Source organism: Sturnira hondurensis, unplaced genomic scaffold (genome assembly GCF_014824575.4).
Source record: "Sturnira hondurensis isolate 20B ecotype Veracruz unplaced genomic scaffold, ASM1482457v3 Scaffold0006849, whole genome shotgun sequence".
In the NCBI taxonomy this organism is placed as follows: Eukaryota; Metazoa; Chordata; class Mammalia; order Chiroptera; family Phyllostomidae; genus Sturnira; species Sturnira hondurensis.
Window position 1 is genome coordinate 1,762,831 of NW_028079480.1, and position 118,430 is coordinate 1,881,260.

General features: G+C 47.3%; 5 protein-coding genes, 1 long non-coding RNA gene and 1 pseudogene across 14 annotated transcripts; 3 read left to right on the plus strand and 4 right to left on the minus strand.

The window, feature by feature from the left end:
* Positions 1-1,193: 1,193 nt before the first annotated feature.
* Positions 1,194-56,491, minus strand: UBTD1 (ubiquitin domain containing 1). The gene is made up of 3 exons (XM_037050819.1): positions 56,002-56,491; positions 5,254-5,481; positions 1,194-2,293 (listed from the first exon to the last, which is right to left on the minus strand). The coding sequence occupies exons 1-3, from the start codon at positions 56,069-56,071 to the stop codon at positions 1,908-1,910; spliced, it is 684 nt and encodes a 227-aa protein (XP_036906714.1). The 5' UTR covers positions 56,072-56,491; the 3' UTR covers positions 1,194-1,907.
* Positions 7,905-14,213, plus strand: LOC118990283 (uncharacterized). Its single transcript, XR_005067192.1, has 3 exons — positions 7,905-8,861; positions 12,399-12,542; positions 13,871-14,213. It is a non-coding gene; the product is annotated as an uncharacterized LOC118990283 (long non-coding RNA).
* A 396-nt stretch (positions 56,492-56,887) lies between the features above and the next one.
* MMS19 (MMS19 cytosolic iron-sulfur assembly component) lies at positions 56,888-86,029 on the plus strand. Of its 4 annotated transcripts, none has more exons than XM_037050809.1 (31): positions 56,888-57,048; positions 65,998-66,046; positions 68,081-68,181; positions 68,992-69,077; positions 69,464-69,538; positions 69,962-70,031; positions 70,387-70,515; positions 70,606-70,667; positions 76,017-76,103; positions 76,529-76,603; positions 77,003-77,080; positions 77,613-77,751; positions 78,006-78,160; positions 78,758-78,836; positions 79,075-79,200; positions 79,393-79,474; positions 79,705-79,805; positions 79,886-80,059; positions 80,982-81,137; positions 81,962-82,058; positions 82,516-82,618; positions 82,760-82,828; positions 83,041-83,167; positions 83,607-83,707; positions 83,854-83,910; positions 84,051-84,237; positions 84,456-84,538; positions 84,664-84,828; positions 85,108-85,167; positions 85,465-85,565; positions 85,644-86,029. In XM_037050809.1, the coding sequence occupies exons 1-31, from the start codon at positions 56,937-56,939 to the stop codon at positions 85,669-85,671; spliced, it is 3,114 nt and encodes a 1,037-aa protein (XP_036906704.1). In that variant the 5' UTR covers positions 56,888-56,936; the 3' UTR covers positions 85,672-86,029. The 4 variants fall into 4 exon arrangements, with proteins under 4 accessions (XP_036906704.1, XP_036906705.1, XP_036906707.1 ...); XM_037050810.1 differs by having other exon boundaries at positions 79,708-79,805; XM_037050812.1 differs by having other exon boundaries at positions 79,708-79,805; positions 79,910-80,059.
* On the minus strand, positions 62,885-64,993 carry LOC118990309 (60S ribosomal protein L4-like; annotated as a pseudogene).
* Positions 86,030-86,272: 243 nt separating the features above from the next.
* Positions 86,273-95,480, minus strand: ZDHHC16 (zDHHC palmitoyltransferase 16). Of its 5 annotated transcripts, none has more exons than XM_037050814.1 (12): positions 95,302-95,480; positions 94,005-94,117; positions 91,592-91,839; positions 91,251-91,445; positions 91,012-91,100; positions 90,602-90,630; positions 89,833-89,966; positions 89,649-89,696; positions 88,712-88,797; positions 87,958-88,081; positions 87,676-87,746; positions 86,273-86,852 (listed from the first exon to the last, which is right to left on the minus strand). In XM_037050814.1, exons 3-12 carry the CDS (start codon positions 91,832-91,834, stop codon positions 86,738-86,740), a joined length of 1,134 nt encoding a protein of 377 aa, XP_036906709.1. In that variant the 5' UTR covers positions 91,835-91,839; positions 94,005-94,117; positions 95,302-95,480; the 3' UTR covers positions 86,273-86,737. The 5 variants fall into 5 exon arrangements, with proteins under 5 accessions (XP_036906709.1, XP_036906710.1, XP_036906708.1 ...); XM_037050815.1 differs by lacking the exon at positions 95,302-95,480 and adding an exon at positions 95,022-95,275; XM_037050813.1 differs by lacking the exon at positions 94,005-94,117.
* Positions 95,481-95,599: 119 nt separating this feature from the next.
* EXOSC1 (exosome component 1) lies at positions 95,600-103,703 on the plus strand. Of its 2 annotated transcripts, XM_037050820.1 has the most exons (8): positions 95,600-95,715; positions 95,823-95,938; positions 97,963-98,037; positions 98,975-99,063; positions 101,773-101,806; positions 102,651-102,701; positions 102,832-102,916; positions 103,267-103,703. In XM_037050820.1, the coding sequence occupies exons 1-8, from the start codon at positions 95,685-95,687 to the stop codon at positions 103,371-103,373; spliced, it is 588 nt and encodes a 195-aa protein (XP_036906715.1). In that variant the 5' UTR covers positions 95,600-95,684; the 3' UTR covers positions 103,374-103,703. The 2 variants fall into 2 exon arrangements, with proteins under 2 accessions (XP_036906715.1, XP_036906716.1); XM_037050821.1 differs by lacking the exon at positions 95,600-95,715 and having other exon boundaries at positions 101,773-101,813.
* Positions 103,704-108,239: 4,536 nt separating this feature from the next.
* PGAM1 (phosphoglycerate mutase 1) lies at positions 108,240-114,932 on the minus strand. The gene is made up of 4 exons (XM_037050822.1): positions 114,663-114,932; positions 111,071-111,345; positions 110,362-110,542; positions 108,240-109,370 (listed from the first exon to the last, which is right to left on the minus strand). The coding sequence occupies exons 1-4, from the start codon at positions 114,799-114,801 to the stop codon at positions 109,201-109,203; spliced, it is 765 nt and encodes a 254-aa protein (XP_036906717.1). The 5' UTR covers positions 114,802-114,932; the 3' UTR covers positions 108,240-109,200.
* Between the last annotated feature and the right edge of the window lie 3,498 nt (positions 114,933-118,430).

The window sequence follows — 118,430 nt, forward strand, 5'->3', positions numbered from 1 at the left end:
AACTCTACCCAGCCAGTGCTAGTAAGGGGGCCTGAGCGCCAAATGTGGGGACCCAAGGCAGTTCTATGTCCCCAGGCTGTCCTGTGAGTAGGCCCTGCTGACTCTGAGAAAGGGCAGAGTGCCAGGGTGGTTGTTGGGGGCAAGGGCAGCTGCCTCCCTGTGCCCCAGCTCACGCAGGCGTTTGCCTCTCTGGGACTCCACAATGCCCCTGAGCAAAGCATTCCTGCATTTGGCTCTATGTCCTTTAGTCCCTGACAAAAAGCCAGCCACCTGTCTGTCTCAGGGGCCTCTGCAGGAGGTACCTGGTCTTTCTTCAGGAGGGGCCCTGGGAGACCGGTGGGAGAGCCAGAGTGCAGCGTCTAGCCCAGAGGATGACACCAGCTCCGATGACTGTCCTTTTCTCCTGTTTCCCTGTCAAGCCACCCTGACTGGGGACCAGCCGTGCTCACTGAGAAAGAAAAATAATCCCAACTGGAGAAGCAGACCTGAACTTGCTCGGCCCCACACCCGGAACGGTGGGAGCCAGCCCTGGGCCGCCAGGACCCGTGTTTAACCTGCCTGTGAACCGCGGCCACCAGAGCCCTGTGGTTCTGCAGCACTCACGTGGCCTGCCCTTGGCTAAACCACCTTATCTAAGATTTCCCTCTATGCTGTGTACGTGCACACTTTTCTCTAAGGACACGCAGGAACCGCTCCTTTTTTTCTCTGAGCAAGCCAACACATGCTCTAAATTTGTCAGAGATGTAGCTTTAACATCACCAAGTGCGCAGTATCTCCGGGATGTGTGCACACATCTCAGTCCTGGGGGGCTGGCTCAGGGGCTGCAGCCGGAAGCCAGCGCCCTCCTGTTGCAGAAATGGATCAGCAGGTAATGTGACCTTTCTGAGATGATGCCTTCTTCACATCTGTCAGTCCACTTAATCCTCCCAGCAACTGAGAGGGAGGAGGAGGCGGAGCAGGGGTGTCACACCCACTTCACAAATAAGCAAAGTGGGATCAGAGGTTAAGTGGTTTTTCCTGAGGACCCACGAGAACACAGAGCCCAGGCACTCACAGTGCCAGGCTTGCTCCACTGCACTCCCTGCTGCACCCAGAGCAGCTGGCGGAGCGTGCCCCCACCTGCTCCCACACCAGAACCAGTTCCCAGGGCTCCAGAGAACTGCAGTGGAGCCTAAAGGCAAAGCCGGACAAGAGAAGGAGCAAAGGCTTTATTGATAAATATGCAGATATGTCTGTACACAGGGACCTGCTGTGGGGCCATGACTGGCTGCAGACCCCCCACCACTTGGACTACAGCCAGGGGATGGCCCTGTGCAGACCCCTGGCAGAGCAGCCCAGCTGTCCAGCCACCCGCCTCATCTCTGCCGATTGTGCTGGGGGCAAGAGAGACGGAAGCTGGCCTCTGGCACCCTGCCCTTGGGGCTCACAAGCAGTCCCCTCCCCTCTAGGGGGCTGGCACTGTGCCAAGGGCAGACTGAGGAGGTGAGGGCAGGGGAGGGAGACAGCAGCTGCTTCAGACCCTGAGCAGAAAACCGGAGTGAGCACAGCTGGCAGCACCAGATGACTGATCTGGGCCTCAGGGACCTCCAGGCTGGCCCTCATGGCTTGAACCTGCCGTGGGTGAGAGGCAGGGTGCAGGCCCCAGTTTTCCTTTCCTCTGACAAGGTTGGCAAGGCCTGTGTGGCAGCACTGCTTCCTGGGGGCTGGGCACAGTGGCGTGCGATGTCCCTGGGAGGCACGGTCCTTTTGTGGCTCGCCCAGCAGCCATATGGCGGGGAGGTGCCCCTGAAGAAAATATCAGCACTCGAAGGCAGCAGAAGGGTGGGGGTCCTGGTGCTCCAGCCTGGGGGCCTCTCAGCCTTGCAGAGGCCCTCCCTGGTCTCCCTTCCCAGGGGTCTGTGGGCTCCTCAGTCCTGGGGCGGTGGGGGCTGGTTGATGATGACCTGGATGACAAAATCTTTCTGGATCTTGGTTTCCTGGAGCCGTGTGCGGTCTGTGAGCAGCTTCCCAGAGAAGAACCATCGCTGCCAGGACGGCTCAATGCCCTCCTGGGCATGCAGCTGCCTCTTGAGCTGCCCCACCGTGTCGGGCAGGCTGGCGCTGAGCCTCACGTCCTTGCCCGTGGAGAGGCGCACCTTCAGCGGGAACTCGCGGCGCACGCTGGGCGTGGGCTCCGGGGGCTCCACGCTCTCCTCCTCGGTGTGCTCCAGCAGCAGGTTTACGGGTGGTGACAGGCAGTAGATGGGCAGCTGGTAGCGATTGCCCAGCTCATCGTAGCATTCACAGAGGGTGCCTGTGGGAAAGACAGGGCCATCCGAGTCTGCTTGGGGCTGACTTTCGTCCCCATAAAAATCCCTATGTCAAAGCCCTAACCCCTGATGGCACTGTATTTGGAGACAGGGGCCTATCTAAACGAGAGTAATTAAAGTGAAAGATCATTTTCGGTGGGACCCTGATCCAACAGAATTAGTGTCCTGATGAGGGACTCCAGATAGTTACAGAATAGCCATAAGGATGTAAAGTGCAGCGCAGGGACAGTGAATAACACTGTAGTAACTTTGTATGGTGTCAGAGGGGTACTGCATTTATTGGGGTGATAGCACCCTAAATATAAATGTCTAATCATGAGTTTGTACACCCGCAACTAATACAATATTGTATGCCAACTGTAAACCCACACTGTTACAGCCAATTAATATTTGGCAGAGGAGGCAGCACATACAATGGGCTTAAGACGATTTATTCAATAGATGGTGTTGGGAAATTGGACAGACACATGCAGAAAAATGGAACTAGACCATCTTCTTACACCACACACAAGAATGAATTCAAAATGGATCAAAGACTTAATAATTAGACCTGAGACCATAAAAATCCTAGAAGAAAACATAGGCAGCAAAATCCTGGATGTTTTTTTATCATATATATCTCCCTAGGCAAGGAAACACAAGAAAAAATAAACAAATGGGACTACATCAAACTAAAACATTTCTGCGCATCAAAGAAAAATCATTGAAAAAAAAAGACAACCACAGAATGAGAGAACATATTCGCCAATACACCTGATAAGGGGTTAATATCCAAAATTTATAAAGTATTTAAAAACCTCAACACCAAAAAAACAAACATCCCAATTAAAAAATGGGCAAAGGTCCTAAATAGACATTCTCCAAAGAGGACATATAGATGGCCAAAAGACATATGAAAAGATGCTCAATGTCAATAATTATCAGAGAAATGTGAATTAAAACCACAATATCACCTCACACCTGTCCGAATGGCTGTCATCAATAAAGTAAGAAACAACAAGTGCTGGTGAGGATGTGGAGAAAGGGGAACCCTTTTGCATTGTAGACTGGTGCATCCACTGTGGAAAGCAGTATGGAAATACCTCAAAGAAGGAAAAACGGCCCTGGCTGGTATGGCATAGAGGACTAAGTGCCAGCCTGTGAGCCAAAGGGTTGCCTGTTCAATGCCCAGTCAGGGCACATGCCTGGGTTGTGGGCCTGGTCCCCAGTGCGGGGGGTCATGTGAGAGGCAACCAATGTCTCTCCCTCTCTTTCTTACTCCCTTCCTTCTCTCTAAAAATAAATAATAAATAAAATCTTTTTAAAAAATGGACCTGTCTTTTGACCTAGCAATCCCACTTCTGGGAATATATCTGAAAGAACCCAAAACACTAATTTGAAAGAACATAAGACCCCTATGTTCACTGCAGCGTTATTTACAATCGCCAAGACACGGAAGCAGCCCAAGTTTCCATCGACAGATGAGAGGATAAAACAACTATGGGACATTTACACAATGGACTACTACTTGGCTGTAAAAAAAAGAAAGAAAATTTTACTCTTTGCAACAGTATAGATGGACCTGGAGAACATTATGCTAAATGAAATAAACCAGTCAGGGGAAGACAAATACCATATGATTTCACTCATTATGTAGAATCGAGTGAACTGAACATGAACGAGCAAGGAAAATGGGGAAAGACTCATAGATGGAGAGTAGATGACAGATAGTGAGGTGGGGGAGGTTAGGGGGCTGAGCAAAAGGCAAAAAGGACTCATGAGCATGGACCACAGTGTGTGATTGCTGGGGGAGGGGTGCATAATGGGGCTAAAAGGTAATGTAAAAGAGTTTAAAAATTAAAAAATAAATACATAAAAAATTTTAAAAAACAGTCACCACAGTGCTTGCTCTCTTTCTACATGGCAAGCAGGGGGCCACCTGCGAGCCAGGGAGAGCTCCTGCCAAACACCGATTTTGCTGGCACCGTGGTAGTGCGCTTTCCAGCCTCCACAACTGTGAGAAATAACTTCTGTTGTTTAATGAGCCACCCAGCCTGTGATCCTTTGTCACAGCAGCCCAAGCAGTCTAATACACCTGTTGTGGAGACCCCGCAGTCCCAAACCAACCCTTGCAGTCATGTATCCCTGGGTGAGCTGGGAGGAGCTCGAGGCAGAGTCAGGAAGACGTGGGCTGGCACAACCCTGGCAAATTATGTAACTTTCCATTTGCTCATTCAAAAGCTCTTTCCTCAGCATATGTGCTGGGTGCCAGGGTTACAGGGACGAATGAAATAGCACAGGCCCTGCTGTTCATGTCTTACCTGGGGGGTGCACCTAGGGGGCCTCAGTTTCCTTACCCTTACAATGCACTGCACATAGAAATATATTCACTGTGCCTTGAGCAGCTGCTAAGTGCCAGGACTAGACTAAATGATGTTATAGCTTCTCACTGAATCCCAATAACCAGCCTATGAGGTAGGGATCCCCACTTGAAGTAACGCACTGAGGCTTTAAATTCAAGAAGCTCCCAGCTCAGGATCACAAAGCAGGGAAACAGAGATACTCATGTTACACCTTAGACCTAGGTCTCAGACTCTATAGAATCCATTACCCCCTCTTTACACGGTCCCACAGGCTGTTACAGATGTAAATTAGGTAACACAGAAGCTTCTAGGTCAGAGCCCAGCACATAAGCACCCAACAGAAGGTTGGTACCTCAGATGTTTGGGGATCCCAAAGCACCTTGAGTAACCCTTTGCCTGCCCTCATCACACTGTTTTGAGGTCTGCTGGTACCTCTCCCCACCCTCACTGAGCAAATATGGGCTGTGTCTCATTTTCCTCTATGTGTTCACTTCTGGTCCATGCTCCTAAGGGCTGCCGAGTGAACCAGTGACTAGCCATACCTGCCATCACCTTCTTCCCACCCTAAAGGGCACTGATGGTCCCCCACCATGCCCGCTCACCATGTGGCAGGGTGATGCTGGCTCCATCCAGGATGGCCTGCGCCAGCTCATGGTCGTTGGCCTCAGCTGCATAGGCAGCGGCCTTGAGGGCATCCCAGATCTCCTTGCGGCCCTCGAAGGCAGGTGCTGTGTCCCAGAACTCATCCCGCTTGCTCCGCAGCTGCCCATCCGTCATGGGGTAGTCGCTCTTCCACTTCAGCCGCTCCTTCTTCAGGGGCTCATTGCGTCCTGGGCAGGGCGGAAGGGAGAAGCTCAGCTTAGCTAAAGCCAAGTCTGCTGCTCACCGTCTTCCCAGCCCCTCCCTTCCCTAGGCCTGGACCAAAACCACTGCCCGGCCCACCCTATCCCCAGTGCAGTGGCTCCCAAGTATTAAGATCTCTGGCCCCATCCTTAGAGTTAGGGAAGAGTCTGGAAACTCACCCAACCTGGGAATGTAAAATACTTTGTCAGCAAGCACAGACTGTCTTTGCTGTTGTTGTGGCTGTTAAGGTTTAACCGATTATAAGGTAGTACACGTTCAGTATTTTAAAAATCTAAAGAGAATACAGCTGTGTAAAAATAGTAATCATCACCACTCACGGAGCTAGCCTGTGCCAGATCGTAGGCCAGGCACTTTGGACCCATTGTTCCTTTGGTCCTCAGAACAGCCCAACAGTGGGGCGACCAAGGCCCAGAGGGCTTGTTGTCTGTCTAAGGCCACACAGGCACCAACTTAACACAAGACTTTCTGACCCCAACGGCCACCCTTTGACTCCTGTCTGTACCATTCTGCTTTCAGAGGAAAAATTACTCAAGATTCCACCACTAAGAAGAGACCACTGCTGACACTTTGACATATTTCCATCCAGCTTGCTTTTCCCCATTTTTCTCAATGTAGTTGACTCATATTATTAAATATTTTATATTCCTTATTGTACAAAGGATTTATAATGTTTACATGCCAACATACAACTTTCTGTTTATTTCATATTTCTATGGTTATCAATACATGTTCCCATGATTGAGATGATAAACAATTTTAATGCCTTGTTATTCATATTTCACCCTATAATTTCAAAGAGTATTTTTTTAGAAAACCACAAGCAATGAACCGAAAAATCCTGCAGCACCTGAAGCAGAAAGCTCGTCTGTTAAATGTCATTTTTCCTGTTACCCGGCCCCAAGCGGCCTCCTAGGCAACTCTGGACCTCGGTCAAGGCTGAAGCCCGAGTACCTCTCAAAGGCCTAGGAGACACAGCACCTCAACGCTTCGGGCAGAACGAGTCACGGGGGGCCAGGTCAAAGCACATGGTTCCCACCCTCACTTAAGACCCTCCGAGAGAAAGGCTGGACTGAAGCTGGTGGCTCCCACTAGGACACCCCACTGGCTGGGCCGGAAAGGGGGCTCCTCTGGGGAAGAGAATGACATTCGCCGCTTACCAACTGTGCAAAAGAACCCCACGCAAGCTCTTTATTTATATACATTGCCCCATTCCATCCTGGCAATAGCCTTAGGGGTCAGGAGTTATTATCACTATTTCACAGATCACAGGGCAGGCAGAGAGAATAAATGACTTGCCTGAGGTCACACAGTAATCGACCGCCTTGAGGGTTTCACCTCAGGTCAGACTGAATACACAAACGACCCTCCTGTGGGTTCGCTGACACCTGTACAGGCAGAAAACTCTTGGGCCAGACATTTGATTTAAAGTGTCCCTGGGTTAGCAGACGGAAATGCAGGTCCAAATCTCTGTAGGAAGAAAACATCTTCAAACCAGGCTTCAAAGAATTTCCGAGGTAAAGTTCCAAGGAAAACAAATAATAAGGCCATAGTTTTTTTTTTAATAACATGCAAGGAAACAAGACAACATGAGCCAGAGCCAGCAAAAACAGCAAAACGGAAGAATCAGACTCACAAAAATTTCAGATATGAGATTTATCAGACATGGATTATGAAATACCAAGTTTAAGAAATGAGAGCCTTAAAATATGAAAAAGAGATTATAAAGAAATCCGAGCAGAAATTAAGAGCCATATAGGCTTTTAGAAGTAACTGTAATTCAGATGGTCTGACTCTTTTAATCAGACTTTCCAGGAGGACACAACAGGAAGAATGGGGCGAAGCAACATTCAACAACTGGTCTTTAAATGTAGTGAAATTCCAATAAAGTGCCTAACTGGGAGGTTTTCTGCAGGGAACTCGGCAAGCTGATTCTAAAGTTTATGCAGAAGAATAATAATAATCTTAGAGAAGAATAAGGTGGGAAAACTTGCACTACAGTTATCAATGCTAATTATAAAGCTATGGAGAGTGTGGGACTGGAATGGGAACAGGCCAGAGGGCCAGTGGAATGACATAGCCCAGAAACAGACCCAAGCCCACACAGAAATGTGCTTCAAGTAAGAAGGAACATTGCAGACAGGGTGTGTGTGTGTGTGTGTGTGTGTGTGTGTGTGTGTGTTAAGATGGGTGTGAAATGCTATTAGAAATACACATACTGGTTCTACCCCCAGTTCTTCTATTTTATCTTTGACCCGGTTCCTAACACTGAGCTCCTAAAACCCTCATAACTTCCTGAGTGACAGCAATGTCTGATACACAGTCCCTAAACTGCTTAGAGTTTCCTGAGTGACACAAGTGCCTTTCGTTTTAATGAGGAGACTCTTGCTGGGATCCTGGATGAGGGCTGGGTACCAGAAAGATTAAGCCGTGATACTCCGGCAATTTTCAGCCGTGCCTCCCACTCTCTGGAGCAGGCAGAAGGGCTGGGCTGTAAGCTGAGTTTAATAACTGATCATGCCTATGTGATGAAGCCTCCATGGAAGGCCCCAAACTATGGGATCTGGAGAGCTTCCAGGCTGGTGAACATATCCCCATGCCGGGAGGGGTGCGCCATTCGAGTCCAGGGACAGAAGCTCATGTGCTCAAGGCCCTTCTAGACCTCACCCTCCGTATCTCTGCACCTGGCTATTCATTTGTATCCTTTAAAATATCCTTTGTAATAAATTGGCGATAGTAAGTAAACTGCTCTGGGTCCTGAGGGGCACTCCAACAAATTATGGAACCCAAGCAGGGGGTCGTAGGAATCTCCAATTTGCAGCCAAGTTGAACAGAAGCCGAGGGTAGCCTGAAGTGGGGGCCAGGCTAGTGAGACCGTGCCCGTCCACTGTGGGGTCTGTGCTAATTCTGGATAGCATGAGAATTGGAGAATTGCTTGGTGTGGGGAAAACCCATACAACTAGCTTCAGAAGTAGTATGTGGAGCAGCAGAGGAGAAACATGAAAGATTTTTCTTCAAATGGGCTACTGATGAATGGTGTCGGGACAGAGGGTCTCCATACAGGAACGAACACATCAAACAAGATCCCTGCCTCACACCAGCCACCAAAGTCAAAACCAGATCAAATGAAAGGCTGAAGTGTGGTGGACAGAAAGGAGGCACTGGACGAACAGAGGATTAGCTCTGTCCGTGCATTTCTGGTGGAGGCTGGGCCCAGAGGTATTCCTGCCTGGACCCTGCTGACTCCTCCCTCTGGCCCTTCAGCAGTGATGACTCTCTGACAAGAACTTTGGTCCAACAGGATTCACGGTTTTCGTGCAGTGACACCTTCAGGGACCTCTACGGTGTGGTGTGTCTGCCCCTCTACTCAATGACCCCACCCTTGGGGGCTTTTAACTTCTTGAGCTGATTTGCAGCTTTCCTTCCTCTGTGCCAGAGGTCACTTCTTACTGGTCTCCATCTGCGTCTACCTGCTGCTCCTGTGAGTGGAAGTTGGGTCCAGCTAACGAGCCACTCCTCACCCATGGAGGGTGCAGAAAGCCTGTCAGCACTGTGAAAGAAGAGCACCCAGGTGTAAGGCAGAGGCTTCCTAATGAAGAAAGAGTCCAGGGTTGGGAACCTCTGTTGTTCCTGCTCGGACCCCTCCCCCTCTAGTGGTCACGGGTTGGTTCTGTTCCTAACAATTTAGGGTGACAGACTGATGGGCTCAGGATGCCTGAAGTGTAACTGGGTCTGCATGCATCTCGCTCTCTCTTCAAAATGAACACATTGTGGTGGCGTCACCTTTCAAAGTCATCATCTCAGGAGGCCACGGGTACCTGAGGATGCTTTGCTTGAATACCTCACCGTCAGAGCCCCGCCCCCCTCCACACAGACAGCAGCACACGTTCCTGTTGGAGGCACACTTCTCACCCGTGGATGGACGCAATGCCAGTGAGCCTTTCCCCAGTATTAACAGCATCCGCCGCTACCCAGGATACAACAATTTAAAAATTCCTCTGGCCCTGCACTCTGGCCTTCTCAGGCTGAAAATACTAGAAAATATTGGAATGGGTTGGTGACAGCAGGAAGTGGGAGGGGCTGCTGCTATTAGAAAAGGGCAGCACGCCCTGGCTGCCTCACTGGGTTAGATCTTCATCCCAAAACACCAAGAGTGCAAGTTGGATCCCTGGTCAGGGTACATACAAGAATCAACCAATGAATGCATAAATAAGTGGAACAACAAACCAATGTTTCTCTCTCTCTCCCTGCCTCTCTCTCTAAAATCAGTAAATTCAAATAAAAATTTTAAACACTTTTTTTTTTTAAAGAAAGGGCAGCAGGACCCCAGCCATACCTTCTCAGACGGCACTACACATCACAGCCAGCAGGGGGCAGCTGCAGCATCTCTAGGCCAGGTTCTGGCTTCCTTCATCAGTGAGACAAAACAGCACCAAAATATCCAGAAAAGTTTTGCAGGCCCAAGGCAAACATGAATGAGACATGATAAAATGTCTGGATCCCTACACAATGGTGCCAACAACCTTAAGCACAGATACAAAGAAAAGGAAGCTTTTTTATCCAAACATAAAAGCAAACTGATTATGAATATTTCTAATTTCATAAACTTTAAAAAAACCCAAGTTTTATAACTAGATGAGTCAGAAATAAGGGCACTGGAAAGGGTGTGATTACTCTTAAATGCTGAACAAACTGGTGCAAAGGTTCTGAAGGGCATTTGGTATGTACCCCCCAAAAATGTACATCCCTTTGACTCAGCTATTTGGTTTCTAAGAATATATTCTAGAAAATAATATATTCTAAGAATGTTTTCTAAGAAAATAATCACAAGTAGGTGGCAAAGGTTCATCTACAGCGCTGTTCAACTCAGTGAAGTTTTACACAGGGGAAAGCTAGAAACAGGAACTGCACACATCCAGAGAAAGGCTACAGAAGACCTGTGCATCCACAGCAGACGTTCAGTGATGGGCGGGAGGATGCTGAGTAACGTGGGGAGATGTCCAGAACACATCGAAAAAAGGTTACAGAACAGCAAGTGCTTTGTGCTCCAGATTCTGTTTCTAAGAGAGAATGTAAATCATATATCAAAGACTGGAAGGACTTACACCAACATGTTAACTGGTTATACCTGATTGGCAGTCACAAGTTTTTGGTTTTTTTGGCTTATGTTTTACAAGTTTTCTACAACAAGAATTTGTTACTAATAAGAATAATACAATGAAAGCTGCTAACAAGGAAAAGAAGCACATACAGTCCTGGGGAGCAGCTTCAACAAAGTAGGAGGAGTTTCAGAGCCAAGCAAGGGGGTGTGAGGGTGCTGACGATCTGGAAAGCTCAAGGTCAACAACCTCTAAGATTTCAGTTGCTGGCAGCTTGCTCTGAGTGACTCTGTCCAGGGCCAGGACAGGCTCTGCTGGTTTCAGCAGCAGGAGCATCTAGAGGCTTCTACTTATGTCCCCACCTGTCCTAGATAAGTTCCAGGTCAAAGACAGAATAACAGAAATGGTCCTTATCCCTAATGAAGTTGACAGAAGAGAAATTAGGGGAAAAAACCCACAAAAGACCATTCTGTAGTCAAGGTACACACCTGTACTGGGAGGTACACAATCATTCTGTGATTGTGATGGCAGGGATCAGCAAAGATATTTGTGACTGAGAAGAGAATGTATGTCTCTGAGCACAGAGGCAAAAGCTCTGGTATTGAAGGGTTGTCCAAAATACCACCTGCATTCGGATCTCCTGGAATGCTGGTTAAAAAGGCAGGCTCCCTGGGCCCACCTCAGACTCACTAACTGGAGTAGTAGGGGCTAGGCTGGGGTATATAGAGATTCTGACAGAAAAAGCCCCTTTGTAAACACAGCAAAACCGAAGTGGAAATGGCAGGCTCATCTATGTGTTAACATAAGTTTGTTCAACAGATCATCTGCAAAGCTGCTGCTGAGAGCAGATTTGGACAGCAAGAGGGCATGCCGTCTGGGTCGGGGGAGGATAATGATGGTGGACGCTGTGGGTTGGCCTTGATAATGAATGGTGTCTGGCCATACCACCCCCAAGGGAGGGCACTGAAAGAAGAGTGTGAGACAGAACACTAACCATCCTTTCTAACTTGCCTGGAGCTGGTGTGTGTCTCTGAGAGTGTGTGCAGCACCCATATATGAGTGTGTACATGTGCTCCCAATACCTGATTCACCCCGCTGAATTCAAAATGGCTACACAAAAGGGGATCCTCAAGAACCCCCAGAGAACGACAGGCCCTGGCTACTTCCCTCTGATTACCTCAGGGCCTCACAGCATGCTGGCCCAGGGCAGGCTTTCAGCAAGCTGTTTGCTGAGTTGAAAATGGAACTGACAAAGGCGCCGTGAGCAGGGTGGAGCCCATGGTGGAGGAATGACAACTAAGAGCTCAAGTGGCAGGCAGGGGAAGCAGAAAAGTCTGCATGAGGGAGAACTCAGGCAGTCCCTTCACTTCTCGATCTTGGACCCAAGGGATCCTTATGGTGGCTTCAGGGGCTGGCAGATCCGAGCCACTGGGATGTGACGCTAATTCTGAGACCAGCCAAGGGAACAAGAGATTTCCCAGGACAATCAGTCCACCTGAGCCAGGAGACAGCCCTATTTATACCTGCAACAATCCCTAAACTCTATTTCCACACTGTTAACAAGCTTCACCCCCAGGCCCTTGCTCCAGGGACAGGGCCAACAGTGTCCTCCCCAGAAGTACTGGTTGTGTGACAAGTCTGGGCTTGTTCTGGCTGGTGTGAGAGATGAAGTTCCAGGAAAGAGAAAGCAGGGACAAGGGCCTGCCCATCCCAACAGCCTGGGCTGTGTGGGCCTGCTGGCCAAGATGCAGACTCGATTCATTCCTCTTGCCCTCTCACCTCGGTAGTCTCAGCTGGCACGCAGCAGGCTGGAGAGGTACCACTAAAAGAAGGCGCCTGGCGAAGGGGATAAGAAGAGGTCAGGAAGAACAGCAGGCCCTGAGGAGGATCAGCCCAGCTGAGGAGAATCAGCCAGGGGAAGTGAAGCCCAGGTAATCCCTTCAGGAAATGTGATATTTATAGTCAGACTTAGCCTAGGATGACCCTCAGAGCCTGGGTGACCTTCGAAGGGAAAAGTGCTGGCCCAGCTCTGCTCGGCTGGGGCCTCCCCACGTGGCCTCTTTATGGGGCCTGGGCCCTTCTTTCCCATTCATTCCCTTCGGGGCAGCTCCAGAGTTCCAGGAGGGAAAAAGGTGGAGTCGGTTGCTAAGTGACAAGCCAGGCTTCCTATACTGCATCCCCTCATGGGGCACACTGGGTCCCAAGTGGTCCAGGGCAGGTTGAAGGACTCGACTCCAGGCTCCTCTGGGAGCTCTGTACGTGGCTCTAGGATGACACCCAGCCCAGGGCAACTGCGGTTCTGCGCAATGACCTTGTTTTTCCCCAAGGCTGGGACCATTCCCAGTTCATCTCTGGGATCCTGGAGACAGGCTCAGGGTCTGGCACACAGGAGGACTCAAGAACTGTTTGCTGAATGAATGAGTGACTGAATGAATTGAGCAGGCAGTTTAGGAAAGTGGGAAGAGCTGCAGAGGGGAGAGGGGAGATCAGAGGTTGGGGGAGCCCAGCTGGAGTTGCCTGGAAGAAATCCCTGTAAGGAAGAGAGGGAGGAGGAAAGGAGGTGGCTGGGGTGAGTCTGGGAGAGACAGAAGCAGTCCCTGAGCTGCACAGTAAAGAAGCCTGTGGACGACCGGGGGCTGGATATCAGCAAGCACACCCAGTGAAAGCCTGGAACCTTCATAGCAACCGGAGAGGCGAAAGTGCAGCCAAGAATAATAAACCTAGCCAGAGGCCCCCTGCTCGGGCGGCTGTGGGTGTGGACAAGGGGCACACATACCTTGGAGACAGTGTGTGCTTTCTCTGCACTTGCACATAACGCATGCATTTACTGGGGGGAACAGGGACTTCCTCTGCCCTCTGCCTCCTGCCCAAGGCCCAAGCTGTGTGTGGCCAGGCAGAGTGAAAAGTGGCATGCATGCCAGGCTGGGCACTAACCAACTCTTCCCCTGACCTGAGCTGACTTCGCCAAGCTGCCCCCTGCTTGAAAACGGGCCTATCTGGTCTTGACCACCAATAGAACTCCCAAATCCTCAGGGTTGACTCGGGGATCTATCCTGTCATGCAACCAACAGCTCCTTTTTAAGGCTGGCTGGGAGAGAACACTGTACTTCATAAGCAGAGTTCAAACTTTAGCTGCTTGGGAAATTTCTGCATTTTTCCTTGTTTCAAGATCATATGAAATTAAAAAAAATACAGCCCATTCCTTTCTTATAATGAATATACTCCCACCTTCATCAGGTACTGGTGTGTTTGTTCCCAGGTGCAACAAAGGCCTGGCCTGCATGTGAACAGTTCCGGGACTACCGGCTCTAGAGGGAACCTTGACTGCATGCAGTTTCATAGACAATTCAGAGTTCAGAGACACATTAGCACAGCCTCTCTCTCCAATCTGGCTACTCGAGTACACATGGGATTCAGAGATGGCCTGGGGAGGGTAGGGTGGGGGACGCGGTTTACTTCGACCACCTCTGTGAATACGGGTGGATGCAGTCGGATGACCTAACCATTCTAGACCTCAGTGTTCCCATCAGTGCAGAGGACATTCGGTCCCACCCCATGGCCTGCTGTAAGGCTTACAGAGACCACTCTGCTCAGTGCTTAAAAAAAAACAGCAGCCACTGTAATTAGCAATCAAATAGTAACTGTGCAATTAAAAGAATTAGAGGTTATCATCTTTTTTTTTCTTTCCTTAAAACTGCTGTGATTTGGGGAAACTCTGAAAAACCCTGCTGGAGGGAACTCTTCATCTCTTCCTCACAGTGCAGGAGGATGCAGGGGTTAAATGAGGTTAAATCTGACAGGGACAAGAGCAAGTTTGATGGATGCCCACTTTCCTGTGCGGCTGCATGGCACAGGGTCAGCACTTTTCCTGGGGCAGGAGGGGGAGGATGGCAGCTCATAAATAAAACAGGAGCTCTCCAGAGGTTGCTAGAAAGGTCTATGGTATCTGGCCAGCTCCCCTTGCTACCTTGGGAGTTGAGGGAGGAGAGCCAGGCCATCGCTACCACTGTGCTTTCCACAGGCCTGTTGTCAAGGAGGCTCCCCATGGGCAAGATCCGGGGCAGTCCCAGCCGGGCAGCCAGGTGTCTGGCAGCCGAATGGCACAGCCTAACTTCTGACACCCACTGGGTGTCAACTGACACAGCAATTCACTCAGACATATGTGACCACATCAGGGCAGGTGCCCCAGAGTATGGCAGCATCCTAAAGCCAGGAGTGACATTAAAGTCACTTACCCTAGCCTCTTTGTTTTGCAGATAAGACAACAGAGGTCCTGAGAGAGGATGTGACCTGCCCTAAAGCCCCAGCTCGGGCCCGCTGTGTGTGTGCATGTGTGTGTAGTGAGGGTGGGAGGGAAATGCTACCAAATCACTCCACAGCCAGTGAAAGCTAAATTATAACTAGATTATTATTTTTAAAAGCACCTCCCTCATAAGGATGTGATGAGTTAGTGAGGTGAAGTCAGCCATTTACAGATTTACAGATTTACAGATTAAATGACTGATTGATTTAGAAGGGAAGGGAGGGAGAAAGAGAAGGTTTAAGAAACATCAGTCGGCTGCCTCTCAATGCACCCTGATCGGGGACCGAACACACAACGCAGGCACGTGTCCTCGCTGGGAATCAAACAGGTGGCCTTTTGCTTTGTGGGACGATGCCCAACCGAGCCACACTGGTTAGGACATTTAATTAAAATATTAAAATGTTAGGAGAGACTTCTGGCCAATATGGAGGCGTAGGTGGAAACACTGTGCCTCCTCATACAACCAAGTTTAAAGGGAACAACGTTTTAGTAACAAAAACGTAACCAAAACACATAAAATTGAACTGTATGGAAGTCCGACAACAACTAACCGTTCATCCAGACTGGTAAGAGGGGCAGAGTCAGAGGCTGGCGGAGCAGGGTCACACAGGAAAAAGCAGCTGGACTGACCCAGGAACGCAGGCGGCGGTTGGCAGATCCCAGGCGTGGGGTAGCAACGGGCAGATCCAGTGGGGGCCAAGGCGGCTGGCTGGCTGATCATGGTCACACATTCACACTCAGATAAACCAGGCGAAGGACCGAGCAGTGAGACAGACCGCACAAACCAGGGCCCCGGCGCCAGGGAAATAAAGCCTAAAAGCACCAATTGGAAAATCCTTTGGTGTCGAGGTGCTGGGAGAAGCTCCCAGGCTCACAGAGAGATTGTTGGAGAGACCCACAGGGTCCTGGAGGGTGCACAGGCCCACACACCCGGGAGCCGGCACCAGGGGGGCCCGGCTTGCTTGCGGAAAGACACAGAGGGGACCGAAATATGAGAGAGAGTGGAACAAATGCCATTGCTCCCTCTCTGACCTCCTCCCCCCACATACAGTGTCACAACCCAGTGACCTGGGTCACCCTGCCCTGGTGAACACCTAAGGTTCCGCCCCTCATACCTAACCGGTGTGAACAGACCAAAACATTATGGCTCAAGGAGAACAGCTCAAAGCCCCAGAGCCAATACTTCTAAACAACCAAGAAATAGCCAACCTATCAGATGCACAGTTCAAAACACTGGTGATCAGGATGCTCACAGAATTGGTTGATTTTAGTCACAAATTAGAGGAACAAATGAAGGCTAAACTAATTGAAATGAAGGGAAATGCACAGGAAACCAATAGTGATGGAAAGGAAACTGGGACTCAAATCAATAGAATGGACCAGAAGGAAGAAAGAAACAACCAACCAGAAAAGAATGAAGAAACGAGAATTCAAAAGAATGAGGAGAGGCTTAGGAATCTCCAAGACATCTTCAAACATTCTAACATCCAAATTATAGGGGTACCAGAAGGGGAAGAGGAACAGCCACAAGTAGAACACTTATTTGAACAAATAATAAAGGAGAACTTCCCCAGTCTGGCAAAGGAAATAGACTGCCAGGAAATCCAGGAAACTCAGAGAGTCCCAAAGAAGTTGGACCCAAGAAGGAACACACCAAGGCACATCATAATTACATTAGCCAAGATGAAAATGAAGTAGAGAATCCTAGAAGCAGCAAGAGATAAGGGGATAGTCACCTACAAAGGAGTTCCCATCAGACTGTCAGCTGATTTCTAGGCAAGAAGGGGCTGGAAAGAAGTATTCCAAGTCATGAAAGGTAAGGACCTACAGCCAAGATTGCTCTATCCAGCAAAGCTTTCATTTAGAATGGAAGGGCAGATAAAGTGCTTCTCAGATAAGGTCAAATTCAAGGAGTTCATCATCACCAAGCCCTTATTATATGAAATGTTAAAGGGACTTATCTAAGAAAAAGAAGATAAAAAATATAAACAGTGAAAGGACAGCAAACTCGCAGTTATTAACAACCACACCTCAAACAAAAGCAAACTAAGAGGACAGCTAGATCAGGAGTGGAACCATAGAAATGGAGATCACATGGAGGGTTAGCAACAGGGGAGTGGGAGGAAGAGAAGTGGGGAGAAGGTACAGAGAATAAGCAGCATAGACAGTAGGTAGAAAATAGACAGGGGAGAGGGCAAGAATAGTAGGGGAAATACAGAATCTAAAGAACTTGTGACACATGGACATAAACTAAAGGGGGGGATGATGAGGGAGGGGTGTGCAGGGTGGAGGGGAATGAAGGGGGGAATCGGACAACTGTAATGGTATAATCAATAAAATATATTAAAAAGAAAAAATGATAGGAATTTGACACAGAGATAACAAATATGCCAATGGGAAAAGCAGCAAGCAGAGTACACATAGCAAGCAAGAGTGGGGAATGCCAAGTTTGCCTGACCTTCCAGTTCCCCTCCCAGAACACTTGGCCCCGGTTGTGTGCCCAGGTCTCCTGTGGGCTGGACAGAAACACAGACATGGGCACTGGCCCGAAACTCTAACTCCACATGGCTGGTTTGGGGTTCAGTGATGGAGACCAACCTCCCACCCCAATTCAGCCTCTCTGGGCACTTCTGGGGACAAGGCACTTGCTATGCCATGAGGAAGCTTATTTTGTTGTTAGATGGACCAGATGGTTAGAAAGTTAACAGACTTACAGTCACCATTTACTAAGCACTTACTATGTAGCAGGGAGTAGAACAAAGAAACAGATCTGGAGGCAGACAAATCTGGGTTTGAACATCAGCTTCATCATAAATCAGTTAAGTGACCTTGGGTAAACACCTGAAGACTTCTAGTCTCCTCTCCTGGGAAGTAGTGAGTATTAACAGCCCACGTCTTGGGGAGGTTGGGAGGATTGAAGATATCTACATGCATACTAAATTGACTAATAGAATCAAGAAGACTATATATATTCAAGTAACCTAATACCCCAGGTGTGATCTTTGTAGCACTAATCCCAACGCTTGCTTCCTCAATCTAAACACACACACACACACACACACACACACACACACCAGAACCATACTTGCTACAGAGTAGGCACTTATTACTGTCATTGAAACTGTTTTTGCCATTGTTATTATTAACATTACTATTTTGACCTGGAATCCACTGGCTCTGCTGTCTGTAATAACACAGCTGCTACCACAGGGTTGACAACTTGCTCTTCTCCAGACTGAGATCCCCATCCCCTCCTATTGTTTTTATTTCACCCATCCTCCTCCCAACTAACCTAACTCACCTCACAAGCCCAGGTGGGGTCTGCCCAGCACCAAGACCCACGAGGACCTCACTTTCTGACTCTGAGTCAGCAGTGACCCCTCTGCCTCCACAGCAAATCGGACAGCAAGTTTGCCAGAGCCTTTGGGGCTGCAGTTAGAGAAGGCCTATGACTCTTCCACTGGCTGTGGCTCCCCATTCTCTCAGTCCTAGTGTTCATTTATAGTCCACACCCCAGCAGTTGGCCCTCAGTTACTGTCATTCAGGTCTGTGTCTCGAGTGGGGTGAACTTGGGAGTCCAAAGGCCTGGGTCTGGTGCCACTGTGACTCCTGCTGTGTGACCCAGGACATGGCACTCAACCTCTCCAAGCACATCTGCCAAATGCAAATGCCTGTCTTCTTTGCAGCTTACAGAGATGCTGAAATGCTCCAGGAGTGTCTTCGAGAAATGCCTTGGTCAAGTGCAAAGTGCACACAGATATCTGATACCCCTGAGATCTGGAACCCCATCTTTTCAAGGCTCACCCACTTCTTCATGTGGCACAGCCTAGGACCCACACATCTGGTCTGCACATCAACAGAAACCCCCGTTAGAACACGTTCATTATCCTCCAAAGCCGAGCTCTGGCCTCAGAGGCAGCTGTGCCTGACTCATTCCTTCCCCTTCCTTCTTACAGTCTGTGAATCACAGCCCTGTTAGGCCAGTGGCCTCGCTGGTTTCCTTCCCAAGCACTGCCTGGTCCCCACCTCCATCTGTCTAGATGCAGCATGCAGAGGCCCACACCTCTCTCCTGGGGGGCGTGGGCATCCCACACCAACCTGAGTTACAATGTGCATGTTCCCTTCCGATTGTGTTGCCCTTGCAACTTGGCTGTCAACTCCTGGAGGACAGGCTCTCAAGAGGCCATGCAGAGTGGTGTATCAAACAACACGGTTGCCTGGCACCTACCCCTGGGATTCTGACTTAATTGCTCTGGGGTATGGCCTGATCGTCAGAGGGGTGTAAAAGCTCTCTGGATGATTCCAACCTGTGGCCGGGGCTAAGATGTACTGACCTGAAACTAGGCTGCCCAGCCTAGCTGGCTGTTTCAACTGTGTTTAATTAGGCCTCTGAGGTCACACAGCAGGGAGCTGCTCAGGGAGAACCCCAGGCCTGCCTGAGGTTGGCCATCTGGACAGTTCTTTCAAGGCTGTCAGCCAGGCCAGTCATAAGGCAAGAAGCAGATAGCTCAGGGGAGCTATGCCTGGGGAAATCTGGCTGCACTATCCAGTGGATACAGGGCTAGGTCCCTCTTTGCAGAAAGAAGAAAAAGGAGCCAAGCCAAGAGGCCAAGAGCAGGAGTCAGGCAGCCCTGGACTGGCCATCTTACTCTCCTTAATAACAAGGGAGGCCCTTCCCCTCCTGACTCTGCTCAGCCTAAGGCCCAATGTCTTAGGCCTGTGTGGCCAGCACCCAGACACCCTTTTCTGTAAGGACACAGAGGACTTTTTCTCCAGGGCTGAGCCACAGACATGGATAGAAGATGAGCAGCTCCAAGGCAAGGAGGGTGGTGGGAGAGAGGAGCGAGGGAGGTCCTATTCCCTAAGAAAACCCTCCCACCCCCTCCCCAGCTGTTCTGGGCAAGACGAAGGGAAAAACCTGACTCATCACAGTGCTGTGTGACTCACAGGCAGACAAAATTTACTTGCCAGACAGGCAGGGAGGAAAGCCTGCTGCTGGGGGCAATGGGCAGGTAGAACCCACCCCACCAACCCTGCCTCCCATCAGCTGCCAGGCCTGGGTGGCTGGCCTGGCAGGACTGCCTCACTCAGCTTGGCCCCTTGACAGCTGGGGCTGGTCCAGTAACTTTGTAGTGAGGAGTGAAGCCGGGAGGGAGACATAACTTAGAAGGTTTGGAACACAGAGAGACGGCTTTAGAATCAGAGAGGATCTGGGTGTGACGTTCAACTCTACCCCTCACAGGTGTGACCCCAGGCTGCTGAGCCTCTGGACTTCAGCCTACACCTCCATAAAGTGGGAGCAATCACACCATCTGGAAGAACTATTGCGATGATTATACAAGATGCATTACTGTATATGATTGCCTAGTAACATGTGAGGCACAAAGTAGGAGCTCAAACATGGCGGCACTTATTACCGTTTCATATAAGAGAATTAGCATTATAAAGAGTTTTTCTTTTACATAATTTTACTTCATCCTTACAACAGCCCTGCATGGCAAGTACTATATTACTCTCACTTTACAGATGAGGACACTGGGGTTCAGGGATCTTGGGGCAGGGGCAGGGGTCCAGTGAGTGCTGTTAGGTCCTCTCCCTCCCAGCTCAGGGCTTGTCCCAGCTACTGTCCTGCATGCCACCTCCCAAGGCAGTGAGAAGAACCACATAGCTGGGGCCGGGGAGGTAGGGAAAGAAGGTGGTGACTGGCCCCGCCTTGACACACACACGCGGCTGACAGGCACAGAACCAGTTCTGCTTCCAGCCCAGGAGGGAAGGCCGGGCTGGCAAAGCTACTGACCAGCCCTCCGTGTGGCACAGCATTGCTGCCAGTCCTGCCCTGCCTCCTACCCAGCCCGGCTTGACTCTAATCCACGTGGTAGTTCTGGAGATTCACTCACTGATGCCCATATGTGTGGGCCTCCACACAGGCTGTTAGTTTCTTAAGGCAGCGCCTGGTCTTTTTCGTGTTGGCATCTGGATGCCTAACCCCTAGCCTGGAGCCAGATAAGCACTACAGGTAGGCTGCCCAGGCTGCAGATCCCAGACCTGAGACAGAAACCTGGCGCTGCCATTTGCATGACTTGGGCAGGCTATTTAACCTCCAAGAACCTCAGTTTCCTCACCTGGAAAATGGGGATAACCATGACATTAACAATCATGGCTAACATTTATTAAGTTTTTATCATATGCCAGACACTGTCCTATGTTCTTTACATGTATAAATCACCCAATACAAAGGCCACATGGGTCAATGGTGGCCTGGCTCTGAAACCCCCAGAGGATACCCCCTCTCCTGAGTGTCAAGTGCCTAGTAGGTTGTGAGTGCTCAGTACATGGGAGCTAGTCTAGGGGGTAATCAGAAAGTACTTCCAAGATGAACCAATGGACGAGTCTCTTTCAGTCTAATTTCATTTCCATCCACAAGCACTTATTACTAAGTCTTATTCTGTGTATAGCCTATTTGAGGTATTTGAAGTTCCTATGACATATAAAGTAAAAATAAAAAAATAAAAAAAGTGAGGCCTCCTCACCCTTCCACAAGAGGCTAACAGAATCCAGATTGCTGGAGCAAGAGGCTGTGGCCCCAACCCTGCAAGTTCCACACCCTTCCCCCTTCCACAGAGAAGGTTCCAGATGTAAGTGCCAGCCCCTCAGAAGAGGGGGCGGAACTGGCCCAGGGTGCTGGCTGTGCATGGCCCTCCAGCATGCCACTGGCGGGGGTGGTGTGAAAGGGCTTTGGCTGCCCAGGCACCTCTTCCTGAGCAGTTTGTGTTGGCTATGCCCAAGGTGAAGGCGGTGGTGGACAGGAAGGGCAGGGAGTTCACGCGGCCCGAGCAGCCTCTAGGAGTCGGGCCTGGCACCTGTACGCAGGGCAGGAAAGGCAGGGCCCCCAGTCCTCCCACATAGCACGTTCCCACCCTCCAGCCAGGCTACCAGGGCTGGCCCCCAAACTAAACAAGGAGAGGGTCCCCAGAGCCAGGGGAGCCCTTTTCTAAGCAAAAACCATGTTTCAAAGAAAACAGTGAAAGCCTTTCAGAGAAACCCGCTTGCCATGTCAGGCAGGTAAAGTGATTCTGCTGGGGGAGGGGGAGGGGAAGAGGCAACGCCCACACACCCACTCCTCTGGACACCTTCTTGACAGCTCCCAGGGGACCCCAGGCTCTGAAGGCACAAGTGGGCTTCAGCTCCCATGCACCCTGCCCACCCGAGGTCTCTCAGGGACAGGCACCCTTCACCTCCAGGGCAGCTCCCAACTCAGCCATGAAGGCTGGACATCTCAGCCCAAGGCTGGCTGGTTCAGCCCTATGACCTGGGGCATACTGGGCATCTCTCTGAGGCCCCTTATCTGGGCTCCCATCTGTAAAATGCTGTGGTTAAACTAATAGATTCAGAGGCCCTTCTAGATTTAAGACTCCATTCAAACCCATGCACGGGAAGACTTGTGTGGAGCTTGTTGAAGGGCATAAAGACAGCTAAGGCGAGATCCTGGTCCTGCCCCACCAAGGCTTACCACTCCTGCACAAAACTGCAAGGCAAAGCACATGGGATGACACAAACACAAACACAACACACACACGAGATTCTACGCCCCCAAAATGCTGTGAGAACCCATGGACAGAGACCTCAAACACCCATGGAGGCCTGTTAAAGTGGAAGCTGCTCAGGCTCATACAGTCAGGCACCAGGGCCAGGCACCGAGGATGTCCAGATGAGCACAAGTCATTGAAGGCCGGACGAGCACCTGTCATTGTCTGGGCCTGGCCTGAATCACACAAGTGACGCACAGGAGTCCTTTTTGGTTTTGTAATATATTATGTTCACACTCCCTATTTTGATAACACTTGAATGCATAATTTAGGAAACCCTTGTAATGTGTTACTCTGTAACATATTTTTAAAAGTAAATAAGTGCATAATAAATGATACACACGATTTTGCTTAAAGAACTCCCCCCACACACATACACACAGGTAGACAAACTGCTGTACCCCAGAGCAGAGATATGTGGAAAGGCCTTACAGATATCACAGGTTCGGTTCCAGACCACTGCAATAAGACAAATACTGCAATAAAGCAAGTCACACAAACCTTTTTGGTTGCCCAGTGCATATAAAAGTTATGTTTACACTATACTGTAGTCTAATTGAATATTAAGTGTGCATTATGTCTAAAAATACTTTATTGCACCCTGGCTGGTGTGGCTCAGTGGATTGAGTGCCAGACTGTAAAGCAAAAGGGTGGTTGGTTCAAATTCCCAGTCAGGGCACATGCCTGGGTTGCAAGCCAGGTCTCCAGTGGGGGTGTGTGCAAGGGGCAACTGCACACTGATGTTTCTCTCCCTCTCTTTCTTCCTCCTTTCCCCTCTCTAAAAATAAATAGATAAAATCTTTAAAAAAATAAAAATACTTCATTGCTACGAAATGTTAACCATCATTTGAGCCTGTTTGGAAAATGGTACTGATGGCTTGCCTTCAGTTTGTAAAAAAGCCAGTAGCTGAGCAGCACAATAAAATGAGGTAAGCCTATATTGGGAGCTTACACCCCAACTAACCAGGCCTTGTTTATGCATCTGCCAAAGGGGAGAGCAGGAGCTGGACTGGATTACGTCTACTGCCGCCACTTCCAGCTCTGACCCCGTGTGACAAGGACTCTGGAAACAAGCAGACTCCAGCAGGCTGAGAGGGCAAGCAGGGGCAAGCCCCGTACTCATACCCACACCCAGTGACCTGCCCACTGCTAGAGGAAGAGGCAGCTTCCAAGCTCTGGCTGCCGATTTCCCTGGAATAATGGTGGGCCAGGGGAGGTAAAACATCCCTGATGGAGGGTCCGAATGCAAGAGGGCAAGTCACACACAGAGCCTCCAGGCTTCTGGAGATCATGAGCCCCTGGTCTCGTTCTCTGTTATGCCCCTGATGCTTTCACGCTTGTCCTGGGAGCAGTCCTGCTGGTCCACACCCATGTTCACAGGACCCTGCCACCCCATCCCTAAGGTAACCCAATTCTTCACGCTCAAATGACAGCTGGAGGTGGGGCTAGGGAGCTCTAAGGAGGGAGAGGACAACGATTACTGGCTCCCAGGGTGCTGAGGACCAGACAAAGAGGTCATGGCCCAGATTCATGTCAACACAATTCCTGAGCACCCACTGTCTTCTAGATCCTGCCAAGCACCCCAGGGGCCTGAGAAAATGAGGATGACATTTAATTACCTTAAGCGTGTCTCAGGGTTTAAAGAGTACCTCCCTGACAACCTACCTAAAGTGGGCTACCCCATTCCCCACCCTGGTCTCTTCTCTCCTGTGTAGCATCAATCCTAATTCTGTGTGGTTTTTGGCTCATTTTTCTGTCTGTCTCCCCCTTAGAATGTTAGTCACTAACAGGAAGGGAGGACCCTGGTTTCTCCTTCACAGTGGCACTGGCACCTCACACAGAGAAGGTTCTCAGTATTAACTGAATGCATGCATGCATCAATGAATGAATGAATGACTAGACCACCAGACGAATCAGGAAGTGGCATAAAAGATTCAGAAGGCTGTGGGGAAGCAAAGGAGGGAACAAGCACATCTGTGAGGCCTCACAGAGGAGGGAAAGCCTTGTGAGCTGGGCCTTGAAGGAGGGTGAGGGAGGAGGCGGCATTCCAGGTGGAAGGTGCAGAAGCAGAAAAGGCCTGGAGTTGGCTGGGGTAGCGAGTGCAGCCCACAAGACCAGCTGAGGCCTGATGAGTCCACCTGGACCCCAAGGTGCCTAATGAGTGCCCATGGCCCTGGCCTATGGGCTTCCTACTAAACACTGGGCTTCACTCCTCATTACAAAGTCAGGACTACATAAATACTTGAACAAAGTCTAAAATGTGGTGAGCAGAGTCATTTCTAAATCAAACTGCGGTCCCCACACAATTGCCCCGCTTTCTCCTTTTGTAGGTTCCTTTGCCCTGGCTGACTGGCTCTGAATGTAAACATCTGTACCACCACCAGGGGTTACAGGGCAACTCCCAACCTTGTCAAGACAAAGACCTCTTACTACCTTCTCCCCTCTCCCATGTCTCAAAAAATTCCTCTCCAACTATAGTTACATTATAATTTTTTCAAATGGAAATGCTAAGCCATATCTGTCAATTAAAGCTTCTGATCAGCATATGGAAACCAGTGGTTCACGCTGAGCTGATAGAATGCCAGCCCAGAAAACATGTGTCAGTCAACCTAGAAGGTCTGGATGTCGCTGTGACTCAGTTTGTGGAGGCCAGGAACAGTGCAGCTGAGAGATATAGCCAGAAGGGGGAAGAATGGGCGGGAGACCCCGGAGGCCCCCAACCTCAATACCCAGGGGAGATCTGCCCACTGCCCACACAGTCCTCCTGCCCAAGGGCAGAGAGCCGTAGAAGGCAGCTGAAATCCTGGCCAATCAATGGTTCAGCACAGGGCTTTAAGATGCCGACTTGGTGCAACTTGGGTGGTAAGGGGAGAACGGAGGACTGTGAACTTGACACCATTTCTGTTCTGGGCAGAGGTCCATGGCTGGAGTAACTGTCACAAGTAAGATGGTAGCCCTTTGAAGACGAGTGCTTCCCAAGCAAACAGGCAGCTCCATACAAACCCAGGTTTATAACACCTGCAGGTAAAAAATCTGGGGGAGTACACACCAGTCTTTGCACTGGAAGGGTGCAGTGATCGGCCTTTTACCTTCTAGGATATATATTTGGATATGCATTGACTTTTTTTTAAAGGGGCTTGGTGTGTGCATTCCTTAAGCTTTTGCTTAAATGTGGTTTCATAGAAAACTTTATGAGCCTTACAGGGGAAGGCCATAAAAGATCCGTGTCATGATAAGGCTGAAACAGCTCACCTGGGACTCTGGGTGTCTTCTACCCATAAGGCATCTCTAAGGAAAGAGCCTTTCTAATCGTCCTGGACCCAGTAAAGCTCCCATTTGAGCCACTCTCTAGGAGTTGAACCACAAACAGCTATAAGGGGAAGGCTGGACTTTACCCATCTCAGGAACCTGAGGGCTCAGGCCAGTCAGCGCCTGGCACACAACAGGTACTCAATAAATGCTAAGAGAAGGAACCAAGGAAAAGGTCACATGGGCGGATGATGAGAACTCGGGTATCCTGGTTGGGTAATAATTGGAAAGGAAGCAATGGAGAAGACCTGCCCAAAAGCAGATGCCACCTGACCTCCTGGTGGTGCCATCCTTAGGTCTCTGACTCAGGAGAAGGCAGATAGCTGAGTGGCCAGGAAGGTTGCAGCTGGCCCTGTCTGCAGGGTCTTCCAGTGTAGAAGGCTGCAGGGCCTGCCATCTGAGGCAGCTGGGCCATGGCCCACATCACCTGCCTTCCCTGAGACCAGTTTGACAAGGGCTTAAAATCTGTGTCAAGCAAGAGCTGAGTCAGATTTGGAAGGAGGAGGCTGCAAGGGGACAGGGTAGACAGGTCAGTTCTCATTCTCTCAAGTGTACTCCGCCAGTTGGAGGCCAGGTAGGAGCAGCCTCCTCATCTTCTCCCACCCTCCCAACCAAAGAGCATGGGAGACAAGTAAGCTTCTGAATGCTGAGACCCAGGAGAAAGCAAGGCCCTGGAAGGCTCCGTTGCAGACAGGATGCAGCTGGTAGCTTTGTGCTAGGAGGAGACCGCCTGTTTTGCCCCAAGCCTCCGCCCTGCCATGAATCCACACAGACAGACTATGGCAGTAGGGTGGTGGGGAGGAGGAAGAGGTAGTAAACCTGGGGCAGCAGAAGGTGTCTGTTTCCAGCACATTCACCAAAGGGACCAGGAGGCAGCCCTGTGGGCTCAGTTCCCTGCTGCTGGAAAAGGCATCCTCTCAGTTTCAACTCAGCTGGAGGTCAAGAACTGCTAAGGTTGAAAGCCCTGTGCTAGGATGTGATCTGCTTGCAGTGAGCATCTCGTCACCGTGGTGACCCAGGGAAGCACCAGGCAGAGGCCAGTCACAAGGCCAGGAGCAGAGCCTTCCCTGCTCTAGCACTGGCCTTGATCTTTCCAGCTAAGAAAATGAATGTGAAAAACTTTGCCGCCTTCCCTGGACTTAACCATGGCCCATGAAGACCGAAAAGATGCAAAGTCCCCATCCTGCCTTGGTAGAGCCCAAGACATGACTGGAAACAAGAACACAAAAATCGGAAAGTGATGAAGGCCATAAAAGGCATGAACAAAGACCAATGGGGCTTTAAGGAGAGAAAGAACTCACCACATTGGTAGAAAATACAATGGGAAAAAGACTCATAAAGGCTTTTTGGGGAGGAAGATGGCATTCAACAATAAACAAGCAAGCACGCACATATAGCTCCATCTCCCACCCTGACAACTGTAGCTGTTAGGTTACCTCTAGAGCCGAGAGATTGCAAACTGAGAACACCTTGGTTCAGATGCTCCCTCTGGCTGGCTGCTTTCAACCTGGTCAGTTCCCTGCCACCTGCTCCCCACCTATCTTTCTAATCCTCCGTGTCCTACTGGGCTGCTCCTCCTGACCTCATGTCTGCCAGCTGACCTGGTGTCACAACGCCCCTTGGACCACCCCAGGTCTGTGGGCCACGGTCTGGGGCCAAGACCCCCAGGTCTGTGGGTCTTGGCCCCACCCCCCCATCCCACCCAGCACAGCTTTTCTATTCTGGATCCATTGTGAGAATACCTTGTAGTGGCAAATCCTCTCTAAAATCTTGTCACATTCCTCACCTGGGGACTTGGAAATCACAAAGCAGCATATTCGGAGCACAGTAGTTTGCAAGGTCCCCCAGTCACCAGGCAGTCTGCTGGTGCTCAGAAAGGGCTAAAAGGTCAAGTTCTAGACCCAACACTGGAGTCATCCCCAGGAGTCAGCTGGAAACTGCAGTGTAGGGCCTGGCCCCAGGACCCGCTGTGCTGGGCACAGTCAGGACTCCCTGGTCCAGCTGCCCTTCTTTTCACTTTTAAGCTGTTTAAAAGTTGCCATATGCTAAATGGAGGAAAAATACATAATACAAACATAAAATGAAAAAATGTTAAGCCACCCAAATCCTATCACCCAAAGTAGCCAATGATTTGATCTGCTGGGAGATTTTTCTCTCTGTTCTTCTCCATGCACACACACACTGCTGGGGAACATGGCGTGTACAGTCCAAACTGTCATCAGTAGTATGTCCGTGATCCTAGTTTTATTCTAATCTGATGTTCAATGCTAGACAGGCAATTTGCAACCCCTGTTGCTCATCAGAGTCACCTGGGGGAAGCTCCACAGAAATGCAGAGGCCCAGGTTCCACCCCTAGAGATTGGCTCAGGGATCAGTCTTGAATCAGGAATCACTCAGTGCTGGGTACAGTGTAGGATGCACTTCTCTGGAACAAAACACTTGCTTTACTCTCCATTCACGCATTCATGTACTCAAGAAACATGTTTTGAGCTTCTCCTATGCACCAGGCCCTGTGCTGTGGAACAGGGACACAGAGTCAGTAAGATAGACCCCCCCAAGGTCAGGGCTAGTGAGGGAGACAAAAACGTCAGGAGGTGATGGAAGCCAGTGTGCACGTGTTGGGGCTGCAATATGTACAGAGTCATGGGAACACAGGAGAGGGAGTCTCACCCAGTCTGTGGAAGGTCCTGACATCTGTTCAGAGTTTAGGGGAAGAGTGAGGATTAGCCGGGCAGAAGAAACAGTGTGAACGAGGTGAGCAGGCTTTGGGGAACCACAGCAGTGCTGTGGCTTCAGAGTGTAGCTCCAGAGTGTAGCTTGCAAGGCAGGAAGTGGCCAGAAACAAAGCCAAGGAGGAGGTGGGAACAGGTCCTGGAGCCCTGTCAGACCAGTGCAATGGTGTGGACACCGCCCCCCAAGAGACAGGAGACCCCTGAAAAGGTGAAACAAGGGAAGAGCATGCATTTTTGATAGCTCACTCTGGATTCTGTGTATAGAGTGAGTTTAACGGGGCCTAGACTAGAGGCAGGAAGACCAGTTAGACTGCTGTGTTAGCAAAGAAGACCAAATATGGGCCCAGGTTTTATGGAGTGTCTATTACATGGCAGGCAAAGTTTTAGTGGAGATGGATTTGAGAGGTACTTGAGTCACACACTTAGATTCTTTCTTTGTTTTTCTTTTTGTTTAAGATTTTATTTATTTAACAGAGAGAGGAAGGGAAGGAGAAAGAGGGAGAGAAATACCAATGTGTGGCCGCCTCTCATGCACCCCCTGCTGGGGAACAACCCACAGCCCATGCATATGCCCGGACTGGGAATTGAACTGATGACCTTTTGGTTCTCAGCCTATGCTCAATCTACCGAGCTACACCAGCCAGGGCACATTTAGATTATTTCTAACTTTTCGCACTGGGATGAAAGTCTTTGTACATAAAGCTTTGCACACTTTGGCTCATTTCCCTATGATAAAGTCCTGGTTGTGAAATTTCTAGGTCAAAGGTAGAGATATTTTTAAGGTTCTTGGTATCTTTCCCAAATTGCTTTCCAGAAAGACTGCATCAATTTTCACTTCCACCAGCAGTGCCCAGGAGTGCTCGTCAGACACTTTTTGGCCCCCAGAAGAAGGGCAGAGGTCAGCTCACATCCACTCCACTGCCAGGGTCAGACTTGCCAGAGACTGAGTCCCCTGCTTGGCCCCGAACAAAACGACTGTGGCCAGGAACAGGTTTCAAGACTGCACAAGAGGGCACCAGGCTGAAGGTTATGTTGCTCTGGAGCTGAGCTGGGGCCAGAGAAAGGGCATGCTCTCTCCCATCTTCCTGTGTTCCAGTAACCTTAACTAATTATGTCACTTCCCCACTCAAAAACTCTCCATGGCTCCCCACTGCTTGTAACATAAAAGCCAAACTCCTTAGCATGTCAATCAAGGTTTTCCAAAACTATAATCTTCAATGCACATCTCTACTCACTCATTTATTCATTCCACAAGTACTGAAGTACCTGCTATTTGCCAGGTACTTACAAAGTCCTTGCTCTCGCGGAGCTTACACTCTAGTGGAAGAGGTAGATGGTGCACAGTCAATATAGATATGTCAGCTTATGCATTATGCTAAAAATGAAGCAGAAAAACAAAGCAATAAGAGGGGGCAGAATTTTAGACGGTGTGGCCAGGGAAGGCAGGTACAAAAAGACAGATGCAGAGGTCAAAAGAGAGCAAGAAGTGAGCCAGGCAGACATCTCTCTCACTCTCTCCCATTATGCTCACAGCTCACCCGAGCTCCCAACCTACCAAGGACCTCCAAGTCTCCATGCCTTTGTTGTTGGTCGCCCTACCCCTGTTGAAACTGAACCCTTCTGTACCCAGCTTGAACATCACTTCTTCTAATTCCCCAAGCCAACCCTGTTCCCAGCACTTCACTCCCATCTCCTAGTCCACGTGACTGCAAACACATCCAGGGCATAGGTGGTCTTTTAGCTTCATACCTGCAGTGCCTCGCACACAAGAATGAAGGAATCTCTATGTTGGACTCTGAAAGGCTGTCTGGTCTTCATGCTGGCCCTCCCCAGACTACACTGAGTTGCTGCAAGGCAGGAATTGCCTTACTCAGCCTCTGGTTCACCCAGTTTGTGCTGGACTGAATCTGGTACACAGATGTTTGCCAAAGAGGGAGGCATGTATTCAAGTTATCACAGACAAGGGGCATATTTTTGGCAGGAAAACATTCTTCATCTCTTAGTACACACACAAAAAAACACTGTCTATCTTTTGTGGTGAGACTGTTAGTTGTCTACCCAAATCCATTCTTCACTCCTTCTTAGTAAGCAGCAGCCTAACTGGACTACATTTCCCAGTTTTCCTTGCACTCAGGGTGGCCATGTGATTATGTTCTTTCCAATGAAATGTAAGCTTTAGGGGACAAGAGCTGTAGAAGACCTGACCCTAAGGACAGCAGGAATGCTTCCTCTACCTTCTCTTGTCCCTTCCACTGGTTGGAACCTGAGTACGATGGCAATCCAGCTTCAACTGTGTGGACAACAATGTCCCGTATGGACTAATGTCTCTAAAGGAAGTGGATCCCCGAATGACTGACAACAGCAGAGATGCGCCTCTTGCCTGGTCTGTTCCCATCAGGGATATCAGGGCCATTACATGAGACAGAACAACAAACTTTCCATTCTTTAAGCCCCTGGATCACTATGCCCCTCCACCAGGCAGTGCAGCTTTATAGGGACAAAGCTGCACACTTGCCTTCACGGGGTGAGCCGAGTACCAACAGGACCTAAGTCTTCATGGTCCTCAAATACTTCTCAGGGCCAACCGGAGAAAGGTGGGTCCTGATGTCCCCTGCCAACTCATTAAGAGCTAAGAGTGCAGGAGAGAAGGCAGGATGAAGGAGTGCACAAGTCAGGGCACTCACTTGGTGAAGAACTCGTAAAGAGGCACAGAACAGTGGAAGACCACCATGGTAACGGCGGGAAAGGGCAGCATCGGGCCGATGGAAGGAACCAGAGGACATGTCTGGCCCCCAGAGTTTTAAAAGCCTGAATCCCATTGGAAGGAAGAAAGGAAGAAAGGAAGGAAGGAAGGAAGGGAGGGAGGGAGGGAGGGAGGGAGGGAGGGAAAGGAAGGAAGGAAGGAAGGAAAGGAAAGGAAAGGAAAGGAAGGTTGATTGATTAAGGGATGCAAAACTAAATGCACACAAACATTTATTTTAGCCCCTCTATGGGTCTCCTCACATTCAGCCTGCTCACTGTCATGGGGTGGATGGGGAGAACAAGAGAAACGGAGAAGGAGCTGGCCCAGGAGGTGGCTATGTCTTCACGAGCCTCAGAAGCCCATAGAGATAACAGTCCTGGCACAACTCTGGGCCTGCTACTCCTGGCACCACCTCTGCTTCATTCCACTTCTGGATCTCTCCACTCTGAGCTTGGGTGCCCACCAACTCATACCCAATTAGAAGGTACAAGGACAGAGGATGGCCACTGCCTTCCCTAGCTCCCAGTGCCTGAATCATGTGTCAAACCACCCAGCTCTACTCTGGTACCTGCCCAACAGCCCTATCCCACCTTCCATAGCCATTGACACATGTTCACGCCAGGTGCAGGCTTGGCACCAGTGAGGAAACGGTGAAGAAGACACCTGCAGGAGGCCGCACAGACCAGAGCAACAAGCTTCTGCTCTGAAGCCAAGCAGGAGAGGATTCACACCCTGATCCCACCCATTACCTGGCCTTGTGGCCCCAAGCAAGCCTGAGTTCTCAAATCTGTAAAGCAGTTCTCAGATCTGTAAAAATCTATTCCCACCTCACAGGAATGCTGGCACCTAGAAGGTACTCCGCCAATGCTCATTTCTGTCCATTGCCCCCAAGTGGCCTCCTTGTTGGCCTGCCATGATACACAAAATTTCTACTACAGGACCTGTCCTTCAGGATTAAAGCGCTATCATGAAGCATCCCTGTGGAGTAAGATTTCACCTCCTGCAAGAGCCAATTAAATGTTCTGGGCAGGCTAGCAGGCAGACGTCCAGAACATATGGTTGTGGTGCTGATATTAAAGCTCCCAGGTGCAGACAGGAGTTGCTCGGAAGTAGCAGGCATGGCTGCAGAACACTGACGAGAAGATATTAGAAAAAATATGGTGTGTCAAGGATGCCAAATCTTAAGATCTGGGAATCTCCAGGAGGGCAGAGAAGATGCTAAAGAGCTGGAAGGCAGAATAGCTCAGGGGTGCCTCACAAGAAGAGAAAAAGGGAAAAAAGAGAGAAGGCAGGAAGGTGAAAGGCCTCTAAAGGAGAAGCAGGAGGGAGTCACCAGGATGGCCCCAGCCTCCAGCAACAGTGGCCCTTCTCCAAGGTGCCCGGCCATTACACCCTGGCCCTCTCCAAGTCCCTCCTCCCAGCTGTTACGTCCTGTTCCTGGCACCATATGGCTCCTATGTTTCCAACCACAATCTCGGCCTACTAGCCAGGTACTAAAGAGGAAGAAAGCCAAAAGCTTTGACCTTGTTGTTCGGAAAGGACTTTTAGATCTTACCCATTAAACATGAGGAGGTCAAGAGGAGGCAGAATACACCTGGGCAGCAAAAGACAAGACTGAGCATCTCCAGGGTGGCCTTTTCTGCCTGGCCACACATTTGGGATGACCTGGGCATGGCCCATGCCCTCTCTTCACCCTCACCATGCTATAAGGTCACCAGTGCTCACCCTGACTAAATTACCAGGGGTGGGAACAAGAAAAGTTCACCAAAGGAAAGCAGATCTGCTCGTGCAGAACCAGCGAGTGGGAGACCAAAGAAGGCCTGGCCAGGCTCGTCCAAGCTCAGTGAGTACAGACACCCTCCCCCCACCCCCCCACTGGGCCACAGTAAGAAACAAAGAGGCAGCATACAGGAACACATCTGTAGAGGACCGGGCCAACACAAGAAAGGACTTTCTCCTCATCAGAGTTACCAAAAGCTAGCCTTGCTCAAGAAGAGTCTAGCTCACCAAACTCAGCAAGCGTGCCCAGTGGAAAAACTCCACTTTGGGTGGGCAGCTAGACAACATCCAGTTCAGGTTTTTCCAACTTTCTTGTCCTGCTGTACCACTCTGGAGTTGAAGAGGCGATCTCATCTGTGTCTTGCCGGACTCAATTTCCATCAGTTGTCACTTGCTCCTGAAGCCTCCTGGGGTTTACAGAAGGGCTCGCATACCAACTCACTTGAGGTTGAGGCAGGGGCTCTAGAACTACACCATGCCCCTGTGCATTCAGGAGCTAGACACATGGCCATAGGAAGTCAGTGAGGCGAAGCAAAAGTCAGAGGACAATCAGTGCCATCGTGCAAACATCTACAGCCCCATGGAACCCAGAAGAGGTCTGCACATCCAGTCTGCCCTCCCCTGAATCCCATCCCAAAGTGGATCAGGCACATACTGCTGCCCAGCTCCTGTTGGAGAAAAAGTGGACCCAGCCCTGCAGTTAGGGCTTCAGAAAGAATAAGAGAATGGAACGCAGAGATCAGGGCTGGATGATACAGGAAGTTGGATGCTTGTGCCTGTCTCAGGTGGCCAGCACAGCTTGAATCAGGAAAAGGCCAGGGCAGGAGAGCTTCAGCTTTTGCTGAACCAGATCCCATTGGAGCCAAGAGGTCTTGCAGTGGAAGCTGGGCTCTTGGACAGCAGTTCCTTCTAACTTCAGACTGCTCTCCTTCAGGAAGAGAAACCACCCTTATGGGGAACAGAAAACTACCTTCCTGGAACTTCTGCCCATGAGTTCCAGCTTTGTCTTCTGAAACAACATGACAAAATCTCTAGGCAGCTCTGTGTGAAGGTTAAAATCTCTTAGCAATTATGAGCTTGGGAGTCAAAGATCAGTTCCAAATCCTAGGTGGATGATCCTGGGTGGATCATCTAATCCAAACCCCAGTTCCCTCCCTGATTAAGTAGAGACGATAATATGTTCCTTTGGATTATTGTGAGGATTTAATGAATTCGTGTATATGAAGCCCCTAGCACAGTGCCTGGCACAAAGGAAGGGTAAGTGGTAATAATGACACAACAATAGTTCTTTCAGGATTTCAGGACCACCTTCCTGATCTCCCTGTGCCTTTGTGTATTCTTACTAAGCAGCCCCAGTTCCTTAAGTCATAATTTCAAGTTCCCCAAACATTCTTTGGTGGCTCTGTCACTATGCAGCCATGGCACAAAGGCGGGTGTTGGGCAAGGAAACTGAAAACCTGGATTAGAACGTGGACAGCCTTCCTGAAGAGATGCTGGAGGGGACTATTCAATCTCCAAGTCACGCTGTGCAACTCTGACCTCTGATGAGCCCAGCATCATGCAAAGCACTGTAGACTCGCTGGTCAACAAGATATGACCCCTCCCCCAAGAGCTTAGAGTTTAGTCTACTCCATAAATTAATGGTCCATGTATGTCCGAGCATCAAGAACTGAACTGGGAATGCCACTCCCTCAAGCATGCCCTGACACCTTCCCCAAGATGAGCAGAACTCTCTGCCCAGCAGCATCTTCTTCCTTACCAGCCATCATTTGCATGTGAGGCCATTATCCCTACCTGGAGGAAGAGAGTGTGTTTCAGGTGGGAAGACAAGAAGGCTCAAGGTTCATGATATCCCAAAGTAACAGGACTAGCACAGAACTCAGCACAAAGCAAGCACTTGTCTCAGGAGGCTGAATGAAAGCTCGCAGGCCCTGGGCCTTGCTCTCTGGCCCAGTTTCCCCAGAACTTGCTCCTAATGGCCCTTTTCTCTCCCTAGGACACTGTGGAAGGGACATCTGCTGTTGCAAGAAGGTCAGAGCTGAGGCTCACCAACTGCAGCCCCATTGAAGGCAGATTCTGAATGCTTACTGGCCAGCCTGGTAGCTCTAGACAGTGCTCCACACTTGGCGTCCCTCTCCTTTCTCCTTGAAAGGGAAAATAAATCCTCACTATGGAGAGAAAAGATGAGGTGGCCACTTGCTTCTTCCAATGCCTTCTTTTCCTTCTTGGAAGGCATCATGTTCTTTGCTGACCAAGGGCCTTCACTCACACAGTTCCTCCTACCCAGCTCAGATGAGGGCCCCCTACCCCAGGGCTGTGCTTAGCATATGACCACCAGGAGCAGGGGTCAGCAGAGGTTGAAACCTAGTTCATGTTCATTCACCAGCAGCGGGCCCTGGGAGGATTGCCTCTGCCCAGAGCCAGAATCTCATGGGCCAGCAAGTAGCCCTGGCCAGTGGTGAGGCCACATGAGACAAACATGGCTACCTCAGGCTCAGCCTTCAGGTGTCAACTTAGGTATCTTTTTCCAGGAAAGTCTTCTTGACTTTCCACTCCAAACAATTCATTCCTCCTACCCCATCATGCCTTCCCAACATCCTCTTCTGTCCTTTGTAGCATGTGCTACATTTTGATTATTTGAGCATAATCTGTTTCCCACTACTCTGTGAGTAACATGAGGACAGGGCATATTTGGGCTATTCAGCTGCACACCCAGGGCCGAGCATGGAGCCTGGCACACAGAAACTCAATGTACATCTGAGCTTCTACGGAGGTACATGCTTCAGACTAGCCTTTAACTCTTCAAGACTGGGCCTCTACACTGGGTGTTGCCTTTATCCAGTACACAGCAGGAAGTAAATGGCAAAGCCATCGGGTAGGCTACTCGGAGTGCCAAGAGGGTCTGGACATCTTGCCCAACTGAGACAAGGCAGGCAGGATGCCTTCCTACAGTGAGCACCATTCTCGGACCCTACTGTCAACCACCAAGGGGCCACAGGATACAGAATGACAGAACACTATGTTCTCCTGTTGAAAGACCGTGTATCCCAGCCTTTTAAAGCACACACTCGCTCTTTTGATAAACACAGACCTCACATACATGTCCCCACCCAAAACTGTGTCAGGCCTCACTGGAGAATGACTCTAACATCAGGCAAGATTTCTGTTAAACTCCACTTTCAATGGTTTACCTTTAAAAAACAATATATGTATTTTTCCAAACCCCAAAAGTGATTATGATACTGAGTCACTTTTTCAAACTTCATATATGCCCTATCTCCAGAAATTTTTATATTCTCCCATTCTCTTCCTCTCTCCCATTGACGATCATCCGTCACAGACAAGAACCAAGGGCCTACTGCAAAGAGTGGGATGTTCTAAGTCAATGCAGAACATGTAGAAGAGGCACATCAGGGAATGCTTCTAGCCCTGAGAAAGAATGGCGACATGATCTGAGTGGGAAGACCACCAGATGGAAATTCAAGAGATCAGGTTATTATTTCTAGTTCTGAGGTTCCTTTGTCAGGGTAATGTCCAGTAAGTTCTTAAGAGCAGGAGGACATAGAAAAAGAAGGAGACAACTTTTTACTGTACAACTATGAACAATAAAAAGATAACAAACTCAAAACTATCAACAACTGAACCTAAAAGACAAAAACATAAACAAACTAAGCAAACAACTAGAACAGAAACAGAATCACAGAAATGGAGATCACATGGAGGGTTATCAGTGGGGAGGGGGACAGGGGAGAATGGAGGAACATGTACAGGGAATAAGCATAAATGGTAGGCACAAAATAGACAGGGGGAGGTTAAGAACAGTATGGGAAATAGAGAAGGCAAAGAATTTATACGTATGACCCATGGACATGAATTAAAGGGGGGATACGCTGGTGGGAGGTGGGTGCAGGGTGGATGGGGAGAAAGGAGAGAAAAAATGGGACAATTGTAATAGCATAATCAATAAAATATACTTGAAAAAAGAGTAGGAGGGCATTTTTCCCCAGCTGTAAAACGGGACACTGGTACGGGGGAGTCAACAGCGAAGAATACCATGACCTCTAGCACCCAAAGGTCTTCACACTGTTTGGGGTGCGGAGAAAAGAGAAACAGAGCACAGCTCTGAAGACACTGCAGGGCTTCCTCATCTGGACTAGTTCCTTCTTGCAACAGGCGACTGGTGGGGAAGGAGAAGTCAAAGTTTACGTGGGACGTGGGATGTCAGGCCACGACTCTCCTCTTCCAGTGGGAGGCAGATGCATCGCCACAGCTGAGAGATGGGCATGGGAGTCAGACCCACACAAGTTCTAGTCTTATTCTACCACCTGACTTGCTGGCGATGTCAGATAAATTACATAATCGCTCTGAGCCTCAGTTTCCCTCAGCTGTGACAGCACAGTCATAAAGTTTGTCTCATGGCATTATTATGTAGGTTAATGTAAAATGTTTAGCACAGCATCTAGAAAACGGTAAGTGAATACAGAAAGTATTTGTAAGTGTTAGCTTTATTATTTTTATTACTGTTACTGTTTCCTAGTAGGAATGCAGGCAGCTGGATGGACAGTGCAGAGGCACCTGGCAACTCTCTCATTCTCATTTCCTATCTATTGTCACAAATGACATGACCTCTGTGGCTGAGGACAAGAACAGCTGGGCAGGCCAGTGAAATGCACAGCTGCTGTGTTTTAGGAAAAGTAATACTCCAAGAGGCCCAAGTTTGGAAACGAGCTGGCAGAAGAATACAAAGTCTTGCTTGGGGGGGTTGGGGGGTGGAGCAGGCACTCCAAAGGAGGCCAAAGGGGTTGCAGGAGAAGAAGCAGCGTGAAGGAAAAGACCCAAGCCAAAGACTTTGTGGGCACAGGAAGCTGGCCTTCCAGGAGAAAGGCAGGTTGTAGGTGAGCAACAGGGAGGCCAGGAAGAGCAGGATGTGGGCAGCAGGGGAAAGCTGGGCCACATCCTGAGGAAGGGGCAGCCGGGTAGAAAGGACCAGACTGATGAATGGAGAAAAGCCCAGAATGAATGAGAAGTGCCACCGGCTCTCCTGTCAGTTGACCTCTGGTCCCCTCCTCAAGCCTTCTGTTATCCTGACTCTGTGAGCCCCAGGATTTCGCCAGTATTCCCATCACTGCCCCCATTTACTATCCCTGTCCAAGTCCTCGTCTAGGCTGGTGGCAAAACAGGATGCAGGTTTCATCATTTCCCCTTTTCCTGGGAATTTTGGAACAAGTGCTCCACGGCTTTCTCCATGGGGAACAGGCCAAGGAGGCCCATGTGGAGCAGAAATCACCTTCCTGTTCCAGTCTGAAATGCACATGGGGTAAGCTGTCCACAGTGGCCCCCTCCCCCAGCTGATCTTTTCTTGCTCTTAGAGGACAGCTCAGCCTCAGTCCTGGCCCCTGGGCTCTCCCCCCACACAGGACCCATCAGGGGAATGCTGGAGGTCAGTGGTGGGGCGAACTAATCCTAGACCTAATCAGTCATTCAGGTGCCCCCAGATTCAAGTTCCAGACAGGCACTGTTATTGACATAACCCCAGGTGACACAGAGTCAGCAGCAATGTCACCCACCCAGGAGGTGGGGCTGGCTGCACAGAGCCAGTGTCAGGTCACATAGTGGCAGGTCTAGGAAGAAAGGCTCCCTGACCCCACAGAGGGGTCACCACGCAGGCTGTCCTACAGGCAGCAACAACAACAAGGCGGCCTGCATCTGTATGAGCCTTTCCTGTGCACAACGCACTGTCATGCACATAACCTCTGACCTCCCCACGTCTGTAGGAGGGGACTGGGTGAACTTTGAGGATGCAGAAGCTGAGGTGACTTGGGCAAAGTCATAGTTCCTGAGAAGCAGAGCTGGTGGGCCCACAACCCATCTCCAGCAGTCTCCTCCCTTACCCCAGAACTTCCCTTTCTGCTCTAAACGTACACAGTTCTTCCAGCTGAGAACAATGATAAGGGCTCCAGCAGCCTCATTGCTCTGGAGGCTAACAATCTCCCTCCTTTGAAGAGCTTCCCTTCTCCAAGTCCCCAGTGTTGCCAGAGCCTCCCCAATGCTCCTATCCCTGCCTGTCACATCTCCAGCCCTCGCTCTGCTTTGGCCAAACCTGTCACCCAATCCTGTGGACTTTCTATCCAAGGGGCTTCCATACCTTTTGCACTTCCACTCTGTACATACCAATACAGACCCCTTCCCTCCAACCTGTGTATACTGTCAGCCTTCTACTTGGCCTCCCTGTCTTCTGCCCCGCTCTGTCTCTTCCCTAGCCATCCTTTGAGTCCAGAAGCATCCCCTCAAGTCCCCAGCATTCCCCTGGTCAGATGTTCCCAGTAGCTCACCATGACCTCCATACCCCTGCTCCATAAGTCAGCTTCCAAGGCACCTTTCAGGCCTATTGCCCCATCCCTGGAAAGCACACCTGCCCCGGCCCCTCCCTGCACCCTTGCTTTAGCTCAGGCTCATCCACTTCCTGAGCCCCTTCCTTCATTCCATCCTTCAAGGCTCTGCTCTCCTACGTCCACAAGCATCCTGACTGTAGAAAATATGAGGAGACTGTTTCTTAATGTCCGCCCTACCCCAAGATCTGAAAAGGACAACCTCATATACCACATGATCAGTGCCCCCCAACCCCCCAACCAGCTACCTGAGCTACCTGTACCTGGGTGGTACCGTGACCTAGATTATCCAACCCACTGGCTGCCAGAATTTGGCATTGGTGTGCTCAGCCATGGAACAAACCAAAGAATAAGAGGAGAAGGCTGGGTCTAACTAGAGGAAAGCCAAGGCAGAGGCTCAGATTCAAGCAGAGAGACCACCAGCCCCCAAAAGACAGTGCTGCCTTCATTCCTGACTGCTCTCCAGCTCCAGCTCCCATGAAGCTGGGATGACTTGCCGTAATCCTGCCAACAAGACCTCTTTCCCTGGGCTAACCTGGAGGGGCCTCTGTTCTCTGGGTGGAACGCTGTCCACACCAGGCTGGGGAGTCTGATGCCCTCCGCCTGACCATCCCAAATGGAAGAGCTGTGTACTTGTCAACAGGCAGGCTCTGCCAAAGGTCACTTCTTTTCCTGTCTCCCCTGTACGGCTAGTGAGTGTTTCCTCCTTGGACTAGAGCTCCTCATTTAGGTCTGGAGGAGCAGACAGCTTTGGGGCTGTCTATGGGGCTCACAAGTTCTTTTCTAAAGCTGTTCTGAATCTGCACAGGGTCAGTAGTGGTCCCTGCCAGGCATGTCTTGTTGGAAGTGACCCCATTCCAACCAGGGTGGAGTGGACCAAGGGTAGAGACATAATCTAAGCTGGGCCCATGGAACTCACTCCCCCGGGAATCTAGACTTTGCACTAGGAGATATGAGTCCCTGTGAGTGTGACTGGAACTGTGGCAGGAACACTTGAGACCGTGTGGGCTGAGGAAGCAGGAAGCCAGGCTGCAATGACAAGAGACAAAGGGAAAATCTAACAAGGTTTTTCCAATCCCTGCTTAAAGCAGGGCAGCAATCCTGCCATGGGGTCCTGAAACCCTCTAATAAATCACCTTTTTTGCTTAAGCTCGGTTTGGATGGTTTCTGTTACTTGCAATCAAGAGGTCTTAACACAGCTGGGATCTCCCTTATGCTCCTCCAGGAATACAAAGCAGGGGCTCGACAAACAAACTTGCTGAATGAAGGAAAACTGGCCCCAGATTTTGGCTTTCTGATGTCTGCCAAAGGCACCGCTGTGCTCTACAAATACTCCACATATAAAATGTGTAACTCAGCCCCAGGCAACTTAAATTAAATGTACTTTCCTTGCCTAGAATGCACTATATCTTCATTTTCATCTCTTCTTTGGGAAAAACCAGCACTAAAAGGAAAAGCAGGTAGGAGCAGGCCAGAAGAAACAGCCCATGGCAATGCAGGCTAGTAAGTCGATCGGATCTGCAAACTCTGTGCTACCCCCTGCATACCCCACTACAAAAAAATCTGCCCCAAGATCTCTGTCCTATGCCACACCTCCAGTCTACCCAAGACCAGCATCAAAGTCTCCGAGGCCACAAAGCTTGTAACCCTGCTGATGGGTCATTTATGCCAGAGGCCATCACAAGGCCAGATCCACAAATCCCTAAGCTGGAAGAAATCTCAGAGAGTCGTCTTGACTAGTGGTTTTCAATCTGTGTGTTCTGCAGGACCCCAAGACTTCAGTGGACCCTCTTGTGGCCCCAGTCTCCCAGGCTTCAACAGTGCAGCATCCACTTGGTTATATACATTAAGCTGCCTTGTAAGCTTGCATCTGAAAGGGTTCTAATTGGCTTAAACAATGAGCACAAAATTCCTGTTCCAGACCAACTCCTTCATCATTCACATAAGGAATCAGGGAATCATGGGCGTACGGCCATACATACAGGTATCAAGTGGTAGAACTGAAAGGGAACTCTGACCACCTGACTCTCCCCAATGCCTCTCCCCTGAGGCTGCTCCTTTAAAAGCTCATTTGGGCCTGAGTGGAGCCAGAACTGGGGTCCAGTGTGGGTGAGCACTGGCTGGGGAACACAGAGAGGACACTGAAGACACAATGCAGCGCCCACCATCGGCACAGTCTGCAGTGACCGTGGCTGCATCAGCGGAAGGGCACTGCGCAACAGCCCGAACAATATGGAGCTGTCCTGATGCTAGTCCTCCGCTATATATAGTTTCTCCCCTGAAATGACCTCACACAGCAGCAAAGCGTGTGATATGGCAAAACTGGCTATGTGTCCCCAACTCTGGAGACGGAGAACTCTGCTGAAGAATCCGGGTGGTAGATGGGAAAGAAAGGGGTCTGCACAATGGGGGTGGGGGTGTGGGTGGAGGAGCCAGTTTCTGAGACAACTAAGGAGAAATTCTTTTCCTTGACCCCCGGGCGGCAGAGGGGAGCAAACCTGAGACACTTGGGTAGTGGATGATGAAATGTGAGTCCCAAGTTTGGGGTGCTGAAGTCCCTCCTTCCTCACAGGCTCTAGTCTTCACGGCTCACAGATGTTGGGTGGCTCTTCCCAAACCATATCAATCATCTGCACCCCATTTGCAGGAACCAGCAGAGGCTCCCTTTGACCTAAACCCCATTTACTCTCAGGACCATCCCTACCTTGGTATATATAGCCAATGTGACTCTACTGTCAGAAAAAGAGGGAAAGAAGGAAGGAAGGGAGGGAGGGAGGAAAGAAGGGAGGAAAGAAAGGAAGGTAAATACCAAATGAGGAACGGGGGGGTCTTTCTGGGTGGTGGGAACATAAAATTTCCTTCTTTGGGTCTTCTGGTATTGTTTATATTTTTTACATGAACACATAGTACTTCTACAATAAACAACATTAACTGCTTCTCTCCAACCTTACCCTTCAAACTCTCCTCATTCACCCCCAATACCTGCCCTATGCCACCTTGATTCTTTCCAAAGTGTCTATACAATGTGTAGACCAAAGTCTATGTGTGTATAGACCAAAGTCTATACATTGCCTTCATCTCCACTTGTCTGCACTGTCTTGCTTGAAATGGTATCACACCTTTGTCTTTGCTTCTCCAACTAGACAGATGGAAAACCATCATGGATGATGAAATATACATGTATAATATGTGCACACGTTTGAAGGAATGAAGCAGGATGTGGTAGAAAGGGCAAAGGAAATGGAGTTAGATTTCCTAGTTCAAGCACCAGTTCTATCTCTGACTTCACAGTAGCTGGACCTCCCTGAACCAGTTCCTTCAGCTGAATTCCTTATAATTGCCAATTCCCTTTCCCTAAACGATAAGAATGGGTTCTGAGCAAGCTTGCCAAACCTCACAGCTTCTGAAGAAGGGACTGTTTTAGCTCTAAAACTAAGGCCCCAGACCCAGCCTACAAAAGGGGCCTCCAGCTCTAGCCAGTGTGGCTCAATTGGTTGAGCGACACCCCCAACACCAAAAGACGCAAGCTTGACTCCTAATGGGGGCACATGTCCATAGTGCAAGTTCAGTCACCAGTTGGAGCACGTACAAGAGGCAAACAATGTTCTCTCTCACGTTGATGTTTCTTTCCCTCTCTCTCCTTTCTCCTCTTTCTAAAATCAACAAGCATATCCTAGGGTGGAAAAAAAGGGGGGGGGGCCGCCGGCCATCCATACCCAAACCAGCACTGGTGGTGGGCTGCGCTCAGGTAGGACAGGGTCTGCAGACTGAGGTCTCTCCTTGGATGCTTCCTCTGGACCAGGGCCCTGGCACAAACAGATGCCCAAGGAAGGAATGGGGCTGTCAGAAGTAGCAGGCTGAGCATCTCTGTCTAGAGCTGCAGGAAGCGTTTGACGATCAACACAGGCCACCCTGGATCTTCCATGGCACACATGTCATAGAAGGACAGAGCTAGGCTCAGCTTCAAGCAGATGGGGTCAGCTGCAGATTAAAGGGTCGGATGAAACTTTTGTTCTGCCTGTTGACTACAAAAACTAGCCCATCCTGCTTCCCAGGGAGAGGGTCCAAATGACAGCACACACAGCATGTGGTGGTTTTAAAATTTTATTTGGGGCCTTATAAAAAGCCATAGCAACAGTAGGTTTCAATCCAAATAAGGCCCCCTTTCTTCTCAGCAGCCAGCCCTGGGCTGGGCCATAAACAAGAATATTATGCTGGGCTAGACCGGGATCAGCCCAGACTGGGTTCTGTGAACCTGATGTGAAAGCACAGAGCAAAGAAGGGCAAACAGCAACCAGAGAAGTTGGCCTGGGGCGTAAAAATGGCATCGAGGGCATCGCCAGCTCCCCAGAACTGTCCCCTTAGCTCACGCTGGACCCTTGGCACTGTGTCATGGGTCTGCCCACAAGGGGTGCCCAGGCAGAAATGGGTTTGGAAAAAAGGAAAACAAATCACAGAAGCTCCAGTATTATTCAGTCCATCACACCGCAAGCTCCTTGAGGAGAAGAGCGGACTCTCCGTGACGTGCGCAGTGTACTGCACAGTGCCCGGGATAAAGCAGATGCAGTAAATGTTTAGAGGCGGTTTCCCACAGTGATTAAGGTACAGGCCTCGGGATACAACTACCAGGATTCGAACAGCAGTTACTCAGCTTTCACGGGCAAGTGGTTTCCCTGGGTCCCGGTTTCCTCATCTGTAAAGTGAGGGTAATTATGCCTACCTCACACGGCTGGTGTGAAAGTTGAAAACAATGAAGCCAAGCACCCAGTAGGGTGACTAACACACAGGTGGCGGAAAGTGCTACAGATTCCAGTGATGATGGTTCCTGAAGCTGCTGTGAGGCCTCAGGAAATGAAATGCTCGGGTCACATGACCTTCTATTGGGGGGGACAGAGTGCATTCTCTAAGTAAATAATACCATCTGTGATATCCCATATTACAGAGGACAGAGTGGTCTGTTTCTCAGACACAGCATGGGGGGGGGCGAAGCAGAAGAAAGGACAAATCTGTGAAGGTTGTCACCAAGTGCGCTTGCTGGCATGTTCAGGTGTAGTGTGAAAACTGGCAGAAGTGGACTATTTGCTAGGCATGGGTAGCAATGACGTCAGTAAACTGGCTATACCTGTTTAGAGCCCAGTGAACCTTTAAGTTGAAATTGACAGTGAGATAGATGTTGCATGGAAGGAACCCAGGACTGAGAACCAAAAACAGTGGTCTGGAATCCAAAACCTTCCATTTCTCACGGTGTTATCCTGCACATGGTAGTTAATGTCACTGAGCCTCTCCCCTTAAATGAGGACGATCGCACCCTCAAGGAATCATGAAGGGGATTCAATGGGATGTGTATGAAGTGCCACTGAACCACCTGCCACACAGTCACAGCTCAATGAAGAGCAGTATATAACAATTATAAAACAAATGTTTTTTATTCTAGCTGCAGAGGGCTGTATATCAAATGTGGGAAAGTGGCTCTACTGTGGATATTTGTCACCATTTCCTGGAAGTTTACGAAGGAGGTGTTTGCAGTTGACAGAGAAATGTGGGAGAATCCAGGCAGGAACGCCCGGTAGACCCAGAGATGTCAGCCAAGCCGAAGATGCGCCACAGCGGACTGAGGGCACTTGAGAGCCCTGACCTACCAGGCAAGTAAATGTTTGCATCTGTAAGGAGATAGCCCAGAAAAGTAGCCACTGGTTGTTGCTGGAATCAGCAAGAATGTGGGGGTGTTGTAAGAGATTTGTTACTGACAAGAACTGAAATTCTCAAGTTTTTGTGAATGATTCATATTTTTAAAAATGAAGCTGGATTCCAGCCTATTTCTATAATAACATCACTCTTGGACAACTTGCTTCCAATTTGCTTTCCTGAATGAATGACTATAATGACAAGAAAGATAGATAACCAGTCAGTGTACTTGGTGGAAATTAGGTTTTGTATGTAAACTTCACCAGCCATGCCCCTCAACTTGAGGGGCAGAGGAAGGTTGGAGACAGGTAGCTTAAATACAGTGACAAGCATGGTGATAATGGTAAAAAACAATAACTACTATTTATTTGGTATTTTACTATGTCCCAGGCACCATTCTAATGACTTTATATGTATTTAATCATTTAATTCCCACACCAACCCCAGGCAGTAGCTACTGTTATCTGCACTTTACAGATGAGGAGTGTAAGGTCCCCAAAATTCAAAACAACTTGCCCAAGGCTAATGAGCTGGAGGAGCTGGGATAATAAAATGCAAACGGATACTATGTGAATAAAATAGTTGTCAAAACTGTTGGAACTACCAGCTACAAAAAGAAAACTGCATCTTATAAACATCCTCTATGAAGGATCTCAGGTTTTGCGAATCAAAAGAAATGCTTTCTATACACTGACTCCAGGGGAAGGGCCAGAGGGTGGCCAAAATCAGATTTCCCAGGTCGGGTAGGGGAGGCTCCTCTCTGCTTCTCCCAACACTCTAGACTGAACGAGAGTCAGTAGAACACAAGTCCTGAAGGAACACTGGATTTGCTCTTGGTTGTCATTGACAGCCCGCTGCCGCTGTTCACTAAGCGTCTGCTGTGTGTGGGCATTCTTACTGATCACTTCATACACAGCATTCCATATATATAATCCTTGATTACACTGGTCTTGCCCCCATTTTACAGATGAGGAAACGGAGGCTCTGACTTGAGCCTTTCTTACTAGTAAGAAAGCAGGAGAGCCATTGCCTTCTATGTTCTGCCTCTCTGTCACTTATTTGTCAACAACTTTGGGTAACTTAACATCCTAAGTCTCAGTATCCTCATCCATAAACCAGGAAAAATGATTCCTGCCCTGCCTACCTCACAGGATGGCTGTGACAATCAAATGACACACTATACTTGAGAAAGCACTTTAAAAACTGTAAAAATGCTTAGCAGAGCAAAGGATTGTTAGTCTTATTAATTACAAAGAGTGACACCTGATCCTGCAAGCGCCTTGCTAATGTGACTCTGTTGCCTCTTTTCCCTTAGGAATTTGGGAGTGATTCCAAGTCTGTAGAGCCAGGGCACTCTTTTCAAGTCCCTGGCATCTGGGAGTTGGAAAGCAGAGGTTCATTCTGGGAGAAGGAGGAGAAAACAACGATGTTTGCATTCTACTTGTGTTTCTCTTTAGGAACACAATCTTGGCTGAGATTCTACTGCTCCTAGGACATTCAGCCTTCAAATAACATTCAATGCATATTTATTGAGCGCCTACTATGTGCCAGGTATATGTGGCCCCTAGATGTGCAGACTGGGATCTAGGGGCTGGGAAATTAAAGGGGGAGGTAACAGCAGTGGAAGGGGAAGCAAGTGTTTACTGTCCTTGAAGCTCTCTCTATGGACTTCACAGGTGACCTCCCAGATTCTTTTCATGGGAGGTAGAGGAGGGAGCTCACAGCACAATGGGACCCTCACCAGAATTGAGTCCAAGCACTTAAGCTGAGTTCCAGCTCTGTGTCTTCTCAGCATCAAGACCACTAGCTTTCCCAAATGGGAAATGGGCAAAAATGTTCCCATAGGCAAAATGAGGAGAATGAAATAAGATGATTGTCAGAATAGGTCTAGCATGTTGCACGAAGGCATTCAATAATAAATACCTATTTAAAAAACATTTAAATTCTAGTGAAAATAAACTACAGTGGCCACTAGCTCTGAAATCAGACCACTTGGGTTCCAGTCCTGGCTCTGTTGTTTACAGCTGTGTGACCTTCGGCAGGAGATGTCACCTGTCTAAGGTTTGACTTCTTCATCTGTAAAACGGTAACAGTAGTATTCACCTATAGTGTGGTTGTGAGGACTGACGAAGATACTGCACAGGGATGTTTCTGGCACCTGGTACACACCCAGCAAAGGAGAGCTGTTGCTATTGCATCTCTTCAAGCCCTAATCACAACAAAACCCCAAGTCCACAGGCTTGACTAGATCCAGGTTGCCTGGGGACTGGCTGGCTGCCTACCTAGGTTTAAGTTCTGGCGCCAGCCTCCCAGGGAAGACAGGTAAAAATGAGGCCATCCCTGTCCCCCACTCTCCCCACCCATTGCCCTGCAGAAAGAAGGTGCTCCAGCCTTTTTTCCTGGCAGGTTCCTCTTACCAAGGGCCTTCGATGTAGGCGTTGAGGACTTGGGGCTGGTCAGAGGTGTGGGTACACACTGAGCTCAGTCCCCCTTCCTTGTGGGTTCAGAAAGCAGAGAGCTCTTGTCCCCAACAACTCAGAGTGAAGCACATGGCCTCATGCGGCAGACAAGTGCCGTGCTGGCGCATCACTGTCACATGCTGTGCCTTGCACTCACCCCACATCCTCCGGATGAACCACAGTCCTGCAACTCTCATGTACAAAAAGGAGCTGAAACAAGGGCACTCAGACTAAGAGAGCATTAACCTTCTTTAGCAGCCAGATAAATGGTAACATAGAAATGCTTTGCTTAACTGAAGACATTCATCCATCCATCCATCTGTCCATCCACCCACCCTAACCATTGACCACATAGTTAGAAACCAAAATCTGCTGTGGCTGGTGTAGTTCAGTGGATTGAGCACGGGCTGCGAACCAAAGGGTTGGTGATTCGATTCCCAGCCAGGGCCTGCCTGGGTTGCAGGCCTCCCTAGTGGAGGCCACATGAGAGGCAACCACACATTGCCGTTTCTCTACCTCTCTTTTTCCCTCCCTTTCCCTCTCTCTAAAAATAAATAAATAATATTTTAAAAATATATTTTAAAAAAAGAAGAAAAAAAAGAAACCAAATTCTGACTGACCAGAAAAACATCACAGATTCCTGCCACCCAAACTCCTATATTTGCCTCTCTGGGACACCCACCGGGCTTCCCTCTGAGCCCGTCTACTCCTTCTCTAGGCAGCTCAAGAAATTAGAGGGACTGCTCTTTGAGCCTAGCGGATAGGATCTCAAGAAGTAACTGCTTTGTTGATACCACTTCACACCCATTAAAATGGCTACTATAAAAAAAAAAAAGCAAACAAACAACCCCCCCCCCCCAGAAAATAATAAGTATTGGCAAGGATGTGAAGAAATGGGTATCCTGGTGTACTGCTGGTGAGAATGTCAAGCGGTGTGGCTGCTGAAGAAAACAGCTTCCTGTTTTCCTCAGAAATGAAGATACAATCCAGCATTCCACTTTGAAGCATACACATAAGAGGACAGAAAGCAAGGTCTCAAAAAGATATTTGTACATTCGTGTTCATAGCAGCATCATTCACAACAGCCAAAAGGAGGAAACAACCCCAATGTCCTACGATGGATGACAGATAAGCCAAACAGTACACACACACAATGGAATATTATTCAGTCCTAAAAAAGGACATTCTGACACATGCTAAAACATGCATGAAACTTGAAGACATTATGCTGAGTGAAATAAGCCAGTCACAGAAGAACAGAGACTGTATGATTCCAGTTACATAAGTATCTAAAGTAGTCACACTCATAAAGACAGAAAGCTGAATGATGGTTGCCAAGAGCTAAGAGGAGAGGAGAATAGAGAGGTACTGTTTAGTGGGTACAAAGGTTCAGTTTGGGAAAACAAAACCAGTTCTGGAGTGGATGGTGGTGATGGTTGCACAACAGTACTTAGTGCACTTCATGTTATAGAAGTGTACACTTACAAGTGATTAAAATGGTAAATTTTATGGTATGTATATTTAAACACAATTTTTAATGGGGGAGGGAGTGACCAGGGAGAAATCAGCAACAAGTATAGGTGGAAACATGAACCCCAAAAGCACAGCAGCAGGGAACCACTTGGTTTGGGGCTTGCTGCCCTAGAGTCTCAGAAGCCTAAAGGCCTCATGCTGTCACAAGCACAACACCTGATCAGGCGGGGCCCACTCTTCTCCATCAGAGCCAGGAACAGGACTCAAGCAGCCTCCTCACAAGGCTACTGCCGCGGACCTGGAGGTAGGTCCTCTGAACAGGCTCTACCCAGGCAATGTCCTTCTGCCTGCCACCAGTTCGCCCCTCCTCTGTCCCTCTTCTTTCAGACATAAAGACTTCTGAGAGAAAGAAGCTCTGTGGTCCCCACCTACACTGAACAAGTGCTTTGTACATACAGGTGTGAACTCAACACTGTCAGGTTGCAAAGAGAAGTCATTCGTGCTCAGCAGACTTTGCTTGGAAGCATATTATCCACCTCAGGAGATTCCCATCCAAAATAGTTTTTAAACATTTATAGTTTCGCCCTTTAAAAAAAAAGTAAGCTTCAGTGATATGGTGTGTGTGTCCGGGTGGGTGGGCGGGGGTGGGGTGGCGGGGGCAGTTGGAAACCACTGGCTATGGTTTTGTGTGTAAAAATTCTATAGCTTTGAGAACTGGAAACTTTATAAGTTCACAAAGTCTCTTTTGATCCAGGATCTCACTTGATTCTTACAACCTCTCTGGGAGGTCATGGCAGGGTCACAGTCATCCCATTGTACAAATGGGGAAACTGAGTTCAGAGAGAGATCAAGAGGCTGGTCCAAAGTAACACCATTAGGAAGGAGCAGAGAGCAAAGGCTGTATTTCCCATCAATGCCAGATGAGGTTCCTGATTGGGACCTCGTATACCAGCAGACCGTGCAGCCCTGAAAGGAATTTCTACAACAGTGTCAGCTTATTTTATCCCCATAACATCTCTCTGAAGTCGACAGAAGATACTATCATCTTTTTATTTATTAAATAGAGCATTACCTGAACACAAACAAATGACTGGCCCAAAATCACTACCCAAACGCCCTGGCTGGTGTAGCTCAGTGGATTGAGCGTGGGCCTATGAACCACACAATCGAGGTTCGATTCCCAGTTAGGGCACATGTCTGGGTTGCAAGCCAGTTCCCAGCAAGGGACACACCAGAGGCAACCGTACATTGATATTTCTCTCCCTCTCTCCTTCCCTTCCTCTCTAAAGATAAATAAATAAATAAAAATCACTACCCAAACAAGTGGCAAAGAGACTAGACCTCCTCCTCCCTTTTTAGTACATTTGACCTTGACCACTTCCCTACAATGTCTTGGCCTCAGCACACTTGAAACTTAAAGGAGCCCAGGCAGTTTTTATATAGGTTGCACCACATTTCTGTGAACTCGGCAGGGAGTAGAGATACCTTTTTTCTCTCTTTTTTTAATAGCTGGAAAAGAAAAAAGAGGTTAAAGAAATCTTTACGTTCCTTTTCAGTTCTAAAATTCTATGATTCTAAAAATTCCCCAACAAGTCAATGGGTAGAGCGGTCTGGAATCCACATTACCCTCCCCCATGCCTCAGTCTGTTAGACCACCCCATCCCTTCCCCTTGAGTCTGTGACTACAAATACCATGCACAGCTGGGAGGGGTGACGCTCTTACATAAATACACACATAAAGAGACTAGCAAGTGCTACTCCCTGGCTAGGACCCTGCTAGAGGGCTTCACTCTGCTCACCTGCTTCAGCCTTGGTATCTTCTAGCAGGAGGCAAACCACAGGGAATTATATGCCAGGCATTTGAGACCTTCCCCAGGCCTTGGGTGAGAGAGAAACCAGTCCCAGGAACAAAACGTCACTCTAAGGTTGCAGTTTAGTCTCTTCATCAGATACCTGCCCTAACACCCATCTACGATGGGAACACAATCAGGTCTTCTCATTCCTGTTTTTCTGCAAACCTTACTAGCTCAGTCAGACACACTAATTTCACCCAACAATATTAGGCACCCACTATATGCCAGGCACTGCTCTAAGTACAAGGGAGTGAGTAAATAAAAATCTCTGGCCACACGCAGTAGGGGAGACAGCCGATGTCAGATGATGGTAAGAGCCATAAAGAAAAACAGGGAAGGGTGGTAGATAGTGTTGAGGAGAGGTGGCAGAGGGAAGGGGGTCCATTTCAAAAAGGATGGCCTATAAGGACTTAACTGAAAAGAAATGTTTGAGGAGACCTGGAGGAGGAAGAAGGAGGGAGGGACCCAATCGGATATCAGGGGCTGGAATGGAATGAAGAGCAAGAGATGACTTAAGACAGGTAAGTTGTTGGAAGGCACATCATACCTTGTAGACTAACACAAGGACTTCGACTGAGATGAGGAGCAAAGGAGTAACAAAATATGACTTAAACAATCTGAAGCATCACTCCCTGCTGTGCTGAAAATAGTCTGTCGGGAGACAAGGGAGGAAGTAGCAAGGTCAGCTAAGAGGCCGATGGTAGCTTAGACCAGGGTGAAAGTGGTGAAGATGGTGAGATGCAGGTTCTGGATATATTTAAGGCAAAGACAACAAAATCTATTGATTCAGCGGATGTGGGATGTGAGAGAAAGGCAGAAGTCAGGGCTCAGACGCCTGGAAAGATGAAATCACTAGTAACTGAGATCGGCAAGTCTGGAAAGGGCAGGGGTGGGAAGGAGAGCTCATTTTGTTTTGGGCATGTTAAACTGAGAAGCCTTTTAGATACTGGATGCATTTAGTAGGCAGCAGAATATGTAAGGAGAGGATGGTCTGAAATGATAAATGTGAGCATCTCCAGCAGACATAATAATAATACATAATTATAAATATAATCATACAGGATTTTCATGTATGAACACACTTAATTTGCATGAGTATATGTTTATTATCTGTCCCCCTAAACTGTAAGCTCCATGTGGCCAAAGACCAGATCTGCTCACAGCCAACAAGATGCCTGGCACTCAGTAAATATTTACTGAGCAAATGGAGAGATTACCCAATTACTCTCTCAAGAAGAGCCACAGCAACCCACACAATGAGAGGCTGACTTGTTGCCAAGCCCAACTAACCCAAAACAGGACCCTGGGTCTGTCCACCCCAAGCCTGAGATTCCAGAATGTAAGTGGATACGCCTGGCACCTCAGAGAGTCAGATATTTGGTTTTCAGCCCTGCCACATTCTCAAAGGGTGGAGCTGGGCAAGAGATTGGCCTGTTCTACAACCTCTATTTCATCCTGGGGTGGCCAAAGGAGGGGCAGGCTCACCCACTCACTTCTTGGTCAGGGATATTGATCTACCTAGGATACATACATATGGGGTAGCAGGAGCGCCCCCCCCCAAAAAAAAGAGTAAATCCTCAAGTATTCTCTGAAGTATATAAAGGCCATTCCACATCTGAAGGGGAGAACAAAGACCGCTAGGTTTGCATTAACAGTTAAAAAAAAGAAAGTTATAACCACAAGATTTGATGAGATGAGAAGACCACCTAAGTCTTCTAGCTAATCCAACACTGCCTGACCAGTGGGTGTTATGTCTCTGCTTCACCCATCAAGTGACAAGGAAGAGAGAACTAAGGCCAAACGGTGACAAGGCATAAGATTTCAACTCAATACCTTTCCAGTTTTGAATACTTGCTTTTGTGAAGATGATTCCAATGGCTCTAAGGATGTAGTATAAACCCTTCCCTTTCTAAGATGTTCAAAGTGTGACCCAGTGAGGTTTGATGATTTGTCCAGGGTTATCCAACCACAGGCCTAGGACTACAGCATAGATGCTAGCTCTCTATGAGGCTTTCTTCCACTACACCAGTGACCAAGGAAACGCAGGAGTTACAGTGGGAGCTAGGGAGTTTTAGATATTAGCGTCACAACATAAAATTGTGTCCTCGTTAACGGGTGAGTGGCAGATGTTACAGGAATGCCAGGCGCACACTGAGTTAAGAAGGATTTCTTCCCTTATACCAAACTTATCATTTTACAGAGTGAGTTCCCCCTGGCTTTGGATATTATTAATAAAGCTACTCATAGTGAGACCCACAGAATTGCAAAAAAAATAATACACTACTAGGTAAAATGTTTACATGAAAATTTTAGATGATAAGATGAAGCTGGGTCAGCTTTCTCAAATCAACAATTACAGAATGCATTCTCTGTACAAGCCACTGTATCTAGTGCTGAGTATATGTATGTGTATGCGTGTATGGTTATATGAGTGAGAAAGACACAGATGTGGAAAAGACAGAACCCAGATCTTCAAGGCTTGCAATGTAATTGCTGATATAAGACTGTAAACATCAAAGAAAGGACCAATAATATGTAGTATATAATTGTTATTAAGTGGTGCAATGTGTCTGAAGAAGTTCTCAGCCCTGGGTGGTGTGGTTCAGTGGATTAAGCACCGGCCTGGGAACCGAAGCATCACTGCTTCGATTCCCAGTCAGGGCACATGCCTGGGTTGCAGGCAGGGTCCCCAGTGCGGGGCGGGTGTCAGAGGCAACCAGACATTGATGTTTCTCTCCCTCGCTTTCTCCCTCCCTCCCCGTCTCTAAAAACAAATAAAAATCTTTAAAAAAAAAAAAGAAGAAGAAGCAATCAAGTCCACTGGGGTGGGGGTGAAATTGTCAGGCAAGGTTCTTTTTAAAAAATATTGGATTTGAGGTGGACCTTGAAGGACAGAAAGACTCTTCACATGCAGGGGGGGAAAGCATGAGCAAACACTGGTGGCCTATTGTCAGGGAAGAGAAAGAAACCATGCCTTAAAAAGAAGGACTAGACCCAACTTGAACAGTCTGGAGAGTTAAACTTCTTGTAGACATAGGGAAGGACTTTGTGCAAAAATTTTTTCTGAACACAGAACTACATGGTTTAGACCAGGTTAATGTAACAAATGTCTTTTGTGGGGGGGCTATCGTGTACAGGCACTGAATAAATGACTGAAGATGAACTTGCCTTTGGTGTGGAACTAACGTCAGCCTGGGAGATAAGTTGCACTTGAGGTGACAAGGACGTGAAGTAAAGTGGAGAGGGGCAGGTTTATAAGACCTGCTGAAGGCAGAAACAGTAGGTCCCAGTAATTGACTGGCTAGGAAGCAGAAGCCAGGAAGCAGAGGGAGTCAGCAGAGAGAAGTCTTCAACATATGAAATTAGGCAGCTGCAAGAATGGAAGAGCAAAGGAAAACTGGCTGAAGGGGAGAGATGCAGAGCTTGATTTTAGAAGTGCTGAATCTGAGGACAACTACATCAGAGTATCCAGTGGGTATTTTAGAGATATGAGTCTAACATTTGAGAGAAAATAGTTGAAGATCCAGCATAGGGGTCTTCCCATTGGACAGAGTTGTGGAACTGAGCAAGATTTCTCTGGGAGGGAGTGTAATGAGAGAAAAAAACAGACTGTTGAACTGACCCAGAGGGTGTCCACACCCAGGAGTGATCTGAGCAAAAAACCAAGATGGTCTAATGCCAAAAAGGGAAGGGGAGAAAGTTTCAAGTAGGAGATGGTTGTCAACAGTGATAAATGCGACAAAATAAATTATGTGAACTGAGTATATAAATAATAAATATTTGTGGAATGAATGTATGAACGAATGGAAGAAAGCCCTTGGCTCTGAAAACCAACTTTCCTCAGTCAGAATGGCCAGGGTTGCCAAGAGGATTTCAATGTTAAATTTTGCCCACCCCCCCTATAAAAACACATTTCTTCTTCCACAAGTCATCCTGTCCACCACACACACATCCTTCCCTGTTTCCCTCACCCTCCTTCCCAGTTTCCGCAACTTCCCAACACACCTTTGGTGTTAAAGGAGACAGGAAACTCCAACTAGAGTTTCCACTTCATTAACTACTGTGGCTCCTCTTACACAAAGGGATATGTGGCAATTGGGTGGAAAAGGCGATTGTGTTCTAGCCCCAGTTGCACTACTAACTAGCTGTGTGGGTTTGGGCAAGTTGCTCAACGTCTCTGGATATGGGCTTTTTCATAGATAGGAGAGGGTAGGTTCTATTTGGACTCTAGACAAGTTTAAAGGTGTCTTTCAGCTCAAACGGCTATGATTTTATCATTCTCAGAAGGTCCTTGCAACATCCTCAGAGAAGGAAGTTAAGTACTAGACCTGGAGAAACGACCGTCAGCCCTCTTCCCAGGGCGAAGTGCCAGGATAGGAGTGTACCAAGAAAGTGAGACGGCGCTGCCCGGCCCTCGCAGATCACTAAGTGAGCAGATCCCATTCCCATGGCTGGGAAAGATCCCAAAAACCCGAGGGCAATTCCCACCCCACACCCGACTTTTCCGAGACTCCCAGAACGCAGGGAGGCTCTAAAAAGCCCTGCGGGAAAAATAAAGATTTCTTTCCCAGAGTCCTGCGGTGCTTCAGCAAGTCGGATTCCGGCAGACACGATCTGCAGCCGGATAATGACACAGACAGTCTTTTGGAAGAACCGACTGTTCTCGCCTCGCTCGCTCCGAGTTCTGCGGACGGCCGGACGCCCGCGCTGTGTCCCAACCGGCCGGCATCCGACCCCGGCCCGGTTGCCAAGCCAGCGGCGCCCTTGCCCTGGCCCTCCTCCCCTCCGCCGGCCCCGCTGCGGTCTGCAAACATTTCCTGCCCCCGCCCCCACTCCCACCCGGAGCTTCCCAGTTGGAGCGAGTTGAGCTCGAAGCCGGGTCAGCGCTCCCAGTCGCCCCAACTCGGCTTCCCCGGCCACCAGGAATAAGGAGGGGGCCCCTCGTCTGGCTCGGGAGCAACCTTCGGGGAAAGCCAGGTGCCCAGAGCAGTGGGAGGTCGTTCGGGAAACCTAGGACTCGGGCAAGGAAGGGGACAACTGGCAGGGCGCCCGTAGCCCCGCTCCCTTCCCCGTTGTTACCTGCTCGCTTGCGGGGGTGTCCCGGGGCGACCGGCCTCTCCCGGCGCTGTCTCCCCACGCAGTTGCCCATGCTGGCTCCTCAGCCGGCCCCCATGCACCGGAGGCGGCGAGCTGGTCAACTGCTCCGCGCTCCTACCCCGGACGGCGGCGTCCGGGGTCAACGGCTCCTGCCGCCCCTCATCGATTGCTCCCCGATCTCCCCCGGGGGCTCGCTCTACCCCAGCGCCGGCTTCCCCACAAACTTTGCGGCTGCGGGTGAGGGGAGAGAGGGAGGTGGCCGACTCCCCAGCACAGTCCCAGGTGGCCGGGCCAGGGGGGCCCGCGACGGTGCCGGGCCAGAGAACAGCTCCGCTGAAGGGGCGGAGAGAGGGGGCGGACACCGCCACAGCTACACCCGGCTAGCTCAAGGCTCCCAGCTGGGGCCGGCCCCTCGGAGCCTGTCACTCACCTGCCTAACCCCGCCCCAGCCCAGCCCCGCTCTCAGTCGCCGGCCCGCGGTGCCCGCGCGGCCACCGCCCGCCGCAGGTGCGCATGTGACCGACGGCACCGCCCCCTCGGGCAGGGCCTGATTTTTTCATTGGTTTCCCCCAGGGTGTGTACCGCCCCTCGGCCCCACCCAGCCAGGTGCCCGCCCCGCCGCCGGTTTCCGGGGTAGCAGGGCCAGGAATTACTTGCACTCAATGGCCCCCGGCTGCATGCCCAGAAGCGGCCTTCCTTCCCCGCTCCACAACGCCGACTCCAGGCCCCGCCCCTCGGGGAAAGGACCGTCCCATCCCTCCCCTGAAACTGCCTTGGCAGGAGCCAGCACAGCACGTGATCCGGGGGCGCCCCGCCCCCTCAGTCTTCGCCCGAAGATTGGTTCAGCAGGCGCGTGCGCCGAGAGGCCCGTCCCGCGCCACAGCCCACTTCCCCTCCCACAGTCTCCAGTTCGCGTCATGGCGGCCGCCGCCGATCTGGAGGCGGTGGCGCCCACGGGCGCCCTGTGGGGCCTCGTGCACGACTTCGTCATGGGTCAGCAGGAAGGCCCCGCTGACCAAGTGGCTGCAGGTACGCCAGACGTCACCGCGCGGCTTCCTCTTGGGGGCCGACAGAAGGGAGCGGCCTCAGCACTGTAGCGCGGCGGGAAGGGAGTGAGGGACAGCGGTGTCTTTGGGAGATTGGTCTGAGGTTGTAAGCTTCGTGTACTTAAGAGCCGTAACAAACTGGTAGTCGCTTGCATCTTCCTTAAAGTGCCTTTACTCCCCTCATCTTTTATAGCCACCCTGTGCGCCGGCCCGGGTTAGGAGAGTTATTACTATTTCACACGTAAGGAAATAGGCCCAGAGACTCCCAGATCAGGCAGGCAAGAGAACCGGGACTCGGACTCAGATGCTCCAGTTTAGACTCTGGTGCTGACCCCGTGAAAGCACGTCGTTTCTGGGAGATTGACAGGAGAAGCAGCATAATCAGGAGCATCAGCTCCAGTCGCGTGGCTTGATGGGAGTGGCCGGACGGCCAGATCCCTGGCTGTAATTGGAGAGAGGAGAGAAGCCAGCCTGAGGGAGTTTGAGCTGTTCTTCGTATCCTCCTTAAGGCTCTTCTTCCGTTCCGTGGTAAAGTTCTTGATTAATTTGCTTCGTGACGTTTTCATGTGGTTTATGTTTTATCCTTTCCCCAGATCTTCAGTTTCCTGCTTTTGACCGGTTCAAGGATCTCTTAGTTCAGACAACTTAGCTAAGATTTAAATAAAAGAAATTCCAGATTTCCTTGCAATTCTGAGACTTCACTCTTTTAGGAAAAAATTTAAGTTTTTTAATGTTAGGAGGCTTTCAGATCTCGTGTTAAGTCATAGAATACAAAATATCATGAAAACAGATGAGTTTAGTCTATTTTTGGAAATTTCTCATGCTTGGGGGAAAAGTAAAGGGCGAACTTCTCTTCAAAATTGAACATATTAACTTTTAGAATATGTGGTAAATTAATATAGTGAATCTTCAGGAAGTATAATACTTTGGTCCTTAGCAATTCCACTTTTTAAAAAAATATTTTATTATTTATTTTTTAGAGAGAGGGGAAGGGAAGGAGAAAGAGTGGGAGAGAAACATCATTGTGTGGTTGCCGCTCATGTGTCCCCTACTGGGGACCTGGCCTGCAACCCAGGCATGTGCCCTGACTGGGAATCCAACGGGCGACCCTTTGCTTCACAGGCCCGTGCTCAGTCCACTGAGCTGCGCCAGCCAGGGCAGCAATTCCACTTTTATCCATTTCATAATTATTGAACACGTATTACTCCCCAAACAGATGCAAAGCAATAGGAATATAAACACAAATTAGATGAGATGTGCCCATCACTACACCATGAAAAGGACTATGAGAGGCCCATGCCAAGTGGCATGGAAGCACCAGGGAGCAGATGCCTGATGCTGCCATTCCACTAAGTTTAACTTTTTTTTAAAGTTTAACTTCTTACAGCATCAGGAAATACAGTATTTTATCAGTGCTTACAGTGATCAAGTACACTGCATTACCAATGTCATTTTCCCCAGTGTTTTATGAAAATTTTCAAACTTACTGCAAAGTCTAAAGAATTTCATAAGAAACCCACATACACACCATCTAGATCCTACCATTTACATTTTAATATCACTTGCTGTATCACATATTTATCCATCCATTTAAATTGTGAATATCAGTAAACTTCTCCCTAAATATTTTGGTATCATATTATTGACTAGACTTGTTTACAGTTTATTTTGGTGTAGAATTTATACCCCATTAAGTGTACAACTTTTAAGTGTATGTTTACTGTTTTGAGAAATGCATATACCTACCCCTACCAAGATAAAGAACATTGCTATATCAGTGTTATTTGTAACTATTCTTTCACGTTTGTATATTATGAACACAATAATTTTGAATTTTTCAAATTCAGAACATGAGAGACGCGAATAAGGAATGCCAGTTCTTATAAATATCTTTGTAAAATTTATATTTGTATGCCTGAAGTAAATGGGCTAAATTATTGTCTAGTTTAAATTTAACTCAGCTCAGGTAAGACTGTAACACCAGCCCTGTTGTAATTTAACTCTTCCAAGAAAGGAGGTTGGTAGTAACAGGTAGTAATATGAGGTTGAAAAGGTTTGGTGGGGTTGGATTATGCATAACCTTGGATTGCAGGCAGAGGGATGTAAATGACCTATTGTAGGTAATAGGAGTCATTGTAGATCCTTGAGCATGGGAGTCACATAATGAAAGTTAATTTGAGAAAGATTAAATTGATATTCTGTCTTAGATCACAGCTTTAGTTAAGGTTATTGAAGGCTGACAGTTTTGAAGTGTCCTGAGAATCATATGTGCTTTCTAATCCTCCATCCCAAATCAAGCTTTGTCAGTGCTGAAGAAACCAACATCTATTCAGCCATACTACAGCAGCAGCTTCACCAACAAGTTATAAATTCAGAAGGAACACCCTCTGATCACAAACGCAGCTACCACCAACTTTGTTCTTTACCTGGGTTCTGATGAAAGTGTCAGATGCAAAGGTGTAAGTAATGGAAGAGAAATGTTCTGGTAGTCTAAGGGTTAAAGGCTTCTCAGCCAGGCATTCTGGGGCTGCCACTACCTGGCCCCAGCCTTTACTCTCACCAGTCCTCTCCTGGACCTTTAGTTCCATGCAGCCACCTTGATTTGCTATTCCCTGAGTGCTTTCCTAGTTCCCTCCACTAGCTCTGTCTAATCGAAGTTAGACCTAGGAGTGGAGGCCCAGTTTGAGTGCTCACTGACTACCCCCTAAGAGTTTCCTCAGTACTCCAGCCAGACATCATCTCACACTTCATAATCTCTGTGGTACTTACTTCTCAACCACTCATATATTTATTAACAGACTTGCTTAGTAGTTATTTCTGTACACATCTCCACATCTTACCCTCCTATTCCTACCACCAGAGTCACTTGGAGTCCAGCATATGAGGGAGGATCCCCCCCAAAACAGAGTTTACTTATAAAAATTGTGTATTCTAACATGTTTAAACTTCAGTCACCTTCAAAGTACTCTCCATGTGATTCAATATACCCATGGAGAGTTTTTTTTCCACTGCTCAGAATGGTTTTAGAACTCATCAATTTTGATGCCTTTTAGTGCTTCTGCCATTTCACCTCTTCCCCATCAATAACTGATTTCCTTTGAGGACTTTTTTCCTAGGGAGGGAAGAGTCACTTAGTGGGGGGTGAGTTCAGGTGATAGGGAGGGTAGGGCATGGGGGTCATGCCATTTTTGGTCAAAAACTACCGAACACTTAAAGTGCTGTGGGGGCAGATATATTATCATGAAATGGATAAATACATTGAAAGCATCTTCAAAAAATTTTACTGAAGTCGAATACAGCCTCTCACAGCAACGCCAGCTGCTGGTACACTGATACAGATGGGTTCCTAGAACACTCACCTAGCCGAGGAAGCCTGTACTACAAGAGGCCTGCCCTCCAGAAGATAATTCCTAGGTTTTTTTGGGGGGGGCGGGGAGCTCCCTCATAGTAGGTGTGCTGTAAAAAAAAAAAAACCTACCTAAATTAATGGAAATAAGAAAAGGGAGAATCTGTGGAATTTGAGGCCTAACTAGTTATAGGCCTTGAAGGAGAGGGAGAACTTGGGATGACCCCAAGTTTTTGAGCCTGAGAATGAGCAAAAGAGAAGTACTTTGTTTAAAAAAAATGGAGTTGGGAATGGAGCTGGTTTTGAAGAGTGATTTTTGGACATGTTGAATTTACAGGTGATGGATATAAATTTTCTTTCCTTATTTGGATTTTCCTTAATTTTAGTCTTTATTATATTGTATTGTCCCACATTTGTGACTCCTTGAGGAGACCAGTATTCCTGAATCCAAAAGATTGTTAGATTATTAATGAACAGTGAACTATAGTTCTGAGACGTGTGTGACATCCTCAGCAGAAAAGACAGTTGGAGAGCTTAANGGTTTTGAAGAGTGATTTTTGGACATGTTGAATTTACAGGTGATGGATATAAATTTTCTTTCCTTATTTGGATTTTCCTTAATTTTAGTCTTTATTATATTGTATTGTCCCACATTTGTGACTCCTTGAGGAGACCAGTATTCCTGAATCCAAAAGATTGTTAGATTATTAATAAACAGTGAACTATAGTTCTGAGACCTGTGTGACATCCTCAGCAGAAAAGACAGTTGGAGAGCTTAATTGGAACTGAGTCCCGATTGGGATTTTTCTTTCTGCTGCTCCTTCGCATACCAGACCTGCCCCCACCGCCCCCATCCCTTGGCTGCCGCTCCAGATTCTCAAGTGGCTGCAACTCCATCAGACAGAGGTCTGATTGTGCAGTCTGTGTCAGTCCCATATAAATACTCCTTTGACAACATTCCCCACACACACTGATGCCCTGCTGAGGAAAGTGTGGGTAGTTAGGAGGTGCTAATAGGTCCATTTTTAGAGAGCAAATCTTGGACTCATTGGAAAAACTTAGGGAAAGGAACTTTGACTTATTTTTCTTAATGCCAGTGAGGATAGCCTAGTTAAATTAACTGTTTATTAGCTTCTTTCATCCCAGGAGTCCAAGTACGTAATTAATGGTACTTCCAGGTATTTTTCATTTGGGGGGAATTTATAGTGTTAAGAGAATTGACTCAGTTAAAGTTAATGAGCAATGGTCCATAAACCCAAGAATTTTTTCTCCTTTCTTATGTTAACCGGTCTCTGTATCACCATGGTAATACTGAACTTGTTACACTGTGATTGCTTTAGATGTCTTTCTGCCCTAAAAGACTGGGCTCTTTATTAAAAGCTCCGTCTATATTTCTACCTCTGCCCCCTAACACTGTACCTGACTTACAATAGGTGTTCAATAAATGCTTTACAAATAAATGAAAACAAATACACACAATTATGGAGAAAACAGAAGAGGGAGTAATTCTATTTTGGGAATCCAGGAAGGTTTCACAAGAGTTGACATTGGAGCTGAATCTTAAAAGAGTTTAAGTTCCTCTGATTGACAAGAGCAGGAGAGAAGCATTGCAAATTCAGGGAATATTTACAGGATTAAGGATATGGAAGAACTTGACATACTGGGATTTCATGTGACTGAATGGTGGGAGTCATAGTGAAAGGTAAGGTAGAGGGGATTTGGGGACCACACTGTGAAGGACTTCAAGTCCCAAGGAGTTAAGTCTTAGTCAATAGGAGCAAAGGAATTGTGCATGTTCAGGATAGGGAGGTAATTCTAGATAGAATATGGATGGTTTAGAAGGGTTTTTAATTTTAATTGAGGTAAAAATCACTACTTTAATCATTTTAAGTACGCAACTAATTAACTTTTAGTATATTCACAGTGTTCTGCCTCCATCACCACTATCTACAAATTCCAGAACATCTTCATCACACAAAAAAAGTGGAGGGCTATTTTGAAATCTGTTGCTATATAGTCTGGTCATGGGGATGAAAAGGAGTCATATTTGAAAGACATTTCTGAGGTAGACTCAGCAGAACTAGAATAAGGTGTTAAATTTAGTCACCTTTGTTGAAAACATCCTAAAAATACTGTTCTAGTTTGTTGCCACCTTACTCATGGTTTTCCTTACTCGTTTACTATAATGTGATAGCTATAAAGCTAATGTAAATAATATCTGTATTTTTTCCTAATTTACACTACTTTTATACTTCGCTTTTTTATGTTTGTTCTGTATTTAATCCAAGATGGGACCCTTAAAGGTGTGAAGACTCCAGGGCTCTGCCAGGAGGGTTCACTTAAGTATTGGAATTCAAGGAACCACAGGCAAATGGGTGATTCTTTGTAATGATAAAGCTGTTTCTTTCCTTCTTATTGCCTTTGGTCGTTTTGTTTTATTTTAAAAAATCAGCTGTCCAGGGCAATTTGACCTTTATGGAATGAACACATTTAAGCGTATGCCGTGGGCTTCTTCTGTGGTGGGTTTCTTTTCCGGGCTTCTTCTCAGCGGCTGGTGTCTTGGTAACTGGTGTCTTGGTGCAGCCTTTTTATGCACCAAAGGCATCTTCTGCTTCTTAAGGCCAACAGCCTTCTTTCCTTTCTTCCCTACCACAGGCTTCTTGCCTGGAACCCCCTTCTCATCTAATTTGGCTTCTAGTGCTGCTGCTTCATTATCCATCCTGGAGCTGTGGTTCTTGGCCTGGCAAAGAATGGTGTTTTGGCACGTGGTCATTGCATGTGGGTGTAACTTCAGCAAGATTCTCAGGCTTTACAGTGGCTTCTCCTTCAGGACTCTGTGATGAGTCTTCTTGTGTGGAGCTGCAGGGCTCTTTGGATCTCTGGGCTTTTCAGTGTGCTCAGGTCTGTATCGGGCATCTTGTGCATGGGAAGTTGTAGATACTTTTTAGGGAAACAGCTGTACGCCAAGTGCCATACAGATCATCCAACTTACAGACAGCACTTTGAGCACAAATGCAGAAACAGCCCACATGCCCGTCGGGAGCAAATTTCAAAATGTTCTGTTTGCTTCCATTGTGCAGAGTAATTCCAGGGATGTTTCTGAAGGCTTTGATGATACCACTGTCCTCGTTATAGATGATGCCAGGTCCCCTGTGCTAGATACCATGGCAGGTTCTTATTTTGCTCTTGCCACCTCTCATTTGCTGAGAGGCATAGACCTTCTTGATACTATTCCAGGCCTTAGGTTTCTTAAGAAGCAAAACAGCTTCCTTTTTGTTTTTGTAGCCTTCAACTATACCTTTACACCAAAAGAATTTCAAGAACCTCCTCAGTGCAGTGACCTTTAGACAGGCCCAACACTGGTAAGGCGGAGGCAGCCAGGGCAGAGCTGGTGGCACATCACTTCTGCGATGCAAAGGGCACCGGTTTTTGGTTGGTGCAGACGTGTGACCCTCACAACCCATATTTCCAGAAGCATCCTGGCCAGAGCCATGAGCCCCACCACCCCAAACTCTGGGAATTTCAGCCCCAGCTCTGCCAGCACCCCAAGACTCAGCTCTGATTTGATGACCTGCCAGTTCACAGACAGCATAGGTCTGTCTCTCTTGTTTTTTGTTCAANCTGCGATGCAAAGGGCACCGGTTTTTGGTTGGTGCAGACGTGTGACCCTCACAACCCATATTTCCAGAAGCATCCTGGCCAGAGCCATGAGCCCCACCACCCCAAACTCTGGGAATTTCAGCCCCAGCTCTGCCAGCACCCCAAGACTCAGCTCTGATTTGATGACTGGCCAGTTCACAGACAGCATAGGTCTGTCTCTCTTGTTTTTTGTTCAAGTTGGTGTGAACACAGTTCACAATATTGGGCCGAATGGGTGTCTTGAACACAGCAGGCAAAGTGATGTTTTTGCCAGATGACTCCCCTTTTCGGAGCACGCTGGATGAGCACACACCATGGTGGGGAGAGGAGAAGGCCACGCTCCTCTCAACTTGGTGGCTCCCACAGGAAAATCAGCAGCAAGTTTCTTAATGATGTATGTTCAGTGCTGAAGAAGTTTTTTTTTGTTTATAAAATTTGAGGCAACTTATAGAAATGGAAATTGATTAATAGGGGCATGAGGGAAGTTTCTCAGGTGATAGAAATATTCTGTATCTTGATTGGGGTGTTGGTTACTCAAGGTATGTTTTTTGTTTAAAGATTCTTTTTTGCTTTTTTTAATAAAGATTTTATTTATTTATTTTTAGAGAGGAGAAGGGAGGGAGAAAGAGAGAGAAAAACATCAATGTGTGGTTGCCTCTTGTGCGCCCCCTACTGGGGGACCTGACCTGCAACCCAGGAGTGTGCCCTGACAAGGAAACAAACTGGTGACCTTTTGCTTTGTGGAAGGACACCCAACCCACTGAGCCACACTGGTCAGGGCACTTTCTGGACTCTCTATTTCTGCACCATTGATTTCTTTGAATATGAACTCATATTACACTGTTTGGATTTTTTTTACTTCTATTATGGAAATTTACAAGTATATTCAAAAGTATAACAATCTTTTAATATCTTGAAGGTCTTACTTACCTTCCTTCCCCATTACTCTTTTTCAGAATTTGCCTACTTCTGTATATGTGTATTTATTTATTTGTACTTTCTTTTTTTCTAAGATTTTATTTATTTATCTTTAGAGGGGAAGGGAAGGAGAGAGGGAGAGAAATATCAATGTATGGTTGCCCCTTGTGCGTCCCCTGCTGGGAACTGGCCTGCAACCCAGGCATGTACCCTGACTGGGAATCGAACCGCGATCCTTTGGTTCGCAGGCCTGCGCTGAATCCACTGAGCTACACCAGCCAGGGCTATTTATTTGTACTTTCTACTTGAGTTTTCTTTTGTGGTCCTTAGTGGTGCTTTAAAGTTTTCACGTTTTTAAAGCTTATAGCCAGCCCTGGCTGGTGTGGCTCAGTGGATTGAGCTCGGGCCTGCAAACCACACGATCACGGTTCGATTCCCATTTAGGGCACATGCCTGGGTTGTGGGCCAGTTCCCAGAAGGGGACTCACGAGAGGCAACCATACATTGATGTTTCTCTTCTTCTCTCCTTCCTTTCCTCTCTAAAGATAAATAAATAAAATCTTTAAAAAACTAAAAAATAAAGCTTATATCCAGATATTTTTCTTTATTTTGGGGGGGGAGGGAGGACTATTGTGAATAGCATCTTTTTTCCTTTATATTATTTTACAGGCTTGTGTGTATGTATGTGAAGCTTCTTAATTTCATAATATTAATTTTCTACCCAGCCACCCTAACAAATTATTTGTAATTTTTTTTTAGCTTTTCTCTCCCGTTTTCTATATATGGTCATGTACATGCGTAATCTACAAATGATATAGTTACTTTTCAATTTTTATACTTGAAGCTGCATATGCAAAGTGTTAACAGTAATGCACATAAGGCAGGTGGGGGTGCAGTGTGCTCTTGGGAAACACAGTGGGCCTGGCCGTGGGAACCTAGAGTAGGCAGGTAACATTGCTACAAGAGCCATTGAACCCTGGGATGGGGTTTCTTTGCTTTTTCATGTTTCTTTTCTTTTGTTTCCTCTAGATGTGAAATCTGGAAGCTATACAGTGTTACAAGTGGTGGAAGCCCTTGGGTAAGAAAGAGCCTCTGCTCTAGAATGTGGTTTTCTAGCACAGCATCAAAAAGTTATTTTGTATACTGTTGCTTTCCTGGAACTAATTGGTACTAACTTTCTACTACTGTAGCCCACCCCATCCCCACCCCCTCATCAGTACCTCATAAGCCTGTGTTTCTCCTGAAAACAGTTTTGTGCCACCTAAGACTCCTAAGGCAGTGTTGGGAACACACAGCCTGGGGGCCATACTAGCTCCTGGATCAGCCCACAGATTTGGAGTGAGGTGGGTGGTTGAAGGCCATCAACTATCATTTAATTAGAGCTGGAGTTTCTCCTGTGCGTCTTCAGACCCACCTGCCCCCAGTGGGATTCTAGGCATCATGGATCTGACTCAGACCTGCCTTGGGTCCTGCCCTGGCAGTTGCCAGGGCCTTGCACCAGACCCCCACTATAGGAAAAGGTTTGGGAAAACAGCTGGAAGACCAGTGGTACAAGATATTCTGAGCATCAGAGGAAGTATGTGCTTGTAACCTGCTTTCCTCATATTTCATACTTGGTAGACCAATTAATTGACAAGTCTTAGCAAAGGTTGTTAATAGTCATGGCCATATCTTCTAAAACAGAAAAATAGAAAATGGTGGGGGGAATAAGTCACCATTATGTATTTCTCCTACATAAGCAACTATTTGACCTTTCTGCTTATTATTCTGGGCTTTATCCATTAAAAAATAACACCTTTATTGAGATATAATTCACCTATAACATTCACCATTTAAAAACGCGTGTTCACATATTTGTGCATCCCTCATGACAGTCAATTTTAGAACATCTTCATTACCCCAAAAAAGAAACCCCATGCCCATTAGCAGTCACTTCTCATCCCCTCTCCTTCCCAGCCCCTGAGAACCACAAATCTGTTTTCTGCCTCTGTGGATTTGCCTGTTCTACATTTCACATTAGATGGAATTATATCCTGTGTGGCCTTTTCTGTCTGGTTTCTTTCACATAGCATAATGCTTTCATGAAGAGTTCATGCCTGCTGTAGCGTGTGTCAGGCTTTCACTCCTTGCTGAATAATATTCTGTTGCATGGATAAACCACATTTTGTTATTTTGTTTAACTGTTTATCTGTTGATAAAACAGATATTTAGGTGTTTCCACATTTTGGCTATTCTGAATAATGCTTCTCTGAGCATTTGTGTGCCTTGGTTTATTTTTAAATGCACAATTTAAATGCACATTTTTTAAATGCACATTTTCTACTCCTTAGCAGGGACCTTTCTGTAAAGTCCTACCCTAGGGATCATGTTAAGAGGGATGTCATTTTTTCCCCTTCACCCCTAGGTACAGATACCTTTATCCTTGAGGTCTTACTGAAATATCCTGGCTAGGTCTCCCTCAGAAATTCTCTACTTCCTATAATTGCTGGCTTAGATTCCTTCTAGTATATTTAAATGTAAACTCTATAGAACTATGTTGACAATAATTCACTTCCTCATTACCTCAGCTCAGGTCCTTCCAAATTAGTAATTCTAAATAGTTAGCACCTTTATTTTGGCCATTGCTTTGTAAACTTCCAGTTACAAAGTTGTTCGGGTTTTTTACCCCCCTAAGATCCTGGTGGATGCACTCAGCTTTTTTTCTTGAGCAGTAATATATTTATTCTCCCCCTATTTTGATAACTGCAGCTGCCAATCATCTCCTGAGCCCTGTGGGTAGCTGCTAGACTGTATTTCAGAGGAATGTCACTGTCACAATTATACCACTGGGGAGAAAGAGTAAGCCCAGTGCCCAGTCACTGCTTGTATGTAGATGGACACTTCTGGTGGCTGTCGTGTCACATGTCCTTCTAATGATGCCAGATCATCTTGGGATTGGCTCTTTAGGCTCTGGCCTTACTGTTATTTGTCATGCTAAGCACCTCCAGAATACCTTCCTCTGCTGGAAGGTATTCTGTGCCCAGAGGGTGAGTATAGTTAATTGCAAAATATTCACCTCCTTAGAAGTTTGAACTGGGTAATGTCGGGTTGTCTCTATCCTACTTCCTCCCAGGTCTTCTCTAGAGAATCCAGAACCCCGAACTCGGGCACGAGGAATCCAGCTTTTGTCACAGGTGCTACTCCAGTGTCACCCCTTGCTCCTGGAGAAGGAAGGTACTGGCATCACTAGGAGGGGTGTCTTCCTGGATTGCTGAGCCAAGCGAGGCCGTGCTTGTCTGTTCAAGCTAACCTTTCAGGGAGGGAAGGAGGGAGAAAGGGTGTGAGGAATTTGTGAACTACTAATTCAGGGTCTTCATTCCTCACTGGTATATGTCACGGAAATGACAAGAATTGAAACAAAAGACAAGACAGTCTTGGATTTTAGATAGTTTTTTTTTTCTTCAGTATCCTATAAAATGGACTAAGTAATGTCTCATAGATGGAGTGGAAAAGTAATGAAATGTCAAAGTGCTTTGAAATTGTAAGGAAAAAAGCCAGCAACTTATTTATCTTCTATAGCAGGTGTAGGCAAACTGCAGCCTGTTTTTATACATAAGGTTATTTATTAGCATATAACCGCACCCATTTATTTACCTATTATTTGTGCTACATTTAGTAACAGTGGCCAAGTTGAGCAGAGTTGAGGACTTGTGACACATACCATGTCCTGCAAGCCTGAAGTATTTACTGCACGGCCCTTTGAGAAAGTTTGCCAGCCCCACTTCTATGGAAAGACAGTTCTGGGGTTGAGAGTGGGTTTCACGGTGGACCTATGTGAGAGTGGATAATAAAAGATATTCACCTATTTTCCTGTCTAATCAAGGCATCTGAAATGGGAGGGCATGGGACATACTTCTTGGTGAAGGAGAAAATTTGTAGTGAAGTCCAAGCAATATCAGCCCTCAGAAACTCTGGGGAGGAACAAACCTGGTGAGCCCTCCTCCGTCCTGTGTGAACTAATGGCTGAATTTCTGGTTTGTGCAGTGGTACACCTGATCCTATTCTATGAGAACAGGCTGAAGGACCATCATCTTGTGATCCCATCTGTCCTGCGGGGTTTGAGGGCACTTGTGAGTCCTTTTTTTCATTATACATCATATTTGCAGGAGCCCCTTTCCAGTGAATTCTCCCTTTGCCCTTTTGGGGTGAGGCTTTGAGTGCTGAGAAGCAGATGCCCAAATGTGTGACTAAGCTAATGTCAGCGAGCCTCACTTCTGTTTTCAGCCTGTTTTACTTTAGAAAGTAAAAGGATCCTTTGGGGACTGGAATTGAGAGCCAGCCTGGAAGGTATGGCAAAGAACTAATCAACTTGAGAAAAGGGACTGCGTTTTTCACTTCTTGCTGAACGAGGATGTTGTGATTCCCACTAATAGCTAATTAGGCCTGACTAAGGGTTGTGTCTTGAAGGCCATGCTAGAGTTCCCTGGGCACTCACTTGTCTCCTCTTCTCTCCCAGAGCCTGTGTGTGACCCTGCCCCCAGGGCTGGCTGTCTCTGTGCTTAAAGCCATCTTTCAGGAAGTGCATGTGCAGGTGAGTGATAACAGTCACTTTGCTATTTTTTCTCTCTCAGCCTTTCACATAACCAGACTTAGATAGCAAAAAAAAAAAAAAAAAAAATTGCCTTCTAAGTGCTTACTGTTTCAGATCTCTGACCATCTTTGCACGCTGTTCCTTGGTACTATGTAAGAAGAGGGAGGCATGCCATTCTGTCTGGCCTGTGTCTTCTTACTCCTAAAGAAAGTAAGGCAGGCAGCAGACAGGTTTTGTTATTGGCCCCACTGCTATAGTGCTGGGCTAATAGCTATGTCTTTTCTCTGCCTTTCCTCAGGTTCATCTTATACTGGTATAGAGAGCACTGCCTTCTTAGAGATTGTAAAGCAGGAGGTAGTTTTGTCAGCTGAGTTATTCTTTGAGCACTCTCTTTACTTACTTCTCGTCTCTCCCACCTCCAAGTCCTTGCCACAGGTGGACCGGCACACAGTCTACAGTATTATCACCAACTTTATGCAAACTCGGGAAGAAGGTAAGAGGCAGGTTGCTCTGGGAAATCTGGAGATTGAGTGCATCCTTTTGTCCTCCAGTACCAGACACATTTGAGCCTGGGGGTGAGCCTGGGGGTTATGTAGAAGAGCGAATATGCTGAGAGAGTGACAAGAAACTGGGGTCTACTTGCTCCCTGATAAAGTAAAGGAAGGGTAGAATTTGGGCTGATGTTTGTAACAGTTATGTATTGTTGCACATCTCTTCTTTGCCAAGTAGGGGGAAGGTCCTCTCTGGGAGGCAGGAAAGGGGAGGCAGTGATAGTGGGAGAACACCGGGCAGAAGAAAGCCCCACTTTCTACTGCGTGGGACAGTAGTGACCTTGTTCTCTTTCCCAGAGCTGAAGGGTCTAGGAGCTGACTTCACCTTTGGCTTCATCCAAGTGATGGATGGTGAAAAGGATCCCCGGAATCTTCTGGTGGCCTTCCGCATTGTCCATGACCTCATCTCCAGGGACTATAACCTGGGTATGTCCTGTAGCTTTGAATTAGTTGGTCAAGGCTTGTCAAATGAGTGAAGTTTATTAATTCAACCTCATTCTTTCTCTGTTGCTTTAGGACCCTTTGTGGAGGAGTTGTTTGAAGTGACATCCTGTTATTTCCCTATTGATTTTACCCCTGTAAGTAGCATCTTTTATTCCTTTGTTCATTCATTCATTTATTTAAATATTCATTGAGCACCTGCTCTCCACCAGTCCCAGCTCTAGGCATTGAGGGTATAGCAATGAACAAAAGAGAAAATCCCTGTCCTTAGGAACTTAATAGTAAACTGGAAAGTGGAGAAGCACTTGCTATCAGAGGAACGATTTAATCCAACAGGTGTTTAGGGGCATCCTTAAGATCTTTACCGTTGTACTTAGTGCTGAGGGCTACAGGATTGTAAAACATGGTTCTTGCCCTTGAACGTTGAAACATTTAAGTAACAATATGAGATTATGGACCAAAACAAGTGATGCTATAGCTTTTCAGAGAAGACAGAGTTCAGTATGAGCTAGAGTAGGCGGGAACTGACCTCACAGATAAGATAGATAGGATTTCAGTTGATTTCTGAGAGATGCTTAGGATATGATCCTGGAGTCCAGGGGGGCATCTCAGGCAATAGAAACAAATTGGCAAAACAAGACACATTTCAGCACAGTATGTACAGGAGGTGTTTGCTCTGACCCCCTTGGACCTTCTCATTCTGCATCTTAATTTCCCTTCTATTTCCATATACTCAGGGTCTCATTACTGCAGCATTAGTAGCTTGGAAGAAATGAAATGAGTTATATCACAGCATACCAAACACTATCTGAGTATTGATGCTCATTGCCTTTAAAGTTATACAGCCATCTTTGCCACAGAGAATTTCATACCAGCTTATTCCAGTTGACATTGTGTGGCTTGGAACCACCTCTCTCCTGAAATTCTTTTAATTTCTTTTGTATTCGGTATCACTATTTCTAACTCAGAACTTACATCTTTGAAATCTTGAAAGCTTTTTGTTAGGTTGCCAGACTTCTCTGCTTTTGCTTTATTTTATTTTGTCTTGCTTCTGAGAAGGTAAAACATTCACATGATTCAAAATCCAAAAGGTGAAAAAAATCTACCTATCAAGTTTCTTTCTTTGTCAGCTACTTTTACCAGTTATGTCTGTACAGAGCTTTTTTCATTCACATATAAGCAAGTGATTTATATCTCCCTCTACCCCAAAATGGAGAACATATATATACTTTTCCTGTACTTTGCCTTTTTCACAGCGTAGCAGTATATCTTGGAAAGTGTTGTGTGTCAGTATATAAATTAGCTCTTTATTCTCTGTGGCTGTGTAATATTCCTTTGCACAGAAATAGCTAATTAATTTCACTGGTCAACTGTGGGATAAGGTTGGTTGCCAATCTTTTTCTGTTATAAGCAATGCTGCAGTTTACATACCCTGTACATATATCATTTCACATGTATATGGGTCTAACAACAGGATAAATTCATAAAAGTAGACTTGTTGGAATATATGCATCTATAATTTGAGGGCAAGGAAGAGTGTGTCACTTATTTTTTTTGAAAGGTAATACAAATGAGCATGGTTCAACATGGAAAGGATAAAGAATTAAGCCTCTATATACCCCTTTACAGCCACCACACATTTTCCCTTTAGAGATAATCACTGCTCCCAACAGGTTATGTATTTTCTCAGAGATATTCTAGGCAAAACAAGGTTATAGATAATGATAAGAGATTCTCTCTTTTAGCAGATTTTTGTGTATTCTGCACTGTAGTCTATGGGGAGCAGAAAGCTCTTGTCAATTGAAATAGAGACACCTTGCCCTGACCAGTGTGGCTTAGTTGATTGGAATGTTGACCTTTTTGGAGTGCCAAAAAGGTCACTGGTTCAATTCCTGTTCAGGGCACATACCCAGGTTGTGGGTTTGATCCCTGGTCAGGGCATGTACAGGAGGCAACCCATTGATGTTTCTCTCTCACATTGATATTTCTCTCTCTCTCTCCCCGTCCCCTCCCACCCCTCTCTCTCCCCCCCGACCCCCTTTCCACTCCCTTCAAAAGCAATGAAAATAATGTCCTCTGGTGTGGACTTAAAAAAAAAAATAGAGACACCTGGCTTTTAGTGTCAAACTATTTGTGTTAGAAATATTTTTTATGGTTTTATCAATCCATTTTGGCCATATGCCATCGTCCTAGTGGACCACATTGATATAAGTGTGGTTCCTTGACTTTCACTATACAAGGATGCTCCCTCTAGAGCAGGAGATGCAAACTTCTTCTGTAAAGGGATGGATAATATTTATTTTAGGCTTTGCATACCATCTGGTCTCTCTTGCAACTCCTTAATTCTGTTGTTCTAGCACAAAAACAGCCCAGACAGTGGAATATGGTACAGTGGTTTTATTGCAATAAAACTTAACTTATGTAGTCAATAATATTGCAGTAACTATATATATTGCCAGGTAGGTACTAGAAATATCAGGACTACACTTTGTAAAGTATGTGATTGTCTAACCACTATGCTATATACCTAAAACCAATACAAAATAATATTGCAAGCAAACTGTAATTAGAGAATAAAAATTTTTTAAACTTAATTTATGGATATATGAATTTCAGTTTCATATAATTTCATGTTACAAGTATTATTATTCTTGATGTTTTTCAGCCATTTAAAAAATGTGAAAGCTATTCTTAATTTGGCCCGTACAATCTCAGCTGGTTGCTTCCTACTCCTCTTGCGGAGTAGATACTGACTTTCCCTTCACTTCATCCTAGAGATTCCTTTATCCTTTCTCTTGGATCAGATTGTCTTATTTCCTGTGTTCACGTATGTCTTATTTTATGGTTTTCTCCCTCATTTTGGTGGTGTGCGTCTTTTGTTAGCCTCCTGAGAGAGTATACATAAAAGTGAAAAGGTTTTAGATTTTGTGAATCTGAAAGGTCTTCATTCTTTTCTCCCACTTAGTAATAACATCGGTATAAAATTCAAGAGTGGAAATTCTTTTCCTCCAAGATTTTAAAGGCATTTCTTCACTTATCTCTAATTTTCAGTTCCATAGAGAAGTCTAAATTCCTTCTGATTCATACACCTTTGTATTTACTTTTCCCCCTCCTTTCCAGAAGCTTTTAAGTTTGATTTTTGCCCCCATATACTGGAATTTCACAGTGATGTTCCTTACTGTGGGTCTGTTTTTATGCATTGTATTTGACACTTGGTAGGCCCTACCAATCGAGAAATTCATGTCCTTTAGCCCTGAGAAATTTTCTTGTGTTTCTTCCCCTCTATTTCTTTTGTTCCTGTATTTCTTTTATTTCAAACTCCTATTAATCTTTTGTTAGGCCTCTGAATCTCTTACCTTTTCTTTCATATTTTCAACCTCTATTTTTGTCATTTTATGAGAATTGTACAATTTTATATTTTCTATCGGTCAAGCCATAAACAGAAACCACTTTGGTATTTAAAACAGAAATAATGCAATAAATTGTTTATACAAGTGATGAAAGAACTGAGGAGCCAAAAATGAGGCAACCCAGAGATTATCAATAGCAGGAAGAAATTACCACCCCTAGGCTGGAGGGACAAAGGAAAGAGTTGATGTTACTGGATCCCAGGGCCTGAGAGTATTTAACAAAAACTGGAAGTAGCGTGGGCCCGTCGGTGAGAAGTGCAGCCGTGAAAGAGATACTATCAATGCTGCAGGTGCCAACACAGTCAGAGGGATGGGAAGAAATACCCTGACTTTTCCCTTCTGCGCTGCATTCTTCTCCAAAGTGTCTCACATTGGCTGAGCCCAAGCCCATATGGGAGCCTGGGAAATGCGGCCTGCAGTGGTCAGCCCGAGGAATGGACCTGAGGACAGAAGAAGCACATCACCCTGCAACCCCTATTGATTTTTTTTTCATTTCTGCCTTCATGCTTTGGATTTCCAAGATCCTTTTGTTGTTGATAGTCTCTGAATGTGTTTTTTTCCTTGGGCGGGGGGGAGGGGGGGAGAAGGGCTGTTACAGCATTCTGTTCTGATTTAATTCATAGATGAGTTATTTTATCCTTTTTTAAAATATTGATATATTGTTTTTAAATATTTCTTCTCCCCACATATGTGATCTTTGTTTCCTCCAAGTTTTCTTCAGTTTATTTTGGTCTTTATTTCCAGGTTAGAGGCTTTCTTAGATAATTGGTAATCCTTACGAGTTTGCACATGTTTCCAAGTGCGGGTCATAAAAAGATCAAAGTGGGAGCTCAGAGCACGTGGGACGGGCTCGTCGAGCTGAGCTTCACTGCAGAAGGGCTTATGCGGACAGTCTGGAGAACCTCCAGTGTGTTCTCTTTTGGGGGGCTAGTCAGGTTCTTCCAGAAAAAGACCTTAGATTTACCTAGAGAAGAGGTCTGGCTACAAGCAGATGGGGTGTAAAAGCTAGAAAACTTTAGCACTCAGTACCACATTACTTGGACCTCCTTTTTTGGTACAGCACCCAGGCTGTCAACTACACTTATGTTTCCAAGACTGGAAATCTTCTCCTACCCTCTCCAGAGAGTTAAACCTTCAGATGCTTCAATTAGGGGAGAGTTGAGAGGCAATCTAGGAGGTCAGGGCGCTTCTCTAATCCCACTCCCAATGCCAGAGGTACCTCGTGCTGCCAGTTAAGCTTTCCAAGGATTGTGTGTGGGCGGTTATACAGCTTGCCCCCCACCTGCTGGGGATTCTGGTTTTTGGCTCTGCTCAGTTGTTTTCTTCTTACCCATCTGCTTTTCACCTTCTCAGATTTTATTGCTAATATATCTCTTACCCTGTTCTTTTCAACCTTTAACTCAATATCTTTTAAAAAGAAAAGAAAATCCCTTTAATTGTATTTTTCATGGGGTTTCTAAAAAGGAAAAGAAAACTCTGGTGCACATTTTCAGTCTGCCATCTTGATGCAGAAACTATCAATGCTTTTTTATATTGCCAGAATTACAGCTTTTTTTATGAGTAAAAAAATTAATAAAAATGTCCCTCAAAGGGGGGGTTCTAAATAAATTGTGACTCAACCACACAGTGCAATAGTATCAACCACTAAAACTAATATTATGAAAAACTAATACCATGGAAGAATGTTCCTAATGTGTTAAGTGAAAACATAGATTATAAATTATGTGTACAGAACAGTCACATTTTCTAAAAGTGTATGTTTTAAAGGGAAACAGTGTCCACTAACACATAGTCATAATACATATACACAGAAAAGAAAGCAATGCACCAGAAAGTTAATGGTGCTTATCTCTGAGAAGACAGATCAGATAGAAACTGTGATCACATAAAAAAATAAATGCTCCAAAGACAAACATTCCCCAGGAATACATAAAAGTGAGCATGTCTTCCTGCTGGAGCCTTAATGCCATGCTATTCTGCCAGACTGGGTATAAATATCACCCTGTTCTCCGGTTGTTAGGTTCAAGCCTGTGTCCAAAGATCTATACAGACCCATTGCCCTTCTCCTTTTTCCAGCCACCTAATGATCCCTATGGTATCCAGAGAGAAGATCTCATCCTGAGTCTCCGAGCTGTGCTGGCTTCTACACCACGATTTGCTGAGGTGGGTCTAGCCATGGTTAGGGTGTGTAGCTTCAGCTCATAGAAGGCCCTGAACAAAGAACAGTGGAAGCATGTGGGAAAAGAAAGATCCAGTATATGCTTTAAGGTATGACATCCTGCAGGTGTCTTCAGGTTTGTGTGGCAAGTATCTCCAGACCTTCCATATAGAAAACTTTTCCATCTCTTCTTTACAATAGTAATCCAGCCCCTATTTAGAGCTATCTTTTAAAGTCTATAGATTTGCCAACCATTTTTCAGGTAACTGGGAGGCAGGAAGGTTGGTTTAAAGTCACAACTCTTGACTCCAGAATAGCCCCTTGGCATAGCATGTGCCCCTGGGGACAGGTAGCAGTAGGACTGTGGTTGGCCTTGGTAAGGCTGCAGTACTACCTATCTCAGACTTCAGTTCTTCCGTCTCCCCCACAGTTCCTGCTGCCTCTGCTAATTGAGAAGGTGGATTCCGAGATTCTGAGTGCCAAGCTAGATTCTTTGCAGACTCTGGTGAGTAGTTTTTCTTCTTCCAGGGTCCAGCTGCCTTTAGACAAACAGGTTGCTAAGGGATTGTAGATTTTTGGAGAGCCAGGACACGGGTCAGTGGGCCTGAAAAGAGGAATACCAGGATCTGGACCTACATGTTGGCCTAAAGGTCCCAGCTGCATACTGTGTTGTTTTGTAGTAACTGAGTTGCAGCCAAGGAAAGGCTGACCAAGGTTCCTTCTTGGTGCTTATTTTTCATTGTTGAGGGTGAACACCTATTTTTCTTGCCCTGGGTATTATGATTATAAAATCTTGCTGATTATTCTGCTGAGAGCCGGGCTTCAGATGCCATTATGCTGAGGTACCTGCATATCTGAGGAAGTCTGAGTGTGTAGACGGTTGATACCTGAGCTTTTTTGGCAGAATGCTTGCTGTACTGTGTATGGACAGAAGGAGCTGAAGGACTTCCTCCCCAGCCTTTGGGTTTCTATCCGCAGAGAGGTGAGTGTTACTTAGGTAAATCCACTATTGTTAACTCCCAGTTGTCAGACGTTAGGGGAAATAATACACTCTCTTGAGCTGTACCTGGTCATTCAACAGGCAAGCAGTGGGCATACTTCTAGTTGAATGACAAGGGAGAGAGTCCCTGTGTGAGGGTCAGCTGCCTGGTGATAGCCCTTAATCACCTTTGCACAGTGCCCACTTCCTGTCCATCCATAGTAAGGAGCATAGTCATGGTGCCTATGGCACCATGCCAAGTAGAGGGAGAGAGGAAGACACCCAAGATAAGGAATCCCAGTGGTGGCTCAAAGATGGCAATCTGTTTCTCAAAAGTATGTATATGAATTCCAGTGGGACTAAGGACTTGGTGAGAATACACCAATTAAGAATTAACTCATTTGAGGTATTAGTTTTTATTGCTGTGCCTTAAAGCTTCTTAACCTCCCCCCTGCCCAAGAAAATAGGCAGTGGGTGGGTGGGGTCCCTCTTGGTGCAGACTCACCTCAGTAGCCATGGGATCCCTCCCTGACAGGTGTTCCAGACGGCAAGTGAGCGGGTGGAGGCCGAGGGCCTGGCGGCCCTCCACTCCCTGACTGCGTGTTTGTCTCGCTCTGTGCTGAGGGCTGATGCTGAGGACCTCCTTGACTTCTTCCTTAGCAACATTCTACAGGGTAATGGGGCCATGGAAGTCAGAAAAGGGAGCGAACAGAACAGAGAGAAATTTCTTAAAGGCCAGTGACCTTTCATGTGTAGCCCTACCATGTTGAATGATTTGGGATATGAAATCCTACTTTGAATTTAAAAAAAAATTCAGTGGTAACTGCTAGCAAACTGTCTCAGGTCTCAGCGTCCAGCCTTTACGGACTGCAGGGAAAGCAGGCATCGTTCAGCCTACTCCCAGGTATGTGATATGCTGCCTCTCCAGACTGCAGGCACCATCTGTGTGAACCGGACATGAAACTGGTGTGGCCTAGTGCCAAACTGTTGCAGGCAGCTGCAGGTGCATCTGCCCGGGCCTGTGACCACATCACCGGCAACGTACTGCCTTTGCTGCTGGAACAGTTCCACAAGCACAGTCAGGTAAGGGAGCATAGTCTTTTGGGAAAACGATGAGATCCTTGCTAGGATCCCTTTCTCACAGAGAGAGCTAAGCTTTGAGCTTAGGCCTAGATAGTATATTTTAGGTTTGCTCCTATTAGCTGCTGCTGGTTCCCTTGTTTACTCTTCCTGACACTTAGTAAAAGAATAATGTACCCTACTTAGTAGCAGGACTGAAATCCTTCAACATACAGGGTTGGGCAAAAGGGGGTTTATAGCTTGGACTGGTGTGGCTCAGTGGGTTGAGCATTGTCCCTTGAACCAAAAGGGTGTTAGTTCAATTTCTGGTCAGGACCCATGCCCGGGTTGCAGTCCAGGTCCCCAGTTGGGGGCGTGCAAGAGGCAACCAATTGATATTTCACACATCCATGTTTCTCTCCCTCTCTTTCTCCCTCCCTTCCCCCACTCTACAAATAAGTAAAATCTTTTTTCAAGTAGATTTACAATTGTTCATATAGAATACAATAATTAATAAATAATAATACAAGAATGAACTTTGTGTGTACTCACAACTTTTGTAAACCTACTTTTGCCCCTGCCCTGTATTCTTGGACTCTAATATCCCTTAAAACATTACAGAGCAACCAGCGGCGGACAATCCTTGAAATGATCCTGGGTTTCCTAAAGCTACAGCAGAAGTGGAGCTGTGAAGACAAGGGTAAGGTCACCTTCCAGAGCAGGCAGAGAGTACCATGGACAAGTGATCGAGAACAGTGGTCCTGTCGTTGTGAGGTTTTAGCATAAAAAACCCAAAACACTTAGTGGATGGTCCAGTTTATTTTTGTCCCAGTGTACTTGGACATTCAGTGGATTAAGCTCTTTAAATCTTCCCTGAATTGTCTTTAACATCACTGCTGAATTGGGGCTTCCCTCTGACCTGGACTGTCTCTCCCCAGGTGAAAGGCCTCTGAGTGGCTTCAAGGACCAGCTTTGCTCACTGGTGTTCACGGCCCTGACAGACCCCAACGCCCAGCTTCAGCTTGTTGGCATCCGTACTCTCACTGTCTTGGGTGCCCAACCAGGTACACTTAAGAGAGACAAAAGAGAGGGGTACTAGTCCCTTTCTTACGATTTTCTGTCTTAAGTGAAAAGAAGTCCTAATTCCCTTGTTCTCACTAAAACCCTGGTGGACTGGGGATTTCTGGTGGAACTTTTAGAAGGTTGTGGTGGCTATAGGGAAAGAAAGATGTGGTTCGTGTTCCCTTCTGCCACAGATCTCATGTCTCCTGGGGACTTGGAGCTGGCAGTGGGGCACCTCTACAGACTGAGCTTCCTAGAGGAGGATTCCCAGAGTTGGTGAGAATCCAAAGAGCGAGACTTCCAACCCGTGGCTTTCCCTAGGGGCAGTGGGCTCTGGCTGCCAGGTGGTTGGAGAATTGGAACTATTCTCTTTTCTCTGGCATTAAGAATCCTTGTCCAGGTACTTGAGTCCCACTCTTCAGCAAGGTGGCCTCAGGAGACCATTCCTGAATCTGCCTAATAGTAGGCCAAGGCTCAGCTAATGCTCATCTTCTCTGTGCTCCCAGCAGGGCGGCAGCACTGGAAGCATCAGAAACCCTGACCACTCTTTACCCTGTGGCCTTCAGCAGCCACCTAGTGCCCAAGCTTGCCGAGGAGCTGTGCGTGGGTACGTGTTTCTCATCTTCTGTGACCCACCTCTTCCCAAGGAGGCTCAAGGTCCTTCATGCTTGTCATCACCCAGTGAAGCCTTGTCTCCTGGGTTGCTTTCAGGGGAGTTGGATTTGGCCAAACGGGATGGGCCCACCAAATGCTCCCGGCATCTGCGCTGTCTACAAGCCTTGTCAGCTGTATCAACCCATCCCAGCATTGTCAAGGAGACCCTGCCTCTGCTGCTGCAGCATCTGTGCCACATGAACAAAGGTAACTACCAGGACTGGACATCAAGGAGCTGGGCTGAATGGGGAGCTGTGGTCAGGTTTGGAGGTGATGCCTCTAAGGCAGTAATTCTAGTGGTGGCTGCACAAAGAATCATGTGGGAACTCTCAAAATACTGCCTGGGCCTCATTCTGTCCAACTAAATCTATCTGTGAGGAAGGATGGGACTTGGGCAACAGTAATTATTAAGAGTGCCCATTGATTTTCATGTGGAGCCAGAATTGAAAAGTACCACTCTTAAGGCCATGCTTCTCAAAATGTAGTCCATGGACCAACAGCGTGGGCATCATCTGAGAGCTTGTTAGATGTGCAGAATCTTGGGCCCCATTGATCAGAATCTGCATTTTAGCAGGATCTCTGGGTAACTTATACACACTCTCTCGTTTAAGAGTGTCATATGCTTCAAGGCATAAGTGACTGCGGCAATTGGCACTACAAACCTATACATGCTCACCATGGGCCCTCTCTAGTTCCCATGTTCCCTGCTTTGCATTGCCCAGTCTTTGTGGTAGGCCCAGTCAACAATGGATGATCTACTGTTCCACAGTAGAAAGAACATGACTCAGAGTGTGGCCTGGGTTACATTCCTGGCTTTGCACTTTCTGTGACCCTGGAAATACCACTGGTAGTTTCATTGAGTCTCCACATCCTCTATAAAATGGGGGAAATGATCTTTCTTGAGTAATGAAAAGTGCAAAAATGTGTATGAATATTTCTGCTGCAGAGCCTGGCATAGAGCAGGTCTCAGCTCCAAAAATAAGTGAAAAACACCCCCCAAAATAAAATGAATTGGTTCTTTAGTAAGACGCTCTTGATCACTCACCTTTATTCTTTCCATCTGCTCTATCTGAAATACCTAGAAGTACTTTTAGGAAAACCTTACGGAGCATTCTTTCTCACCACACAGGGAATGTGGTTGCAGGACCAACTGAAGTTATTGCTGTCTGTCAGAGCCTCCAACAGGTAGCAGAAAAATGCCAGCTGGACCCAGAAAGCTGCTGGTATTTCCATCAGACAACTATACCTTGCCTGCTTGCCTTGGCTGTGCAGGCTTCCATGCCAGGTAACTTTCTCCACCTCACCTCCCAATCTCCTCTAGACTTCAGGCTTCCACTAGTGTTGAACAGCACTGCCACCCTTGGGGTTTTGCTGGTATTGCATTTCGTACCACCAGAGGCTTAAGATTTCACTTCAAGCAATGGGTGCTAACTGACCAACAGCACGAACCAAAGTGCATTAGTGTTAGCAATGCTTGAAAGGATGCACACCTTTTTCCTGCTTAATTGCTATGTAATTAGTTAAAATAAATCTCTAGAGTTAAGTAGACCTGGTTAGGTTTCATCTTTAACTCCACCACTCACTAACTTGGGTGAAGATATTTAGCCTTTTTAAGCTCTATTTTCTCCTTATAAGGGGAGATAAAGAGAAGTATTTATATCACAGGGTGGTTGCTAATGAATAAGTAAGATAAGACATAGTAGCTGGCAACTTAGTAATGTATATAGGTATCATAGTTCAATATATTGTAGCTGCTGTAATAATGAGGACATGAGATAAGCCCATATTATCTTTTAGGAGTTTGAAAAGGCCAACATAACTATTTCTGATGTTAAGAGCGTTCATATTAGCTGGCCTTATTTTCCATTATTGCCCAGTGTAAGGACTGCGCACAGAGTTCTCGAGAGCTCTCTGGCCCATGTTAGACTGCTCCTGCTCTGGTGCCTTGCTGGTTCCCTTGTCTGCAGCACTACTACAGGGCAGGTTAGGAACCACTGCTGTTGTGACTAGACTCGGGCTCCAGTCGTGACGACAGGACCTGACCATCTCCCCCACAAGCTTAGCTATGTGCTTTGTGTGTGTGTGTGTGTGTGTGCATTGATTTTGCAGAAGAGCACTCAGTTGTGAGAAAAGTGCTGTTGGAGGATGAGGTCTTGGCCGCCATGGTGTCTGTCATTAGCACTGCCACCACCCACTTAAGCCCTGAGTGAGTATAATGATGGATGTGGCTTAATCCTGGGGAGGATAGTAGTCTTGAAAGAAGCAGCAAGTAGCTGCCTCTGGGCTGTTCTTTTACCCAGAATCAAATGTGGAGGCAGCTATTTGTCTTGTCAATTTTGCTAGCAAAATAAGGGACCATAGGGGTGGGTGAGCCATGGACTGATGTGCATAAGAATCACCTGGGGAGCATTTTTTAAATATACAGAGTTCTCTCACTAGATTGTGAGCTCTAGAACAAGGATTTGATCTGTGTGGCTTGCTGCTCTATCACCAGGGCCTAGAATGGGAATGGTTGCTGGCATATAATATGTGCTGAATTAATAATTGCTGGATGTGTGAGCGATTGTGCTCTGACCCATTCATTGACTCCATGACTCTAACCGGACCCCCAGGGCTGCTTTACAACCCTGGCTCCTTAGTGACACCTAGTCCTCTACCCCTAGTTTAGCTGGACAGAGTGTCGCCCACATTGTGCCCCTCTTCTTGGATGGCAACATCTCCTTTCTACCTGAAAACAGCTTTCCTTGCAGATTCCAGCCATTCCAGGTGAGGGTCTGATAGATCAGATTGGGTAGAATCCTGGGATTTCTGTCTTTCTAATTTCTAGGGCTAATGTGGGATGGGTATCGGAGCAGATAAGCCTATTGCTGGCATGATAGGCTTGATTATGCTCTTCTTCCTTCATAGGATGGCTCCTCAGGACAGAGGAGGCTGGTTGCACTGCTTATGGCCTTTGTCTGCTCCTTGCCTCGAAATGTAAGTGGACACATGTGGAGAGTACCCGTGTGTAACCCTGACAAGGGGCAGTGGATGATGGGCTGAAATTTGTCACAGGCTTAAGTGTTGATCTATTTTCCCCACTGGAGAATGTGATTCTCATCCATCTGGTCCCTGCTGCCATTCTCTACTGGGTATCTCTTTGAATTCCAGTTTTCTCCGGGCCTGTTACATGACCATGTTTTCTGTAGGTGGAAATCCCTCAGCTGAATCAACTCATGCAGGAACTTTTAGGGCTGAGCTGCTGCCCTGGCTGTCCCTTCTCCTCCACTGCTGCTGCCAAGTGCTTTGCAGGACTCCTCAATAAGCACCCTGCAGGTACTGGAAGCCTCCCTGATGAAATCTTGAAGTTCAGTCTTCAAGTTTTAAAAAGGAGCTTGCTAGTAATACATATAATAGGGCTTCCCAGGGGACAGCCCTTGGGACAAGAGTTAAGACCAGAGTTGGGTAAAGCACTGCAGGACACAAGAAGATGAGGGGGTACAAGCAGAGTGTCTAGTTCTGTCATCCTACTCCCTGTTAGGGGTCATTCTTTATTAGAAGTGGACAACTCTTCAAATGCCAATATGCCTGTGCCACGAAGATACCAGGCTCTTGTGCTGGTGTTTCAGAGTTGAGTGGGCAAAACCCATAGCCAAATGACATTGTTCTTTCCTAATGGCTTCTCATGGAGCTCTGCATTGAAATGATTTATATCTTTCATTGTTAAAAAAGAAATATGTAGCCTTCACATCAGCATCTCCTTCCTCCTTTTTAGGGCAACAGCTGGATGAATTCCTACAGCTGGCTGTGGACAAAGTGGAGGCTGGGCTGGGCTCTGGGTCCTATCGTAGACAGGCCTTCACACTGCTGCTCTGGGTAAGGAGTTGGAATGGATTCTGGCTAAACAGACAGTTATGTCTGGTTAAATAAAATTTCTCCACTTGACCTGGAACCATAAGCATGCTTCTCAGGGTTTGGGGGTTTGAGTGTCATTCCCTAACCATTCTCTTCTCTGATTACAGGTAACGAAGGCCCTAGTGCTCAGGTATCATCCTCTCACCACCTGCCTTACAGACCGGGTAAGTCCATTCTGGAAACAAGGGAATCTAGGTCGTAAATAGGAACTTCCTGTTGTTCCTGTCCTCCCAGAATGTCTGCCATCCTTTTCTTGGGTATTTAAGATTCATCTCCCGATATACAAAGGCTCTCTTTTCTCCAGCTCATGGGCCTCCTGAGTGATCCAGAACTTGGCCCAGCAGCAGCTGATGGCTTCTCTCTGCTCATGTCTGACTGCACTGACGTACTGACTCGTGCAGGCCATGCTGAAGTGCGGATCATGTTCCGCCAGCGGTTCTTCACAGATAACGTGCCTGCTTTGGTCCAGGGCTTCCATGCGGCTCCCCAAGGTGAGGAGAGTCTAAGAGGCAGGCCCCACATTTATAGATCTCTCCTCTGCTCAGGTTTAGGACCTCATCAGTGCTTCTTCAGAGCAGTAGTGTGGTCTGTACCTAAAGGGCTCAACTTCCAGATTCTTGCTCCCCTCTTTTTCTTCTGTTCAGATTGGAGTTGAATTCCCAAGCTCTGTCTGAGCCGTTTCTCCCCTAAGCTTTTTCGTTTTTTACAGATGTGAAGCCAAATTACCTGAAAGGCCTGTCTCATGTACTTAACAGGCTGCCTAAGCCTGTGCTCTTGCCAGAGCTGCCCACGGTAAGCCTTGGAATCACAGCCTCTAAGTAGTGGACCAAGCCATTGTCCCCCAGCTAGGCTAAAGAGGGGAGGAGAAGCAGGCTTATCGTTCATGTGGTCATCCCTGCATTCCTGTGGCCCCGTAGCTGCTTTCCTTGCTGCTGGAGGCCCTGTCCTGTCCCGACTGTGTGGTCCAGCTCTCCACCCTCAGCTGCCTTCAGCCTCTTCTACTAGAAGCACCCCAAGTCATGAGTCTCCACGTTGACACCCTTGTTACCAAGTTCCTGAACCTCAGCTCTAGCCCTTCCATGGTATGTTGAGACCCAGCAATTTTTTTTTTCATTTTTTAAAACACTGATTGATTTTGAGAGAAAGGAAGGGAGAGCGAAACATCAATTTGTAATTCCATTTATTTATATGTTCATTGGTTGATTCTTGTATGTACCCTCACTGGGGATCAAACATGCAACCTTGGCATATAGGGACAACATTCTAACTGAGGTATCTGGCCAGGGCAAGCCCCAGCAACTTTTTGGCACCACAGCTCACCTTCTCAGGTCTCCACTCACCTCCTTATGGTTATGTTCCAGGCTGTTCGGATTGCTGCACTACAGTGTATGCACGCGCTCACTCGCCTGCCTACCCCTGTGGTGAGTACCTCACACGTTCCCATCTGGCCCAGAAACTTCTAAGAGCCAGAGAAGTACCTCTTTGCCTTAGTCAAGCATGACTGGCCACCCTGCTGTGTGATGGAGGTATGAACTGCAAGGTACAGATAGACAAGGGTTTGCCTGAATACATTACAACAGAATGGTCATCTGCCACCTAGCATCCTCTGGAATCCTTCAGAATACAAAGATTATTAGCTGTAGAGGCAGACAAGAGGCTTTTTTTTTTCCCATCATGTTGGTTGAAGAAGGCTAAGAGTAACCCTTTTTACTCCACAGCTGCTGCCGTACAAACCACAGGTGATCCGAGCCTTAGCCAAACCTCTGGATGACAAGAAGAGACTGGTCCGCAAGGAAGCAGTGTCAGCCAGGGGAGAATGGTGAGTTGCTAGGTCTTGGGGAGAGGGGACTGGAATGAGCCTCACCACTAATGCTGCCAACATTACTATTATCTTCAGGTTTCTGCTAGGAAGCCCTGGCAGCTGAGCCCTCAGTCCTGGCCTAGACTGGTCTGACAGTCTAACCTGGAGTTACTGACTATTGAGCCATCTTGCCAAGGCAGGGAGACCACTGGCCTCTGACTGCCTTTCCCACAGATACAGCATAAATGCTGGGCCTCTGCTGCACGGCTGTATGAGAAACAGGAATCCGGGTTTCTAATGGATTTGTGAAGTAACTGAGTGTGAGACTACCTGTGTTTGAAGAAGAATCTTAAGGCTCTTTCATATTTGTATGTCAGAAAAAGATGCTGCTGACGGGTGAATGCAAGTGAGTGTGGCCCTGAGGACCAGGGGTGGTGCCTGTATGTATATCTGCTGGAGAATAAAGATTTCTTTTGATACTGGGGCTGTCAGACATTCTTTCCCCTACCCCTGCCTCCACTTAGGCCTTAGCAGCATGTAACCAGAAGTGTCACTGTATAAGTTAGAAGGACAATAATGACAAGGTTTAGCCAGAAATTCTTCAGGGCATCTAACCCCTCCAAGTAGGGCACAGGTGGCATGACCACAATACCTACCCACTAGGCCTTGACCCTGACTTTCCCCTCTCTGCCTTAAAGTAGTGGCAAAGAGTAAGAAGCTATAGATCTTTAAAAATCAAATACCTTTATTTTTGCTCCCCTCAGCATGTGAGAAGTGGCAGTGACCTCAGCAGCAGGCCTGGTACCTTTGCCCTGTTAGGAAGGCAGAATCTCGGTTCAACCACTCAGGTATTTTCTCAGACAGCACGTGGAAGAGGTGGTGGCCAACTCCAGTGCTGGAACCTGGAGGTTGGGGTCAGCACCCGGCAAGGTTGCTAGCTGCCTAATCTCCAGTCTATGGCTGGAACTTCTGTTTGCCTGAGTAAAGGAACATCAGTCCTAGGATTTTTTCCACATCGTGTCTTGCTGCTGCAGTGGCCAGGAGAGAGGTCCTTGAGATGTCCCTGCATGGTATCCTAAGGCAGGCCCACTGGCTCTTTTTGCTCAAGGATTCCAAGAAGCTATCCTTGGAGGCCTTGAGGTAATGTAGAAGGCAGGGTGATGCTCAAGTTGTGGCTGACAGAATCCAGCTCACACTGCCATCACAGAGGCTGACTGAGCGGTCACCCAGGGAGGGGGGTCCCAGTTAATTCCATTTCCGTGGGGTAGGTGACTGGAAGGCAACAGCACCCGAGTAAGCCAGTGCCTACAAGAGAACACAGAAATGTGTGTGAATTCCAAGAGTTCTAGGGCTTCCTGACCCTCACTCCTCAGTAGGGCTATATCAGGTTACCCTGAAGCTACCTTGGCATTAATCTCAAAGGAACAAAAGTCCAAATTTTGTCCAATAAACATGTTGTCTGGTGTCTTGAAGGCCTTTAGAGATGTTCAGCTAAACGTCTAAGGGGCCATAGCATACCCAGTGACAGCCAGGACTATAATGGGCATAGGAATGGGAGGCAGGCAGGCACTCACTTACGGCCACCTTATTACTGCCTCAGTTGTTGCAATTGGAAACATGATTTTCCTATGTCTCTTGGGAGAAGGGAGCTACCTTCATTTATTGTCTTAGGACCTTGGTCACAAATACATTACTTTGGTCCCAGAAATTACTGGCCTGAACTCCAGACACTGCCATACAAATGAGAGGAGATTGGTGGCCACCTTCTCTACCTAGAAATCCCTTCTCAAAAACAGCTTTCTTAGAATTTTATTGTGTCTTGTATAAGCCACATCTGCTACTTAAACCACATGATGTTGGCCTTACGCTCCGTTGGCTCAAATTAGCAATGATCTCTACTCCTAGAATCTAGGTCTGTGCAGTCCAATATGGTAGCCACAAGCCACACATGCCTTTTTAAATTAGTGAAAATAAAAATAAAAAGTTCAGTTCATCTGTGTATTAGCCACATTTCAGATGCTCAGCAGCCACATGTGGCTGGCTAGTGGCTAATGTCTTAGCACAGGTACAAAACACCTTTCTCATCAGAGTGCAGCTGGACAGCACTGGCCAAGGCATTTCACTTTACCTTCCTGTGTCCACACCCAGGAACAACTTCCAGTTGTCCAGGCAGCCATAGTTGTAATGATTCCTAAAAACCTAGGACCAAAGAAAAACATGTTTCTACAAACCCTTTTTATTGAATCCCCTTCTGATTTTCGACCCTAAGCTGGCCAAGCCAAAGCTCAGCAAAGCAAGTTCAGGCCTTTTACGATGCCTGCGCTAGTTGGCACTAACCATGACCTGTTTACTGGACGGTGGGTTCCTTTACCCACCCAGCGCTCCACCCCCAGCCCTCAACCCTACTCACTCTGCCCTTGGCCTGCAGCCGACGTCTCTCCTTCTTGTTGATGTGCCTTTCGATGCTAGTCTCACCTCGACTGATGAGAACAGCATGCCATACAGTTAGGGCACCCAGGGCCAGTGCCACAGAACTAAGAAAAGTGGCAGAGATTGGTCAGTAGCTCAGAGAGGGTTAGAGGCTGTGTGTGACATTAAGCTGAGCGACAATGATTAGCTGGGGACCTCTGCCTGTCTTCATCTCCCAGCCTGCACTTCCCAGGGGAACTTTCCCCTCACTGTGTCTATGAAAAGCACCAACAAAAATGCTTCAGGGCGGGTTAAGAATAAATTGTGTGGAAAACGGGAAATAAGTCTGTGTTACTAATAAAAACGTTCTGTATTTCTTATCCATGCTTGGGAGACTGGAGGGGGTAGTGAAAGCACCAGGGATTGGAATGGGATGGCACAAAATTCAGAGTCCGGCTCCACCGCTCACTTCTAGCTCTGTGTTGTGGACCAAATCAGTTCACCCTCTGATTTTCAGTGTTCCTCATCTATAAAACGTGGTCCCCTACCATTTGGGTAGGAGTTGAACTTGTCTTGGCACATAACAAACACACAGTGCCAGTATCCTTAGTGTTCCCTGCACCAAAATGCTGAAGAAAATTAAATGCTGACTCTTTGCCAATGTAAGTTAGACTAAGAAATTTACACAGGGGCACCTAAAAAGGGTTTTCTGAAGCTGCCCCTCCCTTATGCTGTCGAAAATGAGAGTCAGATACCTGCACAGGAACCAGAGGTAGACAAGACTCTTGTGAGTCACCCTTTCTCGGAAGGAGAAGGTGGGCGGTGGGGTCTGGTGATAAGTCTAGAAAAAGAAAACAGCAAAGTCTGGCTTGTTTGCTGTGCTAGTCTCCACCAGAGCCCCCATCACCTGCAGGCAGGGAAGTGATCCAAGCCCAGGATGAAAAATAGGGGGTTAAGCCACAGAGGAGTCAGGGTAGCAGCCAGATGGGTGAACTGAGCCCGGGAGCACCATGTAGACAAACAGTGGGCAGAGCGGGTCTGGACGGGATGGCAAAGCATAGGACGAGCCGACCCTGGACCTTTGGATCTGACAACACAGATGGGGCTCCAGGGGAAGCCACTCCACTCCCCAGCTAGCACTCCTTCACCCTGTGGCTGCAATCCCCAAGAGGGGGGACCAGACCCACACCCAGAATGGAAGGGCTGTGGGGGGAGAACTGAGCTCCACTAAGGACCGAAAGGGCAGCAGAGGTACAATCATCAGTCCGAGATCTGCTCAGAGTAAGTCGTCCAAAAAGCCTAGGGAGAAGGGTTGATCCAGATGCAGATGCAGACAAACCAGGAGCGAAGGATGACCAGACCAGCCCAGGCTCATCTCTGTCCCCTGGAGCCCCAGTACACAGACCAACATAGACTCCTCACTGCTCAGGCCATCACCAAGGCAGAGTCCTTGCTCAGCCCACACAAGGTGATAATGGGATAGAGAACCACGAGCTGTCACATACCAGGGACTTCCAGCTTGTCCCCAGGCCACTTAATCTGCCCATGGCAGACAGCCTCCCAGAACACCCTGACCCAGCCTCCAGCGGCCCCTCAACCAGTCTCTACAACTCTACCAGGTGGGCCCCAGTTGCCTCAGCAACTCTACCCCTGGCCTGAGCAGCAGGAGGCAGTGGGGTGGGGACGGCCCACCTGGTTGGCAACCGCCTGTAGTTTGTTCTTGTCGAGCTGTTTCATTTTCTAAGGGGATGGAAAACAGTGCTGGTTAGACTCTCAGGCCTCCAGCATGGAAGTGCGACCAGCCCCACTCCTCAGGGACAGATTCCACACCCCAAGTGCTCTCTCCTGAGCTACCCTGCTCCTAACTATGGCTCACCTCAATGGCAGCATAAGCCTCCCGGAAAAGGTCCCAGCTTCCATAGCTGCAGTAGACACAGCCCAGAGTCATGAAAAAGCAGAAAGAGAAGAAGTACCGATGGTTATAGTGGCCCACACAGTTGTTTAGCCAGGCTGGTGGGGGCAGAATTAAGGACAAGATCAAACACAACTTCAGGGTGTGTCCAGGCCCCTCTGGTTTGTTCTCGCTTCATGACGACATCATCCAAGCCCAGGGCTTCCAGTCACCAAGAACTATTTTCCAAAGGCAGGAAAATACGGGACTTTCCAGAGGTTGAGGTGAAAGTGTTAAAGCATTTCAGAGCCCTCACAAAGTCCCTCCAGGAAATCATGAAAATGGAAACCCTTCACTAAAATGAATCTGCCAATACATCAACCTTGCTGGGTTAACCAGACTTCTGTACAGCACAGCAAAATGGGAACCCACAGTTCTATCTGCACACCCAGTAGGCAACCACCTGAAGCCCAAACACCTCTTTCCATCCAATAGATGTTGGCTTGACTGTCTACAAAAGAAAGAGTGGTTGGAGTAGACATGCTGCTCCAGGGAGATCTGTTCCAGAGAGCCTCTAAGCTTCCTGCTTCCCCCAGGGGATGGGCAGCCCCCACAACTCTTCCGCTAACTTCTCATGAGCCTAATGTTCTCTGCAGGGTGATGCCAGGAGCCTCAGGTTTATGGCCCTTAACCCTGTGCAGTGCTCTGAGGCTAAAGGAGGCGGCCTCAAGCAGAAGAGATAATAAAAGGATACGACAGTGATGATCCATCTTCAGCACACACCTGTGAGGGAGGGACACAGGCTCTGTTACGGTGGCCAAGGTTCTTGAGATGTCAGTGCCAATCCTTTCCTACAAGGACCAGCATCCTGCTGAGGTGGAAAAGGCACAGACTTTGAAGACACCCAGGCCTTGCTTCAAACCCCGCGTCACTGGCTACATGATACTGAGTAATAACCCACGTCTCTGAACCTCAGTTTCTATAGGCAGTGATAATGCCTCACTCACAGGATTTCCTGAGGACCAGGTGTCATGGCAGAGAGGGCACACTGTCTGGCACGTGCTGTGGGCCTCATAAACACCAAACTCCAGGTCTAAGTTTTGCCCCGGGGCTACAGCCAAAGGGCCAGAGCTAGGGTTCACAGAGAATGAAGCCAAGACCCACCTATTGCAGACGCTGCAGTGGTGTGTTCGGGCTGGCTTGGGGTAGATGCACTTCTTACAGATGGAGACTGTTGCAATGTCATTCCTGCCCTGTGCAAAGAGAGGAAAGCGTCTGACAACTGTGGCTGCACCAGTTTCAAAAGGTACCTCAAAAGATACCAAGGCTCTCTCTCCCCACTCCTGCTATGGGCTCCCTGGCCAGCGGCCCTCTGCCTGCCCCCGGCCCCGGCGGAGACCCACCTGGGGTGGATATCCAGGTGGAGTGGTGATGGCCTGGTAGTAATGGAAGACGATGAGGATCAGATTCCAGTGACTATAGAAGAAATGCCAGCAGAGTCGTGGCACTGAGTAGGTTCGGAGGATGAGGGGTAGGATACATAGGTAGGCGATGGCCACAATAGAGCTGGTCAACACAATCACCAGCACCACGAACACCTGCCAACACCAGTGAGGTCAGGTAGATGCAGTGAGAGAGCTTGCCAACGCCCAGAGTAACTCAGGAATATCTTCAGGGTAGGGCTGGTGAGGGTCCCTCTGCTACCCCGAAACATCCCTCTTCCTGCTCCCTGGGTATCACTCACCACCCCGCACCAGCGGATCACGTTGTCCACCAGCCAGTAGATGGGCTCAAAAGCAGCATCGACAGCAGTGTCACTGCCCCCGAAGGAGTTGTACAGCAGGGAGCGCAGGCAGACCTTGCCATAGCGCCAGCGCTGCACCAGGCCCCGGAGCAGAGGCGGGCAGCGGCGCCTGGAGCCCAGGAGCAGAAGCAGGCGCAGGCAGAGGCGGGCGGGACCCAACAGCAGGCTCCACTGGCCACGCATGGCTCCTAGGAGAGCACACCATTGTGAGGGGCTGGCCTGGGTTCTGTCCCTCCCTAGCCCACCAGTGGGAGGCCCTGAGCACCAGCTTAGAAGCAAAGACTTAAGACTGAGGCCTAGCTGGGCCAGTTAACAACTACGGGCAGTAGGAAAGTCGCTTCAATTCTCTATGGAATGTGGGGTGCCAGTGTCCCAAGCAGACCATAGGGAACAGGGTCTGGAGGTTCTAATTGGGTAGAAATCTTATTCTACCACATGGTTACACAGCAAATCCAAGATGCTGCACACCTAGAGTCAAGAGTCACGGTAAGGGGTGAAGGAGAGGTAGGCGGCTCTAAGACAAAGCAAGGTCACTGGAGTACCCTGTGTAGCCAGATTACTGGGTGGAGCACGGCCAACACGTACAAAGCCGCCTACTGTGTCTCTGTGAGTATGGCCACTGCAGCGGAGGGTTCCCCAAGTCCTTGCCTGCCATGGCCCACTGACCTACCTCCTAACAGCTGCTCTTCACCAAGGGAAAGCCAGTCTGGATGAATGCAGAGCATGTGGACCCTGCACCTGGATCTTCCCTGGTGCCATCTGAGTCTTGGCAAAAGATACTCATCCTTCCTGCTCCCTCTGGGCTGAGGTTACAGGCCACCAGACCCAACCAGGTAGCATGAGAGCCCCTGTCTGCTGTCAGTACAACTCAGCTACCCCTTGCATGGCATAAGACACTTTGTCTCCAATTCCAGCCCCAGCCCAAGCCCCAGCCCAAGCCCCAGGATACAGCAGCCAAGACAACTTGTGGTATTCAGAAGAGAGTAACACCACAGGCAGGAAGGCACTGGCACTGGGCAGGGAGCCTCCAGGCTGGTGACTCATGAAGACCAGAAGGCCTGCCCTTCTGCTGAGTCTCCCTGCCTGTTCTAGGTGAACACTCAGGAGCCTTTTCTGCAGCTGCTGCTCATGGCCCCAAGCTTCCCAACCAGCCTTCCCAGCTCTTTAGCCCTTTTCATGGCTCCTCTGCAAGTGCCTTGGTCTCCTCTATGTGTTTTCTACCTCATCCAACAGCCATGGAGGGTCAGCTGCCCAGGCAGTGCCCGGAAGACACAGATTCCTTTGATTTGATGAGAGTCTTATCAATTCCACAGTAAAGTCCTTACCAGAAAAGAAATGATCTAATTTCCCCCTAGAGCCACTTTGTTCTCAGCAACTCCGCTGACTTATTTAACAGGCGGCTCAAAACCTAGCAGAAACTGGAGGAGGCTGCCCCACTGTAGACATGGTTTCAGTTCAGTAACTGGAGCAAGGTACTCTCCTTGCATCCTGGCTCATCACCACAAAAAGCCTTTCAAGGCAAACACTTAATTACCTCCTTCCACAAGCCCTATGACCTAAGTGAAAAAGAAATCCAGCAGACAAGGTGGCAGAGAAAGAGAAGAAAGACAACTCAGTAGGGACCTACTCACTGCACCAGGATGAAGAAACGACCATTTCCATGCCACCTCCTGGGAGTTAGAGAATGAAGAGGCAACGTAGAAGAGAGAAAAGGAAGAGCTCAAACTTCCTACCTCCTTTGAGTTGGGCTCTCATTGCTTGGAACCATGATTTTGCTTAAAGCATCAATTTTCAAAATAGTATATATATAGTCCCCACAATCAAATGTAAGGATGGGAGAAGGCATTTTAACCCATGACAAACCCAAGTGACTTACACTGTCCACACCACTGTTTATTCCCTTACTATGGCTAATGGACAGTTTCCTATTTGCTAAACCACAATAGCGATAGCTTACAAATAAGCTGCATTTCTCATCTTTATTAACATGAATTATACGCCATCTCCCCTGTCTACAAAAAACTTCCTTCCCGGATTCTCCACTTTTTGGCTTGTTCTCAACCACCTCCCGAATTCTTGAAGTCTACATGAAATGCCTGCTTCAATGACTAGATTCACCAACTCTAATCTGCCATATCATTTGACTACTCAGGGTTCAATTCTGCCCTCCAGTGGTTCTGTGACCTTAGGCAAATCACTGAATCCTGAATACAAGAACTCAATTTTCTTGTATTCCCATTCAAGAAGGAGGTAGGAGTAAATGCTAAGGTCTCTACTACTCTAACCCTTATGATTCCATACACACACTTGGTGAGGTATGAACGAAATGTTTATGAAGTTCCTAGCACAATACCTGGCCCAGGGAAGTGCTCAATAAATACTTGTTGAATGAATGACCTGGGATGCAGAAGTGGAGAGACTGATCAGATGTCTCTCTCTGTCCTACAGATAACAGCAAGGGCATTCCTGCCAACGTGATAACACTGAATAAATGTCTGCGGCTATAATTCTTCATTGTTAAAATCTTAGCATTTAAGAGTTAGAAGGCATTTTAGAAAACAAATTCAACCAGAAATCAACCCAAATATGTCAATAGAAAGCCTGTAGGTACAGAGAGCAACAGATCAGATTTATGTGAACAAAGTCTGAAGCTGAGCCCCCACTCACTTTATCTAGTGGGGTTTGAGCACTATGGGGAAGCCAGAGTAGAGCAAATGAACATACAGCGTTTTCATCTCAGGAAATTAAGGTAAAGCAGAACTCAAAAAATTGTGTTGGGCGGGGAGGGGAGAGAGGAGTGGATGGTCAGAGTGAACAGGGGAGGGAACAGAGCAAAGCATAATGTCACTATTCCCCCAAGCACAAGCCCTGAACGCCCTGATCCCTCGGTAGTAGCAACTGGCCATGTTGACATCCGCCACCAGGTTGGAGGGGACTGCAGGCCATGGCACTCCCCTCCCCCACCCGGGCTGTAAGTCACCATCTGTTTCCCGGAGGGAAACTGTTTTTCGGGTGGGGAAACATGGATTTCAAAGCCACCAGAAGGCAGAGGAAACTGATGAAAGTCTTGGCAAATCTCATCCGGACAAAGACCCTGCTCTCAGGATGTTTGCAATCTCCAGCAGTAAGCGTCAAGCATCAGTAAGAGCAGCATTTTATTCACGTGCAGACTTCCCTTCCAGACAAATATGATGGGAAGAGAAAAAGTTACGGGTGGCCTCACACGACTCTTTAGAGTATCTCACTGTGAAATCTAGATCGGAAGTTAGTTACAAAAACCGGGAAAAGGTTTTGTTTCTCAGTGAGGGTGGCACGATCAAAGTGCGATGGACTGGAAGTCAAAAAACTTGGGTTCCTGTTTGCGCTCTACCTTAAACTATCTTCGACACACCAAGCAAGTCAAAATCTTATCTCTGGATCTGAGTTTGCAAATCTGTGAAATGGGCGAGATGGGTAAGTTGGCCTCCTTCCAGCTTCCCGTGTTACAGCTACCCGGAAGGTGCACTCTGCCTGGACAGAGGAGAGCACAAACGTGCAGGGCTCGGAGAGGTGACAGCAGGAAGCTGGGCTCACCATAAGGCCCCGGAACAGGGCCCGATCCTAGAAAAAAGGACAGAACTGAGGAGCAAAGGCCGCGGCTTCGCGCTTACCTGCCTCCTGCCGACTCCCCAAGCAGCCAAATCGAGCCCGCAACCTCCGCTCACTACCACCCCCGCCAGCTCAGCGCCCCAGGCCGGCGCAGCTCAATCCAACGAACCATTGCCCGCCACCCACAGAGCCTTCCTGCAGACCCAGACCCGCCGCCAGCCCATCCTCAACGACAGGCGCAAGCGCAACTACAGGCTTTCAGGCGCTCCGCCCCTGGCTCCGCCGCGGGGCAACCTGGGACGTGTAGTTTACCTTCTCAAAAAGGCGCAGCGAAGGGCACGTAATAAGCATACCAATGGGAGCGTTTTTTATTGAGAAACTGCAGCCGGACTTTGGCCAATGAGAAGTCGCTTTCGTTTTCCTCCGGCTGGAGAAAGTAGCAGTCATGGCGCCACCCGTGAGGTACTGCATCCCAGGTGAGTGAGTGGTGCCCCGGCGGTCCTGTGTAGGGACAGAGGCAGGAGAGCTCGATAGCCAACACCTTCTGGGCACTGGTGGCTGATGCAGCGTTTTTTTCTGGCAGGCGAACGTCTGTGTAACTTGGATGAGGGTAGCCCAGGCAGCGGCACCTACACCCGGCACGGCTACATCTTTTCGTCGCTTGCTGGCTGCGTGACGAAGAGCAGCGAGAACGGCGCGGTAAAGGAGGCAGCTTCCGTCGCTATGTCTCTGCTTTGGTCTTAGGCTGTCTTTGATTTCGCGGTCCTTAGGCAGAGGGCACTGTGGGCGTGTCTTCAGTGCCTCCTCTGGACGACCTGGTCTTTGAGTGTCTTACAGCTGTCACTGCGTTGGGCAGTTAGCCAGCACGGACCAGTTGTATTGCTGACACTCAGGGAAGGATATGTTGGGGAAGAGCAGAGGGGAGCTCAGCCCTCCGTGAGCTGAATCCTGTCCGAATGTCGCCTAGCTCTCTGGCTTCAGCCTTATCCGCACCTCTGGTCATGCAGGCTTCTTTCAGCGTCACTAATGCGCTAAGCTCTTCTCTCCTGGCACAGGGCCTTTATACGCACACCATCTTTCTAGAGCACATCTTCCCGGCAGCCCATTTAATTCCTTCCTATCCTTCAGATAACCTGAGTATCACTTTCGCAGAGAAACTTTCCTGGACGCACTAGTTGAGGAAAGGAGTTTTGGCTTCTGTTTGTTTATTGTTTTTGTTAAACACAAAGAACTGTGTTCCTTTCCTTCCAGGCACTTATCTTAGCATATAATTAAACGTTCAGTTATGTGCTCCCCTACTAGACTTTTAAATTTCATGAAAGCAGGTCTCACCACCAAATCTTTATTGCCTAACACAAGGTAAATGCTCAATAAACGTTTGTTGAATGCACAAGTAATACTATGCTCCCTAGTTTTAGAGCCTAACACAGTGTTAACTGAGGATCAGATAAGCAGTTTTTGAAGAAGCAGCTTAAAGAGAGGTAACATAGTAGAAAGAGGATTCAAGATTAGAACATTTAGGTACTGGCTAACTAGACCTTACTGCTGCTTTAGGTACAAAACAATTTCTCTGGCTTTAGGTTCTTCATCTATAAAACGAGAAGCTTTTTATTCAGTTTGGGAGCGTCCTAAATATTGTAAGTTGTTCATTTCATAGGTATCTGTTGAGATTGTTTATGTGCCAGGCTCAGTGCTGACCTCTAGGGATATGACAGTGAGCCAAGTACACATGGTCTCTGCTCTCAAGGGACATAGACACAAATTGTAAAACTGTAAATAAATTAAAGTTCAAACGAATGTATGGTAACAAATGCAATGACTGCTTTAAAAGAATACCACAGGGTACTGTGAAAATATGCCATGGGTAAACCCACCCTGGTCAGTGGAAGTGACGTTTAACCAATCTAAAGGATAAATAAGGAGAGCTCAGTCCTGGAGAAAACAGGTTGAACAGAGCTGAGATGGGAAGAAATTTAGTGAGTTGGTGAACCCAAAAGACCAGGAAAGCCAAAAGCATAGTGAACAAGGGAGAAATTAATAAAAGATGAGGTTCAAAAATACTGTCTTTTTTAAAAAATATTTTATTTATTTATCTTTAGAGAGGAAGAGAAGGAGAGAAATATCAGTGTATGGTTGCCTCTTGTGAGTTCCCTGCTGGGAACTGGCCTGCAACCCAGGCATGTGCTCTGACTGGGAATTGAACCAGCAACTCTTTGCTTCATAGGCCCGTGCTCAATCCACTGAGCTACACCAGCCAGGGCAAAAATACTGTCTTTTTTAAAAATGCTGTCTATCTCATACAGAGAGCCAATACTGTGCTCAAAGAAAACTGCAAGTATTTCCCTTCATCAGAGGTAAACAAGTCTGGCCACTGTACAATAAAATGAGAAATAGAAAGAAACAGTATAACATTGGAAGCAAGAGTCAAATGATCCATGATTGTAGGTAAGAAATTGTATCACAAGAAATTACGAGAAAATCACACACAAAAAAAGCTTGTTAGAACTCATCTGAAATGGTTAGATTGTGTTTTCTAGCAGCATTCTTCCTACAACCCTCCTATTTTCTAAAATTTCAAAGGCTTTATTCTCTGGGCTACAAATGAATCTGTAGTCTGCCTGGCTTCAACTGTGGACCGTGGCATTCCTACATTACACTCAAGCTGCAAATACCTTTACCCAGGGCTTAGCCGGGGTACTCACGTTTTGTTGTTTTCTTTGCAGCTTCCTGTCGTGTCTGTGATGAGAGAAACAGAGTCCCAGTTACTGCCAGATGTGGGAGCTATTGTAACCTGTAAGGTAAGTTGGTCCTAACCTCACTACTTAGGATACCCACATCCAGTTCTGAAATCCATGATCATTGTAGAACTGCACTGTTCCATATGGTAGCCACTAGTCACATGTGGCCATTTAAATTTAAGTGAATTAAAATTTAAAATTTATCAGTTCCACTAGCCATATTTCAAGTGCTTAACAGCCACATGTGGTTAGTGGTTGCCATACTGGTTTATCACAGAAAGTTTCACTGGAATTTGCTGGTCTAGAGATTTCTAGGATAATGATCAAAGCAGCCAAATTCAGGTTTGCATAATTCTTTCACAGAACAGATTTTCTGAATATGTAGTTTTACTCGTATCCAGGAAACAGGGGCTCCAGAGGGTACTAAGGAGGCCCATATTTGAATATATAAAGTGAGGCCTTTTTCTACAGAGAATCAAAAGATACTGTAGCATTTCTGTTAAATGTAGTCAATTCGGGTATTTCATGGGAAATACAAGTGAGTGCTGTACTGATCAGTAGCTGTAACACATCATCCCACCCTCTGCCAGGTTACATTAACTTGGAGCTCTTAGTAATTGAAGAGGCAGTGATCCAGATATTATGCAGCAGCTGAAATGTAGATTTAAATTCCATCCACTGTATAAGCCTCTTAGGATCTGTTAAGGGTCTAGATTTACTATAATGCCCTGTGTCTATTTATATTAGACATCTGTATTTTGCAAAAGCTGCATTGTGCTATTTTATTTGATTCCTGAAGTAACTCCATTGGCTAGAGTGGTTCTTAATTCCACTCTGCATGTGTCACTTGCGCAGGGATAAGTAGGAGTTAACTTGTCTTAAATTCTATACTTAGTAGGTTGCCTGGACTAAAGTCCTGGTAATTCCTAGTTTATTGCTGCCTCCTTGAGCTGACAACCGCTATTACTCTAATGCTGATGTTTTCTGTGTTTTCTAGGTCTCTAGCATCAATTCACGCTTTGCCAAAGTGCACATCCTTTATGTGGGGTCCACACCACTTAAAAACTCTTTCCGAGGAACTATCCGGTAAGCAGTATTTTTGTCTTGTTCACATTTGCCTCAGCACCTGAAATAACTTTGGAGTTTTTAGGAACAGTTGTAATCCCTCTCCTGCCTATTTTTCTTCTCTTTTACTTTGATTTGCCCCAGGTAGTGTCTTAGGAAAATACTGTAATATATAAGTTAGGACAAAAGGAAACTATTAGGACTTCCGGCCAAGATGGAGGCATAGGTGGAAACACTACCTCCTTGCACAACCAAGTTTAAAGACAACAAAGTTTTAGTAACAAAAACACAACCAAAACACAGAAAATTGAACTGTACGGAAGTCCAACAACAACAAACCATTCACCCAGACCAGTAAGAGGGGTGGAGTCAGCGGCTGGTGGAACGGGGCTGCACTGGAAAAAGTGGCCAGACCGACCCAGGCATGCAGGCGGTGGTTGGCAGATCCCAGGCGTAAGGTGGCAACAGGCGGACCCAGTGGGGGCGCAAGGTGGCTGGCTGACTGCGGTCACACATTCACACTCAGATAAACCAGGCGAAAGAGCAACCAGTGAGACAGACGACACAGGCTAGGGCCCCAACGACAGGAATTAAAGCCTAAAAGCGCCAATTGGAAAAACTTTCGGAGTCAAGGTGCCAGGAGAAGCTCCCAGGCTCACAGAGAGATTGTTGGAGAGACCCACTGGGTCCTGGAGGGTGCACAGGCCCACACACCCAGGAGCCAGCACCAGGGGGGCCCGGTTTGCTTGCGGAAAGCCACAGAGGGGATCAAAATCTGAGAGAGAGCAGAACAGACGCCATTGTCCCTCTCTGACCCCGCCCCCACATACAGGTCACAACGAGGCAACTGGGTCACCCTGCCCTGGTGAACACCTAAGGCTTCGCCCCTTATATGTAACAGGCGTTAACAGACCAAAACATTATGGCTCAAGAAGAAGAACAGCTCAAAGCCCCAGAGCCAATACTTCTAAGAGACCAAGAGATAGCCAACCTATCAGATGCACAGTTCAAAATACTGGTGATCAGGATGCTCACAGAAGTAGTTGATTTTAGTCACAAATTAGAGGAACATATGAAGGCTAAACTAGTTGAAATGAAGGGAAATGCACAGGAAACCAATAGTGATGGAAAGGAAACTGGGACTCAAATCAAGGGAGTGGACCAGAAGGAAGAAAAAAATGACCAAACAGAAAAGAATGAAGAAGCAAGAATTTTAAAAAATGAGAGGCTTAGGAACCTCCAGGACATCTTTAAAAGTTCCAACATCCGAATTATAGGAGTATCAAAAGGGAAAGAGCAACAAGTGGAACACTTATTTGAACAAATAATAAAGGAGAACTTCCCCAGTCTGGCAAAGGAAATAGACTGCCAGGAAATCCAGGAAGCTCAGAGTCTCAAAGAAGTTGGACGTAAGAAGGAACACACCAAGGCACATCATAATTACATTAGCCAAGATGAAAATGAAGGAGAGAATCCTAGAAGCAGCAAGAGATAAGGGGATAGTCACCTACAAAGGAGTTCCCATTAGACTGTCAGCTGATTTCTCAAAAGAGACCTTCCAGGCAAGAAGGGGCTGGAAAGAAGTATTCCAAGTCATGAAAGGCAAGGACCTACAGCCAAGATTGCTCTATCCAGCAAAGCTTTCATTTAGAATGGAAGGACAGATAAAGTGCTTCCCAGATAAGGCCAAGTTAAAGGAGTTCATTATCACCAAGCCCTTATTATATAAAATGTTAAAGGGACTTATCTAAGAAAAAGAAGAAAAAAAATATGAACAGTGAAAGGACAGCAAACTCACAGTTATTAACAACCACACCTCAAACAAAAGCAAACTAAGAGGACAGCTAGATCAGGAGTGGAACCATAGAAATGGAGATCACGTGGAGGGTTAGCAACAGGAGAATAGGAAGAGGAGAAGCGGGGGAGAAGGTACAGAGAATAAGTAGCATGGACGGTAGGTAGAAAATAGACCGGGGGGGAGGCAAAAATAGTAGGGGAAATACAGAATCTAAAGAACTTGTGACACATGGACATAAACTACAGTGGGGGGAGTGGTGGGGGAGGGGTGTGCAGGGTGGAGGGGAATGAGGGGGGGAATGGGACAACTGTAACAGCATAATCAATAAAATACATTTTTTTTAAAAAAGGAAACTATTAATGAGATAGGGCTTAAGCACAGCAACAAGAATTGAGCTAACCTAGAGATGAGCGGTGTAGGATGCTGCATAGCAAAGTAGAAAGCATTTTAGGAAGGACGTTTCTTTCTTGAATTTGATATAGATTTAACCCGCGGATTGTAGGACATTACAAAGGTTAGTGGATAAAATGACAGATTTTTTTTTTCACGTGGATTCTTTGAGAAGGGACAGACAATTCCAGTGAGCCAGGTTAATTTAACTTCTGAGACCTTTTCTACCCTCAGGATTCTATCTTGCTTCTGTTCAAACTGTCCTAAGGCAGCAGAATTCCTTATTCTTTCTTGCCAAATCTTACCAGCTTTTCTCTAATCAGAGGTATTGATACTGCTGCTCTATGTGATCCAAGAATATGAAATTTTTTCTCCTCTCTGTGAGGCCTGTGTTGTGGATGCTTCTCCACCTTGCGCCTCTGGGTGGCAGCTGGGTCCTAATTATGACTCTATCTCTGCTCTTATAGCTCTTTATCCGCTAGGCATCTGTAGGATAATTCTTTCTCACAATAATTAATCATTCTGTTAATTTTTTTTTATAGCAAGGAAGATGTTCGAGCTACTGAAAAAGACAAGGTTGTTGGTTGGTTCTTTTTTTTTCTTTTTTGGCTTTAGGATTCTCCATCCTTTTAAATTATTCCAATGAATTTTAAAGATTGGCGGGAATGTGGAGTCCGAATCTTAAGATGTTCCATACTCAAATTTATCGCTATTTCCTCAGACTTATTCAGGACATTCAGAGCCACATTTTGCCTGAGTCATATTCCTGGTCAAATTACTGGATTGAAAATCTTTCAGTTAGTCCTGGCTGGTGTGGCTCAGTGGATTGAATGTGGGCTGCGAACCAAAGGGTCGCTGGTATAATTCCCAGTCAGGGCACATGCCTGGGTTGTGGGCCAGGTCCCCATTGTGGGTACATAAGAGGCAATCACACATTGACATTTCTCTCCCTCTCTTTCTCCTTCCTTTCCCCTCTCTCTAAATAAATAAAAATTAAAAAATAAATATGTATTTTTTAAAATCCTTCATTTAGCCCTGGCTGGTGTAGCTCAGTGGATTGAGCATGGGCCTATGAAGCAAAGGGTTGCTGGTTCGATTCCCAGTCAGGGCACATGCCTGGGTTGCAGGCCAGTTCCCAGTAGGGGCGCATGAGAGGCAACCATACATTGATATTTCTCTCCTACTCTCTCCTTCCCTTCCCTTCCCTTCTTTCTAAAGATGAATAAATAAAATATTTTTTTAAAAACCCTCCATTTATATGATGATGCTGTAGAAGCAATGAAAGTTGTTGGCCGACTTGAGTAATGATGACTTCAACCCTCTGGGATTAGAAAGTAGACTGATTCTATCAGAGCAGTTCGTAGTTTCCTATAGGCCTAATCTAAAGTTTTCATTTAACACTTCTGGTCTTTCTTTACAGGTTGAAATTTATAAGAGTTTCCGCCCAGGTGACATTGTCTTGGCCAAAGTGGTATCCTTTATTCCCAGCAGACTTATGATCCTTTGTTAAAAGAAGAAATGGAAGTGGAGAAACAACTCGGGTGGCTGTGGGAGGGAAGACTTACAACCCTTCGTTTTCCTTCACCAGCGTCACGTGACAGATCTCCCTAGGTGACGCGCAGTCCAACTACCTCCTGACCACGGCCGAAAATGAGCTGGGGGTGGTGGTGGCTCACAGTGAATCGGGTGAGTTGGGCCGTGCTTCCAATGCTTGCCGTTTCCTGGACTCTGTGGTTTGGAATTAATCCATTATTTTCCTTTGTTTCCATTATTTTGTAATTATTTAGGAGGCAGTGTGAACATAGATATGCACCGCTGAGGTTAGAGTGATTCTCTTCATTATTATAAATCTGAGGAAAAGGGAATGGCTCCTTACTTACCTCTCCGTAAGTCAGTGGAATAGACAAGGTTTTTTCTGTATGAGCAGAGGTTCGCTAGGTACCTTGGTGACACTTCAGTTCATACCCAGCGGAAAAGAGAAGGATCTCCGGCGAATATCTGGGGTAACGGTTCCAACACCGGCTTTTCCCTTTTAGGTGTGCAGATGGTTCCCATCAGCTGGTGTGAGATGCAGTGCCCCAAGACCCACACTAAAGAATTCCGGAAAGTCGCCCGAGTACAGCCCGAATTCTTGCAAACCTAAGAAGCGACTTTTTAACCCCAAGGAAGGGGGTAAGCTGTTTCCAGAGTACGTGTATGAAAGTAGCAGTAAGGCGCCACTGTCTTTTTTGATACACCTGGGGTCAGCCAGCAACCAGCTCAGGAAAAGTCTGCCGGAAACTAACTCTGTAGGTGGAATGTTTTTCTCGTGAACCCTTTGGCGGATTTCATTCTCTTGAGTGATAAATGTCTCTTGGGGGCTCCATAAACAAACTGTATAATGTTGGAAATAGCCTATTCTTTCTGTCAGTCTTATAAATACGTATTTTTGCTGTGATGGAGAAAACAGTTTTATTAAAAGGATTTTATGGTTTCTGTTGTCTTGAGCAGGGAAAGGGGTCTAAACGGTGTCGTGGCGCTTGGAGCAGGGTTCGCTGGTGGCCTGTGAACTGACCCGCGTCAGGTGCGCGCTTGCTCTGCACGAAGCCTGGTCTCTAATCTTTTTAATACTTTTAATATCTTTTAAGTATTTCTGCTAAGTCAGTACTTACTGTGTGCCAGGCACTGGACCAGGTACTTTATATACATCCCCAGATTTAGAGAGATTGTGGTTTAGTGAAAATTATGGGATACACGTGGGGATTCCAGTAGCACATGAGCCGTTTTCAGTTACTTGGTAACCCTCGGATACTGCGGGAGTTAGTACTCCACGAAGGGGCGTGGCGCTGATGTGAGGGGGTCAGGAGAGGACTTGTGATGTGAGGTAAACGGAATTAAAGAATTAGATAAATGCAGAGAGAAGCCCTAGCGAAATGTAGAAGCAGAAATGAAGACGTAAGTTTGAGGGCGAGGAGGCGGGCGGGTTAAGTGCGGAGTGGCTGCAGACGGAGCGGACGAACAGCGGACGGGGGGGCGGCGCCTGTTGAGCTCTTGTTCGAGGGTCCCGTGTGCCGAGGCTGCGGTTGAAGGTGAGCTTTGGAGTCCAGCCTCTAGTTCTAGCCCTGAGCAGATTAGGTGGGGTTTTGTTGTGTGTTTTTTTAATTAAAATTTTTATTCAGATAATGATAGGTCCACATAAAGTTTTAAGAAATCAGACAGAGCCCTGGCCAGGGTGGTGCAATTGGTTGGGTGTTGTCCTGCAGCCAAAGAGTCTCAGGTTCGATTGCCATTCTAGCACATGCCCGGGTTGCAGGTATGGTCCCCAGTCAGAGCACGTGCAAGAGGCAGCCAGTCAGTGTTTCTCACATGGATGTTTCTCCCTCCCTTCCCCTCTTTTTGGAATCAATAAAAAAGAGGAAAAGAACAAAGTAATACAGAGAGATCCCTTGTACGCTTTGCCCAGTTTCCCACAATGGTAACATTTTGCAAAATTACAACGATCAGGATGTTGACATTGATATTTGAGCAAATTACTTCTATTTCTTTGTCTGTTTCGCCACATGAAATAGTACGACCTCATAGGACCTTTGTGAGGAAGAGAGGCATAAAGTGCTCGGTGCATGCCAATAGTTGGTTACGTGTTGTTACTGTGCATCTTGTTGCCTTCTGTGAAGAGTCCACTAAATTCAGGCCTGTGTTGGACACTTAGGTATAGTTTATCTAATCAGTGCCTTACTAATTGGTATTTTAAAACTTTACAATTTTTTTTATACAGTACTGCAGAGAAAACACTAATCTTTTTGCATGCCTGATTCTTTTACAAAGCAGGTTTCTAGAAGTGGGATGCTGGGTCAGAGAATATACAAATGTTTTTAAAGATTTTATTTAAAATCTTTAAATAAAGATTAGGAGGGAGAAAGAGAGGGAGAGAAACACTGATCAGTTGCCTCTTGTATGCACCCCAACTGGGGACCCAACCAGCAACTGCAGGCATGTGCCCTGATAGAGAATCGAACCAGTGACCTTTTGCTTTGCGAGACAACACCCAACCAACTGAGCAACATTGGTCAATGTGAGAATGTGTACTTTTTCAGTTTTGGTTAGATTCTCCCTATTGCCTTGCAGAAAGTTGCTACCAATTGATTCTCTCAACAACAGTGTCAGCCATTTTACTTACTGTATTGGCCTAAAAGTCCAGTTAGTTTTTCCCATAAAATCAAAGACATTTTTCACATTTTCACTAGTAACTTTATTTTTTGGATATTCTGAGTATGTCAGATATCTCCCATTATTGGCTGCTAGTGAGTAGAGGCCAGGCCTGCTGCTCAACATCTTCCAAAGCATAAGGCAGCCCCACAGCAAAGAATTATTTGGTAGTACCAAGAAATAGTACCAATAGTAGTTGGTACTATTGGTCAATAGTACCAAGAAATTTCGCAAACCATTTCTGGCACGTTCAATCAGTCGCAGCACCTTCTCCATATGCTGCACAAATCTGTTTTTGGTGTCACTTGCATTTTTACCTTTCTTGAAATAATAAGGCATAATATGCAAAAATGTTGCATATTTTCTTCCATCTTCAATATGATAATGGCTGCACAAAAATTCACCAGCTTTGGTAAGTTTTTTTTCTAACGCACACTGACGTGACAGCTGTCACAATGCAGTCGAACAAAATTACTTCAAATGAAGTTAAGGACAGCTAAGCACTACTAGAGCCATTGTATGGAAAAAAAAAATAAACGAACCTCTTGGCCAACCCAGTATCTTGGAACTTCACAGCACAGCGACCCTCAAAAGTAGCGACCATTTCCATTTCCCAGAGATGTCAGGCGGCGGCACAGCACCCACACCCAGGCCTGCCTGCCGCGAACCCCAGGCTTCCTCCTGCGCAGTGGCGCCTTTTACCAAATACTGAACAGAACCTTGGGCATCCAATTAAGAGGCCTTTCACATTGACATTGTTTCATTAGTTGAGTGCCTGTTGTGTATCATTTATCCATTTACTAAATACAGACTGAGCAGCTACTCTGCCCAGCACTGCAGCGTTCCAGGAACACGGAGGTAAAGCAGTGAAATGATCAAATCCTTTCTTTGTTGAGCTTACATTCCCGTGGGGGAAGACAGAATATACGTAAACAAAGAAATTTTACATGATTTCTTAAAAAGCATCCCAAAGAAGAGCATTTGAAATAATTGGAGAATAGCCTTCCCTGATCTAGTGCAGACTGGGTTATACGGTCTCATCCTTAACCCTCCAGTAGTGGATTATACATTAGTTATGTCCCTGTCCCACCGGCCTGAGCTTTTAGGGCAGGGTCTTCTTAGCTGTCTTTGAGTCTCCAGTTCCTGGTACTGTGACTAGCGAACAGCAGATACTCAATACAAAATGTCGATGTGTACTCAGAGCTGACTGAACTGTGCCTAAACAGTGATGTTTAGTGATGGTGATACTTGCTCATCTACAGTTGGTTCTAGAAATGAGGATGCTGTGCCTTGGAAAAGTGGTTTGATTCAGCCTGGATTAGGTGAGCATCAGAACTGCCCGAAGCTCTGTAAAGCCGGGTGGGCAAGGCTGGTGCCCCAGCTGTGCTTTCACATCTCACAGGGTGAACCCAGAGCAGGTGGTTAGGGTTTGGGTTTTTTTCCCCAGCTCCATGGGTGATTCTGATGTGCTAAGAAGCACTGTCTTAGAAGGGTTGTAGTTGTCCTCCTAGTGGTAATAGTAAATGATGCTGAATTTCTGTCACTTCTCGCCCATAAGCCAGTTCTGGTGAGAGCCTCTTGTAAGTTGTGAGGAATGGAGAGCTATAGGCTCAAGAGATGTCGGGACATAGAACATTAATCCAAGAAGACCATGTCTGACTTGGGTGAAGGGCACTTGATCAAACCAGTTATCAACTTGGTCTAAGACTCAGTACAGGCTAAGTAAACGAACGTCCCACCAGGCTGTTGGGGACTTAAATTACTCAGGGTCTTCCTGGGGTTAACTGTGTAGATCAAATAAACTGAACCTGTCAGGCAAGGTGCTGGAAAGTAAATTTTAGAATAAGGACCTTGATTTAGTTTAACTAGTATCTTTCACCTGGTTTAAGTATTTAGTAGTATACCTTCTGGCAAGTTTCTACATCTCTTTCAGCCTGTTTTCTGTAAACTGGGGAAAACCAGATCTTTCCGAGGTTGTCAGTATTACAGATTTTATGTTACTTGCCTCACCCAGTGGCTGGCACAGGGGAACTTCATTCTAGCTTAACAGATGTGACTTCTTCCTAGTAGAAGAGAAAGTCCTTATGGGCTTGCATTTCAGCAACCTTTTCAAAGGTCTGAAAGTAAATGTGAGCAGTGCCCCTCCCCAGTTGCGTATGTAGTTATTCTGCTGCATCGTCGTTTTATGAGGTTATATGGGATTTCTGGGTGTTAATTGACTGACAGGGTTAAAACTTCCAGGGCAGCCCTGGCTGGTGTGGCTCAGTGGAGAGTGCAGGCCTGAGAACCAAAAGGTCTTGATTCCAGGCAGGGCACATGCCTAGGTTGCTGGCCAGGTCCCCACTTGGGAGCATGAAAGGCAACCGATCAATGTTTCTCTCACACATTGTGTTTCTTTCTCCCTCTCCCCACTCTCTGAAAATAAATAAATCTTTTTTTTTTTAATTCTGGGGCCACAGAGAAAGGTGTAAAACAGGCCTGCAAGTTACTAATAGAAAAGGATTGGTGTTTTAAAAACTGGTCAGACCTTTACCTTACTCTAAAGAGGGCACAACAGTTTCAGAATCTAACTTTCCAGACAAGGAGTGTCTGGTAACTAGCACCACTGAGCAAGAGCTATAGAGGCAACAGGAACAGAGACCGCAGCTCCCCAGCCTGAGGTGGAAAACCTAAGGAGATACACAACTTTGGACCAGGCTGTGTACAGTCATAACTGGGTGTCCTAAAGCTCTTAATCTGTCATACAAGGACTTGGGTAATGAGACATTTCAAGTCGAATGTTCAAGCTGATTTCCTCAGACAAGAGATTACATCACACAGAAAATATTGCACATGACTCCTTTATTATACTGATCTGGAAAACAGATTTTGTAGTTATACTCAAAGTGTGTGCTGGGCCCAAGTGGCAGGGCCAAGCAGCTGGAACATGATTCGGAAATCGGACACAGTGAAAGACACACCTGGACGTTATCAAGAGACATTTCACGGCCGTGAAACAGTAAGGCAGGGGAGGGATTCTAACACACAGCAGGACAAACTCCCACCCCTCACAAGCCAAGGAGCTCATCCCACCGCGAAGTGAGGAATAGCCTGTTCTGTGATGATCACATGTGGGAATATTTAAACCGCCACTAGAAACCCCAGAAGGGTTTTTGTTTTGTATTTTTATGTGTATGTATATATATATACTTTTTTTGTAAAAGTAAACGCAAAACGTAAACATTCAGGATTGATCCCAATCTTCTGGAGCTGTCTTTTCTGGGCCCAGGGAGGAAACGTTAGTTTGAATCACCATGCATTCTTCTTCAGCAGGAATGACTAGAGCCCTCCCTGGCTCCACCCCCCCCCACCCAGTCACCTGACTACAGAATAGGACGGGACTTCCGGGAACACAAAGAGGCTCTCTTGCCTCTTCATTGGTCACGCCTTAGCATGGCTCCTCCCTATCCCCCTACTCAAGCAGGTCCTTAGTAATTTAAAAAAAAAAAAAAAAAAAGCACGAGCAAAAAAACCAGTTTTACTACTCCTGGACTCTTGAATAAGAGTCTTCCCTCAGCTTGGACTGAGGCCCCAGGCCCCAGAGCTGCCATTCTGACTAGACTGCATGAAGGGAGTGGGTGCAAGAGAAAATGGCTGAAATGAAGTTAGGAGCCACTGGTCCCCATCCGCAGCTACAACTTAAGATGTCTACAGACGTGGTCAGTGTGACATGTGCACAGGAGAGATGCAGAGGAATGGGATGGGCAGGGAGGGTGTCCTTGGGAAAGTAGTCTGCCTGCTTGCCTTCACTTCTTGGCCTTGCCCTGGGCAGCCACAGCCTCCATGGCTTTACGGACGGTCTCTTCATCCCCCAGGAACTGCATGGGCTTGATGGGCTTCAAGTTCTTGTCCAATTCGTAGACAATGGGAATACCAGTTGGCAGGTTCAGCTCCATGATAGCCTCTTCAGAGAGACCTGAAAATGCCCACCACGATTAGCCAAGCAAGATAGGGCTCCCCAATACCCCTTAGGCTTACTATTTATTCTCCAGGTGACAAAGGGCCTTGGTAGGAATTAAAACAAGATGCCCTTTCTGAAATTTGAAATAACGATCTGTATTATACAGATCGATCACCCAAGGGGTGCCTCCAATACTTACTTCTCAGCCACTGAAAAGCAGGAAAAAGTATGAAAGGTACGTGCCACGATCTATCTCCCAAAGTGGGGTCCAAAAGCACACAGTGGAGCAGGACTTAATTGTCTCAGATATACTATGTAGTTCATCCAGTCTGCCAAAAATCGGCACATCTGGCCTCTAGACCCTCACTCAGGTGAGACAACTTAAGATGAGAACTGGAACCCTGGCCAGGTGGCTGCATTGATTGGAGTGTCATGCTGCTCACCAAAAGGCTGTAGGTTCAATCCCCAGTCAGGGGACTTACCAGTGGCAACCGATCAAAGTTTCTCTTACATCAATGTTTGTGCGTGTTTCTCTCTCCTGCCATTTCCTCTTTTTCTAACATCAATAAACATACTCTCGGGTGAGGATTAAAAAAAGATGCAAATTGCAAATTGAGATTTGTGTGTGAAATTGTGCCAGGTTGTGGATTAAGGTATGATTAAGGAGGATTTTATCAGCAATTTCAACTGGCAATCCTAATCTAGAGGGGGGCGCATCTCAAACTTTAATGTGTATCTGAATCACCTGGGTGACAGATGCAGCTTCTGAATCAAGTCTGAAGTGGGACCCCAGGGGATCCGGCCACCTCTGCTTCTCTAGAAGATGCTTTGAGAAACAAGGGTCCGTACAGGGTGTGTTTCCTTTAGGAATCAACCCAGACTATGTCTAAGGCTAACATATGCCTCGGCCTTTCCAGAAGGTTTCCGTCAAACGAAGTAATTAAATCCCCGATTAGTGGCAGTTCTGCTTATCCCTCGTGAGGGCCGCTCTGAAAACCGTACATACCCTCCAGATGCTTGACAATGCCCCGAAGGCTGTTGCCATGGGCTGCAATCAGGACCCGTTTCCCCTCCTTGATCTGGGGAACTATTTCTTCATTCCAGAAGGGCAGAGCTCTGGCAATAGTGTCCTTCAGACTCTCACAGGAGGGAAGCTGGTCTTCAGTGAGGTCTGCATACCTGCGATCCTAAACAACAAAACCCAGTCCACGCTCTTCAGTTATTAGCAGTTGCATCTGTTCTGCCCATTCCTCACCCACCAAGGGGTCAAAGTGACAGATAAAGGTTTCTCCCCAGGGCACAGGGCACAGAAGCTAGAAAGTTGGAAAGAATTAATTATTATCCTCTCTCCCCCATCACTCACTACTAGGAAAACTAATAGTTCGAAGAAACATAACTTAGAAATAGAGAACAAGGCTCTTCCCAATTCATTCTATCTCATGGCTCTGGAAGGCCCTACCCCACAGATGAGCTTACAAAATATGGCAGTGGAGAGCTAACAAACAATCAACTCTTTTAGCAAATGAAGGCCACTTCTTGGAGAAACAAGGAGTGGGGGATTGGAGAAGGGGGATTACAATGAATTATGTTAACAGAAATTATAAGGTCATGGGACTAGGCTGTACTAATAAAAGCTACAGAGTGTGGCCCAGACTCTCAATCCCTGGTCCTAGGATGAGCGGGCCAGACCTCACTTTGTACAGACTCGTGCGTACCTTACTGATATTGCTGTAGAAGGGGTGGTTAGGCTCCATCGGTGGCGGTGGGATGTCGTAGGAGCGCCTCCAGATCTTTACCTGGGCCTCACCATGCTTGGCAGCAGTTTCTGCTTTATTAAGGCCAGTCAGACCCCCATAGTGCCGTTCATTGAGACGCCAAGTCCTCACTACGGGCAGCCACATTTGGTCAATGGCATCCAGCACTGTCCAGAGAGTCCGAATTGCTCTCTTCTGCACTGAGGTGAAGCAGATATCAAACTCGTAGCCAGCATCTGGAAATTGTAAGTTCAAAGTGGTAAGCTAATCAGGTTGACTGTGGAGTCAGAATTTTCTTACATAAAATCTCTACACAGGTAGTCCAAAAGAAAAATATTGGGCTAAATATTCAATTTTGTATACTCCAGCAGGAAAAACTAATATTCCGCCTTCAGGGAAGATAAAATTTGTCAGCTTACATTACAGTTGATGACATACCTCCCAGTGGTTTCCCAAAAATGCATTTAACCCCAGGCCTAAATGTACTGTCAGCCAACTAACCTGCCATCTGTGCTGCCTATCCTAGTCCCCAGAATGCTGTGCTTTAATTAAACACATTTTAAGACTTTATTTTGGGCCTTGGGTGGTGTGGCTCAGTGGATTGAGTGCTGGCCTATGAACCAAAGGGTTGCCATTTTGATTTCTAGTCAAGGTACATACATGCCTGGGTTGCGGCTAGGTCCCTAGTAAGGGATGCGTGAGAGGCAGCCACACATTGATGTTTTCCCTCTTTCTCCCTCCCTTCCCCTCTCTCTAAAAATAAATAAAATCCTTTTGAAAAGGAGTTATTGACCCAACCAGTAGGTTACAATGATTAATCTTACATCATGTCTCATGAAAGTTATTCTCCTTCCCTCCTTTAGGGGGAATATGGCTGTTCCTTATGGTTTAGGTCAAGACAGTCCTGTTTTCCTCCATGAGGCTACAAAGCCTTCTTTGGAATTTAGCACTTTCCTGAATATTACCTCATATTGAGGTTGCCAAGAGCCATTAATGAAATATGAAGTGAATTTTCCTGCCAGTCATTCAACTGAAAATGAGGCAAGTAAGAACTACCCTGGTGGGGGAAGAAAGGATTAATCACTAGGAAACCACCACCATCCACAAGGGAAGAGGACACAGCTCATCACTGAGCCTCAGGACAAGTCCTAGTAGGCTCAGCTACCTCCTCCCTAACCTTAAGGGGAGAAAAGGCGCCCCAGTAAAAGGCTGAGTCACTGGGAAGCAACAACCCACAGTGCAAGTCTCAGCTCCCATGCTGAAAAGCAACTGGTTATTTCACTGCAATTATTTCCACCCTCCATGGAATACAAAAATGGGATACACAAATAGGTCCCCAAGGAGAAAAGCTGTTCCCCTTGGGGCCCTTTAACACAACTCTAAAGCCTCTTCCTCTAACTGGCCCATCAAACAAAGCGTAGTCTGGGGCACTCCCAGGGATGGATCTGCATGTGTGGTGTGGACTCCATCCTCCCCCAGAAGCGAGGCTGCAAGGGAAAACTCGGTTCTTACTAGCTTCCTCCTGGAATCAGATTCAAGAGTATATAAACACTACTATCACTTTTTTAAAGGTTTGTTTATTTTTAGAGATCGGGGAAGGGAGGGAGGAAACATCAATGTGTGATTGCCCCCACCCCCACTGGGGACCTGGCCTGCAACCCAGGCATGTGTCCTGACTGGGAATCAAACCAGCAACCCTTGGTTTGCAGGCGCGCACTCAGTCCACTGAGCCACACCAGCAAGGGTGCTACCATCACTTAAAGCGCTGATGAACTTAATGTATTTATTTTAGGTCTTTTATATTATTAGATTATTCATAATGGTCTTCATCATTCAAAGTTTTGCTTTTTTTAAAAGATTTCATTTATTTATCTTTAGAGGTGAAGGGAAGGAGAGAAGGAGAGAAATATCAATGTATGGTTGCCTCTTGTGAGTTCCCTGCTGGGAACTGGCCTGCAACCCAGGCATGTGCCCCAACTGGGAATTGAACCGCAATCTTTTGGTTTGCAGGCCTGCGCTCAATCCACTGAGCTACACCAGCCAGGGCTTCAAAGTTTTGCTTTTAATCTTTCATTATTTAATATAATCATCTGTGATGCCCAGAGTAGGTATTAAACTTTTTAATAGGAGTTTTTAAAACTAATGCTACCTAAAAAATAAAACTAATGCTACCGACATTTACTTAAAAACTGAAGGAGAGTCTGTTATTTTAACACTACAAATTAAACCTTTTGATCAGTTTTAGAGCACAGCCTCAATTTCTTTGCCATCAGCAAACCACCCTAGACCAACCCATACAGTTCTCTGTGCCAGGCGGCAGGAGAGAAAATGGCCTCCTTTACCAGCACTTTGCTTTCCCTGCCTCTCCTAATCCGTGTGAGGTCACCCCAGCCATCCAAAGCATTCACACCTGCAGCAAAATTACATTTCTCAGACTCTCCAAACCTTTGCTTTATTTCAAAAGGATCTACAGTGAAAGCAAGAAGCTAGAGAAGGCAACCTGAGGTCAAATACCTGTTCCACATCAACCAGGCATCAGTGACCCTTTTAAATGACTGTTTCTTTGTCCATGGGTTAGAAGGGAGCAGAGCCAGATCCGGCCAAATCACCTCCTCAGTCCAAAGATTCTTCCACTTGCAGCAAGGAATGCTCCCTTATTAGCATTTTAAAATCACAGACCTATCTGCCAAAGGGGGCAACCCTGCCTAGGCAAGCTTATCTCACTGCCACTTCCACCTCTGCCCGGCGTCCTTGGCCAGCAGCCTACCAGTTCCTCACACCCGCCGCGTTACTCAACCCCAGAAGTGAGGCCAAGGCGCTGGACTAAGAATAAGATATGACCTTGGACAAGTCATCTTTCCAATTCTCACTATCCCAGCTATAAAACAGGGGGTCAGGCAGGGATGGTGAAGAGGAGCGTAACATTTGCATACTTTATGGAGCTTCGGAGAGGATTGACTCAAATCATTCATTCATTCATTCAATGAGATTTGCGGATACATTTTGGGGACAGGATTTGTGGAATACTGCTGAGTAGCAAAAGCCTACACAAGAATGTTATTTTCTTGGTTTCTTGATGCCTGCCGGATGCCCCCAACTCCGCGCCACTCCCTCCACAGTGGGAGATACGCGTGTGGCCCGTCGCCTCACAGGATCCACAGCAGCCTCTTAAGAAGGCTTGGTTACAGAAGCTGGAGGATACCGGGCATTCAATTTGACCACCTGTCCCTGAGTTACTAAATGCTCATGCTAGAAAGGAGAATTTCGCGAGGCTGTGTCGTGGAGAGCACAACCCGCTGCGGGGCGGCTGCCCGGAGTCGACTTCCTGGCACGCGGCCCTCACACTACTAGGTGACCTTGAGCAAGCCGGACCCCCCCACACACACACACACCCAGGCCCGTTTTCTCAAGTGCAAAATAAAATGTTGGCGAGATGAAGTCCAAGGTCTTGGCCTCTCCGGGAGGGCTTGAGGATAAGCCAGGAGGCCCTAACCGAAGGGCCCCCCGCCCCTCAGGCCTTCACACCCTCACCCCAGCCCAGTCCGCTCCGCACCTCGCAGCGCCTGCCCGCCACGTTTCGCCTCTTCGTGCCCTGCCGGGCTCAGGTCGGCATCGTACCAGCCGCTGAAGCGGTTCTCCAGGTTCCACGCACTCTCGCCGTGCCGGATCAGCACTAGCTTGTAGGCGGCCATGGCGGCAGTTCCGAGTGCGATGCAGACCGGGGCTCGCTGAGATTCCGGAGCGGCAACCCGACCTGCCCCCAGCCGCGCCTGCGCGCTAGTGCCCTGCCGCCCAGCACCGGCACAGTGCCTCGCCCTAAATCTTTCCACTCGCTGGAACCACTGTCGCCCTCCGGGCGTGCGCATGCGTCCTGTGCGGGGAATGTGGCCGCAGGGGGAGGGGGTGGAGAGCCATGGTACGCCAGGGCGCATGCGGCCTCTGCCGTCGTCCCCGCGTCCACCGCGGCAGTCACGGAGCGCACGTAAGCGCCCTGGGCGGCCAGACCCTTGGGTGGTGCTGGGGCGTACGTGCTGGTCAGAGTGTTCGGAAGTCACCCTGCCCTTCTAGTTAGCTCTTATTCGTAAGACTCTCATTGTAATAGCCCTTATCGTTTGAATTGCTCTTAGCTCCGCCATGCACAGAACTTGATTCATACACGAATCTTCACGCTTTCATTGTATTTGCTCTGTATCTTTGGACAGTTTGTGTAACTTCGCCCAGCCCCCTCTATAAATGGACATCATAAATACTTATCGTGTGCCCATTTACCTGGAAGATGCTCTGCGAATAGCTGTATTGATGTCATTTCAGTGGGCACTGATCTATTTTACACATAAGGCTCTGGCCACTGGTTCCAAAGCCATGCTCTTTAACACAGAGCTCTTTATCCTACATCTCCTAGTCTTTCTCAGCCTTTAGACCTCCTGGTCTCCAACAGAGAAGCAAGCCCTAGAACCCTTCAAATATTCCAGAAAGAGGAGAGCCTCCACTTGACCCTCCACCCAATCAGCAGTTTAAATATATGTGCTTCTGTGGACAACTCTGTGCTGCCCGTGCCACAGTGAAGTTGTGCTGTGTGCTATATATATTTTTTAAATATTTTATTTATTTTTAGAGGGGAAGGGAAGAAGAAAGAGTGGGAGAGAAACATCAATGTGTGGTTGCCTCTCATGTGTCCTCCACTGGGGACCTGGCCTGCAACCCAGGCCTGTGCCCTGACTGGGAATCCAACCAGCGACCCTTTGCTTCACAGGCCCGTGCTCAAGTCACTGAGCTACACCAGCCAGTGCTGTGTGCTATATTTTGACAGAGATTCTAGAAAAGTTTCTAACACACACTCATGAAGCAACTACTATGCACCAGGCAGTGTTATAAGTGTTCTGCAAACGTTACCTTATTTACTCCTCAAATCCTCAAAATAATCCTATGAGCCAGGTTTTTCCATTACTGATGAGGAAACCAAGAGACGAGATCACTTGTCCAAGGTTATAGGATCCAGGATTCATGCCTAGGCTGGCTGGGCTCCCAAATCTATGCACACTCTTACCTGCTACTCTCTATGGCCTCCACATTTTAATCATTTGTTGACTTTGAAGAGTGGGAAGGATTTGAGAGGCAAAGAAAAAGGTTCTTTGAGAACAACATGAACCAAAACACATAACATTGGCTTGTAGATAAATCATCATAATTGCTATTGTTGCTTTAGTGTGTCAAGTTTTGTAATGTATTATCTCAACCCTCTAGCAATTCATATAATGTAGGGGCTGTTATAGCTCCATTCCACACATAAGAAAACAGACCCAGAAAAATAACTTATCCAGCTCAGAAGTGGATGAGAAACCAGGACTCTAACCACAGTGTTCCACTGCCTCTGTCCTCTGCAGCTGGGAGAAGATGGCATTCCATGACTGGAGGAGAGGTGACTGAGGTGAATCCAGCACTAATAGCTGTACCCAAAACTCAAAAAACTCCAGGGCTGCAAAGCAGGGACTATGCTGGAAGGACTCCGTGTTCGAACTGCAGGTGTGGCCCAAATGGGTGTCCTTGAAAGACTTTCTCCTAGGAATTTCTCCCTCTGGTCATTCCTGCTGCTTGGCCATCCCAACCTGATGCTCAGGCCGTCCCAGGGAGAGCTTAACACTGGCTTTTCAGACAGCACTTTCTGTCCTCTGATTAAGGCTTTGGCCTTAATCATGCTCCCAGTCTAACTCCTGCCATGTTCCTTTCTCTTCACCCTGCTCTCTGCTTCTATTCAAGGTTTCTATGCTTTTTGTCTAGCTGGGTCTCGCATTTCTGAAATGAATAAAAAGTGTGAGATGGGAGAGATCTGAGTTCAGATATATATCTGTTTCTTGTTAACTGTGGGACCTAAGATGGGTCACTCAACTTCGCATCCTCAGTTTTGACCTCCGTAAACTGGACAACAATCATATTTATAACCACCTATAGCACTATTGTGAGAAATAAATGAGATGTGTGTGGGAAGCACTTAGCACTGTGCCTAGCAAATAGTCATAAATAACAATGAATATATTATTCACATGTTAACAAAAATATTATTAGCAGTGTGATCTAGAAGGCAAAAAAGATTTAACAAAGGGCACCATTTCAAAGGGTGTGAGCCCTGGCTGGTATGGCTTAGTGGACTCAGTGCCAGCCTATCACAACACCCTTCAGGTTGCCAGTTCAATTCCCAGTCAGGACACATACCTGGGTTGCTAGCTGGGTCCCCAGTTGGGGGCGTGCAAGAGGCAACAGATCAATGTATCTCTCACACATCCATGTTTCTCTCCATCTTTCTCTCCCTCTCTTCCCCTCTAAAAAATAAAATAAAGTCTCAAAAATAAATTAATTTTTTTAAAGGATGTGAATCTGGAGGTCCACGGACAGACTTCCATTCCATCAGGATGGAAGGGGATGGATGGCTTGTCCAATGGGATTGTAACTGCGATAATTAGTAGGATCATTGGGCAGGAGGCTAAGGGCATCTGTGCCACCAGCCTGGAAGGAGTTCAGGGATCCTATTTTATTTTTTTCACCAACCCTTTCTGTGTCTTGAAGGAGTCTATCATCTCTTTGGAATTGTGAGAACTCTGATAATTTTACGAGCCTCACAGGATATCTACCTTGATCATTAGAGTTTTGTGGGGTTTTTAAAATGTATGCATCAGAGCTACTCAACTAGAAACTCCTTGAGGATGGGCACATGCATTTAGCATGATGCCTTTCCCTAAGTAGACTCCCTCAGTTTCCTTGACTGTCTGAACTGGACAAGACCTTGAAAATCCTCAACTGTGAGCCCCCACCTCCTGGCATCCACAGATGAGGAAAGTGAGGTGAGCCACTCAAAACATAAGGGGATAGGCAGAGGACCACGTTCATCAGTGAGACGTCAGAGATGGTCCTCGGAGAAGCCCCCAAGTTGGGGTTTGGTGTGTCAGGGGGAGATGCAGGAGCCCAGGGAGATATGAAAATCGAGGGAAATGGGAAGGACCATTGTGAGGACCGTCAAGGCGCTGCAGCTGGAAGCCGGGATCTGTGGCCTTCCAGTCAGCATCTATGGCAGCATCTGCCACAGCATCCAGTCAGCATCTATCACAGCATTACAAATCTGAAACGCAGCTTGGAGCCCACAAAGCCAAGGTGATTTCTCAAATTTCAGTAAGGGTAAGGATAAACCAGTGTGTTTTGCCTGCCACTACATTTTTAAATTTTTAATTGTTATCTCTATTGACAAGACACACAGACATTTGTCAGGGCTGATTCCAGACACATTCACATATTCTGACAACAAAGTAGGTGCAAGGAGCTCTGATCTCAG

Bases quoted from the DNA above. Each gene is read 5' to 3' on its own strand.
- EXOSC1 (XM_037050820.1), top strand. From the start codon at position 95,685: ATGGCGCCACCCGTGAGGTACTGCATCCCAG. The intron at 98,038-98,974 runs GTAAGTTGGTCC...TGTGTTTTCTAG, and splicing joins GAGCTATTGTAACCTGTAAG to GTCTCTAGCATCAATTCACG. The intron at 102,702-102,831 runs GTATCCTTTATT...GTCACGTGACAG, and splicing joins ACATTGTCTTGGCCAAAGTG to ATCTCCCTAGGTGACGCGCA.
- PGAM1 (XM_037050822.1), bottom strand. From the start codon at position 114,801: ATGGCCGCCTACAAGCTAGTGCTGATCCGGCACGGCGAGAGTGCGTGG. The intron at 111,346-114,662 runs GTGCGGAGCGGA...TACAATTTCCAG, and splicing joins TGGCGGGCAGGCGCTGCGAG to ATGCTGGCTACGAGTTTGAT. The intron at 110,543-111,070 runs GTACGCACGAGT...TTTGTTGTTTAG, and splicing joins TCTACAGCAATATCAGTAAG to GATCGCAGGTATGCAGACCT.
- ZDHHC16 (XM_037050813.1), bottom strand. From the start codon at position 91,834: ATGCGTGGCCAGTGGAGCCTGCTGTTGGGTCCCGCCCGCCTCTGCCTG. The intron at 88,798-89,648 runs GTGGGCCGTCCC...TTCTTTTTCTAG, and splicing joins TACAGGCGGTTGCCAACCAG to ACTTATCACCAGACCCCACC. The intron at 88,082-88,711 runs GTATCTGACTCT...CACTTTTCTTAG, and splicing joins TACCTCTGGTTCCTGTGCAG to TTCTGTGGCACTGGCCCTGG.
- UBTD1 (XM_037050819.1), bottom strand. From the start codon at position 56,071: ATGGGCAACTGCGTGGGGAGACAGCGCCGGGAGAGGCCGGTCGCCCCG. The intron at 5,482-56,001 runs GTAACAACGGGG...CGCCCTGCCCAG, and splicing joins ACACCCCCGCAAGCGAGCAG to GACGCAATGAGCCCCTGAAG. The intron at 2,294-5,253 runs GTGAGCGGGCAT...TCTTTCCCACAG, and splicing joins CAGCATCACCCTGCCACATG to GCACCCTCTGTGAATGCTAC.
- MMS19 (XM_037050809.1), top strand. From the start codon at position 56,937: ATGGCGGCCGCCGCCGATCTGGAGGCGGTGGCGCCCACGGGCGCCCTG. The intron at 66,047-68,080 runs GTAAGAAAGAGC...ACTTCCTCCCAG, and splicing joins CAAGTGGTGGAAGCCCTTGG to GTCTTCTCTAGAGAATCCAG. The intron at 83,168-83,606 runs GTACTGGAAGCC...CCTCCTTTTTAG, and splicing joins CCTCAATAAGCACCCTGCAG to GGCAACAGCTGGATGAATTC.